Here is a 144,179-nt window from a genome sequence, read left to right on the forward strand (position 1 = left end):
TCTAGTGTAAACTAGGCACTCTGCATTTAACAGGTGCTAAACTGGTCGAGTAAAACCTAGGCTCCTCACTAAGCTTTAATTCAACCATTTTAGCTCATGTTAAAGGCAGCATGCCTTTTCTACAATTGACTTTTCAAAGACACTAATTAAAACATGTTCGCAAATATGCTCCAACACCACAACTTTTATCTTAGTCTAAACAAGCCTACGGCTCACCCAATAGGCACATCAGGCAAGGCCCAAGGAAAGCCTCTCTAAGGTCTTCTAGGACTTCCAGTTGGTTCAAGAGGAAAAATAGGAAGAAGAATAATTTAAACCTCCAAATGCCAGAAACTGGGACTAGACAAAGATGATAGGGGATGGATCACTTGAAAATGCCCTGTTCTGTTGATTCGCTCTGAAGCAGCAGCCAGTGCCAGATGTCGGAGACAGACTACTGGGCTAGATGGGCCATTGGTCTGCACCAGTATGGCTGGTCTTATGACACTCTTTTGTGCTCCCCACCACACATCCAGCCAACTCTGCTACCTGGTACATAGCAAAGGCAGGTCATGGCTCTGCCCACTCACAATCAGTGACCTGCGGGAGGAAGAAGCAGCTCAGGTAGGCCCTTCAGTTCCCCTAAATACGTAGAGCTGCAGTATGGGATGCCCTAATGCAATCTTACTCCTTCCTACATGTGTGGTAATGCAAAATCTGGCCTTTAGGTAACTTTGAAGAATGTTTCATAATCTTCACTTTCCTCAGTTTTGTTATGAATAGGGTAATAGGGCTCCAGACCAGGAATACATTGGAACACTTACAACATCCAATACTCTGAAACTGCCTTTGAGTAACTCTTTTGTTTCTTCCTGAGAGATCCCGCAGGATTAAGAATTTAAGAACATAAGAATGGCCATCCTGGGTCAGACTAATGGTACATCTAGCTCAGTTCTCTGTCTTCTGACAGTGGCCAATGCCAGATACTTCAGATGGAATTAACAGAACAGGGAAATTATTGAGTGATCCATCCTCTGTCATCCAGGCCAGCTTCTGGCAGTCAAAGGTTCAGGGACACCCAGAGCATAGGGTTGTGTCCTTGACCATCTCATCCAATAGCCATTGAGGGATATACCTTCCATGAACTTCTCTCACTCTTTTTTGAACCCAGTTATAGTTTTGGTCTTCACAGCATTCCCCGCAACAAGTTCCACAGGTTGACTGCACTGTGTGAAGAAGTACTTCCTTTTTGTCTGTTTTAAATGTGCTGCCTATTAATTTCATTGGGTGACCCTGGTTCTTGTATTATGTGAAGGGGTAAATAATATTTCCTTATTCACTTTCTCCACACCATTCATGATTTGATAGACCTCTATCATATGCCCTCTTAGTCATCACTTTTGTAGGACTTTAACCCTCCGCCCAAGTCTTTCTATTGCAAGGTTCTATCTCATCAACACTCTTGTCCAACATGCAGTTGGAGTTAGGGACAAGCTTTGTGTCTCCATCTCATCTGTCTCAGATGATGTGGTCAAGCCAGTGAACTCACTCCAAATATACACTGGTGTAACAAAGATCAGAATTTGTCCCAAAGGGTCAGCCGTTTCCTTATTGAGCTGATATTTATTCCACCTTGATGTTTTCAAAGTGATTTCTTCACAAAACGAAGGTGGACATATAGGGCTGATAAAATATACTTAAGAAAAATAATAATTAAAAAAAAGACAACAAACTTCTCAGAACTTTATAAAAGTGCAATGTAATAGAAAATTGACCAAATAAAGAGGATATAGAATAGTCTGTTGGAATTTCTTGTAAAATTAAGTGACTATACTTCTATGTTTTAATGATTATGTTCTCAATAGACAGCAAATTTCAAAGTCAAGCTTTGGTCAAGTTAACATTGCTTATTCAGCTGTGGAAACTATTCTGTCTGGGTATCAAAATATGCAGAGTCAAGTTAAGGCTTATTTAGAAAGGGGTACTTCAAAGAGGTAGGTCATCACCTCAAGCAAATCCAGCTTTATGCACGAGTTGCCAGTTTACTTCAGTAAGACTGCGATGGGCCATAATTTTTTTAAACAATAAACCTGCTGAAAATGAAGAGCTCTCAATAGGATATATTTTAATTAAACAGAAAATTGCTATTTAGAATGAGCTCGGTGGTTACAATTATGTTACTGTATCAATCTGTAAAAATGCTTTCTTGGGTTGCCAGATTTTAATTAGGTAAAGCTAGAAGTTGTATCTTGGAAGAAAACCAAAGGTTTACATTGTAGCATTTTCCTCTAGGAACCTTTTTTTTTTTAATATGAGTTTTAAAGACATGTACTGTTAAAGCCATATGGAGAATAACACCTCTTTCTTTACTTTCTGAAAGAGCTAGGTTAATAGTGGGGGCAAACAAATCATCAGAAAATGTGACTGTGGCACAATTTATCCAGTTGGTTAGTATTGACTAAGGGCCAGATTTACGAAGTTATTTAGGCAGCTAACGAAAATCTGGTCCTAAGAAATTCAGTATCAGGGCCTTGTCAACTACAACTCCTCTCACTGGGCATTTGAATTGCCAAGGAATTTTGGATCAGGCCTCAAAGTTTATTCTGGGCTTTAAAATTTGATTTGCAAACCATATACAATAAAAGGGAAGAAGTTAGAATTGTAAGTGATTCGGTGAAATGTCTCAAAGGTGTAAATTAAAAGGTTAGAACACATCTCACTTGTAAAAATTATTCACATTCAATAGAAAAAAACAGCCTCTTGATGTTGTACTGACTTTCCAATTTCTAGCTCAGTAATTGAAAGGAGCTATTTTTAAAATTGATGATTGTTAAACCCAGCATTTCAATCTAGGCTGAACTCTTGTAGGTTTGCTGATAAAAAACCCAAAGAAAGCTGCAATTTTAGACAGAAAATCTTGTGAATATTTATCTAATAAATTTCAGCTGTAATGAATTTAAGAAGCTTGGAAAAATGCCTCTGAAAGTCCACCTAGTTTCTAGCAGTGTAACTAATGTGATACGAAAAAAGGAAATGAATTTATTTAGGAAGGAAGGGCTTATGGTTGAGATTATGCATTCTCTTACAGATGTCCCAGAATGAGGGAGAACCCAGACACTTAAGAGAAACTTAAAAGAGAGAGAGAGATGGGGGGGGAGGGGGGAAGGAGGCAGGCGGGGGATTCTATTCATCATATTAGGCCTCAATCCTAATTGGAGCCTTCCAGGGATGTCTATGAGACTCTGCTCTGCATTGGCCAGAGCAGAAGAGTTTAGAGAATTTGGGGGCCTTACATTGTTATATTTACCAGTGCAAGACCCAATCTTGTACTCCTTGCATACACAAATCTTGGATTCAGCGTGAGACCTGGGTGCACAAGGAATGCAGGGTAGGCCTTAATGACTTTATTCTGCCTGGTGATGTTTGCCTGCATTAAATATTAAATTAGAGGGTGGTATCCTGGCCATGTTTAAGTCAGTGGGGGCAGGATTTCATCCAGATTAATTAAGCATATTTTCAGTGTCTCCATTTCCTTGATTTCTGCCATATTTTTTCCAAGATGAAATATACTGAAGAATTTTTGAAAATTTTGTTATATTTTTACCACTAAGAATGAGAAAATTGTCATCTTAAAAGTATTAGCCAACACATTCTGCTTAGGCATCAAATACAATCACATTAACTGTGATTTATTTTAAATGTATTTAGTAAAGAATAAAATGACAGCTGTTTTGTAATATCACATCTTTCTACGCTTTGACAGCCTGCTATATTTTCACTGCACTGTAACGTTTGCTTGCAAAAGCTGAGCTAATTAGAGGTGGCTATCCAGCGTGCAGTCAATAAATAGCTTGACTTCCCAGCTTGTGATACTGCAATGCAAGATCAATAAGAACTATGAAGATTATTTCTTCATTTCCTTCTGCTGCAAGTAAGCTACCCATGAAGGGCAGACTGTCTAATTCCTTTCAAAACAAAAGCATGTGTAACTCCATTAAACTGCACCTGTGTAATTAAAGGAAAAAAGTAAAATATTCAGTGTTTGATGCATGTTGACTTTTATTTTTAAAAGCAATCCACTCTTAAATTTTATGCAAAAATTGTAAATGTGTATTTTTGCAGTCAAATGAAAGCATTTTAGAGAAGACACAGGACTTCATGTTGTAACATCAGTTCTTAGTATATATTCAGTGGATCTTCCTTTCTTTAGTGTTCTTGTGGGATAGATTTAGATAGTCTTAAGTATTAACACCTGGTCTCATTTAAATCAATGGCAAAACTCTCATTCGCTACACTGTGACCAGGATTTGGTTCCTATGCATAAATATAGTATGACACAGAAGTACTATAAAACAATTAATTCATATTCCTTAACTAGAGAGTTCTACATCTATTTTGCTTTACATTCTATCAAATCTTCTGTTGCGTTTGAATTACAGATAAGAAGGGGGTAAAATCCAAGTGTAGACTGGTCAGACTGCTAATCCCTAGAAGCTCCACAGTCACAGAGACTTGCAATTCTCCAGTCATAGAAGCCAACTGTGATTCTTCACAAGAGCAGAATCCAGGACTCTACCCATCTCATTCATCCAATATGATATAAAAATCAAACTTTTGAGAGGAACCCCACTGAACATACTCAGGGAGCTCCACAGATTTTCTGTGCCATTTTCTGTCATCAGAGGAAGAACTTCACAGGGACCACTGTGTTTTTCTTCCCATTAACACAAAGAAAATGTGTTAAACGAATGCATTATTTATCTTTACATCTACCTCAGACCCTACAACTAACCTACTCCTAGCTATAGCAGGCAGCTCTCTGTTCTGAGCAGCATTCGTCAAGCCATTCACTGCAATGTGAAGTGTAACCATTTGAATTTTCCAACCAAACCCTTACATAACACTAAAATCAGTCAAAAGCTCCCATTGACTGACAAGTCAGTTCCTGAAGTCAGTCAGAGAAAGCCGTTCATGCCAGCCATTTACCTCTTTGTCAGATTTTTAGAGGTGCTCAACAATTACCAAAATATTTCAGATAATGAAAGCCTAAGTGGGATGCAATTAACTTGAAAGGTTTGATCCTTTCCATTCTTCTTAATTTCTGCATAAAAAGATGGAGAAATTATGCCTACTCACCACAGTAGGTGCATGAGCTATAATTTTCAAAGGCATATCATGAACTGTCATACTACAGAAGCATTTAGAGTAATTAACACATTGTAACTTACCCATGATTTGGCATTCAGTAAATTTCAAACAGCTGAGCTCTGGAAAAAAAATGCAGTTCTTTGCTTATCACTAAATATCTGTGGGGTTCTGCAGCTGTGGAATCTCTCCTAGCTCTGGCTTGCACAATAGCCAAGTGATTCTCTGGGAACTTAAGAGAACCACAGAAATAATCAGTGAGTGGCGATAATTTCAGCTAAAAAAATGGATCAACTGTTAGGCCTTCTGGTTAAGTCATGACTTTCTGAACCTTTTTAAACTTAAAAGCAGCGACTAGCCCTGAAGATTTGACCCACCCCTTTGCTGCTATCTTGCCAGCTGAGAACATCTTCACATAATGAAAATACATGATGAAGTGTTCATCCTTAATACCACTCATTAGTCAGCCAAAGGAGAGAAGTGCATTGCTTAAGAATATGCTATCACCTGAACAATCAGAAAGGTAAAATAGAGAGAGAAAATGGAACAGATATTGCTAGCTGGAAGAGAGAAATAGGCAGGTAGTTGCAAACTGGCTGCTTTTTGCTGCTAAATGTGGACAGTTAGCTCCAGAAAGGTGTGCTGCGGGCAGGGGTTCCCAAAACATGAGTGTGGGGAGAGAGAGTAGGGACCAGAAAGTCAACAAGGGGGGTGCTTCTGGAGAAAGGGACTGCTTTAGTGTTCTGTCTCTCATCACTGTGATATTTCACAGACTCTTGCCACTTCTGGAAGCAAGATAATACTATATTAAAGCTTGGTTCTCCACTGACTTGTACTTTGCTTAGCTGCTTAAATCAATGCTATCAAGGATAAAGGCGGTTGAGGTGCAAGTGGTGTTCTCATCTATCCTCCCTGTGGAAGAAAAAGGCCTAGGTAGAGACCATCGAATTGTGGAAGTCAACGTATGGCTATGCAGGTGGTGTCAGAGAGAAGGCTTTGGATTCTTTGACCATGGGATGGTGTTCCAAGAAGGAGGAGTGCTAGGCAGAGACGGGCTCCACCTAATGAAGAGAGGGAAGAGCATCTTCGCAAGCAGGCTGGCTAACCTAATGAGGAGGGCTTTAAACTAGGTTCACCAGGGGAAGGAGACCAAAGCCCTGAGGTAAGTGAGGAAGTGGGATACTGGGAGGAAGCACAAGCAGGAGAGCTCAAGAGGGGAGGGCTCCTGTCTCATACAGAGAAAGCGGGACGATCAGCGAGTTATCTTAAGTGCCTGTACACAAATGCAAGAAGCCTGGGAAACAAGCAGGGAGAACTGGAAGTCCTGGCACGGTCAAGGAATTATGACGTGATTGGAATAACAGAGACTTGATGGGATAACTCACATGACTGGAATAGTGTCATGGATGGATATAAACTGTTCAGGAAGGATAGGCCGGGCAGAAAAGGTGGGGGAGTTGCATTGTATGTAAGAGAGCAGTATGACTGCTTAGAGCTCCGGTATGAAACTGCAGAAAAAACTGAAAGTCTCTGGATTAAGTTTAGAAGTGTGAGCAACAAGGGTGATATTATGGTGGGAGTCTGCTATAGACCACCGGACCAGGGGGATGAGGTGGACAAGGCTTTCTTCCGGCAACTAATGGAAATTACTAGATTGCAGGCCTTGGTTCTTATGGGAGACTTCAATCACCCTGATATCGGCTGGGAGAGCAATACAGCAGTGCACAGACAATCCAAGAAGTTTTTGGAAAGTGCAGGGGACAATTTCCTGGTGCAAGTGCTGGAGGAACCAACTAGGGGCAGAGCTCTTCTTGACCTGCTGCTCACAAACTGGGAAGAATTAGTAGGGGAAGCAAAAGTGGATGGGAACCTGGGAGGCAGTGACCATGAGGATCCTGACACAAGGAAGAAAGGAGAGCAGCAGAATAAGGAACCGGGACTTCAGAAAAGCAGACTTTGACTCCCTCAGGGAATTAATGGTCAGGATCCCCTGGGAGAATAACATGAGGGGAAAAGGAGTCCAGGAGAGCTGGCTGTATTTTAAAGAATCCTTATTGAGGTTACAGAGACAAACCATCCCAATGTGTAGAAAGAATAGTAAAAATGGCAGGTGACTAGCTTGGCTTAACAGTGAAATTCTTGCTGATCTTAAACACAAAAAAGAAGCTTACAAGAAGTGGAAGACTGGACAAATGACCAGGGAGGAGTATAAATTTTTTGCTCAGGCATGCAGGAATGAAATCAGGAAGGCCAAATCACACTTGGAGTTGCAGCTAGCAAGAGATATTAAGAGTAACAAGAAGGGTTTCTTCAGGTATGTTAGCAACAAGAAGAAAGTCAAGGAAAGTGTGGGCCCCCTATTGAATGAGGGAGACAACCTAATGACACAAAAAGAAAAGGAGTACTTGTGGTACCTTAGAGACTAACAAATTTATTAGAGCATAAGCTTTCGTGAGCTACAGCTCACTTCATCCGATGAAGTGAGCTGTAGCTCACGAAAGCTTATGCTCTAATAAATTTGTTAGTCTCTAAGGTGCCACAAGTACTCCTTTTCTTTTTGCGAATACAGACTAACAGGGCTGCTACTCTGAAACCTAATGACAGAAGATGTAGAAAAAGCTAATGTACTCAATGCTTTTTTTGCCTCTGTCTTCACAAACAAGGTCAGTTCCCAGACTACTGCACTGGGCAGCACAGCACAGGGAGGAGGTGACCAGCCCTCTGTGGAGAAAGAAGTTGTTCGGGACTATTTAGAAAAGCTGGATGAGCACAAGTCCATGGGGCCGGATGCACTGCATCCGAGAGTGCTATAGGAGTTGGTGGATGTGATTGCAGAGTCATTGGCCATTATCTTTGAAAACTCGTGGCGATCAGGGGAGGTCCCAGATGCCTGGAAAAAGGCTAATGTAGTGCCCATCTTTAAAAAAGGGAAGAAGGAGGATCTGGGAAACTACAGGCCAGTCAGCCTCACCTCAGTCCCTGGAAAAATCATGGAGCAGGTCCTCAAGGAATCAATTCTGAAGCACTTAGTGGAGAAAAAAGTGATCAGGAACAGTCAGTATGGATTCACCCAGGGCAAGTCATGCATGACTAACCTAATTGCCTTCTATGATGAGATAACTGGCTCTGTGGATGAGGGGAAAGCAGTGGATGTGTAATTCCTTGACTTTAGCAAATCCTTTGCTACGGTCTCCTACAGTATTCTTGCCAGCAAGTTAAAGAAGTATGGGCTGGATGAATGGACTATAAGGTGGATAGAAAGCTGGCTAGATCATTGGGCTCAACGGATAGTGATGAATGGCTCCATGTCTAATTGGCAGCCCGTATCAAGCAGAGTGCCCCAGGGGTCAGTCCTGGGGCCAGTTTTGTTCAATATCTTCATTAATGATCTGGAGGATGGTGTGGACTTCACCCTCAGCAAGTTTGCAGATGACACTAATCTGGGAAGAGTGGGAGATATGCTGGAGGGTAGGGATAGGATACAGAGGGATCTAGACAAATTAGAGGATTGGGTCAAAAGTATTCTGAGGTTCAACAAGGACAAGTGCAGAGTCCTGCACTTAGGATGGAAGAATCCCATGCACTGCTACAGACTAGGGACCGAATGGCTAGGCAGCAGTTCTGCAGAAAAGGACCTAGGGGTTACAGTGGATGAGAAGCTGGATATGAATCAATAGTGTGCCCTTGTTGCCAAGAAGGCTAACGGCATTTTGGGTTGTATAAGTAGGGGCATTGCCAGCAGATCGAGGGACTTGATCATTCCCCGCTATTCAAGATTGGTGAGGCCTCATCTGGAGTACTGTGTCCAGTTTTGGGCTCCACACTACAAGAAGGATGTGGAAAAATTGGAAAGAGTCCATCAGAGGGCAACAAAAATGATTAGGGGACTGGAACACAAGATTTATGAGGAGAGGCTGAGAGAACTGGGATTATTTAGTCTGCAGAAGAGAAGAATGGGGCAGGATTTGATAGCTGCTTTCAACTATGTGAAAGGGGGTTCCAAAGAGGATGGATCTAGACTGTTCTCAGTGGTAGCAGATGACAGAACAAGGAGTAATGGTCTCAAGTTGCAGTGGGGGAGGTTTAGGTTGGATATTAGGAAAAACTTTTTTTCACTAAGAGGGTGGTGAAGCACTGGAATGCTTTACCTAGGGAGGTGGTGGAATCTCCTTCCTTTGAGGTTTTTAAGGTCAGACTTGACAAAGGCCTGGCTGGGATGATTTAGTTGGGGATTGGTCCTGCTTTGAGCAGGGGGTTGGACTAGATGACCTCCTGAGGTCCAATCCTGATATTCTATGATTTTACCCAGGGCTTCATTTGTGCCAGGCCTTGTCAGGACTGAGCCCCAGCACCTCTCGGCTTGGCAGTTCATAGTCCCACACCTCTGGGCTTGGCAAGTCAGTTATGAAAGTAAATATATTGCTTGAGCCCCGGCACCTCTTTCATTACAAATTAAGCACTGATGCTACCCCTGGTGTGTGATTATTGCTTTGATAGCATGTGACACCTACTTTGCAGCGATGCTAATGACTACACAACAGGCAAGGCAGTAGAAGATTTGGCTCTTAGAATTACTTGTGCATTTTGCATAGAAGTACCCATCACTATTACTAAACTTTGGGTGGTACGTAAGCACCCCTGTGATCCACAAAGCTTCCTCTTTGCTGCCTAACGCTGTATGTGCCAAAACTCACTCTATGCCCAAGTCTTTGCAGTAAAAGTTTCCTAATCCCCATGTTTCTGTCTCTGACATGTGCACTGCTGCCTTATTCTAGGCACCCAGGTGCCTATTTCCTGCCTATGCCCTAGAGCAATTTGTGAACCAGGGGAAAAACAAACTGTTCAGCCACCCAAGTTCCACATGTGGCTTGATCTAGTAGGTATGCACAGAGGCTGCCTAACTCCACACACAGCTAACTGGGAAGGAGGAGAAGGATCACCTCCCTGGTAACCATTAACCCAACGGCTAGGGTATTCATCTAAGATGAGGCTACCCCCTTGGTCAAGCTCCCCCATCTCCACCTATTGAGGAGGAGAGATTTCAACAGGGACCTGCTGCTTCTCAAGTTAATACCCTAACCCTTAGCCTATGGCATATTTTGATGTGGGGCTCCCTCAACCTCTTCCACATTAATTGAATAATAATTAATTGGGCCAGTGCGAGTTAGAATGACTCTGTAGGCTAGATCACTCACCTAAGAGTTGGCAGATCCCTGTTCCAATCCCTTCTTGTCAGGCAGAACTGGGGGTCTCTCATACATTGGGTGAGTACCGTAACCACTGGGCTAAAGATTATAAAAGAGGATGGGCTCATCCTTCACCCCCAGCTGATTTGTGTGGAGTTAGGTGGCCTATGATCAGGCCCCACACATGACTTACGCAGATAAATGTCTGTCTTCCCAGTTTGTGAATTACAAGCAGGATAGGCTCATCCCTGCAGACCAGACTTAGTGGTGAGAGAAGAGAGAGAGCGTCAGGGCTTAGCATGCACCCCTTTCACTGGCATCTCCCATTAGCTCCTTTAAGCAGCCCCTCACCTAGTGTGCTGGCTTTATGGATCATATTTTAAGGTGCCTCTTGTTCCCCATTAATTGCATAAGAGTCTAGGCACCTAACTCAGGCTTTGTGGATTGTAGTGTTCTCCCTGTGATTTTTCTAGGTGCCTAAAAGTAAGGCATTGTGACTGTCAATGATGCAATCCTTAAGCCCCTTTGGGGTGGTTGGGCCATTATATTTTAACTCCCATCTAAAGAACAGCACAGACATTTTTATAAGAATATTGTTTACCTCTTAAACTTTTAATAAAATTGTATGTATTTAAAAGGTTAATATGCCTGAGACTGAATGTCTGTTGTAGTGTTTCTAAATGGACGTATCACATTTATAAGAAGAACATAAAACCACAGAAATGCTCCAAAAACATCTTACTGAGGTGAGGATCATTCACATAACACTTTGAACATGGACCATGCTGGTCAAATGCTAATTTTAGGCTTCAAGAGAAAATTCTGCACAACCAATTAAAATTTAAGACCGAGGGAGAAGTAGCAGCATTTATTAGTGTTTGAATACACTTTTTTTTTAAACCTACATAATTGCAAATGTCATGGAGTCAGCTGTTTAAATGACAGCATTAAAGATGGAGGAACAGATGAGGGTTTAGTGGGTGATTAAATTCTGGAGCAATGCATTTGGATAGCCACAAAAGTAATTTATTGAGGCTGTCCCAAAGCAGGAATGTTGTTTCTATTACAGGACAAGACAAAAGAAGACACAATCAACCTCAACACTTCTAAGGAATGTTGTTTTTCATTCTTTGTGAAAGTTCTGGGCTATTGCTTTCTGAGTCTTTCTACTGATATCAATTTGGGTGCAAAGAATGGTGTTTGAAAGGTGGGGCCTAGGAAGAAACCATAATGTCACAGGATGTGCTCTAGTCTCTCCCTGATTTCCTTGAGTTTGGGCCCAATTCTCCAGGCTGTTGCAACAGTTCTATATTAGTGTAACTCTGTATAAGTCAGTGGATTCACACTAGTGTAAAAATGGTGTAATAGAAGGGAGATTCAGGCCTTTGGACTTCACTGAAATTGCTTTTGATTTATACTGGTGTAACGGAGATCAGTACCATGCACCTAGCATCAGTAAGTATTTTCATACATTGCGTGAGAGGATTTCAAGACCTTCCCTGTATTATAGGGTAATCCTTTCATGAAGATTGCCTGTAATGATGATTTTGATGTGATGTTTCTGATGCAATGACTCCTGGTGGTATTGCATAGAAACACTATTGCATTAAAATGTGTTAGTTCACTATCATGGCAAAAAATATCATAATACTCTTGATACACTGGGAAAAAGTAGCAATTGTAGATTGAGGTAATGTTTGATGTTTCTGGGACTGGTAATTTTGTATTTCTTCTTGTGTGATATAGTTATAGAGAGAACACAATCTAGATTCATAGATCCTAAGGTCAGAAGGGACCATTCTGATCATCTAGTCCGACCTCCTGCACAGCGCAGGCCACAGAATCTCACCCACCCACTCCTATGAAAAACCTCACCCATGTCTGAGCTATTGAAGTCCTTAAATCATGGTTCAAAACTTCAAGGAGCAGAGAAGCCTCCCTCCAGTCAACCATGCCCCATGCTACAGAGGAAGGCAAAAAAACCTCCAGGGCCTCTCCAATCTGCCCTGGAGGAAAATTCCTTCCCGACCCCAAATATGGCAATCGGCTAAACCCTGAGCACATGGGCAAGATTCACCAGCCAGATACCCAGGAAAGAATTTTCTATAGTAAATCAGATCCCATCCATCTAATATCCCATCTCAGGGGATTTGGCCTATTTACCATGAATATTTAAAGATCAATTACTTACCAAAATCCCATTATCCCATCATACCATCTCCTCCATAAACTTATCAAGTAGAATCTTAAAACCAGATAGATCTTTTGTCCCCACTGCTTCCCTTGGAAGGTTATTCCAAAACTTCACTCCTCTGATGGTTAAAAACCTTCATCTGACTAGTCATCTACTAGTACCAGCAGACTGTGAAATGTCATAATACATTGCATCATCTTTACTATGCTGCTTTCCTACCCAAAAGGTCAAACGACTTATGTAGTAATTGTTGCCAGACCCTCTTTGCTTTGGCCAGTCATTTTGCTGGCTGAGGGAAACACATTTTACTGTCAATCTGCTAGTGTCTCAAAATGCTGGAGAAACCTCATAAACTACTCTGATCAGCTGTGTTAATTTTCTCCCTTGGAAAAAAAACAAATACCCCTCCTCCCCCCAGAAAACCCCCCTAACCTTTTCCCTATATTTTCAACAGCATCTGTTTTCTCCTGACATCTCTTTGCTCAATTCCATTTCACATCCAAATGCAATATGAGCCTTTCATTGAATATCAAACAGACGAGTGTTGAGTAAAAAAATCTCAGGCTGTGGAAGAGGTTTTTATGGAAGTGGATCACAACCAGCCTAAAGCACCAGCACGTTAACATTTATCTGACAACACTCGAAAGGGGCTTCAGCCAAAGCACCAATGCAGTGACTGTTATCTGACTATATGCAATAGGGTCTGCAAGATCTACCCAAGAAAACAGATCTGAATAGAAACTGCCTTGTAATGAGTGTTTGTATATAAACTGATGCAGCCTGCACTGGGAGTTCTGAATGCTGTATCCTTTGATGTGATCCAGCTGCGTGCTATCCTTCAGAACCCAAATAGACAGTAGTCTGCTCAGTTCTAGGTTATTTCCCTGATTGACTGGTTCATCCCTCACAGGTGCAGGTAGGTCATGATTATGAGAAGGATTAGAGCATGTATTGTGTGTGTGTGTGTGTGTGTAGGAGGGGTTGGTATAAAAATCCACCTCAGAGAAACAACCCTTCCTATTAGCTACTATAAGATTTAATTAACAATTCATGACAATGTTTGTGTCCAGTTGGGGATATGGACAGAAATGTTCATATCAGTGCAAAGACTTCAAACAGTGAAAACGCAGTGCCATTACCAGCAGGTAGGTAGTTAAGCAGGCACTTAGCTAGCTTTATAACTTCCTCTTTGTGCTGCCCTTATCCCTCAAGGAACTTTATGTGGTCATAGAAACATACTCCATACAAAAAAAACTGCAACTCACAACAAGAGTTACTTTTTTCATTCTTTGGGAAATGGTTAAAACTAGTAGCATTTCACTGAAAAATGTTGTGGCCTGATAATTGATTTGATACTATCTGGAACTGAATGGACCTTTTAAGCCTGGAAAAATCTATCATTTGGTCAGTGGTTGGTTTCTGAACTCAGCAACGTGCGATATGATACTAAGTGCTGTGGTATGCCACTTTCCTTTGGAAGGGGAGATCCCTTGGGAATGTCCTCTTCCTTGAGATATGAAGTATATTGTAATGCTGGACATTAGTACTGCAATAGATTGGAATAAGCGGTGTTTGTATTATAAATGTAGATTTTATGGGGCTTAATTCTGCTGAGGCTAAGCACTATATTTAATTTAAATGAAATACACAGTACTAAAAGGGTCTCTCTCTCTGTGTCTCTTTTTAAAGAGGGCTACAATGTACAAATAGATGCTTTTCTTAAGTAGTAACTGTCCCTTAGCAAATAGGAAAGCTGACACTCTCTATATGAGTTGAGAACGTAGCATGGTTTGGCTGCAACATGAGCTATCTCCTGGGTTTAGACTAGCAAATAGCGATTGGTCAATGTTCTTGAATTTTGAAATTCTCACTAAAAAACAACAAAAGTCAATGGTGTTATCACCATTTTCCCCTTCATTTTTCGACCAGCTCTAATAAAAAATCTTGTACTCTAATGTGTCAGAACACACTGCAGGTGAGTCATTTTGGAGGATACTTTGTGCAGAGCTCCAGATAATATACATGAAGGTGCAGTTTGTTCTGGGACATGCCATATGATTAAACCTTTTCTTCAAATCATGGCCTGCTGTGCCACTTGTGGGCACTGCACTAAGTCTGAATGCCTTTCCTGCTAAGGACAGTCCAGGAGAAAGCAAGTGTGGTTAGACAATTAGAAGCACTTGACAATAAATTATTCAAGACTAAATAAACTGTAGTCCCTGCTATGTTAGAAAGTCAATGAAGTCAGCACTGAGCAGACCAAGATTCAAAATCTATCACTATATAGGAATGAGTGGGAAACCCCAGAAAAGAATCTACCTTCACTAGGCAACCATCTATCTGAAGCTTCTGCTATAATGGTTTCTAGCACAATTTTTATTGTAACTTTTATTTTAAGAAACCTTCAATGATACAGCAAACTGGGAAAAGAGGGTGTTTCATACAGTACAAAACTAACAGAATGGCAGTATAGCAAATTACAGCACAGATCTGTAATTGGAAATGTGCAAGGATAGTTTTAAGCCACCTTTGCCTTGTGCTGCCCTACCCCTGGGGCAAGCTAGATACCAGGAGATGTTCTGTGTTGAGTGTTCAAAGACTGTTAATGGTGATATGCTATTGTTAAGAGTAACTTTGTGGTTGGTATAAAGGTGTGTCAAGGACATATGTCAAAGTCATTCAATTAGATATTTTAAGGTGGTTCTGGCCAATTCCCACCTTTCCCCCACCTCCCAGATTAATTCCTAACTCTGTCTCTCAAACTGTGCTGGCATTTTCTGGGAGAAACAGGGTTGAAGCAATTATGGATTCCCTTAGACTACTTTCTAGCTAATATTTGCTTCTAATCAATATCATATTCTAGACAAGGAGTTCTCAAACTGGGGGTTGGGACCCCTCGGGGGGTCACGAGGTTATTACATGGGGGGTTGCAAGTTATCGGTCTCCACCCCAAACCCCACTTTGCCTCCAGCATTTATAATAGTGTTATATAAAAAAGTGTTTTTCATTTATAAAGGGGCAGGGGTGTCACACTGAGAGGCTTGCTATGTGAAAGGGGTCACCAGTCCAAAACTTTGAGAACCACTGTTCTAGACCAATGATGACAAAGAACAAATTTGTTCTGTTCTCATTTCCCCCCACCATCTAAGACAACTGCTCTTGTCACTGAGAGACCACAGCCATACAGCATACACCTAGAAGTTGATTATTGTGAGCTTAAATACCTGATAGAAACTAAAACTGGAACAAATAAGAACAGAAAGCTGACCCATTTAAAAAGTAAATCTTTAGTATACTAGGCTACTATGCATTTAGTTTTAGTAGTTTAAAAAAAAACAGCTCATTTTTAAGTCACAAGTCAGAGACCAATAAATGAGTCCTTTGAAACTACATTTGAAAAACGTGATTTCCTTAGATTAAATTTACTGCTCATTTGAATGCATTATTTGCAAATAGGGTCCAATTCTGCCATTGGATAGATGGTGTCCCCTTGTATCCCAGCACAATACTGGATGCACAGAATGTAAGAGCTTGTGGGTAGTAGATACTGACTTGATGTGGTATTCAAAATGGGTCCGAAGCAGCCAAATCTTTAAATTTCCTCTTTCCTGTCATCAATCTCCACTGTACCACACCCTCAACTTTTCACTGTCAAGAAACTCTGATAGATTGCTTTATTCTAGACATTCTCTGTGTTTTGTGATTGAGCCTTGGCTATTGTTGGGCTTTCTGAAATAAAGGTGCTAACCCTGAGGAAAAGAAAGTTATGTTATCCAAATGTGTCCTAGTTTTTATAACTTTTGTTGAACTACTCATGAAAAATGCTGGGTTGGTAGCCCTGAAGTTTAAAGTCCTTACTTTATTCACAAAACAAGTGCAGAATGAGCAGCAGCAGTACAGACTTCCCCAAGTTGCCCTGCCAACATACCACAATCCAGATCTGGAGAGACAATTTCTAGATTGAGCCTAAAATGTATCTACGCTGGTCGTGCTATAGTGGTGAGGTTAAGAGGCAGTGTGTGGGTTGGGAATAGTCTCTGGTACCTGTAGCCAAGCAGCCACTGTCTTTGTATGTAAATAATATCTTTTGCTAGACTGAATTATGGCATTTCAGGGGAAATAATAAATCCATAACAGAAAGAGAAGACAGGAAATACAGAGTTCCTTAAATCCAATTGCAAAAAATTGAGCAGAGGCCGCCACTTATGCTGAGTTGTCCAAAACTCTCCAATAGTTTTGTGATGTGTATGTATAATTGTGTTGTAATCTTATCTAGTATCTTGGTTTCATCTAGGCTTTACACTCAATGTTCATCCAAATTTAAATAAGGGTGTGAATTTAAAGTGGATTAGTTAAACCGCATTAAATCCCTGTGTAGATGTTCTCCTTCAGAATTCAAGTGGCTAATTAATTCTAAAATGAAATTGACGCAAGTCCACTTGAATTCTGAATGTGACTGTCCACACAAGGGTTTATTGTGGCTTAACTAATCCACTTTGAATTCATATCTTGTTTTAACTCGTTAATTTTTCTGAGTATCCCAATATAATCAATATATCCCTAGTTTTACAGGGTTGAAAGACTAATGCACTGAATCACTTTGTTCCCTTGGCTGTTCTTCAAATGTTTAGGAATATAGTGATTGTGAGATTTATGCCAGTGCTTTGTTGCTGATAGTTTTGACTGTTAAGAAGTTGCTACCCTAATGCTAGTAGAAAGCTTTAAATAGGTCTGCCTCATTCCCATGCCCTTTGTTGGCTTTAATGTAAGTGTTCTGCTCTCTCAAAGTTATTGCAAATAAAACCTCCCCTCCAGCCTTAGTTTTCCACCACCTCCATGATTATTCTTCATCTGATCTTTTTTGGGGATCATATTCAGTCAGTTCTAGAACAAAATACTAGTCAATTGCCAATGACTTTCCTACAGCAGTAGCAGAAGCAATTATAATTTCTTTATTTGTAATAGGGTGCTTCTTCTTTTTTCTTAAAACTGCCAGCTGCTCTTCCCTTGTACTATACCATTGTGATTGTAGGGTTTTCAGCACATTTCATGAATGGAAAAGTTTATTAGTCTTTTTATATGATTTTGAAACTTTTTCCCTGTTGGTAGCCTGTTTATGCAGTTTCTATTAAAAGGCATGTAGGAAATGATGTGCGAGGAATTCTCTGATCATTATCAGAACCAGTGGATTCTATGGAAATGTTTGATCCACATCAGTGGATTCGTGTAAATAATATTTACTATGCCTCTCTTTTGGGGGCTGCACTTATAATTTTTGAACCATAGTCTTATTACTAAGTACATTGTCTTTATTTTAGCATCTCTGTTATTCAAGTGTTAGTTGAAATGTCGTTTTCATTATTCTTCCACAAATTAGTTAAGGTTTCCTTATTAAATGTTAGATTCATGAAATCATTATGATGTCTTTGCATTGGACTGATCCATTGTACACAGTGGTATCAAAACATTGCCTTGAAATGTTGAATACAGAACAAAGGCCACAGAAGACTCACCCAGCTTTTTTATGTAACAAATTTGTATTCTTGTATGTGTAGTTTTCCATGTCTCCCTGTCAAAAATTCAACTTTAGGTGATGAATGCCTCTGTCATAGATCTCTTTGGGATGCTACTGAAATTGCTGATCATATGTATTTATATGTCCTTCATCTGGGATTACGTGATTATTTCATGCCCATAAATCTATTCAATTCTTGCTACGGTTGCATCAAAAATCAATGGAGGTTTATTTAGAGCTCAGATCTAATCCAGGCTAAGATGTTGATGGAAAGGTTTAATTTTCCTACCTCTTAATCAACTTGGTTGTCAGGACCAGTAGAACAAAAGGAGACAAGACAGAGTCATTCCTTTTAATCCTATACTCTGCAATTAATAGTGCAAATAGCTTTGTGACCACGCTTTCATGCCCCAGATAATTTCTTGTAGAAAGCTGAATTACATCCATCATATGTTAGTGTGTGTACTGTCTTTTAAAAAATCTGAGTTTTGGCCAGCTTTGCTCAGCACCTAGAAGCTCCTATAGTGACATGGCTAGATTTTTCAAAATAGCTCGGTGCCCAATGCGTGTTGACTCTTCTGAAAATCTAACACCTTAGGTGTCTAAATAAGAGCTGAGCTCTTTCTGAAAATCTGGCCAGGAGTGTTTGGAGTGTATGTACATATATTCTCTCTCACACACACACACACACACACACACACACACACACACACACACACACACACACACATTCTCTCTCTCTCTATGTCCATATTTTGGTTGTGCTGTAAAACTATTTGTATCTGAATTAAAAATATGCAAATTTTAAGTGAGATATGGACAATTTTCCATCATATAAACAAATGCAACTCTGCATTGCTACACAACCAGTGCAGATCATCCTAAACATCACCTGTGCAGATTATGGGGGATTACTACTTTTCAATAGGTGAGCCCACACACTCTCTTCCCTGTGTTGCTCACAGAAGCAATGAGAAAAATCAATAGAAAGTTTTCTTATTCAGATTTATTATCAAAGTATAACTGCTTCTATACTGATAACACAGGAATAGATATGCCTTTTGTCATCATTAAAGTAATATAGTTCTATTTTTTCCAAATAAGAGGACATAAAAACCACATAACGGAGTGTGATAGAAACATGATCTGCACACAATCAGTGGGGAAATAAGAACAATGAATCTTAACCTTTTCAGCCAGAGTTATTGGCAAACTTCATGTGTAAATACTCTTTAAATCTATGGTAGGAAATCACACAGGAAGGTCTGACAAACATGCTAAGCAGCACCTTTCCACAGTTAAACAAAGAGAGAAAGTAGCTTTAGGGATACTGCTGGTTTCCTTATTTCTACTAACATTGCTTGTTCATTGTCAGAAGAACCTCACTTTGTTTTTTTTTAACCATTGTCACAAAACACTTTCCTTCATTCAGTTCCCCATTTAGATATTCACAGGGCACAAAGACTACATTTAAATTGAACATCAAAGCTTCTAATTTACACTTACCGTGTTATACAATTGTATTACATAATCAGGTACTTTCATTGCAGTCTATAGTCTTTTGTCACTTGTTTTGGCTTTGCACCAAAAATGGAAAAGCTTATGTAGTTTACTAAACAAAACCGTTTAATGTGCTGCACAGTCTTTAAAAGATACTTCTGTAATAGCAGGTTTCAGAGTAGCAGCTGTGTTGGTCTGTATTCGCAAAAAGAAAAGGAGTACTTGTGGCACCTTAGAGTTGTTAGTCTCTAAGGTGCCACAAGTACTACTTTTCTTTCGGTAATAGCATCACTTTGTAGTGGAGAATAAAATAGCAGCTTTTGGTGTTTAATCTTAGATGTAGTCTTTGTACCCCGATATATTGAACATATGAATGTGAAATTGAACAAAGTAAGGTTTGCCAGTTGCTTTTGTTGACATTTAGAGGCCCATGGTTTTTATTTCCTCACCTGCATTTGTCCTTTACATCACATTTCCATCACTCTCTGCTCATAGGGCAGATATTTTTATTTGGAAAAAGGAGCTGTGTTCCTTTAATAATGACAAAAACCATGCACACCGAGCAATATCTACTGTACTCCTGTTTCTTTAACTAGAAGCAATTACTTGCATCATAAATTGGAATAAGAAACCTTTAATGGATTTTTCTAGTCTCTCTTCTATGAGCAGCACAGGGCATGGGTGACAGCAGTGTGGGAAGGGGAGTGGCGCTCAGTTTCTGTAGAAAAGCAGTAACTTACATAATTGCCACTGGGGAGACATTGGCCTGTTCAGGATGAATTGCAGCAGGAGTATTGTACTGCGGAAGCTTTTGTTTATATGGTGGGAAAAAATGTCCAAGTAGCGGTTTAAATTTGTGTATGCGTGCTACACTGCTACAAACCAACATATCTCCATAATTTCTCCATAACCTCTAAAACATTCACTAGTAAATGTGTGTGAACATACACAATGTTGATGGAATACATCTTTTTGAATGTTTGTTTTTTAGTTGATGCATATTCTGCTCTGGTTTAAATTACTGATGTGGAACACAAAGGGGTTACATCCACTGTATATTTCATCTTCCTTTGTGCTCTCTTTGCAGAAAAATCATTGAGGCACTGACAATTTTTGATATAAAGATGTTAGACCTTGGCTACCTTTTATATCTAATTTCTAATCTAACTCCTTAAATTCAGCATGATTAAATTTTATTTGGGATTATTTTTATTGAGGGTTAGATGAATAGTTAACATAACTTTGCGTTATACCAGGGGTTGGCAAACTATGGTCCACAGGCCGGATCCGGGCTGGGAGCCATTTTAAGACAGCTCATGTGCTCCCGCTGGGGAGCAGGGTCGGCCCTGCTCTGACACTCTGGCTGGGGCGCAGGGTCATGGCTGCACCACACAGCTCAGCCCCATTGTAGCCAGGGCTCTGAGTTGGGGAGCCACACCACGCAGCTCCCAGAAGCCACGGTATGGCCCCGATCTGGCTTCTAGGTGCTCCAATGGCCCCCTCCAATGCTCCAATGGGAGCTGCATGGCAGTGCTTGCAGATGGGGCAGCGTGCAGAGCTGCCTGGATGTGCCTCCACATAGGAGCCAGAGAAGAGGCATGCCACTGCTTCCGGGAGCCGCTTGAAGTAAGAACCGCTTGGAGACTGCACCCTGAGCCTCTCCCCATACCACAATCCCCTGCCCCAGCCCGATCCCTCCTCCTGCTCTCCAGACCCCTCAATCCCAGCCTGGAGCACCCTCCTGCATCCCAAACTCCTCATCCCCAGTCCCACCCCAGAGCCTGCACCCCCATCCAGAGCCCTCACCCTCTCCTATACCCCCAACACCAATTTTGTGAGCATTCATGACCCGCCATACAATTTCTATTCCCCAACGTGGCTTTCGGGCCAAAAAGTTTGCCCACCCTTGATTTATACAATGAAAAATGCATAATATCTAAAACAAGCAACTCTTACTATGCAGGATTTATTTAAGGGACTTACAGGTTTCAAAATTGGACTTGAGTTGGCCAAAAGGATAAATAATTATTTTTAAGTATTTGTAAGGTAGTGGGGTAATTCTGCAGAAATAAAACTGCTGTTTATCAGCATAAATAAAGACAAACAAGCTGATCAAAGAATTGCCTCATCCTAAGGTTCATTCTGCACCTGGTTATGGAGCACAGCTTTCTACTGCACCAGGAGTTTTCCCTTTTCTGTCTCTCCAGCTGCCTTCCTCACACCTCTTCCCCTGAGTACATGTACAAAGGGAGATGAAAGTGAAGATGCAGTGAACCCCTTGTGCACTGAGGATCAGCTAGACTCCATGAAGTTTCACTGTTCTCTTTAAAGCTCTGGGGACTGGCTGAACAGATATGCTTTAAACAAATAAATACTGGAGCAAATCCCTTCTTATTCACATGTTAAGCATGTGTGTAAATCTTTGCAAGATTAGGACCTAAACCTCTAAACTTTTTAGGGTAGGGATTGACTTCTATTGTGTTTGTACAACACCCCGCACGCTGGGGTCCCAAAGCTAAATAGTTTCTGTGTGCTAGTTTAATACAAATAAAAAGTAACAATCTTACCTCTGGCAAAATTACTTTTCCAACTTTCCAATGTGTTGGGGGCTGCTCACTGCTCGACCCCTGGCTCTGCCACAAGCCCTGTCCCCACTCCACCCCTTTGCGCCCCTTTCCCTGAGCCTGCCATGCCCTTGCTCCTCCCCCGCCCCTCCCAAAGCCTCCTGTACGCCATGAAACAACTGATCAGGAGGTGCGGGGAGGGAGGGGGAGGGCTGATCAGGTGAGAGGGAGATGCTGGGAGTGGGGAGCTAATGGAGGGCTGATGATGTATTACTGTGGCTCTTTGGCAATGTACATTGGTAAATTCTGGCTCCCTCTCAGGTTGGCCACCCCTGAGCTAGTCATTGAGCTTTGGGCAAGAGTCCCCCTTCTATTCCGTTCATCTCTCACTCCTTTTAATTATGCCCACGGATCTCAATTTACAAGGTATATTCTTTGCTCACAGGCTCCTTCACTTCCTCTCATTTGTCAGAGAATAAGATTTGAAATGCTCACTTGCATATTTTTTTTTAAAAAGGGGCAGATATTAGTCTAGAGAAATGTTGCAAATTTTAGCCCTCTCCCCACAACAAGGTTGAACATTGGATCCAAATTGGGAAATTCAAGGTGAAGGCTGATCATTTATCTTTTGCCTCGTACTCCATTCTTAGTTTACCATGTTAGGTAGATGAATTAACAAAATATGATTGGGGATATCAGATTATGATGATTCTGGGTTTATCTTAACACCAAGCATATCAAAGGCCAGGGACGGGCAACTGGCATGCCAGATCATTTTATCTGGTGCACCAACCAGAGGAGACTGAGGTGAGGAGGCAGCTCTGCAAGTCCTTGGAATGAAGGCAGGAGAGAGAAGTTCTGCCAGTGCAGAGGATGGCAAATGAGGGCAAGAGGCTGCTCTTCCCACTGCCTGCAGGAGAAGAGGAGGCTACTACTTGGGTGCAGGCTCATTTGCTGACCTGGAGACCATGGGGGTGAACATGGGTGGGCAGGTATATGTGACACAGTGAGCATTGGTATTGGTGTGGGACTCACTGCTCTGGTGCATGTTCTCACAGCAGCAGCCAGGCAAGCCGCCCCGGGATAGCCAGGGCCACTTATTCCTCAATCATGACAGCTCGCCAAAGGGTTTTAGTGGATCTTATGGCCCTCTGCTACCTTAAAGTTGCCCATCTCTGCAGTTGGTTCATGGACTAGATGAATCAGCTAGGCACAAATGCTAGAATTTAGAATTCTACCCATTCATTCTTGTGAATCAAGAATTAAACTACTACATTTTAATGTTCATGCTAACCAGAATTGGAAGCTAGGTTGAGGTCCACTTAGGAAATTTTGCTTAATATGTCTTCCATCTGTAATTTCTGCTGCTTTTGTAGCCTTTTTGTTGACCCTTTGGAATGTAAATATTTAGGAAGACTATCCCAGGAAAACTTGATTAGCTTTTTTCTTTCAGCAGCTGATAATTATATTGTTTAACTAGTTAAGTACACATTTAGAGTAAAATTTTCAAAAGTGCTCATGTCCTATTTCACAAGTGACTTGAGCACTTTGGCTCCTGAATTCCTTTATGCTTAATTCCAGATCCTTCAATGAGATTTGTGTGGGTGGACCCCCAAATGAAATCAATGATGATCCATGCAGGCACAGTCTGTGGAGTGGCTTGCAATATATGGACCTTAGTATTTATGTTAGCTTTGGAAATACACGTTTATTGACAAGTCGTAGTGACTTCTTAGCTGTTACATCTTCTTTAAATATATTATGTATTCTAACATATGGCTATATGCACCCAGAGCAAATGATGAGTGCTTAGACATTTCTGTGCATTTGAAGAATTAAATATATAAAATCAACATATAATCCACATTTTAGATGCTCTTTGCAGAGGGGATATTTGGTACTTATGAGGAACCATTAGAGTAAAACCTTTAGATTGCGGATTACTGTTGCAGCCAGTTACAATGAAGACCATAAAACTGTGTCACTTCAGCTACTGCTCATGCCTTATTTCTGCTTGAAGGTCATGTCTTTAAAAGACAGCTTGAAATGAAGCACCTATAACAGTAATAATATTGGTTTGTGGAAAAACTATGAACAAAATAGAATCCTTAAAATTGTAAGAATATCTGTCTTGAATAGAGCATCTATCAGATGTTATCTGGATTATACCTCTGCCTGCTTTCTATGGTGTGCAACTAAGAGTGCCAGGCTTTGTTTTATCTTAAAGTATAAAACAAAGACAGAAATCCTCTGAAAAATGTATTGCATGTAGAGCTGACCAGAGGATGACAATTCCATTTTGTGGCAACTTCTGAGGTTTTAAATGTGTTTTCATTCTGCATTAGAACAAAATCCAATCCTTTCAAATGCTATGAAAACAGGGAATTGTCAAGTGAGAGAGGGAGGGGTGTATGTCTGTCGGTCTGTCTATATAGCCTGGGATTAGAGCACTGTCCTGGGATGTGGCAGACTCGGGTTCAAGTCTATACTATCTTATTTAAAGCAGTTTTTCATCTTTGATGACTCCAAATCAGATAGACTCAGATCCAAGGTCCTGCTCTCCCACATCTCAGGCAAGTACCCTAACCATCCAGCTATCTTATTTGTGTGTGTGTGTCTGTCTCTCTCTCTCTCTCCCCTTCACTCCACTTCCCACCCTCCGGGGCCCAAAAACCTTCTTGATGAAAGTTTTCTGGAAACCAGTACAACTCTGCAAAACATTTTGGCTCTGAGGAAACAGCAGGCTGTTCTGTTGAGCTCTAATCATATGAGCTCAGTACCTGATTTTTAAATCTCCAGAGGGCAGTTATTGTTTTAATTCCTTAAAATACCAGAAGTGTTTTAATCTCTCTCTTAAGGAATGATGTTGAGTTATACAAGTGTCTTAAATATAGAATATTAACATAATCACAAGTGTGTGCAAACTGACTTTCTTATGCAAATAGTCTTAAATTTTTCTTGGGTTAAGACTCTCATCTTAGAGCAAGTCTAATGATATTGCTAAACCTCAGATGAGCAACATTGTATTAGTTACAGCTGTGACCAAGAGGTGTCACTTTATTTTAAAAATGCAATAACAAAGGAATAGATGGTTCATAGGATCAGCGATGAAATATAGAGCCTTTGCCTCTGTCATGACTTAAAGCCCAGCCTAGTTCCAAAGAAGATTGCTATGTAATAGCTATTCAGGGGCCTGTGTGACGGGAGGTAGTGCCTCTAGTACCCTTTTCAATGAAAAGGGAGTATTGCTTTTACTAAAATAGAAATACCAGAGGCATCATGGTTACATGTTTTAATTTGTGGAAAGAAACTCTGACAAAAAAAATCTATAACACTACATATTCTTACTGTAACTCAAAAAGGAGTATGTGTGATGGGTTGTCTTGCGTATCTGACATGTCTTAATACTTGTATTGAAACAATTGTTGATAAAGCAAGTTACTTGCTGTGTCTGAGAAGCTAATAACAGAATTTCCCATCCAATATTAAGAGGATATGGGTATTCTTCACATCATGTCCTAAACTGTTCTGCTTTGCTAAAAACTATCATCATTATATGTTTACTGTATCAGAATAAAACTGCTAAAATTCCACCCAGATATCAGTGTTACAATTCAAGCTTTGTATATCTTTAAAAGGTACTCTGTGATTAGCTCATTCAGTGTGGTCTAATAATGCATTGCATTATAATATGTCACTGAGGAAAAACTGGCTTTGTAAAGTACTTGTTGCCTTTGCAGTGGGCCAGTTGTATCTGATTTCAATACTTTTTGACCAACCATAATTAATTACTGGGCAGAATCTTCATTCTTTATAGCTTCTATTTCTTTATATTCAAAAAACCCATTTTCTACAGGGCTCCTCTTCTTTTAAACAGCAGGTAACAAACTTTATAAATTGGCTGTCACTGTAATGAATTGGTGGCCTTAGAGCACATTTATGCATTTGTTACTTGAACTAGCAATCTGGCAAATATACATGTACTCCAGTACAATATAGATTTGAAAATAAGATATACGCTGGTATATGTTACTATTTCTATAAGAGTGGAATGGATCTAAACTTAAAATGAAAATGTCAAGAACCTCTTTTCAGTATCTCTCGATTATCAAATAACTCTGTACAGAGAGAAGACATTTGATGGAATGTCTTTGTCCTGAAATGACTTGGCTTAGACCTTGAATAAATCTCTTTATTACATACAAATGTGGGAACTTGAGTTTTACACAGACTGAACTGGATTCTCTCATTGTGGTTACTTGTCAGGGACACCAGATTCTTCTTACCACTCTTTTTTTACTTGGCTATTGGACCCCCTGACAACTCAGGAGGAAATGACAAAGGTCTAGAAGGCTTTATGAGTGGTAGAACAAATTCTAAATTTCTATTGTGTATAGCTGACTTGTTGGCTTGTTTTGTTGAGCTTAATTCCCCAGTTCCTCTCTTCTATACCATTTCTTGTCTATCAGTGACAAATTCTCAGGATGCAATAAACTAGTAAATATTAACAGCTCTGTCACAAAAATTCTGCATTCGGATCTGCTGACATGCCTTCTATTTAATTTTAAATGGAAACCAAATGGAAGATGTTTTGTGACTTACTGTGGTGAGTTAGAGAGGACTACAGAACTCAATACTGAAAACATGCAATTTAAAAGACAATTAAGAATTGGTTCCCTGACCTTCTCTATGAAAAAGGTGAGGTGGGGGATATGACTATCAACATTGTAATATCTTGACAAATCGATTACATATTATGTGTGTGCCTACTAGACTTCCAATCTAATGTAATACTGTAAAAATTCTTTTGAAAAACTAGGACCCTATCTATAGAAATACAGGCACTGTACAAACAGACTAGCCAAGTCCCTGCCTCTATTTACATTCTAAATAGACAATAGAGATGCAGAATGGAGAAAGGGGCATAATACACAAGCAGAGGGATCAATGCAATGATGGCAAAGATCATGTTGGTGCCACAACATTTTTTTATGGGGAAGGGGTTTAGTTATGTGATATGTAAATTGAAAGAAAAGTGAGGGGAGAGGGCACATTGATAGGAAATGGGGTGTGGGGAGACAAGGTAGGGAGAAGAGGGTATGAGGATCCAGTATGGAATAAAGCTGAGGTGAGGAGACCTTGAGGGAAGAGGAGTGGGAGGGTTGGAGCAAACAGCTAATCAGCACAGGGCAGAGAAAGTCCAGTCAAAACTGTAGAGATTTCTCCATATGTCCAAAGGTCTCTGCTTTGTTTCTACTGCTAGAGTCTCTGCAGGACACATGGCTGGGGGGAGAGGTGCAGGGTACTGAGGGGAGTCACCGCCTGGGTTTTAGCTTCCCCCAAGCATATATATATATATGTGTGTGTGTGTGTGTGTGTGTGTGTGTGTGTGAGGGGGGTTTTCTCCTGCACAGCTTGAAGTCTGAGGTGGTGGCCCTATTTTACCCCTCCCCCAAGAGCAGCAATCTCTGCTTTGCAGCTGCTCCTATGGGCTTGGGTCTCCAGCTGGTTCCTCTCTACAATCTTTCCTCAAGGCCACATGGCAGGGAGGTGAGACATGACCTGGTTCCTAGTTTCCCGAGAACGAGGGGGATATTAGTATTGACAGGGCTCCAGGCAGCCATGAGGGAAGTGATTCAAACACATAAAGATCAGTTAAGTGCCTAACTCCTATTTGTATCTTGAAAAATCTCCCTATGTCATTGAGACTTGCCCTGAGCAGGGTTAGTTGACATGGCGCTTAAAATACCAGCGGCCACCTGGAACCCTTCCTACGCTAGCTGCCCCACTGTTGCTACCATTGGTGGAGCTGAGACTGTGATAGTAACAATGGAAACGCTTGGCAAAAAAGCATAGTGTAGGCACCTTTCTAGGCCTGCTAAAGAGATCTCTTTAAATTCCCAGGCACTAGGCCAGGCAAACAGGTGTCACACCAGTAACGCAAACAGCTTTGAGCATTCTGTCTGACCTGATGTGTAGAGTAACCATATAAAAGCTGGTTTCAGAGTAGCAGCCGTGTTAGTCTGTATTCGCAAAAAGAAAAGGAGTACTTGTGGCACCTTAGAGACTAACAAATTTATTTGAGCATAAGCTTTCATGGGCGACAGCTCACGAATGCATCCGATGAAGTGAGCTGTAGCTCACGAAAGCTTATGCTCAAATTTGTTAGTCTCTAAGGTGCCACAAGTACTCCTTTTCTTTTCACATAAAAGCTGCTATTATGTCTTAGTCTGCCCAGGAAGGCAGTTTATACTAGCTGGGATTGGCTGGGGCTCAGGGGTGACCAAGGCCTTATAGGGACAGGCTAGTTCAGTACCTTCCCTAGACAGCTTCCACTTACTGGGTGCTGGAGTCCTGACAACAGTCTAAATCGATTGACCACTGGCTGAACCTCTAGAGAGGGTGTCAGTGTAAACATTGCCTACTCACTCCTGGGGATGGATTTCTCTCCAACACACTATGGTTTCATACTGGCACAGCGGGTGCAATTTGTCAACCAAAAGTGAAGGGATGAATTTCACACTAAGCAAACCTAATCTTAGAGTAGTAAAGTTTAATAAGGGGTGTGTGTGTGTGTGTATGTAACCTACATGACTTATTCTGTAGCACTGGATTATTTTCTAAGTGCAAAGAAAAGGAGAGTAGCAATGGGGAGGAGACAGATATGTTTTGGTTTACTAGTCTGTGTGTCTGTGCAACGAGCAGAGTGAAGAGCATGACAACTTGGCTAGAAGGGCCCAGAAATATCCAGAAGTAGGACAAACTCAGTAAATGTTTCTGAAGCTATGCAAGGGATTACATTGAGGCAAGCAGTCCCACACATTCACTATCTGAGAGGGGAGCCAATCAAAGTTCAGGTAAGGGTGCAGGAGGTTATAAATACAGGAGTTAAAGACAGCCTCGTGGACTGAGCAGTTGGATGGTTGTGAAGGCTGGGTTCCAATACCTGTAGCTTTTTGGATACAGGTGAGTGCTATTCCAACTTTACTTACTGGGGAAGCCCTCAATTAGGATAATGTTTGTTCTGCTGTGGTGAATTTGATGGACCTAGAGGAATATCTGAGACAGGTGCATTTGTTATCCCTAAAGGCTACAGAGCCTATGGAACTTGGTTAGCTGAGCGGGTTCTGAAGTGTTCAGAAAAGAATTGAGATGCTGTCTTTCTTCTCAAGCTCGAAAGAGTCCAGATGATGCACACGATATGTTCTGGTCACTCTATAAAGACTGAGAAATGATCTCTGAAAGAAGATCACAGGGAAATGTGTTGAGATGGATGTGCTAAAGTACAGAACTGTAAATGTTCTATTGGAACTAATATATGTATGTAAAATGGCAACAAAGTGGGAAAGTCTGTGTAAGAAGTAGGGCTGTCAATCACAGTTAACTCACGCGATTAACTCAAAAAATGAATCGTGATTAAAAAATCATTGTGATTAATCGCAGTTTTAATCACTCTGTTTTCATATTTCTATTTTCATATATATTGTATTCTGTGTTTGAAATCAAAGTGTATATTATTTTTCATTATAAATATTTGCACTCTAAAATGATAAACAAAAGAAATAATATTTTTCAATTCACCTCAGACAGGTACTATAGTGCAATCTTTGTCATGAAAGTGCAACTTACAAATGTAGATTTATTTTTGTTGCATAACTGCACTCAGAAACAAAACAATGGAAAACTTCAGAGCCTACAAGTCCACTCAGTCCTACTTCTTGTTCAGCCGATCGTTAAGACAAACAAGTTTGTTTACATTTACAGGAGATGCATTTACATTTGCACTCTTCTTACTTACAACATCACCAGAAAGTGAGGACAGGCATTTGCCTGGCACTTTTGTAGCTGGCATATCAAGGTATTTACATGCCAGATATGCAAAACATTTGCATGCCCCTTCATGCTTCAGCCACCATTCCAGAGGACATGCTTCCATGCTGATGATGCTTGTTAAAAAAAAATGAATTAATTAAATTTGTGACTGAACTCCTTGGGGGGGGGGGAGAATTGTATGTCCCCTGCTCTGTTTTACCTCCGTTTTGCCATTTATTTCATGTTCTAGCAGTCTTGGAGGATGACTCAGCACATGTTCATTTTAAAAACGGTTTCACTGCAGAGTTGACAAAATGCAAAGAAGGTACCAATGTGAGATTTCTAAAGATAGCTACGGCACTCGACCAAAGATTTAAGAATCTGAAGTGCTTGCCAAAATCTAAGAGGGATGAGGTGTGGAGCATGCTTTCCGAAGTCTTAAAAGAGCAACATTCCTATGCAGAAACTACAAAACCCGAACCACCAAAAAAGAAAATCAACCTTCTGCTGGTGGCATCTGACTCAGATGATAAAAATGAACATACATCGGTCTGCACTGCTTTGGATTGTTATCGAGCAGAACCCATGATCAACATGGACGCATGTCCTCTGGAATGGTGGTTGAAGCATGAAGGGACATATGAATCTTTAGCCCATCTGGCACGTAAATATCTTGTGACGCCGGCTACAACAGTGCCATGAGAACTTTCAGGTGACATTGTAAACAAGAAGCAGGCAGCATTATCTCCTGAAAATGTAAACAAACTTGTTCGTCTGAGTGATTGGCTGAACAAGAAGTAGGACTGAGTGGACTTGCAGGCTCTAAAATTTTACATTTTTATTTTTGAATATATATATATATATATATCTTTTGTACACAATTCTATATTTATAAAAGTTTCACTTTCATGACAAAGAGATTGCACTACAGTACTTGTATTAGGTGAATTGAAAAATAATATTTTTTTTACAGTACAAATACTTGTAATCAAAAATAAATAAAAAGTGAGCACTGTACACTTTGTATTCTGTGTTGTAATGGAAAAGAATATATTTGAAAATGTAGAAAACATCCAAAATATTTAAATAAATGGTATTTTATTATTGTTCAACAGTGTGATTGCAATTTTATTAAATTTTTTAATTGCTTGACAGCCCTAATAATAAGGTGTTTCTACTGGTGTAGTAAATCTACTACTTAGTAGCTTTTATTTAAGAAGTTATTCATAACAGAATTTGGAATAATTACAAAATGTTTGTATGTATTAAATGTTTGTTTACTCTCCCTGAAGCTGACTTATAGAAAAACCTCAGGGCTAAACTCTGTTTTCTTAAAAGACAGAACTGTGCCCTGTGTTTCAACAAAAGGTTGAGCTGTGGTAAAGGAAGAAAGGGAGTGTGATAGTTATACATAATGTCACCATCTGCTTACCCCGTCACATGTAGGCATAACTGTATTATACAACAGTTGCATGCATGTAACTGACAGATTTCTTGATTTGTAGGCTGTAATATTGTTTTGTGTCTCTTCCAGTTAATCACTTAAGAAGTGAGGAATGTGTTCTAATGGCAGAGCTTCCCTTTCTCAAAGCTGACATCAGAGAAATATTTGAAAGTAAGTACTGGGCTACTTTAGCTTTGAGATACCATGCTAGTTCTCTGCCTCTCATTATAGGCAATCTACTAGCCAACTTATCACAGCTTTGATTTAATGCTCTTCTAGAAAGCATTATCTTTTGATAAAGACCTGGGGTAATATCTGACTTGTAATGAATTTATGATCACAATATGTCCTCTATCTGGAGGCACCATTATTCTTTTATTCCTGTAAGAATGTGTTTTCTAGCATTTTTAAATGGGTTCTAGAAGTGTTAAGAAAATACATTTTTCTCAGGCCATCAGTTTTGAAATATATAAACACATTTCTGGAAAAGTATAGTTACCTGTATGAGTTTTTATCTTTTATCCATCTTCATTCAAGATGAAAAGGAACTATGTGCCTATTGCAAATAAATAAGAGTAGTTGAGATCTGTGACCTTTCAATTCTCTCCCGTTAAGGAATGAATCCATTCTATGGAACAGCTCCTCCACCTTTTGAACTCTTGGAAATTAGGACAATATTTTCATATCCAACCAGGGCAAATTTAATGTTTCACTTGCTGAGCAGTGTAACGCATAGATGACCACAGAATAATACTAGTAAATGCTGCTGTTGTCTTATTTATAGCAGGAGCTAGCCAGAACTGCATATAATTCAGGTTGCCTAACATGTCACATTAAGATGCTGTTTTCAGCTGGTTAAAACTTTGCCAAACTTTAACCATTCAGGTTGAAATATTCTATTCTGGGTGTCTATCTCAGGCTGATTTTTTTTATATATATTTTTTTAAAATATCAACAAAATCACCTTTTTTGGAGAAAGAGTTAAAAAGGACATTGTTCTGCCAAGGTTAATTTTTTGACCATTCCATTGAGAAGCTCCAGCATCTTGATGCTCTGAAGCGGAGACTTGAAGTTTGGCAAGATCAAAGGGAAAAGGTCAGAGTGGCAGAGGCTGCAGGAAGAGAGAGGTGTTTTTTGCTGTCCCCATGAAAATATACCCAAATGTATCCAAGATATAAGCCTCTGAAAATTACTGTTTGGTCAGAAGCAGATTGTTAGAGACTGGTAGCTAACTCTTCAGAACATTTCTTCTGCACTGAACATGCTCCGTCCTGCAGCTGAAGTTACTGAGCTGGACTTTTCCTGGAATTGCTCCTAGTGGCTGCTGTGGTTGTCATTGAAACTAAGAGCAGGGAGACTCTCTCTCTTATGCTGTCAGTGCTGCACTTTCTGGTGCCCAGGCAGAGTGGGGGGGAAGGAATGCAGAGCGAGGGTGAAAGAGCGGTAGGTAAGATGAGGCTGGGACAAAAGAAGAAGGGGGATGATGCTGGCAGAGGGGAATGGAGACAGGATAAAGGAGGACAATACAGGGAACAGGGATGGAGAGGACACCGAATGAAGACTGTAGGAAAAATATTATGTGATCATGTAATTAAAGACTGTATCATCATGCACGCAAGGGGGAAGAATTAAGGCTGCATTAACAACCATAATTCTAGTATTTCCTTGCTTCTGAGTGCTTGAATTTACAACCTTAATCTTCTTTTAAGTTTATTTCTACATAGTTGTTTTATATTACTGTGGTGTCTAGAGGCCCCAAATGAGATTGGGCTTCCACAGCACTGTACAAATGCGTTGCAAGAGACAGCTCCTGTCTTGCAGAGATTGCAATCTAAATAGACAAGACAGGCAAAAGATGGGAGGAGTAATAGGCAGAAAGAGTAAATGACTTGCCCAAGGCCATACCGCAGGTCAGTGGCAGAGCTGGACATAGAACTTGCATCTCCTGCCTTCCAGTACAATACTCTACTCACTAGACCAAGCTGCTCCTTGTATATGTGATATCAAACATTACATCTCCAGGTAAATAAGATAAAGGATAAAATTAATCCCTGGTGTCACTCCATTGGCAGAAGTGGAATTCCATCATTGGTGAACTTGGCCATTTGTTTTTGTCCACTCTTATGGGATGCTGGACAACTTCATCTGTAGCTTTTTCTAGAGAGCCTGTTTATGTTGGGTGACATGGGAGTCGTCCCATTGACACCCCTGGGACTATCGGTGAGTTCTGCTCAGCATGAGTTAGGGTTATAAAACTGGGTCCATAATGCATTACTGGCATGTAACTATCTCTGTATCTTGCAAATAATGGACGTGTTCTGCCATCTGTTTCAGTTCCTTTAAAAAATGATTTCAAGCCCCGAAAAGGGAGGCGGCAATTTTGGAGGAGGAGCCAACTTTGGAGGAGAAAACTCTGGTGCCGTAGGCCGAAGGTGATGGAGCAGCAGCGACAGGGGACAGAGGAGAATCAAGAAGTAACACAGGAGCAGAACCCTGCTGCTAAAGGTTCAAAGGTGACCGTGCAGGTGCAGCAGCAGGGCCCAGGATGGGAGGCACCTCAGATAACCGTGCAGGTGCAGCCACAGCAGGTGGGCCCAGGATGGGAAGCCCCTCAGGTGACTGTACAGGTGCAGCCACAGCAGCAGAGCCAAGGAGGAGCATCCCTGCAGGTGACTGTGCAGGTGCAGCTGCAGGGCCAAGGTGGAGCAGCCCCTCAGGTGACTGTACAGGTGCAGCCACAGCAGCAGAGCCAAGGAGGAGCATCCTTGCAGGTGACTGTGGAGGTGCAGCCGCAGAAGGGCTATGACAGGAAAGGGTCCCAGGTAACTCAGACCCAGCACCATAGCCAAGATGAGGAAGGGTCAAAGGCCATGGAACAGCAGCTGAACCAAGATGAGAGAGAATCACAGGTGATGGCCAAAGATGAGAGAGAACCAAAGGAGGTGGAGCTGGAAGGGAACCAGGGCCAAGACAAGGAAGGGACAGAAGCAACAGGGCAGCAGCGGGACCAGAGCCAAGATAAGGAAAGGTCAAAGGCCATGGAACAGCAGCAGAACCTAGATGAGAGTGAGTCAAAAGTGAGGGCTGAAGATGAGAGAGAGCCAAGGGAGCTGGAAGGGAAGCAAGGCCAAGACAAGAAAGGGACAGAAGTGCTGGAGCAGCAGCAGGACCACAGCCAAGATGAGGAAGGGTTGCAGGCAGTGGATCTGCAAAAGCCAAGCCAAGAAGAGGAAGGGCTGAAGACTATGGAGATGGAGCAGCAGCAGGGCCAGGGGCAAGATAAACAAACAATGTATAAGAAACACCTGAGAGAGATGCCAAATTATTTTGTCTCTATCCCAATAACAAATGACCAGGTATTTTCAAGTAGCTGATTTAATTAAGTAAAAGTGTTATATATGCATACCTGACTATTCTAAAATATTGGTAAAGTTATGCCTGTTGTTTGCATCACATTCAGGTTTTTTTTCAGGCCCCATAGTGCCCTAATTTTGTTTTTCTGCATTGGTAAATATGGAGATTTTATTTCATGGGTTTTCTTTTTAACTTCTGTTGTTCCCTTTCATCAGGGGTGATGTCAGTGAGCATTTGCAACTCTGGTAATAGTATTTTTTAGTTAACTAGTTGTAGCATGTAGAGAGGAAGGGGTGGCTTGCTCACCTCTATGTGTGTTTGTACTAAAAAGTGGTTTGGAAAACACATTTATGCACCAGAGCTGAGATTTTATTTTTTTTAAGGAGGATATCATAGATTACTGTGTAATAATTTCAAGATTGGTCAAGAGTTGGATTTGAGCCTGGCTATAAGGTTAAGAAAACTCTATTACCTGAACTTCCTTCCTGTTTTAAGGAAAGTAGTAGGAATGTTTACTATGAATCCTCTTTAGATGTGTCAAGGACAAGATTTATTTCAACTGCCCGTGGTAGAGGAATTATTTGCACATCATTATCAACTGAACAGGATTAGCAAAAGCCTGTGCTGTTCCCAATTACTATATTTTTTTCTCAGAGATAGTTGGCCCAGTTCTGCTTGTTTAAAAACAAGATTTAACAACAGTTTGTATGTTTTATGAAAACCTGTGGGCATGGATACAGACATCATAGGATTCAATGTGGAGGCCACAACTTTATTAAACCTATTACCTAACTGGGTGTGATGGGGTAGAGAGGCCCCACACCAGGAGAGAAGGCTTTAAAGAGAGCCTCTGGGCTCAGCTAGTCTCACCCTACTGTACGTGCAGCCAAGCCTGAAAAGGGAATAAAAGGAGAGAACCTGACTGGCCAGGATGGAGTTCTGCCTCTCTGGCTAAAGGGAGCTTAGCCTTCAGGGTTAAGGGAAGATGGGCCTGATAGTCTGAGAAACCACTTGGAAGAAACAGTTAGATCCCAAGGAGTGAGTGATACATGAGTAAAGACTGTTTGGGAACCAAGCCTGCAGCAAAAGGCAGGGATACCCTATGCAAAGACAGGTGGATACCCCAGTATTACACTGGCTTTTTGTTTCATTCAGCCCCTCCAACTACCCAGAAAGAGATAGAACTGAATGGACAATTAGCCAGTGGGCTACATTCCACCTCAGTGGACACTGGAGACTGTAACTTCTTCCTGTTGGGAGACCCGTGGTTGTGCTGGGGCACCTGGAAGATCCACCAGGGGGAGCTGCTCCAGCCATGCCACTACACTAGTGTAAACCACCCCAAACTACCTGGCAGAGTTATTCCAATATGAAGCACCACTGGTCCCCATGTACTCTGAACCTGAGGGTGAGTGTGAAGGCCATGTCCTCTCTCCAATCTCGCACCTGTCACTGGATCCTGATCTTTTCGCCTCCTCAACACCAGAGGTAGTAGAAATGAGTGGGGGAACCACAAGCTGGACAGACCCCCTTACCATACAGTGTTGTGCTCAGAACCAATTTCTAAGCAGCCCACTAGGTTATAGGTACTGCAGTCAGACTCCTTCTAACTCACCAACCACAGTGGAAACCACCACAACAGATGACAGTATTCACTTTAGAGGTCCTTCTCTACTCTGCTGGCCAGCTAGAAAGGAATCCATGTAGCATGGAGGTCCTGCCACAAATTGTCTGACCCCACATAAATGTACTCCATCGTCTCAAAACTGTGCTGGGGAGGCATACTTAATTCCCACATAGGAAATCACTCTTCCCACCAGGGAATTGAGATCTCGATAGGGCTAATATTCCTCTTTATTCCAATTATCAAATTAACCCCTTTTGCTAGGCCTAAATCATTCTACCTCAGATGAATAATGATGCAGGGAATGAAATCAGTCTGCTAGTGGCAGAGGGGGCACTATCTGGTCCCCCTCCCCCAAATGCCGCTTCTTCCCGGCCACCTCAGATAGACAGTCAAATGGGGGAAACCTAGCTGGCAGCCTTCATGCTAGACAGATGCCCCTCTGCTGGCCCAATGGACTCTACTATGTCCACCGTTTAAATCTTGTAATCAAAATAGTAACTGGTTTTCTGCAATCTACCCAATGGCCACTTTAAATGACTGCAGAAGTGTACCTGCTTGTTTTGGAACTTGAAGTCCCAAGGAGTGATGGCCAGTAGGGTTAGAGGGAAAAAAATTGCAGAAATATGACGTCCTTCATGATTTGATTCTTTGACCATACCAGTCCCTGGGAAATACACTTTGCCACCCATACCTCCTGTAGCATTCGAGTCGACCTGAAGGCAGCAGCCACTCATTACACCAGTTTTCAGAGTAGCAGCCGTGTTAGTCTGTATTCGCAAAAAGAAAAGGAGTACTTGTGGCACCTTAGAGACTAACAAATTTATTAGAGCATAAGCTTTTGTGAGCTACAGCTCACTTCATCGGATGCATTTGGTGGAAAAAACAGAGGAGAGATTTATATACACACACACAGAGAACATGAAACAATGGGTTTATCATACACACTGTAAGGAGAGTGATCACTTAAGATAAGCCATCACCAACAGCAGGGGGGGAAAGGAGGAAAACCTTTCATGGTGACAAGCAGGTAGGCTAATTCCAGCAGTTAACAAGAATATCAGAGGAACAGTGGGGGGTGGGGTGGGAGGGAGAAATACCATGGGGAAATAGTTTTACTTTGTGTAATGACTCATCCATTCCCAGTCTCTATTCAAGCCTAAGTTAATTGTATCCAGTTTGCAAATTAATTCCAATTCAGCAGTCTCTCGTTGGAGTCTGTTTTTGAAGCTTTTTTGTTGAAGTATAGCCACTCTAAGGTCTGTGATCGAGTGACCAGAGAGATTGAAGTGTTCTCCAACTGGTTTTTGAATGTTATAATTCTTGACGTCTGATTTGTGTCCATTCATTCTTTTACGTAGAACAACGCTTCCTCAGCTCTCGTCCCCTAATGCCCCTACTCTACTTGCGCTACATTGATGACATCTTCATCATCTGGACCCATGGAAAAGAAGCTCTTGAGGAATTCCACCATGATTTCAACAATTTCCATCCCACCATCAACCTCAGCCTAGACCAGTCCACACAAGAGATCCACTTCCTGGACACTACGGTGCTAATAAGCGATGGTCACATAAACACCACCCTATATCGGAAACCTACTGACCGCTATTCCTACCTACATGCCTCTAGCTTTCATCCAGATCATACCACTCGATCCATTGTCTACAGCCAAGCGCTACGATATAACCGCATTTGCTCCAACCCCTCAGACAAACACCTACAAGATCTCTATCATGCATTCCTACAACTACAATACCCACCTGCTGAAGTGAAGAAACAGATTGACAGAGCCAGAAGAGTACCCAGAAGTCACCTACTACAGGACAGGCCCAACAAAGAAAACAACAGAACGCCACTAGCCATCACCTTCAGCCCCCAACTAAAACCTCTCCAACGCATCATCAAGGATCTACAACCTATCCTGAAGGACGACACATCACTCTCTCAGATCTTGGGAGACAGACCAGTCCTTGCTTACAGACAGCCCCCCAATCTGAAGCAAATACTCACCAGCAACCACACACCACACAACAGAACCACCAACCCAGGAACCTATCCTTGCAACAAAGCCCGTTGCCAACTCTGTCCACATATCGATTCAGGGGATACCATCATAGGGCCTAATCACATCAGCCACACTATCAGAGGCTCGTTCACCTGCGCATCTACCAATGTGATATATGCCATCATGTGCCAGTAATGCCCCTCTGCCATGTACATTGGCCAAACTGGACAGTCTCTACGTAAAAGAATGAATGGACACAAATCAGACGTCAAGAATTATAACATTCAAAAACCAGTTGGAGAACACTTCAATCTCTCTGGTCACTCGATCACAGACCTTAGAGTGGCTATACTTCAACAAAAAAGCTTCAAAAACAGACTCCAACGAGAGACTGCTGAATTGGAATTAATTTGCAAACTGGATACAATTAACTTAGGCTTGAATAGAGACTGGGAATGGATGAGTCATTACACAAAGTAAAACTATTTCCCCATGGTATTTCTCCCTCCCCCCCCCCCCCCCCACTGTTTCCTCTGCTATTCTTGTTAACTGCTGGAATAGCCTACCTGCTTGTCACCATGAAAGGTTTTCCTCCTTTCCCCCCCTGCTGTTGGTGATGGCTTATCTTAAGTGATCACTCTCCTTAGTGTGTATGATAAACCCATTGTTTCATGTTCTCTGTGTGTGTGTGTATATAAATCTCTCCTCTGTTTTTTCCACCAAATGCATCCGATGAAGTGAGCTGTAGCTCACGAAAGCTTATGCTCTAATAAATTTGTTAGTCTCTAAGGTGCCACAAGTACTCCTTTTCTCATTACACCAGGATACCCTTTTGTGTATTCTAAAAAAACCCATCTCAAACCTTTAAGTCTTATTACTTCTCCTGGGTTACTTTAATATAATGATGAGGCCTGGTAATTCCCATTGTAGCCACCACTAGGCATGTATTAAAGGAGCAGTTTTTAAAAAGCGGAGGCAAGAAACACTCACTGCTGTGTGTAATTTAATCCCCAAAGTATACCAGTTTGGAAACAGGGTCAGAGCCTTCTCTTTTTCTCCTGCTATTGGCACTCCCCATATCCTGTCCAGTGGGTGAAATGTTCTCAACAGATACAGTCCCTACTTCCCCTACAAAAAGAAAATCATCAACATAATGCTCAACCTGCCTCTATCCTGATTCCCTGACCACTAAACATGGAACTAAACTTTTCAAAGGCCACAGAGAAGATGAAGCCTCCCATTGGCATAGCTCTGTGAATTAAAATTGGCCCTCAAATTAGTTAGTGCGGGGTCTGGGTAGGAATCTTCAGGCTGACTTAGAGTCCCATTTTGCCAGCAGAATTCCTCTCCCACGCACCCTTATCACATTGATGTTGTAATTGAAGGAAGAGTAACCTATTGAGCAGAGGGCGGGGTCACTAGCTTCATTGCCAAGCTTCCTTATAGGTGAAATAAAATGGTTTAAAATTCCATACGAGGGGGAATGGTGTAATGTCATATAATTTGAAGTCAGTCAAGGACTTCCCATGTGGTAAGGAGGAGATGAGGTGGTGCAAAATTGAGGGAACTTTCAGTTACCAATGGTTGGTTTGCTGGTCTCTCCTTCAGAAGAGGTTTGATTCATCACTTTTCACTGGGACTCAGGAGTCTGGGTTTCTTTTCCCAGCTATGCCACTATCCTGCTGAATGACCAAATCCAAATCAATTCCTTCTCAGCACTTCAGTTTCCCCATCTGCAAAATGGGGATAAATCTCCTTTATAAAGTACTTTGAGATCCATGATTAAAAAGAGCTATTATTCTAGTGATGGGCAGGGCTGTCTCCAGTTCAGCTGGGGAATCCTCCTGGGTATGCAGCTGAATTGTCCCTCTGCGGCTTTAGCTTTAACTTGGGTGGAGCTAGTGTACACTGCAGTGACAGGGATGGCCCCTTTCCACTGTACCACAGGCAGTGGGTATGGGATCATGGGATCCCCTGAAGAGTGCTCATCCCATCAATGTTTCATGGGGATTTTGTTGAATGTCACCTTTTAAACAAGCTGAGAGAGGGATACTATTTTGAAAGTGGCTTCAATTAAGTTGTCAAACAAGATTTACGAAAAAGGACTGTGTAGTCGTTTTAGGCTCACTTGCATTGCCATAAGGATTTTTGTCCCAACACTGATTTCAGTTTCTGAAGTAGAACACTCCTTTAGCAGGTTGGCCCTGATTTTAAAAAAAGCTGCCTAAAGCTGCCTTTGATCTACCATGGGCAAAGATTGCATATTGACCTTAGTGATGCTATCAACACTGTGCAGTCTTGCAAGGAGCCTAAATTATGGTAGTGTCATAAATAGGTTTGCTTAAAAAAAGATAATCATGATATTGATATGAATGGGGTCAATTCTGAGCCTGGGTTATCTATTTATTAATCAAAGATAAATCAGCATAATACAGAGAGGGTATACATTATCAATCTCTGGGAAACAGTCCTGCAGCATCTAGTCTGTCCCAAAATGATTACAGAAACTGCCTGTTTTATACTCTGCTTGTTTATAACAGATGGAAAATCCTCAAATTCCACTGTATTAGCACAACTCTTCATCCTTTTTCTTGTCTGGTTCATACATGTTTTACAAGACATAGAGGTGTCTGTACCAACCTAAACCAATACAGATAATTATCCATTCCTGGCAGATGGTGCATATCTCACAAGCCTCACCAGAACATACATCTTAGTTTCTGACAGATTGCACACATACAAAGAAAAGAGCTACATATACAAAAAACAGAGATTGCAACAGTTCAGTTACTAGTACTTTTCCATAATAAATTTAAGCATGAGAACAATTCTTAGTTCTATAATTCAGCATAAATACAAAGCATTTTAGTAATATATGATATACTTTGTCTACTATTAATTTCTTATTTTAGTCGCACAACACACCTTATCCAATTACATCTTGTAGTTATAGCAAAAAAGCAAATTACATATTTTAGTTAGAACTGGTTTCACAGTCCAGAGTACAGTTCCATTCCTTATGGTAAAACTACTACTGACGCATCAGCTCTATAGTTTCATAGGCCGTAGCTTTCCGCTTCACTTTTGGTCTAGCCCATAGAGCGGTATGGTTCAGTTCAGCCAACAATGATGTGATGTGTCTTTTATGATAATAATCAGCTTTAAGTTTCAGTAGTATTCTTCTTTAACTCTTTCTTCTCCATGGTAATTTTTTGGAAAGGTGGAAAGACCTGTTTCTGATTTTGCCCTGGGAACCCTGAAAACCTCGGTGTGGTCCAGAGGGAAAGAGATAAAAATTAATCTCCACATACTAAAGTCTGTTTGTGGAGGGTGCAGGGGTATGGGCAATATTATGAAAATGCCTCAACTGTTCCCAGCTGAGATCCCCAGCTAGAGGGGTGATCATTGGTAAAGACTGTGACAAAATGTCTGATGTTGGTATGGTGGGTCCCACACTTTTCTTGGCGGGAGGGGTTAGGGCACCACCCCTTGCCCCTGCTCTTGGGTCCTGAGGGTCCTGCTAGTGGCCAGGGTGGGTAGTAGAGGAGGGAAGTGGGGGAAGGGAGGGGTTGGGTTTGCTTCTCACTGAGCCCCAGCCCCTCTCAACCCCGGCGGCTTTCTTACCCTCTACCCTCTGGGTAGGGTTACCCTCGGTCCTTGATGCTGGGGGAGGATCTCCCTTCCTCCCATTCTCGGGTCTTTCAATTCTCAGCAACATACCTCCAAACTCCAGTTCTCTCTCCTTCATCACTCCACACTGTCTCTCTGAAGCAGAGTTTTTAAAATTAGGTTCCTGACATGGCCTTAATTAGCTTCAGGTGCTCCAATTAACCTGTAGTACTGTTCCCTAGTCTACAGGGAACCACGCCTTAATTAGCCGAAGGCTTATATATCTCCCCTCTACCACTGCTCCCTGGATCTGGTGTATCACAACCTCTCTGCCTGCCCCCATTCTCCCCCGGCTCAATACCATGGGGTTGGGCTACTTGGGACGAGAGACAGTATTGTCATGACAGGCCATCCGTATTGCCGTGTTGGCTTCCAGCTCTATACTGTATCCAGAAGTGGAAAGGTTGTAGAGATGGGAACCATCTAGTCACTTGTGCATTCCTCTCCTTGTTTGTGTGCATCCGTTGAAGTGGGGTATGATGTGTCACAAGGGTGATCGCCACCCCAGTAGGTAGTACCCTAGAGTCTCCAAGGCCCATTTAACTGTTAGGCATTCCATTTCTACTACGGCATACTGTTGCTCCCTGGGCAGGAGCTTCCGGCTGAGGTAAAGGATCGAGTGCTCTTCATCCCCCACCATCTGTGAAAGTCCTACCTCTGAGGCATCAGTTTGTAGAATGAATTCCTTCTTGAAATCTGGGGCTATGAGCACTGGATGACTGCAAAGGGCTGTCCCTCAGGTCTCTGAAAGCTTCTTCCACTGCCTCGGTCCACTTAAATATCTCCAGGCCCCAAGCTCTTATCAGGTAGGTCAGAGGCCCTGGCCTCATGGCGAAGTGAGGGATGAAATGATGATAGTACTCCACTATCTGCAAAAACACTCTGACTTACTTCTTGTGGATTGGTCGGGGCCGTTTCTCTATTGCCTCCACTTTGTTCCATTGGAGTTTCACCAGGCCCCTTCTGACTACATACCTGAGGTACCTGGCCTCGGCTAGCCCTATGGCACATCTGGATGGGTTAGCGGTGAGGCCAGCCTGTCTAAAAGCATTTAGTACCACTTCCACTTTCCCAAGGTGTGTCTCCCAGTCAGGGATATGGATTACTACATCATCTAAATAGGCAGCAGCATACTTGACATGGGGTCGAAGTAATCTGTCCATCTACGGTTGGAAAGTCACAGGGGTCCCATGGAGCCCAAAAGGGAGGACAGTATATTGAAAAAGACCATCCGGTGTAGAGAAGGTGATTTTTTTTTCCTTGGCATCCTCAGCCAGGGGGATCTGCCAGTAGCCTTTTGTCAAGTCCAAGGTTGTCAAGTATTGGACCTTGCCTAACTTATTCACCAGATCATCAATACATGGTGTCAGATAGGCATCAAATTGGGATACCTCGTTTAACTTCTGGAAGTCATTACAAAACCTCAGGGTGCTGTCAGGATTGGGGATCAAGACAATAGGGCTCGACCACTGGCTGTGTGATTCCTCAGTCACCCTGAGTTCCATCATCTTCCTTACTTCTGCCCTAATTTCTTTTTTTTTTTTTGCCTCTGCTACATGATCTGGTTTTATTGCCACCCTTGCTTTGGACAGGTGATGATGTGGTGTTGGATCAGCATCATATGGCCTGATTGTGTTGAGAACACATCTTGGTTCCACTGGATCCTCTTGATGACCTCTGCTGTTATTCTGGGGCTAATTTGGGGGATATCCTTACCTGTCCTTGTGGGCCATCTGCCTGGGGTGAAGCTGGCAGGACGGCCAGGCAAGTCTCCCGATCGAGCCAGGGTTTCAGTAAGTTGACATGGTAGATCTGCTCTGGCCTTCGGCGGTCTGTCTGCTTCACCTTATAATTCACCTCTCCAATGGCTTCCGCAATCTCATAGGGTCCATGCCAGCTGACCAGAAGCTTGCTTTCTGGTGTTGGTACCGGCACCAGCACCCATTCTCCTGGTTGAAATTTCCGTGTTTTCACCTGACAGTTGTAGTACTTTTGCTGGGCCTCTTGTGCTTTCTTCAAATGCTCTCATACTATGGGGAACATTTGGGCTATTTGTTCTCTCATCTGAGCCACATGTGTGATGACGTTCTTCCCTGGGTTGGGTTGTTCCTCCCATTCCTCCTTCGCGATGTCTAATATGCCATATGGACGGTGTCCATACAGTAGCTCAAAGAGGGAGAATCCACTATATGTCTGGGGAACTTCTTGTATTGCAAACATCAGGTACGGTAGGAGGGTATTCCAGTCTTTTCCGTCTTGGACCACCTTTTGGATCATGAGCATTCAGTTAAATCATTCAACCAGACCATCTGTTTAGGGAAGATAGACCGAGGTCTGCAAGGCTTGGATGCGGAGCAGGGTACATAAGTCCTTCGTTACTCTCAACATGAAGGGAGTCCGTTGGTCTGTCAGTATCTCCTTAGGGATGTCTACCCTAGCAAAAACCTGGACCAGTTCTTTTTCCATCACCTTGGATGCGAGGTTTCTTAGAGGAATGACTTTGGAGTACCGTATAGCGTAGTTCAGGATGACAAGTATGCTTTGGTGGCCCCAGCCCAATCTTTCTAGTGGGCCCACTAGATCCATGGCTATCCTTTCAAAAGGGACTTCAATTACAGGCAAGGGTACCAACAGGGTTCTTAACTGAGGTCGGAGGCTATGCAGCTGGCACTCTGGGCAGGAAGCGCAATAGCGCTGGACTTCTGCCCATACCCCACTAGTAGAACCTCCTTAGGACTCTATCCAGGGTCCTGTTTGCTCCTAAGTGTCCCCCAAACAGATGACTGTGAGCTAACTCTAAAACTGCCGCTGTGTGCTTTCGTGGCACCAAGAGCTGTTCTACTACTTCCCCCTGTACTGGCACTACTCGGTACAACAGATCCTGCTTGATTATATAGTATGGCCCTGGGCCTTTGTTTTTTCCCTTCTACTGGCACGCCATTTACCTCTACCACCACCTCCCTCACATTCAAATACAGTGGGTTATAGGCTTCATCCTGCCCAAAACACTCGCGTGCAGGACCGATCTGGCCTGAATCTATTGGATTGGTCTCTCCTCCATCCCTTGGGGTGCTTCCACTCATACTGGGGGCCATCTCTGGGTCTCCACTCATTCGTATTATCTTGTGGTTTCCCTGACAGGGTCACCTACCAATGAGGGCAGCTCTCTGATTTTCCACCAAAATCCTGGTTCCTAATCTTTTATCTGCCCTCCTTTCCCATCTAGATTTCTGGGACTTCCCGGGGATGAAAATAACTCTGGGGAAAACCCAGCAAAAATTGGGGCAGGGCCATCCATAGGTGGAATCCTTACAAATTCTCTCTCTCTCTCATACACATGCACACACGAATTACAAATTGGATCCATATGGAAATTTAAATATCTACAAAGAGTTTCGTTATAAGAAGATTCCATTATGTGCTAAATTTCCTGTGTACTAGAGTTCCCTTTTCTTTTTTCTCATTCATTTTTCTTATTCCTAACCCTTATCAAAAGAATTCCCTCACTTTTCATTGAGTCAATTACATTAAGATACAAATAGACCCAGAAGAGCTAAAAATTGCCTGCAGCTCTACAAAATGCTATCTCAAGGAACAATACATTTAGTCAGATGAACTATTTTGTTTGCCGTTAGTTTCCTTTTGGGAAGAGACATCAATTTCATCTGTGTTCAAACTTGTAATCAGAAAATGGCATAAAATTAATTATGGAAATGCTATTCAATTTTCACAGTCTATTAACAACTGACAACTGCATGATGATCACATTAATATTTTCACAGAACTTATGACTTTAAACCAGCACACTTAAGGTCAAATTCAGAGCTGTTGTAAAGTCCATGGAATTAGCACCTGCTTACACCAGTTCTGAATTTAGCCCACAGGATTTTAAAGGAAAGTAGTTTGACCTTTGAATTTATTTTGATATACAAATTCTACTGTTACACCTGTGCAACTTCATTGAAGTTAATGGGCTGGACAAATATATTTGAAGATAGAATTTTGCCCTTTGAGTGACATGATCCATTTACTTGAGATTTTGAGCTGTACATTCATGTTTTCTAAAACTGGAGAAACCTGGCTGCCTTAATCTGCATTAAACTGCAGGCTACAGTTTTATGGAAATTCTTACAGCAAGCCATAAGCCTTTTTTAAACGTAAAATGATGTTTTCTCCTTTTTATTTATTGCATTGCAGATTTTGGACAAAATTGAAGATGTCCAAGAGCTAATATTCACTAAAGAACCTGACTTGTTGAGAGCTCTAATTCCTGTTCAAACGATGCATCTCACCATCATTGTAGCCCATCTGAGAACAGAAGAAGAAGTGAAAAAGTAAGAATTCTTTAAAATAAATAAATGCAAGGCTAACTTTTAAGATGACATGTACAGCACTGTAGCTGTGAATAACTACTTTAACCAGGGCCTAAACAAGCTTTTCCTTTTCTGCTTTTTTGAAACTGTATCTGACTTGCTAGCTTATTGAATGAATAGCCAAGAGCTTCCTACATGAACTTTAGGTGCAGTGACTTTAGAGTTTGACATTTTGAAATTAATGATAGTTAAGTGGTGGAAAGTGAGCAGCATGGGTATTAACTGTATTGCTTTTTTATAGAGTTAAAAGAAGGAAGAATGTAAACTTATCTGTACAGAAAAGCTCATGGAAGTTATGTAGCAACCACAGTCTTTTGAAAAGGGGTGCCTACTTGTGGTAACTGGAAAGCCTTAGCAACTGGGATATCTTAGTATTCTATAAAACATTGAAAAGAGAGGAGAAAGAAATTGAAATATGGTTGGTGCAGCTTGGTAGGGAGCTATATATTGACTAGCTGTAAGACTGCTTTGAATATGCATTGTTGGGAAAACTAACTAATTGTAGGTTAAAAACTGTGGGGGAATGCTTCCAGGTATCTAAGGCCAGCATAGTGGAAGTAGGAACTGGACTAAAAGGGTGTCCTTACCTGTGTGCCTACTGAAGGAAGCCAGGATTAATGACTCCAACCTGAGGATTAGGGCTTTGACATGACTAGCTCATATGAACTTGAAGATGTTAAACAAGGTCTACATCTAAAAGGTTGATTTTCAGTCTAGTTGAGCTAACTTTATTGGAAGAAAACCAATCTTTTGTGCCTGAGAACCTGTTGCCATGTTCTGGGGTGCAATCCAGACCAGTGACAGATTGTATCGCTGCCTGCTCTGTAATCCTGAGTACCTCAAAATGCTGTGCTGCTGTGAGTCTCTTCTCTTGACACAGGCGGTATCCTGAGTGGCTGTGTGCTATGCAGCCCTGGTTCACTTCCCTGACCACAGCAGCCTGTCTACAACACAACCGCCCCTCTCTAATCTCTATTATCCAGTGAACTTATGCAGGGGTGAATTTACGCATACTTCCAGTCCTGAATTTCCCCCCAAATCATCTGTCCTGGAGTGAATAGCCTTCTCTTGGAGCACTCAGAGGAATAATGAGGATTTGTTTGCTCCTTTTAAAGAGACAAAAGCACATCACAGCTTAATAAATTAACTGGGGTAAATACACCCTTCCTTCAAGTACAGCACTGAATTGGTGTATTGTAAAAATATAATAAGTTTATTAACAAAAAGGCATAGGTTAAAAAAGGCACAAGCACAAGGCATAAAGCTAGAAAGGGTTACAAACAAACAAAAGTTAAAAATATGCTTCCTAGAGTCTGACGTAACTTTACCTTGAGCAAAGGCTGTAGCTTGTTGTTTCCTTATCAATCTTTGATTCTGAGATAATTCAAACCCCTTGTTTGAAGGACCCATCTTTCTCAGCTTGGAACAACTCTGGCTTCTGTCTGTCCTGTAATGGATGCCAAGTTGGCTTCTCCTCTCTCTCTCATTATATCTTCCTAAACTTCATGAGTCTGAGGATAAAACAGTATGACTTCATGCTGTTCTCCCCTTCCTGTGGTCTTCCCATCCCCCTGTTGATTTGTATGTAAATGGATCTTCCACTGTTTTTGGTCACACCTTGCTTAATTTCATGGAAGACCGGTAGATAGCTGCCTTCCCTCCTGTCTTGCAGAAAACCACTTTTTTCCCTGTGTTTGATCACATACTTTAAAGCATAATATCATTAAGTATTCATACTTCTTCATACAGTGTTCACACATATATTTCACAATGATGTTAATCACCAGTGTGTCATTAGCTTTCAGAAAAGACCTTACTTGATACATTTTTATAATACAGAAATATTTTATACAATTAGTTGATTCAGTTGCTTATCATTTAAGGTTCAGTCTCCCTGTCTTTATAGCTCAGATAAAGTTTCTCTGTCTTGCTGGGAAGCAGATGCCATGCTTCCTTTGCCCAACTTAATAGCTTTCTTTACAATCCATCATTGTCACTGCCTGATGACAATCAAACCAATACACATTCCTTTGTCTAGGGCAGATGGTGCTTACTGCATTGCTTGCCAAGGACATTTTGAGAGCATAATTCTAGCACTTATTCATAACTCTTTGTACCCACCCTTTGAACCCACCCATACATCATGCAAGAATATTAATTATCAATGATGTATTAATTTTCTAATGACATATTACATGTCATCTTTTAGATACAGATAATAACAACAATGTGTTAAATGTAGTCTGTCAGGCCTGATGCATTAAGGCCTGATGACACACAGCAGTGAATCACAAATGGGTTTCTGTGTCACACCCATCCTTTTTGCCTGTTTAGATAGAGCCTTGTAGTCTTTTTATCTATTCCCAAGATGAATCAGACCCGAAAGGACACCATACATCTATTTGTCTGAAATGGGCATTTCTATTGGTATTGCTTTTTTGTGGGGCTGGGAGAAGAGATGTGAATGCTCTTCTGTGAGTTCATTCGGCAAGGGAATAGATTATGTAGTGTATTTCAGTTATAAATTCTCCAAGAGAATAAAAGGGTGGTAGAAAATAAAATCAAAATATGAATCAGACAATTACAGAAGCGATTGGAGCTAAGCAGTACTAATGAACTTTAGAAAAGAATGGACCTGCGCCTGTAATATAAAAATAACAGGAATAGCTATTGAAAAGCATATCTTTCTTGCCAAGTTCTCGCCATCCTTTATCTTGTGTTTGTCTATAAAGATGTACTAAATAGGTCCAATTCCTACAGCAGGTATTCTGCGCTAGTCACATGAAAGACCATTTCATTTGGTCTTAATAGAGGTCTATAAAATCAGGACTGGTGTGTAGAAAGTAAATTAGGAAATTTTATTTACTCCTCCTCATAACACAAGAACTAGGGGTCACCAAATTAAAGTAATAGACAGCAGGTTAAAACAAACAAAAGGAAGTATTTCTTTACACAACTCACAAGTCAACCGGTGGAACTCTTTGCCAAGACTATAATAGGGTTCAAAAAAGAACTAGATAAATTCATGGAGGATACGTCCATCACTGGCTATTACCAGGATGGGCAGGGATGGTGTCCTTAGCCTCTGTTTACCAGAAGCTGGGAATGGGAGACAGGGAATGGATCACTTGATGATTACCTGTTCTGTTCATTCACTCTAAGCATCTGGCATTGGCCATTGTCTGGGCTAGATGGGCCTTTGGTCTCGTGCAGTATGGCCATTCTTACGTTCTTATTTGCTAGGTTTACTATCTCACTCCTCATGCCAACAATATATTTGAAGAAGCAAACCCAGCCCTTTGGAGAGGAAATGTTTTGTTTTGTTCTGTTGCAAAAATCCCTCTAGCAAATCCTATTGTATTGCTAGTTTGGAGGACAGTAGCATCTGATTTGAAGGATGGGTCACTGCAGTGCTCATGGTTGCCGATGAGGGTGCAGAATCTTCTTCAAAGGGCTCTTGCTGCTCCCCTGTAAAAGATCTGCAGAGTCCTAATGAGCCATAAAGAAGCAGCTTTTTTGCCACTATAAATGGAAAAATATGCTTCATATAACATTGAAGACTGTTTGTTTGTCCATAATATGGATTAGTAGCTGTTGGGATTCATAAAATAATACTTAATGGTGCTTTATATAGGCACAGAAAATGCTTTCCTAATGGGATTAGTGTGCACAACTCCTACGCACAACATACAGTGGATTGCACAGCCTGTCCTAGCTTTGTATAACATTACTTTACTAATTTTTTATGCAACAAAATCAGATTTGTTGGCATGTAATTTGCATAGGGTGTAGTGATCCATAACATTAAATGGGGCTATAATAAGTCACAGTAAACAATAGTTAAATGTCCCTAAACCGCTGTGATGTAAGTACATAATGCTTTATCTTGGCTGATACACCAGGGATTGAACCAGGGACCGCCAGAGCTAAAAGCATGGTTTTCTATAGTTTGAGTTCGAGCCAGGCTTTATAGCTGGTAGCTCTAATAGAATCACATCTGAATCATAGAATCATAGAATATCAGGGTTGGAAGGGACCCCAGAAGGTCATCTAGTCCAACCCCCTGCTCAAAGCAGGACCAAGTCCCAGTTAAATCATCCCAGCCAGGGCTTTGTCAAGCCTGACCTTAAAACCTCTAAGGAAGGAGATTCTACCACCTCCCTAGGTAACGCATTCCAGTGTTTCACCACCCTCTTAGTGAAAAAGTTTTTCCTAATATCCAATCTAAACCTCCCCCATTGCAACTTGAGACCATTACTCCTCGTTCTGTCATCTGCTACCATTGAGAACAGTCTAGAGCCATCCTCTTTGAAACCCCCTTTCAGGTAGTTGAAAGCAGCTATCAAATCCCCCCTCATTCTTCTCTTCTGCAGACTAAACAATCCCAGCTCCCTCAGCCTCTCCTCATAAGTCATGTGCTCTAGACCCCTAATCATTTTCGTTGCCCTTCGTTGTACTCTTTCCAATTTATCCACATCCTTCCTGTAGTGTGGGGCCCAAAACTGGACACAGTACTCCAGATGAGGCCTCACCAGTGTCGAATAGAGGGGACGATCACGTCCCTCGATCTGCTCGCTATGCCCCTACTTATACATCCCAAAATGCCATTGGCCTTCTTGGCAACAAGGGCACACTGCTGACTCATATCCAGCTTCTCGTCCACTGTCACCCCTAGGTCCTTTTCCCGCGACTGCTGCCCGACCATTCGGGTGGGGTCGGAGGGGGGGGCCATTCGGTCCCTAGTCTGTAGCGGTGCATTGGATTCTTCCATCCATAAGTGCAGGACCCTGCACTTATCCTTATTGAACCTCATTAGATTTCTTTTGGCCCAATCCTCCAATTTGTCTAGGTCCTTCTGTATCCTATCCCTCCCCTCCAGCGTATCTACCACTCCTCCCAGTTTAGTATCATCCGCAAATTTGCTGAGAGTGCAATCCACACCATCTTCCAGATCATTTATGAAGATATTGAACAAACGGGCCCCAGGACCGACCCCTGGGGCACTCCACTTGACACCGGCTGCCAACTAGACATGGAGCCATTGATCACTACCCGTTGAGCCCGACAATCTAGCCAGCTTTCTACCCACCTTATAGTGCATTCATCCAGCCCATACTTCCTTAACTTGCTGACAAGAATGCAGTGGGAGACCGTGTCAAAAGCTTTGCTAAAGTCAAGAAACAATACATCCACTGCTTTCCCTTCATCCACAGAACCAGTAATCTCATCATAAAAGGCGATTAGATTAGTCAGGCATGACCTTCCCTTGGTGAATCCATGCTGACTGTTCCTGATCACTTTCCTCTCCTCTAAGTGCTTCAGGATTGATTCTTTGAGGACCTGCTTCATGATTTTTCCAGGGACTGAGGTGAGGCTGACCGGCCTGTAGTTCCCAGGATCCTCCTTCTTCCCTTTTTTAAAGATGGGCACACATTAGCCTTTTTCCAGTCATCCGGGACTTCCCCCGTTCGCCACGAGTTTTCAAAGATAATGGCCAAGGGCTCTGCAATCACAGCCGCCAATTCCTTCAGCACTCTCGGATGCAATTCGTCCGGCCCCATGGACTTGTGCACGTCCAGCTTTTCTAAATAGTCCCTAACCACCTCTATCTCTACAGAGGGCTGGCCATCTCTTCCCCATTTTGTGTTGCCCAGCACAGCAGTCTGGGAGCTGACCTTGTTAGTGAAAACAGAGGCAAAAAAAGCATTGAGTACATTAGCTTTTTCCACATCCTCTGTCACTAGCTTGCCTCCCTCATTCAGTAAGGGGCCCACACTTTCCTTGGCTTTCTTCTTGTTGCCAACATACCTGAAGAAACCCTTCTTGTTACTCTTGACATCTCTTGCTAGCTGCAGCTCCAGGTGCGATTTGGCCCTCCTGATATCTTTCCTACATGCCCAGCAATATTTTTATACTCTTCCCTGGTCATATGTCCAACCTTCCACTTCTTGTAAGCTTCTTTTTTATGTTTAAGATCCGCTAGGATTTCACCATTAAGCCAAGCTGGTCGCCTGCCATATTTACTATTCTTTCGACTCTCTGCACAGAGAAAGGAATTTTTAACACACACTGATCCAGTGGTTTACATCTAACTTATGGAAATTTCCTCAAAATAAAATAAAAAGCCTATTATTTTAAAAGATGCATCATCTAGACTGTGTATTAGTTTCTCAGTGCATTAAGGCCCTGATTTAGCAAGGTACTTTTAGGCATATGCCAAACTTTAAGCATGTGAGTAATCTAATTTTGATTAGGGTGACCATACGTCCCGTTTTTAAAGGGACAGTCCCGTATTTAAGCCCTCTTGCAGGTTTCCCGAATTTTTCTTAAAAATGGGCAAATTGTCCCATATTTTCTGTCTCCCGCTCCCAGCAGGGACCCCCACCATCGTCCTTCTGGACAGCACTGGCTGCGAGGTATGGTGGCTGGTGAGTACAGGCAGGTGCCAGGTGGCAGCTGGTAATATGTCGCCTCTGCTGTCCACCCATTAGCCCTTTGTGTGCCGCCCTCTAGCTGTCCTCCCCGCCCCCCAGCCCTGCTGCTCCTCCATATCCCCCCGGCGGGGTGTGTCCCACTCCCAGCACTGTGCAGAGAACCAGCCCCTGGTCAGAGCACTCAGCTCACCAACAGCATGGCCGGCAGGCTCCTTCCTTCCCCCACTGCCTCTGGCTGGGCCAGGAACCTGGAAAAGCTCAAGACCCTCCATCTCAGGACACTGGCCATAAGGAGCCAAGCCCTGCATGTGCCAAAGCCCCGTACAGCGCTGGCACAGGGAAGCCTCTTCACCCCTCAGCTAAGCTCTGGAGTGGCAAGGGCGGGAGGAGTTGGGGAGGAAGCAATTTCCAGCGTGTTCGCGCCCCAACCCTGCAGGTTCCACAGCAGTCCCCCAGGGCAGGGTCTTAGCACCCTCTTCACCCCCAACCTCCTGCCCTAGGTCCTGCCCCCCAGGGAGTGCAGGGCTGCTCCATACCCTAGGCACCCTCACCCGCTGAGCCACCTCTCTGGTGGGGTTCGCTGAAGCCCCTGCAGTCAGGCTTCCTGGGCCATGGTGCACAATGCATCCTTAAGGCTTAACCCCTTCCTGCCCGCGCTGTAGCTGGGGAACAGGAGGTGGCTGGGTTATGTCGGTGGCCAGCAGCAGCCTGGAGGTGTTAGCTGCCTTTCGACACCGTGCAGGCAGGAAAGGACAAGCTGCTTCCAGCCACGGGGTGGGGGGGCTGGGGGAAGAGAGGCTCTGCAAAGACACAGGCCAAATCATCGCTTCCCCACTCATCCCCTGCGGTTTGGAAGGAGCTCCCGTCCGTTTCCTCCCGCAAAGTGCCAAAGGGCTGCTGCTGGCCACATTCTGGTGTGAACCCTGGCAGAAATGGGGGGGAGGGGTATGTGGATCCTGTGCTCCTCCCCCCCCAAACTTGTTGCCTCCGGAAGACACGGTGCCAGGTACCAGGAGAGGAGGGTCCATCCAGGGGGCCCAGCCAGGCGTGGAGGGCGGAGAGCGCCGGGCAGGGAGGCTCAGGTCGGTTGGTCACCCCCCCACCATGTAAGAGAGGTGTATGGGTGTGTGTGTGTGTGTGTGTGTAACCTCTCCCTGTGTGAACCCTGCAGCCTTAAAGATAAAAGGGTAAATAAAAAGAATCCAACTACGCAGTGTTTCCTTTTAACAGGGGCTCAGTCAACTTGATGTTAAATTGAATGTTTGTACTGCATAGTTCTGATTGAATGCCATTGAACTCGCTTGAACACGAGTAATTTTACCACATGTCCTGTATTCAGCATAGGGAAATATGGTCACCCTAATTTTGATGAAGCTACTAGTGCTTAGTTAGGTATGTGCTTTAATACCTTGCTGAATCAGTAAAGGCATAAAGGTGGGGCATAAAGCTCCCACATTTACACTGACTTGACATTGCAGCAACTTTAAGAATGCTTTCCTGGATTTGTAATGTATTGGGTCAATGATCCAATAAATGCACTTCATTTGAGATAATGGATTTGTTTTGATTTAACAAATGAAATGAAAGAAAACAGACTAATTCAAAACTGTGTAACAGTATGGATCTACCTTCACATCACAAAAGGTCCAAGTTCATTATTTTGTGGGTTTTTCAGCTCTTGAGCAGCAGTTTAGCGGAGGTTTTGCATATTAATGACTTGATCACTATGAAGCCTTAGCAACAATGTCAGGCAATTTTTTTTAATGGATCAGTCAGTACATACTTGAAGAAGTCATTTATTCTCTAATGTATCATGGGGTACATAAAACCACTTGCACATCTTCTAGTTGTAATCAAAGGGATTATATCCAAATTTACAGTGAAAATACACTGTGCTTTCATGCCTTGGCAACACTGCAGAATGACCTTCCTGCCCCAAAACAATGTATCATAACAATCCATAATATCGCCAATTTCAGACCCTCCAGATGATTATTTAGCTGCCATGTGATCTACCTTTTTGAGTGTGGATTTAATTTATTTATTTATTTTTTAAGGGCTGTTGTGGCACTGGAGCAGAGCAAAGTGAAAGTGGAAGCCATTTTGCAGGGTAAACTCTTTACCATGACATTTCATGGGATTGGGCAATTTAACAACCAAGTGATATATGTGAAAATGTCAGAGGATGAACAGCAAATGTTAAGCAGAATTGCAGGTGAGTATCTAAACAGATTTACCATTTGTGTAAAATAAGTGGTGTTTGAGATGGTTTTTTAGGCTGTTTTAAATGATCAAGGTGGTTGGGACTTCGGTGCTTCATGTTTCTTCAGAAGGTGGGTGGAGAAATGTACCCTGCATTTTTAGTAGTCGAAGCATAAATTTGGAATATCTAGACTGCATAGAAACTGATGGATGTATAGACTGAGTTCTATGCAGTTCAGTAATATGGGAAAACTGAGTCACAGAAATGTTCACTTTTCAAGGTCGCAGAGCAGGGAACGGAAGATAGTTATCCTGGCTATTGTGACTTTTGGATCATTCTTCTCTTTTATGTGTGGGTCTTTAAGATATGACCTTATGAACGGCGGTCCTATCCACTTGAATAGACATTAATCATCGCATGACATTTTCTTTTTAAGAGTGGATGTGTGTCAGTGGTGTGTACCAACATTTCCTTTCCAAGTTGTGCAGCATGCTTGTAACAGTTGTTCACCTGTCTGCTACCGTCCATTGGGTGGCTGTATTTCAGTGGCTGTGTATGAGTGGAGTGTGTAAAGCACTTTAGGATCCTTTAGGATGTAGATGCTTTAGAAGTATAATATAATATTCATAATAGTAATTTGTTTAACAGCACATTGTATATGATGTACACAGTTGTAAAGTCCAACCACGAGGAAGTTTGTGTGGAAGTTTGTTTTTTTATGAGAGTATCCAGTTTTGAGAGCTCATTCTTAATCTTTCCCTGTAGAGGTGTAGAGCTGTAGAGGATGTTGACCAGGTGGTTCGGCAGTTTCTTTGAGAGTGTGTATGACACAAACTGTCAGCATAGTATGTGTATATAAATCTCCCCACTGTATTTTCCATTGAATGCATCCAATGAAATGAGCTGTAGCTCACGAAAGCTTATTCTCAAATAAATTTGTTAGTCTCTAAGGTGCCACAAGTCCTCCTCCTTTTCTTTTGATGGAGATGCCTGTATCTCTTAAGCAGACCTGTCTGCTTCTCTATCTCTATGCAGCTCTGCTGAATGAAATTAGCCACTTTACTTTCCATTACCTTTTGCCTGAGTCTGTAGTCTTCATTTTCCTTGATTATCTACATCCATAGCAGAGGATAATTTTGGACCAAACCAGCTGTGCTTTTGTTAAAAATATTCTGACACTGTCCTCACTCATTTGGATTAGAACTTCAGCAAATTTCACCATATCCAAACTGTTTCTTTTTTGATGCGCTTCTGGCTCATTTGTCTGTGACAAAATTATTCTGATTGGGGTTAAATGAATCCTCATCATGTGCCCCTTTTATTTAATCATCCACCAATCTGGGCACCATCTAAATTAATGCTCCTTTACTTCCTTGGAGCACATAGCATATGCTTGAAAACCTATTGAAAAAGGGACTGCATATATTGTTCTGTGCAGCGTCCTCCTAACTTGCGTGCCCTTCTGGTCTGTTTTAGATGAATACTTGGGTATTAGGGAGAGGACTACCCTGTGGTGAAATCCTGTGTACTAGTCTGTTCTTTCCCATCTTTTTTCAAAGGAATGACTAGCTCTCTGATCCTGAGTACTTCAAAATACAAAAGCCAAAAATAAGTATTCCAGAAATGGTCTTCTCACTCTTCCATTAGTTGTCCAGAAGGGCAGTCAGTCCTTTGACTGCCTTTTCCTTGTCCAGATGCTGTTCCTGATTTCCCCCCTAAAGTTTTTTTTTTTTTGCAGTCAGCATTATTTTTAGTGCCAATCAGTCCTGCTGTATAAAACCAACCTCCAGCATATAACTCTAGCACAGGAAAAATATGCTAAATGGGGTCTGCTCCACATGTAAATGTTTTGTGCACCTTCTCCCTTTTTAATGATAGTAAGATTGTAATGGCTTTTAGAATTACTAAAATATTGGGCTTACAGGCTCCCATACGTACTCCCTGCCCTGGGTAACTGAGTATCTTCAGGTTTCAGAGTAGCAGCCGTGTTAGTCTGTATTCGCAAAAAGAAAAGGAGTACTTGTGGCACCTTAGAGACTAACAAATTTATTAGAGCATAAGCTTTCGTGAGCTACAGCTCACTTCATCGGATGCATTTGGTGGGAAAAAAAACCACCAAATGTCTCTAAGGTGCCACAAGTACTCCTTTTCTTTTTGAGTATCTTCAGAGATTCTGGAAACTTGGCACCTAGTCCCAGCAATATAACCCCTCCCTCCGCCCCCTAGAGAAGAGAATAATTTTGATTGCAAACCCCAGGCATGTGCTTTCAGTGCTTGATTTTTTTAAATATCTGATTGCACATTGCTTTCCTGAACTGCTTCAAAATTGTCCGACGATGAGACAACCTGCCAGTTTTTGTACTGTTCCCTCGGTTACCAGTGCTCTTGCTACTGAGAAAATAAGAGATTTAATATTCCATATTTTTTATTCTCCTTTATCCACAATTTTGATCACTTCTTGCATATAACGAGCCTTAAAAATATGCATCGAAATATCCTCTTTCAAAAGTATCTGAATAAATGCCTTCCCAGTTGGTTAGATTACTCTGACATAGAACAATTGGTCTGTAGAGATGAAAAACAACATCTTTGCTTCATTGCATGGTCACACTTGTTTAAAAAAATACATTGCCCTTGGGTGTGGTCAGGCTGCATGAGGGAAAACCAGCTCTGTGGGAATGATTATACAAACAAAGTTCAAACGACTTATTACCAGCTATATCTGCTTCAATGTGCCCTTATTGATTCTGCATGTCTTTGTCAAGAATGTTTTCATTGGAGTTGGTCAACGTTTTTGAAATTTGAACTTTCAATGCAATTTTCATTGGAATTCCAACATATCGAAACTGCTCTCATTCTAATATGCTGGAGTTGGCCTCTAGGGAGGTATTACTCTGTCTCCTAATATGAAATTTGCAAAAAGAAAAGGAGTACTTGTGGCAATTTGTTAGTCTCTAAGGTGCCACAAGTACTCCTTTTCTTTTTGCGAATACAGACTAACACGGCTGCTACTCTGAAACCTGTAATATGAAATTTGATGCCCTAAAATCTGTAATCTTAGACCTCTGGCTCTGTTAAGGAAATTTTAATCATTGGTACTTGTTCTGTCCACGCTATACAAGTAATTTGTAATATTTAAGAGTTAAACTATCAAAATTAATTGGCAATAAATTAGAAAGTGCTCATTTTTGTCAAGAGTAAGCCACTACTTAAACAAGTTATAATTTTCTTCCATGCATCAAGGAAATATAAAATTGAGTGAAGCTAAAGTTCTGTAATTACTGACTCCTTCAAAGTAGGTTAAGTGGAGTTGTCTAAATTTGCCAGAAACCTTCTTTGGAGTATTCCCCAGAAGTGGACTCCACAGGTGCTTTAAGTCACACTTTTAAATTGTATGTTGAGCTGGTGAAATTCAGCTTTAGAGTGACTTACAGGTGATAGATCAGGCCAGACCATTTGGTGTTAGCCCTGGGCGGCGGGGCTCTGGGCTGTCAGCTGCTAGGCACTGACAGTTGGAACAGTCAATAGAGAGGTTGATCAGTGTCAGTGTAAACAAAGTACATCGACCTATGCACTACGCCTCTTGCGGAGGAGGAGGAAGTCAGTGTAGTGGGCAACTTACATCAGTGGGAGTAATATTGTAGTATAAACGTTTACAGAGTTAGATTGACGTAAGGCAGCTGTAGCATAGCCCAGGCCTCAGTCTCAATACCTAGTCATTCAGTCATTGACCTTTATGATGAAACTAGCAACAGGGTGATCAGTAGATGTAGAGACACAAAACCCAACTCATAAGCCACCAAATTGCCATAGTATTGACTTTCAGGTCAGTAGAAATGCCGCAGTGAAAGGACTGGTATTGGTTTTTGGTTGAATAGTGGAGGAAACTATTTACAAACGTTCACAAATTGCATTTCAGTTTGGGCATGTTTCTTGTTCTCATGTTCACTTCCATCTTCAGAATAGGTTTTGTTCCTATGAATGTTTGGAGAGGGACTTCAGTGAGCATGATCCTGCATATTCTCCTGCACTAGTGTGTGTTCACACTGGAAGTGCTTGCCCACTCCACTCCTTTTATGGTTTGTGAATAAAAGTGTGAAGAGGCAAAGGGAGACTAAGTAGTGAGATAAACTTGTGTTTTTATAAGAATAAAATTAAATACTGATCGGCACTAGTGAGGAGGAGGGGAGGAAAAAGTATTAATGGGGAATGCTTGAGATGTAGCATAAAGAGCAGCCCTTTGACTGGTGACACTTGAGGTATGTTCTTACTCCAGAACATGGAGCTATTATGTTTGCAGAGTGGCCAGATGTTGACCTAGGGGAGCAGTAATCAGAGAACAAATGCCTTATGTAGGATGGGACACTTTTAACATATCACTTTTCTAAGCCCGAAGCCAGAGACTTGATACTAACATTTAATCAAATGAGACGCATAAGGGCATGGGGAAGCTCCTGTTTTGCAAGCAGTATCTGGGACACAGATGACTGCTAAACCGTTTGGGGACAGTGGTGAACAAAGATGGAGACAGCAAATGGGAGATGGGTGAATGCAATGAATGCACTTGTCAGACATGTGAAGTCCTGTTATATAGCACAGAATACTTAAAGGTCCACATTCTGCACTTAGCCAGAGCCCTGGCACTGAAGCAATTAATGAGAGAAAAAGATAAGGATAAGGGAGGGACTCCTGCTACACCACTGTTATTAGGTGTTGAGGCCCTGCAGGGAACTTGCTTCTGCTGATTTATTGGGCAGGTGTGGTTCTTCAGAGTACACCCTGAATATAAAGGAAGTGGAGATAATCCTCTGGCAGGAGATGTGATCTGGGACAGAGTGGTCCCGAGGGAAAGAAACCTTAAAATCAACTCAGCTTGAGGAAAAGGCTGAGGTTGGAGTTCATTTTGTGTTATTTTGGAATTTTGTTAATAAAACCCCACTAGATTCCACATAATTCCCTAGCAGTTTTGCTTATTTTTTTTGCCCAGGAAGCATATGTGCTCTCTGCCAAATCTATTTAATTGACATTGTTTAATTGACAAGTCTGACATTAATTATGGAGCCCCATTCAATCTATTTAATGTGAGACCTTTTTAAGAGGTTATTTACAAAGGAATCAAAGCAATTGTGACTCTCCCTTCTCCAAAAGGTTTTCTTTGAGTTCTGAGAAGACATGTAGCCAAAAGCAAAATCACCTTTCAGTGGAAACATTAGCAATGCTTTTCTCATTAGCAAAGCAGTTCAGAACCAAATAACTTCACCAAACAGTAGGAAACATGAGCATTTCATATCACTGAGCATTCATCAGCCAGAAAAGGGTATATATGGAGTATAAGGGTATAAAGGAATTGACTTTCCTTTAATGCACTGTTCTAACTCTAATACGTACATCTGATTCACAACTCTTTTTTGCCACTATGGGTAATCTGCCAATTTTTGCTCCCGCCTCCCCTATTTCAAGTTTATATCTCACCCTCTTGCTCTGCATGGGAGTGTGGGTAACCTTCCACCTCATTGTTTTCTCCACTTGAAGCTGCTGGTATTGCATACTGTTTCTTGTGGGGTTGACATACTCTGACTATGGGAAGGCTGTGCAAAGAGAAGAATCTCATTTCCAATCTCTTGAATTTGGGGGAAGTTTGGCTCCAGAGCTAAGCTTTGTATCTCAGGCCCATTTCTAGTTTTACATTTCACTTTTATTTTGAATGTTGAGACAAATGAAGAAATGTAAACCATGGCAGTTTGGCTAGTCATGGCCGTATGTAGTGTTTCATTTTAGAAAATTATAGTCTTTGACAATCTCTCCTGTAGATAACTGTCTCTTCACTCATTTGTTTACCAGAAGCTGTGGAGGGATCTTTCAGTGAAATGGGTCTCGATATTACAGGGAGTAAGGACTTCAAACCACACCTTACATTTCTGAAGCTATCCAAAGCACCTGCATTGAGAAGGAAGGTAATTAAGTTGATTTAAATTCTTCCCATTAGGCTTCGTTTTAAGTCTTCTCCTGAAGAGGTTTTTAATGACTCCTCTGCAAAAAATAGTCTTCATTGTAACTCATGAAATGCATAATTTCTTAGCTCTGACTATGCTGTTTTGTAGACTGGCCAAAATGGAGTAATATTGGATACATTTATGTTCATATCCAACTGAGAGGGACAAAGTGTGTTCTTCCTTCACTGTGTAAGCTTGTAGTTTGTAGAAGGTATAGTTGGCTTTTGTTGCCATGGACAATATCACTGTTTAACTGCATCCATACCATCAGGATGGCTTTTTAACAACATTTGTCTGGAACAAAAGTAATGCCCTATTGAAGCCAGACTGCTGGTTTCTTTTACAATATAAATATATGATATGCCGATCTAACCTTTACTGCAACATAGCATGGGATTTGGCTGTTTTTATTACTTAGAATTAAAGTGAAAAATAACTCTGTGATTAGTTTATTCTTTCCCCAGTGGAATATTGTCCTGCTAGTTCCCAGGAATAGTTCTCATATTTATGAGGTCACTATAATCCCAAACTAACACACTAAAAGTACATGCACGAAGAAAACAGAAAAAACTATAATAGCAGAAGGAAGTGACTTTGTATTTGTGTACATCAGGTATGTCAGATTGACTTGATGTTTGCCTTTTGGGTATGAAATACAATCCAGGCTAGATAGAAAATATCAGAAGTTAGAGCTGACGGTTCGGTGCTGGAAATCTTGTTATGTTAATTGTCTATGGGGAGTTATACAAACACAGTCACTATCTATATCTAATACAAAAGAAAAATAGAATGTATGTGTAGTCATTAGAATTAACTTCTATCTCAAAACTATGACATTTGCTTAGCAGTACCTTTAGCTTTAAAATAAAGAAATGGCTTCTAACAAATATATGCATCATTGTAAAGGATTAGTGTGCAGTAACTTAGCACAGCATACAATATTCTTTTCTACATAGTTGTCATCTTTTGAGCAGGAATTTCTCAAGATTTTTTTGAAAAGTCGACTGGAAATAGGGCTTTTAATTTGGCAGTTGTGAACAGTAGAGTGTCCATCTGTGTTTTAAAGATCAACTCTGGCATTCCTGTAGTAATGATTTTTTTCTGTCTGCAAGATTATTGTAGGAAGAATGTTTTGAAAGCCAATTAAGGGTCTAATCCCCTGAGGTGCCGAGAATTTTTGAGAAGAGTTGAAGGTGTTCAGCATGTTGTAGGACATGTCTAAGGCTCTGATCCTATAATCCTATAATATGGATGGTCCCTTGTTCAGGGTCTGATTAAGACATAGTCACAATATGTCTGTGCTTTAAGGTCGTAGCTTCTCACAGGCTGAGATCAGAATTTCAGATTTCATTTATAAAAATGTTCCTGGCCTGATGGATTCAAAGAAAAGCTTGATAACTGCTGCCCATCTGAATCTTCAAGTAGCCTTAAACGCAATAGCTCCAAGAGGTGTGAACTGCCTCATTCACCATAACTCTGAAACCATGACACCATGGCCTGGCCATGGGGATGCCATGTGGGGTGTACCTACGCCCTATGATTACCTCAGTTCAGTCCTACTGTTATAAAATCCTAGCAACGTAGGACTGGAAGGGATCTTGAGAAATCATCAGGTCCAGTCCCCTGTGCTGAGGCTGGACCAAGTAAACCTAGACCATCCCTGACAGATGTTTGTCCAACCTGTCCTTAATAATATCCAACCTCCATTAGAAGCTTATTCCAGTGCTTAACTACCCTTATAGTTAGAGAGGTTTTCCTAATATCTATCCTAAATTTTCCTTGCTGCATAGTTAAGCCCATTACTTTTTGTCCTACTTCAGTGGACATGGAGATCAACTGATCACAATCCTCTGTATGCCTAAACATAGTCCCAGTGAAGTCAATAAGGCATGGCAAGGGCATAGGATCTGCTCAGGTGAATCAAACTGGAGGATCAGGGCCTATATATGTGAAAGATCTCTAACATGAGAACTGAGAAAGAGAATGTTAAGAATTAACTTGATTTTAGAACCTTTTTGAATGAAAATGTAATGGTAAAGAAGGGACAGAGAATGGAATATCTTGAATTGATCCATTACTAATGACTGAAGGAAAGAAATCAACCTTTATATATATCAAAATCAAGAAATAAAGGACAAAATTTTGTTTTAGCTATTATGATGCCATCTACTGGTTATGATTACATTTTTCATATAATAAACTACTACTTCACCATTATACCAAATGCATCTTGAGTGCTTCTATGTAAAGTTGGTAAAATAGTTATAACCTGGTCATATATTGAGAATATTTTATATTACTAGTGGCTAGTAAGATGTGTGGCATGGATAGTTGTCAAAGGCCTTGCCACTTAGAAAAGATTAACTTTTGATCCTCTTTCAATTAAACACTTTTGAAAGCACTTGCCTCTGTCTTCATGGAAATAGGATGTTATCATGTAATGAAAGACTGTAGGAGCAGGCTGGGTGTGTTGGCTGCATGTTATTCAACTCTGCTACTACCAAATGAGCAACTGTCAACTGGGCAAGTTTGGTTGGCAGCATCTTTGCGCTTACATAAGTTACAGGGATAGAGCTCATTTTCTCACCACAGTTCCTTTAACCATAGATGGGAAATGAGTCAAATGGGACACCTCATATGTTAAAGGCTGATGTTATTTCTATTGAAAGTCAATGAGTCTTGCTATTGATTTAGAACAACATCCAGCACATCTTGAGCAACCCCGAGAGAGCCTCCATCACTCTCCCAAGGAGACCAGCGAAGAATATGTCCCAGTATATCTCAGGGCTTATCTATGCTGACAGTGCTGCAGTGGTATTACTGTAGCACTTAGTGAAGATGCTATCTAGACTGACAGGAGAGCTTCTCCCATTGGCATAGCCACTCCACTTTCCTGAGAAGCTCTCCTGCCAACATAGCACTATCTCCACCAGCGGCTAGGTTGGTATAGCTACATCACTCCTGGGTGTGGGTTTTCCACCCCCCTGAGCAACGTAGTTATCCCGGCATAAGTTCCTCATGTAGACTGAGCCTCAATTTGATAAAAAGTGATAAGAGAACATTAATGGCTCTTAGCCAAGGCTGTAGTAGACTCGTCAATCTCTAGCTGGGCTAGGTGGCACTAGAGAGAGACAGAGAGATTTGCGGGCAGGGGGTTACACAATATCACAACATTATTTTTAATGCAGATACTAGAAGTCTGTCCGTGCTATTGTGCACACAAAAATACAAATTCTGCTTGCAAATATAGACCAATGCCCAGCTATCCAGATTGCATGTGTATTTTTGGTAACTGAATGCACAGAGGAAAGTCTCACAACTTTACTCATCATGGTAACTATGCACGCAGGTTTACATATATCTGTCCTTATTTTTGAATGGCTGGCCTGTAATGTGTACTATATTAACAGAAAGTTGAATTTGGAAGCTTTCTTTCTGAACCTTACTCCAGTATCAAAGTGACTTTGCGACTGTTTTTACAATTCGCATGACATTCCCAGGCTGCAGATTATGCAAATTTTCTGCACTATAGCTACGATTAGCTGTAGACTTAGAAAGTAAACTGTGAAGAATTCTTTATTTTCACATATGTTGCACTCTCTTAATCTTAAGCATTTTTGGACTGTTGGGCTGAACAAAATTGGTACAGGGGAATTCACTGGTGTTCTGCAAAGGGCTCCCAGGAGCCCTGTTAAGTTTTCCCACTAGGCTGAAGGGAAATTTGGGATGATCTCTCTGCTTTTTACTAGTTCATCTAACCTTCCCTTCCTCTTCTGTGTAAGCACATGGACCCCTGACACATATAGTTTGTTATAGACTAAGGGCAAAAACTTTTGTGCGAGATCCTTGTTAAAATATTGACAGCCCATACTGAGTGAATTAGAACCTTTAGGGATAGTTTAACTGTAAAATTATTCAAACACTCTTAATTGTAAAGGGCAACTAGCTTCATAATACTTGAATCCACTAATGAGGAGAATTGCAATAAAATTACTCAGACCATATTTTTACCAGTGGGGTTATGGGAGCTGTTGGTGAAAAGGTTTTTTTTTTAATTTTGACAGCATTTAATTTACAAAGATCATTGAACATACTCCTAAATCATGATGGAATGGCAGTTATTAGTATGTGTCTGAAGAGAACATATTTGTTCTTTGAAGTGTTTTCATATATTGACATTTCCATTTATACATTGTGACTACTACAGTATTCAGCTGCCAAGATATCAACAGCGATAAGTAGTTCTCTAAGAGCTGGGGCTTCTGGTGTGTGTGTTTGTTTTTCCTTTCTTTCAGTTTGCTGAAATAAGTTTGCTTTCACAATAGGCCATAGGGTTGAATCTTTTTTGCACTTTTTGTTTCTGGATAAAGGGGAAAGAAACTGTATGAGCTCTATTTGTAATCTGTCTCTAGCGTACAATTTACTTTTCATTGTAAGGTGTAAACACCAAGGAGGGAGATGAATTATTCAGTATGTGCAAGGTGGTAATGGGATGAAATTGACCAAAGGAAACTTTATGTGGAATAATAGAGAAACCTTCCTGAATGTGATGAAGGAGATGCATCATTTGATAAATATTTAAAACTAAAGTGAGCAGGGCATTTAAAACTTATTGGAAGGTTGGAGTTGATCTTGTTTCTCTGCTTTTTTTGATTGCCTTAATGAAAATGACCCCATAATATCCTGTTTGAAAAAAAGTTAAACATTTTTTGCTCGGCCAAAAATATCAAAAATAGTACTTTATTTTAGTCATGGCATCCATCTCTTTACACCTTGACACCAAAAAACAGAGTAGATCTACTCCCCCGCCCTTAATTTAGTATTGTATAAACATGGAATGGGGGGAGGGTGAGGAATTATCTTGATTTTGATAGTGTATTAAAGTTTTTAAATGTTTTTATGAAACTTAAAAAGTTTATTTAAAGACTAAAATCTTTCCTAAGTATGTAATGCTAAAACACTTCCTTAATGTTTAGGGCTTCAGAAAGATTAGTTCGGATCTATATAAGGAATATGAAGACAGCCCTTTTGGCACAGAGGTCTTCAGTCAAATTGATCTTTGTGCCATGCATAAGAAGAAGCAGGAATCTGGTTACTATCACTGTGAGTGTTCAATTAATGTAGGTTCCGGCAGTGCAGAAGAGAATAAGGAGCAAACGGTGAAGACAGAATACTTGGGCAAGATGGCCACTGAGGTTCCTCCAAATGGTGCTGCAGAGATTGAAACTGGTGACATTACTGCAGGCTGTAATTGTGCATCATGTGTAGCAAAAGAAGATGACAAACCATCTGAAAATATTGCTGAAGCGTCAGTCACAAATCAAGAGACAGAAATCGATGAGAAAGATGTACAGCCCGAAGCTAAGAATGAGACTTTCACTGCAGATGGAGAGGTCTGCTCAGAGTCAGCACCTGATCTCTTTCCAGTAAACCCAGATACGTTAAAGGGTGTGGATGAAAGACAAGAAAAAGCAAAACTTGCAGATGGTAATTTGCAAAGAGTTGAGGCAACAGAAGTGGCAACTGATCAGCTAAACATTACAGCAAAAAGGACAAACTGTTCCAGTCCTCAGCAAGACATAAATGTAACCATTATTGGTGATGCCAGTCGATGAAGGAAAACACTAGGGTACAGTCCAGTTAGATTTGGATACTGTACAAAGATAGAGAAATGTTACTTATTCTGAATGCCATTTGGATGATTAATTACTTTTCAGGAGAAATTGAAACTCTTTTCTAAAGTATTCAACAAAAATCAGAAGTGGGACAAAGATTTCTACATGGGAAAATTGAGTGAATAAACCAGATTTTGGTGTAAACCTAGAGCTCAATCCTGCAAATATTTAAGCTCCCTAAACATATGCACTTTCAGAGACTAATAATATTATGAATACTCATGAGCTTGAATCTGTGGGAATGGGTCCTTAAAAGTTATGAATTCATGACTCCAAAAGAACCATTACACAAACAACCTTTGCTTTCATGCTCATACTTGGTGAATGATGTGAGTTTATAAAGTTTGAGATTTCTTTTGAGTGATAGCTATTTAATGAGAAAATATTTTGCTTGAATAATAGAAATAGCTCATTTAAAATCTACACAGAAATTGAATCCTTGATTTTTGGCTTTAATATATTGTTACACAAAGGAGTAATGCATAAACAAAAAAAATCCATAACACATAGTATGTTTTTGTGAGATGCCTAATTTAGGGAGGAGTTGGTGCACAGCAGCCTTTAAATCAAGAATATGGAGTTATTTGAGACTGAACTAAAATATATATATTAATGCAGTAAAAGAATTAATAGAGAATTACTTTCTTCCTTGTAGAGATGAAGTATTTTTTGTTTTTCAATGTTACAAAAAGTTATTGGGCCAAATCCTGCTTGTCTTCCTCATGCAAGCTGTCCTATTAAAATCAATGAGATAACTTACATGAATAAAGTAATCACCATTTTGCTCAGAAGAAAGCGCGTTTGTTAGCTTACATTGGCATAGAGGGTTTAGAACCTAGTGGCAATGTTACACCAGTAGATGGCACTAATGGAAAAACAGATGTAACTGGTGAAACACCATGAAAATGAAAGGTTGCAGAATTTGCAAGTGGAGAAGTGCTACCTTGAAGATCTTTCTTTTGTACTTACCAGAGGACTAAAAACCCACAAAGGGCAGAAGTAAATGTTGAGAGGAAGGACAGTTGAAACATTTATAAAATACCATACTTCCCTAACCTGCTTTGAATTGTCATTTTATAGTCATGTTTGGTATCTTAAAAGCTCTATTTTTTACCAGTAAATTTATGCTATTTCAAGTAAATGAAGAGCACACATAGTTTCTGAAAAAATAGTTTGAAGCATATGGTGCTGGGAATCCCACACAGGGTATAGAAATACTAATCTTGAGGCAATTCAGTGCCTCTGAATTGATACATCTTAATGCAATGCTGTTTGAAAGTCTGTTAAACTTGTTACAGGACTTTCAGACTGGTCACTCTCTAACATTTCCTGTAAGAGGAGGTTTGTAGGAAAAGATGATCGGTTTGGTGTTTAAAAGTAGCCATTTTGCACTGTTTCAAGTCAGATGCACTGTGCTCAGTAAAGTACAGGTGAGGTATCTTGAGGCAGAAGGGACCAATCTCATCCCTGGTGTAACTCCACTGCAACTAGTGGAGTAATATCCAGGATGAATTTGGTCCAATCTTTAGGAATTTCTAGCTACTTCATTCACAGCTTCTGCCAGTAGGTGTCTCCAAAGTGTGATTATGATATACACTTCTAGTAGGAATGCAGTTGAAAAGGGTTTTTTTAAGTAAAAGTAGGTGTAAGAAAAGGATGATTATTTTCATGGGTTTTAAGTTCTGGGTATCTTAAACCCTTAATTATATTTTAAAGCCACATATATAGTTTGTGTCTAGGAAAATCCTTTTCAGAAGTATTTGCACTAAATGTGAAGTAGGCATTGAGAAACAATGAGATTCTTAATGATTCATAACTGAAAAGAGAGATAGTTTAATCACATAACTTACTATGAAATTAAGTGGATTACACAAATTCCCCAGTCGAAACTATATATTTTTTTTACTACAGAAAATTCTAATTATCTTCTTCTAGCCAGATAGCATAGCAAATGTGTGCTGAACCTGTGATCCTTTTGAAATATTTGCTTTTCTAATTGTATTGTACAGGTTTAGATTTAAGTTTTAATGCTGCTTTTGGTTTATTGAGACATTTGTGTAAGTAGATTACCTTATCTCTTAGCAATACTGTGCACTTATTTTGAGTAAACTGTTAAATACTATTTATTATGGTGTACAGTTACTGCTATTCTTGACAATTCAGAGCAGCTTTAAAGTGTAAAATGTTTGTATTTACAATTTTCAACTCTTTTTGTCTTGGCAATCATGTCAAAACAAGTTTATGTAATGCTGTTCAAGTTTCTTCCCATTCTACAACCTCTGGTGAAAATATGCTATTACAAATGCTGATGTTGCTTGAAGTTTTTTGTTTTCACTGTGGGGATCCATGATCTTGTTCCCACCCCTGTGTTTTCTATCCAAATTAATTGGAAACATGTTTAATTATTATACACTTATGTTTTGGGCAAGGCAGGTGGGAGACAGCTTCTAAAATGAAAGCAATTATGTACTGCAGAAATTGATGAATTATCCTGCTTTGTGGGAATTGTATGAAAATTACATTGTGAAATCAAGTATTTGACTCATTCTTTATGATCCATGTGTTTACTCCTCTATCTGTATCCAAAATACTTACGATGTTCCCTTTAAGGTCTCTGATCACCTATGTTTTCCCTTTGTGAACAATTTCCTTTATAAGTACTGGTGGTTATATGGAGAATAAATACAATCGTCTAATTTGTTTTAATTGAATTTAGCATGACTTAAGGGGAAGAAGAAGGCTTGTGTGAAATATTGCCTGTTGGTGTTGTTTTCTGTTGAAGGAAAATTTTATTTGCTGAATTATGCTAAAACTATAAGCAATCCCCCTGATGAGGTGGGAGGCAGCTTCTAACACTGTGGTTGTTATATCTTTCCTTTTGTGGTGTTTGAGCTAGCCTTGCCCAGCTTTCTCATGTTCGTAAGTTCAACTAACTGTTCTTTTAACAAAGATAAAATGATGGAGGGGAACAGTCAAGAAAAGAAAATAATTTGAAACCCTTGTAACTCTGGGTTTAAATGAAGAATCATAATTGAGAATATCTTTGGTGGTGTGAGGAATCCAAGATGGTCTTTAAAGGGGGAGATTCTCATCACACTCTTTGTTCCAGTCAGGCACTGCAAAGGGAGCAGAGACTAGCCACAACACCCTTGCTGGGGAGTAGATCAAAATTCTAGCTAAATAGCATAAATCCATAATTATTCATCCAGAAAGCATTGTGAGGATTCTAAGTTATTTCAGTCAGGCTATTATATTGTTTTCACAAAATTATTAGTGAAATTGTCCTAAAAAGGTAAACCCTGGGCTCCCTGAACAGGCATAGGGTACATCTTCACTGAAATAAAAGACCCATGGCACGGCCGCAGTGGCCCAGTCAGTTGACTTGGGCTCATGAGTCTTGGGCTGTGTAGACATTTGGGCTCGGGCTGAAGACCGAGCTCTGGGACCCTCCCCACTCATGGGGTCCGGAGCCTGAACATCTACACAGCAATTTTACAGCCCTGCAAGCCTGAATCAGCTGACCCTTGCCTGCCGCTGGTGTTTAATTGCTGTGTGGGCATCCCCTACATCTCCCATGATGCACCACTTTCCCTCTTCCAAGAGAGGAGACCATGGTGCATCATGAGAGTAGTAATCTGACTAGGGAGCTTGGCCTGTAGATAGAAAGCTTGAGGGACCCAAACTACAATTCCCATGAGACACCATAGCAGCATTTCAAATCAAAGTATTTTGGTATTCCAATTTCTGCCAGAAATCTAAACTTTTTTCATGGAGGAAAAAAAAATATTTATTTTACCAGCTGTACTGTAAAATATTTATTACTGATGGTGATATAGGAGCCTGAAACAATTCAGCCTGAAGGAGTAGGGCTGCTAGTTAAAAAGTAGATCTATCAAAAAAATTAAATTTAGAATCTTCCACTCATAAACTGACCAAAGGTCAATTTAAGGTCATTTGGAGACCATAAATATGCATTTAGATTCTGGCAAGAATAGATGTAGGCCTATTTCTGGCAGCCCTAGTTAAGCAGTTCTCTCTTGAAGTGTGCTACAGAACGGCTGATCCGGAGAGTTGAAAAATTAGGCAAATCTCCAAAAATTATGAGATTACTTTCAAAATCATGACATTTAAAATGAATACCTTTTGGATGGGCTTTTTATTTTCCTTCTGAGTTTTGGGCCTTTATGTTCACGTTTTAAGGTTTTTCTTTGCAACCATGAGAGCTAGAAACTTTCTTTAAAAACAAACAAACCAAAAAATCTGCAATTCTCACCTAATATCCGGACTCCAGGAGCTGGGGCTTTTAAGAAAAACGCCACGTAGCATGAGGCTTGGCAACACTATTACTAGTGGTTGGGGAATCCACTGAGAGCAAGATCCAGAAGATTCTAGCGCCTGGAGCACCTGTGAGCATGCGGCAGACCCTGTGCTGCTAGCCTGTGAGCTGGTGATACACACAGTAAGCTACTAAGCATCTAAGACACCAGTGTACCACAACATTCTTACTGACACCCTGTAGAGGGGTTGGTTACACTATTATAAGAACCAGCACTGAGAACTATCAGTTAGGTGATCATTTGATTTATGCACTGCTGAGAATAGGCAGCAGGGGCTGGATATTCAAGGCTGTGCCTAGAGAGTTGACATGAGCGTATCACTGTTACGTTGTTTGAGGGAATAAAAGACCCTGCACAAAATGGGGTTGTGACAAGATATATTGCTAAGCACGTCTCCAGTGTCACAGACCACAGCTAAAATTATGAAGACTGGTGCAGTAAGGAAACTCTCACTATGCAGCCCAGTCGCTCCTAAGCATTTAACGCATGGCATGAATAAGGGCAATGTAACATCAGACTAAAAGGGCACAGGTATCCACAACGGCAGCAACTCTGCAGATTACACAGAAGTAGCAGCAAGAGCAGGACATAGTGTTATGTTCTACCCTTCTACCCCAGGCTGGCCCTGATATCACAGACATGACAGAAGGCATGGCTGGTAAGAATCTGGTAAGCGTGACAGACACAGAACACGAGCAGTTGATAATTCTGCAACATACTTGTTACTCAAAGGTGACAGGCACATGCTCCGCAGAAGCAAAGGGCAATCTGTGCAGTGCAGTACAGCCAACGCAACTGGAGAAAGGAGCACACAAGCCACACCTTGCATGCTGCTTAAAAGTTGAGACTTAGTGCCAGCATCCTATTGCCCATATTGTGTGCTGCCCTGTACGTTGATTGGCAATCACTCTTGCATTACCTCAGTGCAGCAGCCTTTGTTCTTTCTGTGACAGACTTTTACTCCAGGTATTTTGGGTCTCCCTTCCTCTGAGGCACTCCCACTGCTTTCATAAGTTCTGGATGTGTGGGCACTCTTTATTTTGACTTTGTTGGTGTTACTGCTTTTTTCTGCAATTCTTGGCAGGTTCGTAGTACACCACCATTTCTGTCCTACTTCCTAATTGCCATGCTTATGCCTTTAAAACATTGCTATGATGGGAGCAGCCATTGCCTCATTACATATTCTAGGACACCTGTTTTTAAACTCTTATGCATATGTTGCACCATATGTTATGCCACAGTTTCAAACAGTTCTCAGGATTTGGCTCAGTTACTGGCTGTGTGCAACAACTATGTATATCACTTGTGTGTAAACATGATGATTTACACACACACGATCTCCCTTTAGCATGCAAATTTCAGCACAAATTATTTTTCCGTTTGTAAACTAAATAGTGTGGAAAAATGTGTACACTGTTATTAAAATCACACCTCTGCGCCTGCACAGGTTGTGATCTCTCTGAAAAGTTGGCCACTGATGTTTTCTGATCAGGCCTTGAATTCTCTGTGTGTTTGTACATCTCCTGGCACAATGGGGTCCCACACTTCATTGAGGTCTTTGGACACTAGTGTAATGCTACTACTAATAATGTAGGATCAGGTGCTAAGGCCACTTAACCATTAGCATTACTGGGGGCGTGATCAGGCACTTTGAATCCAAAGGGTATTTCAGTCAAACAGTTCTATGTAGCTTCTTTCACTGACAACATTTACAAATATAATTATACAAGCATTGCCAGAAGTGTGCAGGGGTTTTTAAGAGGATGAAAATAGTCTACCTGCTGAGAGGTTTAGTTCAAAATTGTAAAAATGAATCTCATTTATATATTTTGCAAAACATACAAATTTGAAGCCTTTGCTGTAGAACAGGCACTCTGCCCTGCTTATTTTTAAATCAGACAGGATTTGATTACCTGACTAGCAAAATATACATTCTATAAATGTGCATGTGCGTAAACATGGAATAAATGATGAAGTGGTGTAGCATAGAGATTTTGCCAGCATGAGTGTGGCATAGGTGCATTATCACTAATGTTAAAGTCCTGAGTGAGTTGCCCTGGGCATTCCAAACTCATGCTGATGAAAGCTTTTGACTGCTCTATCATCTACACTGTTTGCTACCTATGTTATAGAAAACCTATTTTAAGAATGTTTAAAAACACCCTTTTTGTGTGCTGCCACGGAGCATAATCTGCCTCTGATCTTTATACAGGCTTTCATCGAACGTATCCCACTTAGGCCTGGGCCTCCACTTTTCTCAAAGGGGAGCCACATGGCTCTGCTACTGCATGACTGGGTCCCTGCCTTCAGTACCTCTTTCCCACTATGGCTCATCAGGTCCAAATGAGTTTGGCTCCTGTGGGAGACTTACCCTTTCAGAGCTATGCAACTAACAGCTGTTTGCAGTGACCCAGGACAAGACATTATTTATTAGACAACAGGAGTACAGTATTTAGGAACACTGGGTTAAAATATAATTATATATCCATTGCCAGAGGAAGATAAAGCAAACCTAAATGCATAACGTTCAACCCAATCTTAGAAGGAAGACTGCCTGGCAGCAGACCTTCCTCTGTGTCGCCCAGTCAGTCCCAGCCTGTCAGCTTTTCACTGTCTCACCTGGGCAGCTTCTCCCAATTTACTCAATCCCCACTTATTTTTCTGAGCCCAGTCCTGTAATGGTTTATTGCTCTGTTTGATCTCCCTCTCTCCCATCACAGCTATACACCTGGCTCTTGTACCTGAGTGTTTGTGGAGATGCTTGCTCCTTACCTCGGCTCTTGTTTTACTGTCCCTGCTTGATTTCTTTAACAATCCCTTTTGATAAAATTCAGAGCAAGTAACCCACCATAAGCCAACACAAAAGCATATATCATGTTCATAAAAATAATTTACCTATTTCCCATCATCACATGCACTACCTTTGTTTCCCTCCTCCTGCAAAGCCCGATGTCCTAATTACCAAGATTCCAACTCTTAAAATAGCTTTTCTATATCTTAAATTCAACATGCTTTTAAGTCTAAAATCTCAAATCTTTCCAAAGCAATCTGGTAATTTCAAATCCCAGTAGGGTAAATGTTCTAGTCCCTACAAGAATGAGGGATATTGGACTTTAAAACAATTACATTTTAAGAGAAATATTATTTAGCAAAACTGGGTCAGGGCTGAATCTTACCCATCCTATGCTTTAGGCAGGGGTACTTGTGAAGGAGAAAGAGGAAATGTTTTTCTAGCAGGTTGATTTTTTTTAATTCACTTTTTTTTGAATGGCAGCTGTTTAAAACTGTTCAGAGGGTTGTAGCATAAAAATAAGTCTTGAGGAGATGCACAAGTGGGCAGTCAAATGTGTGAGATGAATGTATTTATCAGATGGCCTGGATGTCATCTCTATGCATCTGTGTGAGAGAATCTTTATGACCTCTCCCTTCCCCCCCCCTTTTCCCTCCCAAATGATCACATGCAACAAACCCAACTCCATGATACAGCTTTGGTGGGCAAATGATATCTCAATTTAAATACAACTTTAAATATTATTACTTAAACTTTGCTGCCACAGTAAAAAAAAAAAAAAAAAAGAAAACTCTGAAGATCAGAACTGCAAAAGTACTAATGTACTGGTTTCCTTCATTACTTTACTGACACAACAACAATAAAAAAAACCCTTATACTAGTGTCAGTTTTGTATCATTTCGGTTTTGGAGGTGTATAAACCTCTGTTCAGAAAGGTTTATAGCTTTAATTGACCCCTGGGCATGAAGGGTCAATTAACATGACATCTTCTCATCATGATTCCCCCACTTTCAGTGGAGAAGTGTGTTCAGCCATCTCCATCATCCCATCTTCCAGAGCCTGCAGAAGCCTTTCCAAGTTTGCCTGGGTGTGTCCTGTGCCCTGGGAGAAACTGCACTCTGCCTCCTCACTGGCCCCACAGAAAATTGGCAGAAAAGATAGTACAGCCCTTATTCATGGTCGCTAAATTATTTAAAACACACATTTGGCTAACATGCCAGTGTGATTTTTATCTACAACTGTAAAGTTAAACAAGACACTCCACTGAAGAGTTGAATACATAGCTAGAGTTGTTTCCCAGAAAACCTTGCCATTGAGAACTTTGTCTTTAAGTGTTGCTTATATGATAATTAACAGAACTGGCTGGTGAATCGTTACGCTGTATACAATGCTTATTTGAACAGAGACTAAATTAATTCAGTAGCGGAATGAAAAAATACAGCAAGCATTTTATCTTAACATTGCTCTTTAACTGTAATGAATTAAAATGCGTTGAATACTTTTGACTTTGGGCCACATCGTCCCTTTGGATCCACAATTAAGAATATGCAAAACAGAAGAAAGTTAGCCCTGAAACCCTAGTAATAATCCAGAAGGAAATGTCTGTTCCAGCATACGAGGCATGATGACTTGGTCATAATTCTCTCAGGGAAGGGGTATGCACATGTAAAATCAGGGTGGAGTCGTGCATCTCATCCTCTGCACTAGATTCACCAATCAAAATGAGCAGAAAATCTACCTGAAGTAGTAGTATAACAATGGCTGTGCAGAAAACACGCTGCAAAGACAATGCACCGTGACAATGAAGACAGTGTTGGCAACAGGACAGGAAATACATCAACCCTCAATGATTAAGGAAGCACATTGGGGCTCTACTACCCCCAGCACAGAACTGCTTGCTAAGTATCCACAGCAAGTACATAGCATCACTCTCCGCCATTCCAAATACCTGTCCTCCTTTAGTCTCAGGCTCCTGTTTCCACTGCCGGTTTGTCTGTGACGACCGGTGGATACAATGAGATCTGTGACTGGGTTGCTGAGGTTACTGTCTAACGTCTTTAACTTATTTGTGCCTCCTCTTACCTTCCATTGTTCTGAACACTCTCTCTCTCTCTCTCTTTTAAATGCAATGTCAGGACAGTCATGTTACTCCTCTCCCACTCTGCTGGCTTTTATCACCTTCTGAGTATCTTCTGGCACCTGCTAGTCCCAAATGACAGCTGATTAGAGTAGAGTAGGTTGATTGTAGATATGAAGGTATAATCAGAGGGATTTACCTGTGATGGAGAGTTTACAGTCTAAACAAAGACAAGGGGTGGGGGAAAGAGGTACTACATACAAGCAAAGAGATTAGGGTTAGGGATGGTGTTGTGTTGTCAGTCACGTCATATTTAATATCACATCACAGTGATTTATGTAATTTGTATATTGCAAACATTTCATTTTGAAAGGAGAGTGAGTGAGATTCTTGGCGGTTGAAGTGGCAAAGAGGAAGGGATGGTTGGGGTAAGTGAAGGCAGCCGGGAAAAGGAGCCAGAAGGGGAGGTGGAGGAGAGATAGAAAGGGGAAAAAAGGAGGGAGAGATGCATAATGGGGAGAGAGATGGAGGCTGGGCTGCTGAATAATTGCAAAGGAAAGGCAGGGGTGGGATAAAGGGAGACTGACAACCGATAGCTATAGAGCAAAACAGAAAAATAAAGCAGAGTCCAAATTTCAGAGCTGAATGTAAATCAGGAGGCTGTGGAGGCCTCTCCTGGCTGCTGCTGCTTTTCCCCATGAGGAGGGACAAGTATTTTGAGCAGATTGCTTTGGGCCCAGTTGGATAATAGGAAGGGTGGCTGAAAGGCCTTGACTTACCCTCTCTCCCTCCCCTTCCCCACACACAGAGAAGCTGAAGTTGAAGCTGAGGCCAGCTAGTTTGAGGAAGGAGCCCCGAGTGTCTGGGATTTTGATAGTCTGTTCCCTGTTAGCTCCTCTCAACTGCTACTGGTGTTCCCAATGTTGGGGCAGAGAGGAGATGCTGTTGGATTCAATGCCAATGCAAGATCCCTCTGGCTCTGGGAGGGCAGAGCTATCGGTGGGATGCTGTTAAAGTTAATTTACGGTTTGCTTTGGCTTTTAGGAGAGCAGCAGTTGGGAGGCTTTAGTATTGAGTCAGAAGAAAAATGTTCATGCTGGAGTTGGAGGAAATTGCTTTTAGGTTGCAGCTTAAGAACTAGACAAGAGGTTGGTAGAATTTATGTAGGTGAAGTGTGTTGAAATTGGTTATTTAAAGTATAACTTGTTTAGCATGTCTGTGCTTTAGAATAATTGTTTTAGAGTATCATAGTTGAGGGTTCTGCTTAGGGAGTAAGAAGTGAAATAGGTTAACCATAAGTTGAAGTTTATTTGGAACTTTCTGGGACCTGCTTTAGTCCATACATGGACAGCAGTAAACTGGGAACTTATGGGAGTTTCCTAGAGCACCATGGGAGCTGTGGCTCCTATACGGCCTTTTGAAGAGTTCCACAAGCCACTGCTTCAGGGGGCCATGCTGGGAACTGTGGCCATATGGCAACATGTATGCAATGATACCATATGAGCTTGGGTTGGCTAATTTGCCCCACCTCTCCAAAATGATGTCATAAAGTGAATTGGTATCTTGTAGCATGAGTTGTTTCCATCCGTCTTTCTCTAGCATGCCCATAATAGAGCACCATAATTTTCATTCAAGCTTTTACTCTTTCAAGCTTTTCATTCATTAGTTCTTGTGATCCTTTAAAAATTATCTTTACTGCTGCTAATGTAATAGTTAACTTATGTAGTGGCATTTGGGGATTTCAAATGCACCCATCACTAGGGTATCTAGGTATCAAATACAAAACTAGTCAACCCCCCGCCCCAAAATGACTGCAGTCTAAATAGGCTCATTTTCAGTCTCTCCTCCCATCCCACACTACCCATTTCCCTTAGAATATGCTGCCTTCCCCATAACTGATTTTGGATTATGATTTGCTTGGCTGTTTAGAAACCTACATTACTAAGAGAAGGCCTACTTGAAAGGAGAGTCCAGCATAAATTCAATTAAACTAGCCATAGAAATGTAAAGAATTGTGCAACCAAAAGTGCAAGGCTCCTAAGCATAGAAGTTAAATTTAGTTCTCCAAACCATTCTAGTCTGAGACTTGTGTGGTTACATAAACAAAGGAGGGATTATCATTTAGGTCACTGAATGAGCCATTAGAATTCTGTTGCTTTCTTGAAGCATTCTATTTTTCTTCACTACAAGCCACAGCTACTAGTACTTTGTCCTAGTAAAGTGTCCAATGTTTAGTCATTTGACAAATAATTTTTTTGCTTCCAGTATTATTACCACAGAAAATTAATAACCTGTGTCAGGTTTAGACTACAAAGGAAAGTACATCCCTCCCTCCTCTAATTAAAACTTTGGAGTTAAACTAAAACTAATATACAAATTCTCTGGTACACTAAGTGTACCAAACAATTCTGTACTGGTGATTTCAATGGGAGTTAGGCACCTAAATACCTTTGAGGATCTGGGTTTTAGCATCTTTCTGGGCATGGTTCTCTCTGTTTCTTAGTCTCTTTGTGCCGCACTTTCCTACCTCACAGGGATGTTTTGGGGATAAGTACATTAAAGACTGTGAGGTGCTCAAGTACTGCAATAATCGGAACCATAGAAGTATCTTGGATATTAACAGCTGAGATCAAAGTGTCTTATTTTAAAATGCCTTGGTGGTGTAAATCTGCTGAAGTGGAAGACATGCTATACTTTATACAACCCTAATAGTATTAAAATACATTTCAAGAATAAGGCCCCCACCTCTCCTACAGCCCCTGAAGGGCATCACACTGTGGTGTGTGGGCCTCACAAACCTTGTAGTTGGCCAGAGGGGATTTCTCTTGGTGCAGGCACTGTGGAGTCTGTCTCTGGGATCCTTACACAGGTCTGTTCACAAGCCCTGATGAACTTGGCATGCCAGTATCACTGGGAGCATCTTAGGGGCAGGAGGGAAGTCCCTGTAGGGTGCTCTGCTACCATGCTTCTGAGCTGCGGAGCCCAGCCCAGAGTAGATGCTGCCAAAGTTGCTGTAAATTATGATTTTTTAAAAGAAGGTTTAGCCAAGCTATTAAACTGTGTTCCTTTAAAAAGAGCTAATTTATCTAATATCAGCTTTGAAAGACTGTGCCTTTTCCATGGTTTTGAAAGGGGGTTGCATTTCCTGTGTCTCCATCTTCTTCCCAGCAGGAGGTCTAGTTTAATGAAGTAGCAGCAAAATGTCAGCTGCCATCAGTGGCTTTGTACAGGTATTGAACCCACTGAACATTTGAAAACACTGGTTTCAATCGGCATAGAGGATGCAAGTCGCTCCGCTTTGTTTTCTCTACTGTCAGTCAAACTCCCTGTTCATACCCCTACAATAAACATGGCTACCTTCTATTTTTTCCTGCTGACATTAAAAAAACAAACAAAAAACTAACCCACCCCCAACCTAATTGTCTTTTATGTACTTAGACATTTCAGTAAAATAACTTGATAGTTCCTCCTTTTACTAACCACATCCTGGACTAATAGTTTCCGTTCCTTTCAGCATCAGAGTTTATTTAGCCCAGAGGATAAGTATTACCTTCATAAAAAGGCTGAATGCACCAAAATCATCTAAATAATCCTAGTATATTCTTTCTTTCTTACTGTATTGAGCTTTAACTGCAAAATTTAGTTTGGAATTGGACTCAAATTTTCTCAAAGTTCAGGAAGGGCTGGTTGGATTTGAGGTTCATTCTCACCAGAATGAAGAGGGGGAGAGTGTTAAGAGGAGAAAAGAAGAAAACCCCACAAGTAAATATATCTAAGACAGCCTTCTCAGTACCAAGGAAGGAAAAAGAGCAGAAAGTTCATGGGCCTAGATTCTCAACAGTGATTAGTGATTTTGCCAGGTTTCAGAGTAGCAGCCGTGTTAGTCTGTATTCGCAAAAAGAAAAGGAGTACTTGTGGCACCTTAGAGACTAACAAATTTATTAGAGCATAAGCTTTCGTGAGCTACAGCTCACTTCATCGGATGCTGAGCTGTAGCTCACGAAAGCTGATGCTCTAATAAATTTGTTAGTCTCTAAGGTGCCACAAGTACTCCTTTTCTTTTAGTGATTTTGCGTGTCTCTATTTAGGGGTGCCCATTCTCTGAATATCTGGCCACTTTTAAATATCTCTAATTGGGCACCCAAAATGTGAGGCACATTTTGAAAATCTTGGCCTTGAAACCTATAAAGCACCTGGCCATGCAGACCTATTTACTTGAGAAGCACTGAAAAACTAGTGATGGGCACAATTTAACTAATAAAAAGGAACCCCTAAGATATATACATGTATAATTTTATATAAATATAAAATCCTCAAATACTTTCTATTAAGATCTACTTGAATAAAATATTGAATTCACTTCAGCTATATTTGTACCCCTTTTGTGTTTGTTTTCTGGGAATACTCTATTGAATGAGTTTACTGGCCAGAATCTTTGCAGAAATAGTGAATTTTAAGAGACTATTAACAGAAATTGAATTTGAAACATGTACATATGAGTAGAGTAGTGCCCTTGCATCTGTCAAAGCAAGACTGATAGATAAAACAAGAAACTGAATGATGCATAAAAAGGATAAGTCACACACTCTCCATCAACATAATTTTCAGTGACATTATTCCCCATGCCACCTCCCTGTTTCCTCTCCTGGGCTTGGTCCCTACCCTTCCCCTAGGCTTCACATCTGTTTCCTCTCTTTTGTCACTGAGCCGTGAATGTGAGAGTTTTTCCAATGTACTTAAACATTACTAAGCTGAAGGTTTCAGCATTGGTAAAATACATAGGAAGTTAACTTTTCCATTGCCATTTTTTCTGTGGCTGAGGATTAATATAGGTCTCCTCTCAGAGATTTTGTCTGCAAATGCTCAGTGCCTTGCTCACAGTTTGAGGGCCCAAACTGAATCTCTGATTCATTGTTTCTGGTTTTTTTAAAGTAACAAAGTTTAGATGCAGTCTTTTGATTTTCTTTTGACAACCTTGAAGAAGCCGGAAACAAACTCAGCTGTTTCTGGAGAGAAAGTTTGTGAGCGGTTTCTCTTTCTCTCTTTCTTTGTATTTCTCTTTCTTTGAATTTGTTAGCTGTTAGACACTTCTGAGAACTTTTTATGTGTTTCAGTGCGTATGGGTGCATAACAGGGTCCGATTTTTGTTTTTGTTCTGTATTTTGTTACACCTAAAGCCTGAGATACGTTCTCTTCTGCTTTGCATTTTGAAATTAAAATAAATAACTGCTTGAGTCAAATTAATAATGAAAGGTGTTAATTGGAGATCTATTTAAGATATGAGTAATCTTATCAAGAATATTCATTTGTATTTATTTCCCCAATATGAACAAAATCCTCTGTTATATGTAAAGAAAAATGTTAAAATTAATAATAGAAATTCCTATCAAAAGTTCTCCTTCATACCTTATGATCCATGATCCTAACAAACCATGTAGATCATCATTATTGAACATACAAACTATGCCCTGTTAATACATTTTTTATAATGTAAAGATTCTTGTGACTGAGGCTAAAGTGCATTGTTTTGAGTTTAATCCACATTGCTGCTGCTTCTATGCTGGCCTTGAAAACGTACCTGTTTTTAAAACATTTGCTATGACAAGCAGTGCATGACACTAAATAGCAATAGTTTATATTAACATCCAGCTGCACAGATGTTTGTACACAAGCTATGACTTGCTGTTTGGGGTTACAGTTTGTGGACAGGATCGTTTAAAAAAAACCACACAAACAACTACCTAACCAAAACGTTTCAGCAGAATAGCTTAACAAAGCCTGCATTATGTCTCTCACAACAGAACAGATGATGTATTAATAATTTTACCCAAATATAAGGCAACATATGCGTCGGATGGAAAACTAGAAGAAAATTGATTAAAATGTATTGTCATGATATATATAATCACTCAACTAGATTTATTTTAAGCTAGTTTATATTAGAGGTATTCTGAAATGCTGAACTATATGGTGGACTTCAAAATTGTTAAAGTATTTAAGATGTAGATTTGTATTAACATGCAAATTCTCCTCTAAAGTCATCTACCCTCCTGCACACAACTTCTTCCCCAAATGACTCATTAAGGCTATCTGAACTTCACATGAAAAGACGTAGGTCTGCAACCACTAAGTAGCCTTGCTTACATTTCAAAATCCAAACATTCCCCCCCACCCCCCATGTCTTATAGACCAGTTTAAAACAAGTACAGGTATCTGTGTTACAAAAGGATAGTGGCAACTTTATGGCCAGTCATACAACTGCCCAGAGGAATTCAGGCAGAAACCAACTTTTTCTCAAGGAATTTTTCTTAGAACCTTGGTGGAATAGTTGGTCTCTGCAAGTCTTTTGCTTTTAATATGTTAGCTTAGTGCACACACCTGATAATGTACGTTTGTTATATTCAAAGTGTATTTGCAAGAGATACAGACAGTGTTATGGGTTCAGATCCTAAGCCTCCATTAAGGCCTGTGGAGGAATCAGTTGGGCGCAGGTTGTGGGGAGGAGGTTGGAAGGCGGAACACAATTCCCAGAATGGGAGGGGAGGGGATGGGAGAGGACAGGGTTGTGTGGTGTTTAAATGTTGCTTGTAATTATTAGAATTGGGAGCACTGGCTGTTGGGAGTCTGAAAGGACAGGAAACAGGAAGGAGGGGGGAGGAGTTGAGAGGCTGGGAGAAAGCTACAAAGGGTGTAGCAGCAGCTTGGTAAAGCGGTTTCCACTTTGAAAAAAAAAAGTCCTGTTGAAGCTTGTTAGTACCTTGCCTGGTTGTACAACAGGTTGGGAAAGGGAAGAGATAGGAGAGAAACTGAGGGGGAAAAGAGTGGGCAAGTGAAGATTGATTGATAGACAGAAGTGGTAGGGTTAGGGGTGGGTACAGTAGGCAAGGGGAAAAGCCGAGTGCCAGATGGGGCAGAAACAGGTAGAGATGAACGTCCAAAAGAGGTGGTGCTCAAAGAGTGATGTCACCGGGTGTGATGCCATTGAAATGGATTAGATTACCCTTCTCTATCAGTCAATCTCAACTGACAGCATTAGGGATACTTTAATATTACCAGTATGAATGTTCACAGAAGGAACCTGCTGCTAGGAGTTAAGCTTATCCAATCAGAAAACAGAAACACTAAACCTTTGACCTACATTTCCATACATAACTAACTCGCTCAGCTTGAGTTTTGAACAAACTCTACAGAATGCAAAGTCTTTACATAAATTATCCCGTGAAAACCTGTAATTAGCAAATACATTTGCAAAAATCATAGGGATTCATGGACAATTTGCAAACTGGAAAAAAGGCTTCATCTGTTTATTAAATTAATTGCTACAAATTATTCACTCAGCTCTACTAGCCACTGAAGTGGAATTTCATTGATCAAGCTCAGTTCTGCATACAAACATTCTGTTGTTCAATATGTTCGGCAACCTAGGAGAAGTCTAAAACAGTACTTATTGAAAAGGGTGATCATTGAAATTGAGCAGCGCTATTTCAAAAGGCTTCCTGATTGTATTTTGACACATTTAACAGATTCTCAAATACAGGTAACAAATTTAATAATAATTTCAATGAAATAAAATACTCTCTCACGGTCTGACAAAAAGAAAAAAGCCCCCACACACTAGCCCAGCAATTTAAAAGTACTTTCCTTCTAATCAAATAAAAGGTTTGGGTCGCATCTTGTGTTATCTTTAAATAAAAGTGATTGTTATAGCTTAGATGGCTGGATAAACTTTTACTGAATGAAAATAGAAACAGTATATATAATATGATTTTTTTCAGGTTTATTTTTTAAAAAATCTGTTATTTTTCCACTATGGTCCCAACCCTGCAATGAGATTTGGTGGGTAGACTCTTGCTCTGCACCCATGTGGATTTGAACTGGCACCTTCCCAGACAGGATCAAAGCAAATCTCCATAACTGTGTATAACTAGCATCCCTCTCTCAGTGCCTGATTACCTTTTCCTGATATTTCATTAGATGTCTGCTGAAAATCATGGGAAAAAGCACAGAACAGAAATTTCCTTCTAACTGTCAGGCCAAATGTTGAGCCAGAAATAATCATGATGAAATCAATTCTGATTAAACTGCCTTCTAACACTGTTAAGCTGCCCACTCTATGCAGGGCCTAGACATGTTTGTTTGTTTATCTTTTTGTAAATAAAATTCATGTTCCAGCCTATGCACATAGTTTTAAAACATATTTTGGTCACTTCCACACTGGCTGGCTAAACAACATTAGATAGCAGTTTAACAAAAACAATGCTTAAACAAAGTTCATATGGATACTTTTCTTGGTTGCCATTGACAGTACATGAGGCTGTGATGCTTGTGCCTTTCTGTTGCAAAAGGGAACTTCATTTCCTCATTGGAAAATTGTAGAGCCTCAAGATGGCAGTCTCTTATCTATCTGATATTTTAAAAATTATTCATTTTTATATTTAGTAATTATTGTTGCTGTTCACTCTTCACAATCAAATGTAATGATCAGTATATTTATTATATTGTACCTATATTTAATTATTAGATATGTACTAAATACTAATCTATTATGGAAACCTTAATTGAGAGAGAAAACCAATGCACTACTTACATATCATAATGTTTAACTTCAATAACTCTGTGGTTAACATAATGAAACATCATATGCATATTAAATGTATATTTGAAATAGAAAATGTTGTTGGTATCTGAAATTGGGAGTTGAAAGAGATTTTTCTAGTTAATTAAGCAAATGCCAGTCTTATTGTAATTATTAAAGTTAAATAATTCCCAGTTACCAAATAGCTGTTTGATTCATGTATCATATATATAGTCCAACCATCAGGAAACATGGTATTTTACTCACTCAAGGTGAAATCCTGTCTCCATTGAAGTCAATGGCAAAACTCTGATATAATTCAATGGGGGCAGAATTTCACCCACAGAGTATAATAGGACTATTTGCATCCTGAAAGGTACGCATGTGCGTAAGTGTTTGCAAGACTGGAGCCTTAATTGTAGAAAAACTTATTCTTACATTGACTGTTCTTGGGGAAGTTGAAGATCTACAAAGTATGGGCCACTGTTTCTGAGATTAATGTATTACTTGTGAAAAATCAAATTTTAATGGAAGGTAAAACCTTACTCAATTTTTCTCTTTAGAATCTCGAAATCTCTGATTCCTTACCATCTTAAATTCCAATTAAACACGGGTTAGAAATAGAGGCAGAATCTGCTGCTTGTACTAAAGTGCAGTGTGCTCAGCTATTGAACCCAATATCTTTGTTTTGAAAATATTACTAAATTACTATTACCATGTCAAAAGCAACATAAACAAACCTTTGTCCTTTATACCTAATCTGTAATACTTAGTATTTTGATACAAAAGTCTTATTTGATCTGTAAGCACTATAGGGGGAGAACTGTTTTAAAATGATTAAACATTTTTATTTAAAAATGTGATTAATGCTATTAGTACATGTGTGATAACACTTAATAAAGTATCCTGTCTTATTAGGTCTCTAATTTAAGACTGTAACAGTTCCAATTAGATTATCAGAGCTTTGTCCAGCTCCACTCTCTCCTCCCTTGTCACCTTTCCAGATTTTAAAGAAATGCCTGTAAGAGTGTTCTTTGTGAAGATACTTCATCCATAAGGCCCTGCAAACTTTGAGTGATTTAACCAAAACAAAGGGGGAGAGCTCAGTTTGCTGAAGGAAAACCACCTTGCGCTGGAGCTAGGACAGGAGCTGGTGGTTTTGAAGCAGTTAGCGACAAACCAGCATCAGAGTACCCAAGGAAGGGGGGGGGGGGAAGAGGACTTAGAAATAAAAACTATGAAGTGTACAGTTACGTTGTCCAAAATTGTATTCTTTTGCTTCGAAGAACTTGCTGGACTATTGATGTTTAATACAATTTGGTTTGCATGGAACATACAATCACAATCGGACAGAAAGATTTTTTGTTTCGTGGTGTCATCCACAGGCATTTATTGAATGCAATTCAAGGATAACACAGTGCAGCTCTTTGGCTATTGACCGGGTCCCGTCCACAAGGAGGCAGAGGGCTTGCACGCTGCCCTGGTGCTTTCTCTGTTTGTTCAAACGCCCGTGCTTTCCCGTTCCCCATCCTCCAGCCCCGCCGGGGCGTGCGACCTGGAAATCATGAAGAGCTTCTCTTTATTTGTGTATTGTCTCTGGATTTGCCGAGGACGCTGCGCTGTTTCTTCGTTGCTGGCTCCCTCTAGGGGGCCGATCTCCCCTTTGGGGTCCTCCTCGCTGTCCTGGCTTTTACGGGCCGGAGTGTGGGCAACAGACTCCAAGGAGGTGGCTGCCTGCTCCGGGTGGGTGTAGCCCTTATTGCTGCCGGAGGGGTCAGGCTGGGAGCCTCTCCCCAGGCTGACCCCAGGCGGCGTGACGGGAGGCGAGCCGCCCAGATCCGGAGATCTGGAGTAGGTGGGAGAAGCCGCCTTGGCCGAAAGGCTGGTGGAGTCCAGCTCCCCGCTGCTAGCCCGAGTCTGAGCGGGGCCAGGGCAGAGGGGCCGCCGGGCGTCAGGCAGGCAGCTTGTGCTCTGGCGCCTCGGCACCCGCGTGTGCCGGCGCCCCCGCCCGGGCCCTAGGGGGCTGCCGCCGCCGAGCTCGCTCAGGCTCCGCTCCCACTCGCCCCGCGGCCGCCGCCAGCCGCAGCTCTCCCCGCCCGCCCCCTCGGCCTGGCCCAGCGGCAGCAGCGGGAAGGCGCTGAGCGAGGAGCCCACCAGCGAGCTGGCGGCGCTGCGCCGGCCCCAGCCGGGCGCGGGGCCGCAGGGCGGGGTGGCGGCGCCCAGCGCGGCCCGCTCCCGGGGGATGCTGTAGACGGCCTCGGCCAGGCTGCAGAAGGAGGAGCGGCGGGGCGCCGGGGGCCAGGAGCTCTGGGCCAGCCTGGCCGCGGCGCCCAAGGCTTCCCCCCCGCCGCCCAGCCCCCGGGCCTGCTGCACGTAGCTGACGAAGCCATTGAGCGGGGCGGCGGCCGGGCCCCCGCCCTCCTTGGCCCGCAGGCCGTGCGCGTCGATGACGGTGGAGTAGAGGTCCCGCAGGTTGATGATCTTGGTCTTGCGGTCGCGGTTCTCGTGCAGCACCGCGTTGGCGCAGATGAAGAGGAAGATGCCGATGCCCATGATCAGGGGGCCCAGCACCTTGAGCTTGTCCGAGTGCAGGTAGCCCGAGAAGAGCTGGAAGAGGAAACCCACCGAGGAAGGGGCCGGCGCGGCGCGGGGGGGCCCCCGGCTGCTGCTGGAGGAGGAGGCGTTGGCTCCGGGGGTGTCCGGGGGGGATCCCCCTTGCGCCCCCGCCGGGCCCCCGCTGGAGCGGTTTTTGGTGGCGCCGCCCTGCGCGGGCAGGTGCTTGCTCCCCCCGAAGCTGCCCTCCCGGTAGACGGGGCTGGCTTTGGGCCAGTAGCCCACCACGGCCAAGGCGATGCCCACCAGCAGCACCAGGATGCCGCAGAGGGCGAGGAGCCCCGAGGGGGAGCACAGCTTCAGCTTGCCCTTCACCACCACCACGTCGTTCTTGCGCTTCTTTTTGGCTTTGCGTTTGCGTCTGGGGGCCTGGCTTTGGGGTCGCAGGGGGTCCTGTTTCCTGGCCGAGATCCTCAGGAGGCCTCCAGTGGCGATCATGGCTGGCTACCCGGGGCACTGCTCCCTAGAGCGGCTCCAGCTCCTGCAGCAAAAGGGAGAGAAGAGGGTGAGGGCCGGGGACAGAGCTGCAGGAGCAGCTCAATAGATGCCTCACCAAATGCCCGTGCTTTAACACAGCCAGGGAAATCCGTATTTAGCTAAAGTCCTGACAAGCAGGGTCTCAGCCACTAACAAGCTGGGACCTCTTAGGCATCCAGACAGCCAAGATAGCAACGTTAAGTAACCTGGGAAAGGAAGCAGCCATGTGTCCCTCCCATGACGTTGCTCAGTTCACTCTTTGCAAACAGCGAGCTGATTTCTAGACTCCAAAGGAGTTAAGGAAAGAGTCGTGTCACCAGTGCAAACAAACAGAAGATCATCCGTGCTGGGTAGAGAATGAGTCTGCAGGGCAGCCTGCTCCTGTCGTTGAAGAAGCTGCTGAGATTTTTCCTGGGCCCTGTTCTTCTAATGGGGTCAAAGGGTGACATTGCACAGTGCAGGGGGTTGGTGTTCGCGGAAGTATCACGCAGACGCCAGTGTCTTTTAGTGGTCTGGATATTTTGGAAATAAAACCAGACGGGCAACCCGAATTGTTTGATGGATGTCACTGATTGTATTACACTGCTTAAACATTGCTGGGGGATTTTAACCGATTACGTACTTTTTGTGCCAGTGAATGGGAAATTAATTACTGGAAATACAGAAGGGAAGCGTTTGAATACCCAGATAATAGTACCTTTTGGAAGCTTCTTCCAGATCATTTCCTTCGTATTTTAGCAGCAGTGATCTAGAAACCCATCCTCTTCTGCTTACGGTATGGGTACATCATCTGGACAGCTGCCTGATTTGGAAACATGGATGATGTTCAAAGTAACTGGTTATGTAACAGCAATGATTGCCCCTCCCCCTCCATGTTAAAATATAGCGGGTATATAAAGATAGTATGTCAAATTTTATTAAAGAGAGAATCACCATGAAAAAAAGATAATGCGTCGGGAAACTGGCATATGACATATCATTCGTTACTTTATTTACTGTATAATCAGGATTCATCATCTGAGTATTCAAATGGCTGGGAGACAACTAAGTATGAACAATTCACACGATATTGCAAACCGTTCAGGGAAGCTTTGATATGCTGAAGAAGGGCTTTTCTCTCATTTTGGTGAAGCGTCGAAAATAATTTCCAGGAAGGAAATATGACAGCAATCAATACAACATGCTTCATAAAGTTACATTCCTTGCCTTGAAAGCTGGTTAATAGCATCTAAAGTGATTCCTCCCCCTCCCCTCCACCCAGCTTCTTCTAAATTTCGTTTCTATCCTATTCCCAAATAGCCCCGGAGTCGACAGTTTTGCGTTCCATTTGTTCTGAATGTATTTTCCCATAAAATAATACTGAGGGCACTGTTTTGAGAGAACCTACAATATGGCTGGGAGTAATTTAACAATGAATGGAGTCTTGTCTCCTCTTTCCTATTGTCAGACCATGTATTTGCTTTTTTTTTTTTTAATAGAATGGTTTGGTGCACAAGTGTAATTATCCAAGCATGATTTCTTTTTAAGTGGTGGCTTAGTTTGTGATCTGATACTCTCCACTACACCACTAGACAAGATGCTGTCTCAGTTAAGATGGAAAACCAGATGGCAATCAGACCTGCACAACGTTTGCAATCAATATTGCCTTGACACTTCCTTTCTGAATACGCAGAAACAAGGGTGGATGCGTGGGAGGGTGTGTTTCTTTTAAACCACCAACTATTATTAATTATTGTATTATTAGAAAACAGCGAAAGTCAAACAGACGAAAGACACGGTATACAATCACATTCCATATAAACTGGATATGGGATGTAATCATTAACAAACTGATACTTATGTCATAGTGAGCACTATTTAAATAATCCCCAGAGGATATGTCATGTTTTAACCCGGATCTCAATGACTATTTTAAGGATGCTTTGCTAAAACCGAATAGAATTGTTAATCTCACTCAGTCACAGGTATTAAAACGTACGTGGTGGTGGCTGGATTAACACTTTGTTTCCTGGACACTAATAACTGAGGTTAAGATAAGGAGTACCCGTGGCACCTTAGAGACTAACAACGGGTACTCCTTTTCTTTTTGCGAATACAGACTAACACGGCTGCTACTCTGAAACCTGAGGTTAAGATGCTCGCTTATCTGTTATTGACCAATACAAGATTTTGTGTTGCTTCAGCTATTTGTAGAAAATGGAAGAATACTCTCAGTTTAGAGGGAAATGAATTATTTGAAAGGATGTCAATTTGCAGCCATTGACCATTTGCTCGACATCACTTAGGACACTTTCTAGCATGCTGCAATAGATTTTGCAACGTTTACTAGGGACTAAAAATGTTGTGGCTGACATGCTTGGCAGTATTTCTTTATCCATAACGGAGTTAGCAAAGTTGCCAGTTTACACTGGGTTTAGTTTCGATGCAGTTTCCAGTATATATACCTGGCTGGCTGGCAGTATGTCTAACAATGAAGCTGCCTGTTAATGAGATAGGTCTGTAGCTATTGATTGAGTACCGCTCGCCAGGTGGTCTGCCAGGTCTTTGAACTTTTGGTTGCTTCTACTAATGAAGGCTCAGGGCGTGTGCAAAATCCTCCAAGGGTCTCTAGGCCGGCTGGGCACCTAAGCCACGACCAAAGACGTGAATTCATTTGACAACCAGCCAACAGCCCTTTGTACATTTCCCACCCCGGCCCCCGTTTTATAACCACATCAGCACGATGGACTATTTTTGTCGCCTCCAGGAAAGTAATGGGGCCATTCCGTGCTGAACTGCTGCCCCTGGATTTCACCCAAGGCAGAGAAAACACACGTGAAAATCGACTCCCCCCCCACCATCCCACTCCCCGACCAGACTAGGTTGCAAAAAACCCTTCGGGATCGTGGGCGAAATTATTGCTCAAAATGGCAGCAAGTCTAACCTCACTTACCCAGGAAGACTGGGCGGGGAGGGAATCAAAGCTGGCAGCGAGGAGCTCAGGCACCATAAAGAAACCATGGAGAAACTTTCCAGCCCGAGTGGACATCTCAGCGCAAACACAGCCCCTGCAGATCCGTAATCTCGCCCTGGCTCATAATCCCAGCCGGGAAGGCGGGAGGGATGGACCCGATCTCGTCAGCCCCCTCGGAGCCCCCGGCCAGAGCCATTCCAAGGAGTTGCCTAGAAGTGCTGAGCCTTCTCCATCCGTCATCCTTCCCTGCTTTTGTTCGTGGCCCCTGCCCGATGCAGCCTCCTCCTCCGGTCTGAGGCGGTGGCGGCGGCTAGTTGCTTTGCCAGCCTGGGGGACTTGCTGCTTTCTGCAGCCGCGGCTCTCGAGCGGTGCTCCGGCAGCCGCCGCGGTGGCGGCCGGACTCGGGGCTGTTGCTAGGAAACAGGAGCCATGACACAGGGAAATCGCTGCAGGATGGCAATCCTTACCCTCCTAACTCGCCTCTTTAGGAACAGCCCCCTGCCTCCCAGGGCTGCCGCCGTGCGCCCCTGCGAGTACCAAGGTGAGCCCGCCGGGCCCCAGCCCTTCCCCTGGCCGCCAGGAGCAACCCTGGCGCGCTCTGCAGCCAGCCCCGCGGAGGGTCCCCGCGGGCTCGCTCTCTGCGTCCTGCGCTCTCTTTGCAGAGCTACCTGTCTGATCGACGTGGTCGTAGGGGAGATTAAAGGCAGGCAGACCCTGGTTCCTTCGCTTCCTTCCCGTCACATATTCCCGCTGGCTCTTTGAGAGAAAGCAGGGAAGCACCCAATGCATCATTTGTTTAACAAGTGCTTCCATCGTTCTGCGAACTTTTTTTTTTTTTGGTCTGAAGCGTGGCTGAGCACAGTTGGTTTGAGGTGTATTCTCTTCTCCTCACTGACCTGCCAATCTCTTGTCAACAGCGATCTCTTGGTCAGTCTCCGGCTGAGGGAGACCCTGTCTGATTTTTTTCGCCTTACTCCTGATGCATCTCAATTCTTTGGGCTTCCTCGCTGAGCAGCAAGCAGGGGGAAAAGTGGGAGGATTTTTGTCTTTGTTCTCTAGAAATAATATCCAAGTCACTTTGCGGTCATTTCTCCCTTCCTGTGCTCTCACCTAGTGTATGCAAAACAGAAGAGAGATGGTGTTTTCAAGATGAAACGATTCTGTTTGAAAAGGGGAAACACCAGATGCGGGGAGATCAAGAGGATTTCTTTTTTTTTTTTAATCTGAGGAGTGATCCAAGAAATAGATGAAAAGAGGGAGAATGCAAAAAAGAAAGAAAGCAACAAACTGATGGCCAAGATATGAGATCTGGCCTTTATAGATACTGGGATAAAAAATTCAGCTTTGAGTGACTTTGGGAAGATGCTTGTTAAACTAAAGATATACAAAGCTGTGTGACTGAAGGCCACAGTGTCTTACTGAAGTGTTTCTCTTACACCTACCATGAGGTAATAGACTCATGGGTGATTGCATTGGGTGTAAATCAGGGGAGAACTTGGTCTTTATTTGATGGCCACCACAAGCTATAAAGGCAGGTTAAACAAAACAGCCACCTGAATGTGGAAGTCTTGATGTTTAATTGGGATTTCACTGCTTTTTTATCGGGCAGAGTTTCTGGAATAGAGAGACTGCACTTGCCTGTTTGTAAAAGTAGCCCTGGACTCCTATTCAAGCTAAAGAGGATTCTGGCCTCTGATCACACAGTCCTTTCTCCTCCACCTATGCTTGATCTATTGGGAGGCATGAATGTGCTGCGTTCAACTAACCGCAAGTCTCCGAGGGACAATAAAGGGAAAGTTTTGAATCTGAAACTGGGATTTTAAAAATATAGGGCTCTACACGGAATGGAAGAATTGTAGGGAGAGGTTTTCTGCAGGTTTTTGCTATTAAATACTTTTGACCCATCTATCATTGCCTGATTTGAGAACAAACAAATCCCAAAGGGGCATACTTCCAATATGCATTTTAATCTCTGCTGAAAGCTGTATTGTCAAAATGGCTTGGGCACAGTTTCTCTAGTACACATCAAACTTTTCCTTCTGAAACAGGGTCTAAATTTAAGATTTAGTATTCGAGGACAACTTTTCAACCTGCGCTTTGAACTGTTTAATTGAATCTGAGTCTTCTGACATTCAGTAATTTGCTTTGTGTTCGACCCAGGATATCAGCGGAAACCAACCATATCACATCCGTTTCCACTGGAGACCTGTATCACATCAATAATGCAGCATCACCAGACTCTCCCTGAAGAGCCCCTGAGATAAAGAGAGAAAGACAGAGGTTTTACAGGAAACAGAGACCCTTTTCCTACCTGAGTCACTTGTTCTATTTCAGTCAAACAAACCATTTTATTTATACCTTCCTCAAATAGCTTCAAAAGTTTTGAGTCAGTAGGCCATCTCCTTGATACTCAGGGGTTTCAAAACATACAAAACAAAGGGCATCATAGTCCAGTCCAGGTATTGCGAAAAGAAAGGCAGCTAAGCTCTTGACGACAACGACAACAACAACAATATAATAAAGATGATAAAGTGTTACCATAATATAAAGACAGAGACGAGCTGTATAATCACAAGACTTGGACTTTGATCTCACATTATATAAAGATCATCCCTATAATCACAGACCTGACTCCTTATAGCAAGTCACAATGCTGAGTTGTATATCATTAAACTTCTGTGCCTTATTGTTTCCTAAGAAACTTATTGAAAACTGATCAAACATTTACTATTCCATTTTCTTATTTGATAGGGAGCTTTGGGGATGGTTGCTTTTATACTCCCACAGGTGATGGGTGGAGGTGGAAGGGAGCTTTTCTATTGATTTGGTTTACTATTTGGCTGAATGATTTTGTAATTGTCTGTGTAATGTTTATACTGATTGCTTACTGCTGCTAGCAGGCCTCATTTATGTGTTATCCATATATGATTATTTAATGCTTCTGGGTGTTTATTAATGCTTATTATGTTATGAGACTAATTCATTGTCAAGAAACCTAGAGCCTTTAGTATGGGTATAGTTTATTGTACAAGTCTAAATAAATAACCCCCCCAAGGTATAGCTAAAATAAGAAGCAGAAAAAAAATAGCAAAAAAATTCTGTAACTTTACTTACCTAGGAAAAATACAACTCTTGGGACTACATGGTTGGTTATCAAATATGTTTGGATTAATTCAGATATCTAAAGCCCACTATTTCAGATAATCTAACACTATGAAGCATTGACAGTGACTCCACGGTTAAGATTGCATTGGGATTTGCACATAAAGCAGAACTTCTGATTTATACGTTAATACATGTATTTTTTCTTGATATTTGGCACAATAATTCTTCAAAGGGCAATTGCATTTTTAATGTAGTTTTTGCACAGGAAATGTGTAAAAATATTCACTCTTTGAAATTTTTCATATATCCCTCCCATTTCTTTGCATTCCTTTAACTTAACGCAGATGCGTATGTATATATATTTGCATTGAGGTAACACATATGGTCTCCAGTCATGGATCAAGATCTCATTGTGCCAGGCACTGTACAAAGACATACTAAAGAGTTGGTACCTGCCTTAAAGTGCTTTACAATCTAAGTATGAGATGAATGTTAAAATAAAAAGATAGAATGAAGAGAGAACTTTAAACAGGCTTCAGCTTTCCCCAAAGTAACTCATCCTTACAATCTCTCAGAGACAGATTAAATAGTGGACCCCCTCCTTGACAGTTGGAGGATCATTCCCAGCTCAAACCGTGGCCTGCCACCCTAGCAGAGTGCTAGCTGTACAGGAAGGATGGCCACTTATCTGGGATGAAACTCTGGGTTGCTTCTAGCCACATCACTTGTTCTCACTTAAAAGCTCACTTTAGTTTTAAATTTAATCTATAGTATATTTGTTACATGCACTGTAAAATAAGACTATCCATTGTGTCCACACTTTTTAAAAATATATTAAAAAACCAGTTGAGAGTATTTATTGTTGGAATCTAAGGCCTTGTCTACACTGGAAAGTTTTCCCAGTTATAGTTACATAGCTATACCAGTATAGTTATAATCATATAACCCCCCATGTGCACACTCTAATTCTAGTATAAAAGTGGCTTTTTCGGTTTAGCTTAAATCACTTCCCAAGTTATATAAGATGAACAACAAGACCAACAACAACAAAGGAAAAAGAGGAACCCCTACCGGAATAAGAGTGTCGACATGGGAGTTGTACTGAAATACTGGTTTAAATTCACACCTTAAGTTATATAGAAAAAACCTTCCTAGGTAGACAAGGCCTAAGATAAATGGTGAGACAGAAAGTGCATACTAGGGGGGAGTGTGGTATGATGAATATTATCACAAACTAATGATGATCTGGTGGCTCAAATACAAAGGAGCAAAGCAGAACTATCAGTGAGTTATATAAATTCATCCTCACAGAAAATATATGTGAAAGCCCTCATTGTACATTATGCCCTCATAGGACTTATCTGAAGCATTTAGAATCAGATTTCAGAGTAGCAGCCATGTTAGTCTGTATTCGCAAAAAAGAAAAGGAGTACTTGTGGCACCTTAGAGACTAACAAATTTATTAAACTAATAAATTTGTTAGTCTCTAGGGTGCCACAAGTATTCCTTTTCTATTTAGAATCAGAGGTAACTTTACTTTTCATTGTCTAGGAAGCCTTAGGATAATTCACTGAGAGCTAATGGCAATTTACATATCTGTTCTTTCAAAATAAATTATGGCTCAGATGCATACTGCTGGTAATGCTCTGCAGGATGAAAGAAATGCACAGCCATGAAATCTGGCTATTGAAAAGTAAAGTCACTTAACATTTTAAGATGGACAGGCTTTTGCAGTAAGAGTGAAGGAGCTACTGATCTATCTCCCTTTCGTTTTCATTGAAATTCACTGTAAATAGATGCTGATTTTTTGAGGCATGTAGTGACACCTAGCACAATCTGTATATTTCTGAAATTGACATTCTGCTGAAAGCTTTAAGTGAAAGGACTGACTGTTAAAAGCTCCTGGGTCAGTTGTCAGATAGAGCAGGAAGGTCACATCCCGGGATTAGAAACAGCATTCAGGGCATGTGTCATTCAGTTTCTTTTAAGTGTCGTACACTTGACTTTTCAGCTTGTATAGAAAGCTGGAAGGACTTTTCCAGCCATGTTAATCATTTTGATCTGTTGGCCCTAAACAACAGAACTGCAAATTCCCTTTTCAGTGCCTTGTAACTCATTAACTCATTGTACACACACACACACAGTATAATCCTGACTATTAGAATACCCACAACCCTCCCCCCCGCCCACACACAAATCTAGAACTAAAATGACATTAGCCAAACACTGTGATCCCTTCTTTTTGTATGCCCTCCCCCAGCCCAATTCTAATTGGGCCCCAATACCATTATCTAAGTAATAATAATAATGAATAACTATTGAAAGCTCCCTTTTAACGAATGCTTGTGTATGGTCTTGTTTTATTAACGTTAGATTTAGTGACTCATTAGTACCCAAACATAATTTTTGTTGCCCACATTTGGATGGTTGGGACTGTTGCTCCAACCCCTCAGACAGAGACAAACACCTACAAGATCTCTATCATGCATTCCTACAACTACAATACCCACCTGCTGAAGTGAAGAAACAGATTGACAGAGCCAGAAGAGTACCCAGAAGTCACCTACTACAGGACAGGCCCAACAAAGAAAACAACAGAACGCCACTAGCCATCACCTTCAGCCCCCAACTAAAACCTCTCCAACGCATCATCAAGGATCTACAACCTATCCTGAAGGACGACCCATCACTCTCACAGATCTTGGGAGACAGACCAGTCCTTGCTTACAGACAGCCCCCCAATCTGAAGCAAATACTCACCAGCAACCACACACCACACAACAGAACCACTAACCCAGGAACCTATCCTTGCAACAAAGCCCGTTGCCAACTCTGTCCACATATCTATTCAGGGGATACCATCATAGGGCCTAATCACATCAGCCACACTATCAGAGGCTCGTTCACCTGCGCATCTACCAATGTGATATATGCCATCATGTGCCAGCAATGCCCCTCTGCCATGTACATTGGCCAAACTGGACAGTCTCTACGTAAAAGAATGAATGGACATAAATCAGACGTCAAGAATTATAACATTCAAAAACCAGTTGGAGAACACTTCAATCTCTCTGGTCACTCGATCACAGATCTTAGAGTGGCTATACTTCAACAAAAAAGCTTCAAAAACAGACTCCAACGAGAGACTGCTGAATTGGAATTAATTTGCAAACTGGATACAATTAACTTAGGCTTGAATAGAGACTGGGAATGGATGAGTCATTACACAAAGTAAAACTATTTCCCCATGGTATTTCTCCCTCCCACCCCACCCCCCACTGTTCCTCTGATATTCTTGTTAACTGCTGGAATTAGCCGACCTTGCTTGTCACCATGAAAGGTTTTCCTCCTTTCCCCCCCCTGCTGCTGGTGATGTGATCACTCTCCTTACAGTGTGTATGATAAACCCATTGTTTCATGTTCTCTGTGTGTGTGTATATAAATCTCTCCTCTGTTTTTTCCACCAAATGCATCCGATGAAGTGAGCTGTAGCTCACGAAAGCTTATGCTCTAATAAATTTGTTAGTCTCTAAGGTGCCACCGGTACTCCTTTTCTTTTTATAATGAACATGTGTTTCATAAAATCAATAAATCATGGATAGCTGGTTTTATCTTTTAAACTCACAAGTAATCTTTTGAAGTCTGTGGGGTTATGCTTGCTTATGAAAGTGGTGATGCCAAAGTATGTTCAATTGAGTTTTGGAAAATGAAAGTGATGTTAAAATAACATGCATGTCCAAGCTCTTGCCATAGAAGGAGAATATTAGAGTGCTGCAGTAACATATATGTCACATGCTCTTTTTTTCCCTAGCAGAACTGATGCTAGGAATTTTTTTGCTCTTGATAATTTAATGTAGCTCTGCAGAATTCTATTTATCTAGATTAAAAAAAAATCTGTCGCTAACAGCACCGTACATGAATTTTTCAACAAGGAGAGGTGTATGACTCTTATCCACATCACTCAGCGTAACTACTGACATCAAAAGGGTTTTGGTGAGCAAATGAGAACACTGCTTAATCATGAAGTGCTAAATGTTGTATCTTGAGGCGATCTTCCTTAACAAACTGTATGTAAAGTTGTGAAAGAATTTGGTCAAGTTAGTCAAACTACAGTAACACAGGAGTGTAGCTGGGAAAGGCTGGCTAGGCAGCTGATGTAGGGTGTCCACATTCACAATTTTAAAGGGACAGTCCCGATTTTTGAGTTTTTTTCTTATATAGGCTCCTATTACCTCCCATCACCTGTCCCGATGTTTCACACTTGCTGTCTGGTCACCCTAGATTGATGTGCTATGACCGTTGTTTATTACATTAATCTGTATTATTTTACTGGTTTCAGAGTAGCAGCCGTGTTAGTCTGTATTCGCAAAAAGAAAAGGAGTACCGGTGGCACCTTAGAGACTAACAAATTTATTAGAGCATAAGCTTTCGTGAGCTACAGCTCACTTCGGGAATGCATCCGATGAAGTGAGCTGTAGCTCATGAAAGCTTATGCTCTAATAAATTTGTTAGTCTCTAAGGTGCCACCGGTACTCCTTTTCTTTTTATTATTTTACTGTTACTGTATGAGTTCCCTTTTGTGTTTTGAGTTTGTTTATTGCAAACATCTATTGTCTCTCATCGTATGCTTAGATTGTAAACGATTTGGGACAAGTTCCCGTATGAGTTCCCTGTTTGTTTATTGCAAACATCTATTGTCTCTCATCGTATGCTTAGATTGTAAACGATTTGGGACAAGGGCTATGTACAGTGCCTGTGTAACAGGGTAGCCTGGCCCCTTAACTGATATTGGGCTCAGGTCTCCTGTTCCAGTCTTGGTGTGCCCTCATTTGGTGTAATGAGGAAGGGCAGGGCTGCTCCTGGGAGCTATAAATGAGAGCGGGCCCAAAGGTAAGAGAGAACGTAGAATCGAGAGGTGGGGGAGAAGATCTGAGGGTGTCTAGAGAAGTAGAGAGAGCTCAGAAGAAAAGCAGAGCTTGGCTGAAAACTTTAGGGAGTGGATGCCCCTGAAGGAAGGAGCAGTAAGAGTTCCCTAGTTGAGCAGTGGAACTCTAGCAGGTGGGCAAAAGCTGAAGGCGGTCAGGGGTCACCTACAAACTTCCCCAGGCCAGACAGCCATGACTGGAGAGTACTGAAGGCTAAGATCCACAGAGGGAGATGCCTGCTGGCTCTCTGAACTGGAAGGCCAGAGAGGGCTAAAGGCTGGGGAATGATGGAGGAGTGAGCCCACTGATGTCTCTGGGATAGAGATGGAATTATATCTGAGAAGGAAGCAGGGAAGAGAAGCATCCCGGCTAGATGGGCTAGGGGGAGGTATGGTGAGAGATCCTGGAAACAGACTGGAGAGTCAAAGTGGGGGTGAGAGTCTGGAGTTGTATTTGGTGTGTTGATGGACTATTGGGACTTGAAGGATTGAATGTACTCTTTGCACTGTGCTGAGAATTCTGGATTATGGTTGTGGGACTCCTGTAATAAATTAACCCTGTAAAAGGCTATTTATATTTGGAAAGTTTGTGTGGAGTTACTGGGGACCCCGGAAGAGGAAAATTGAGGCAGGCCAGCTTGTTGGGCCACCATGAGACAATGAGGGGTTCCTCAGGTGGTGACCTGAACTTTTACAACCTACCACAGTGGGGCCTCAGTTCTTGAGTGGGGTGTCTAGGTACTACCAGAATACAATAAATAATAGTAATAATTATAATGACAAATGAAAGGTGATCTGTGCAACCAATAAAAGCATGTTGTGCAGAGAGTATAGACTGTGTAGACTGTAACCTCTTTTATCAGCCCAAGGAATAAGACAATAGATGCATCATCATCTTTAAAATAAGTGTGTTGTCAGATCAGCATTCGTTGTGTTCTTGTGCATTTTTATATAGGTGTTTATGCTCTTAAGTTCTTAAAAGAGTAATTTAGCATTATAAAAATGGCATTATTAAAATATGATAATGATGTGCTATTAAGATTGGTCAGCCCAATATTTTGATCTGTATTTGTGTCTTTTTCAGAATCTCAGCCATTCCACCAAGGCTGCCAGTTATTGTGCTGAATTTTTTGTTGTTGTTTTTTGTGATGTGGACACCCTCCTGCCCACTAGAAACTGGATCAAGACCACAAACTCACATAACAGTAATAACATGGCAACAATTTTTAGTGAATACTAATTCTGTTTACTGATAGATAATAAATGCCACCCTAGTGCTCAAAGGCTCCATATTGCATTACCAGTTGTCTGAGACATACAAAGGTCAGAAAGACAAGGCCAGATCCATGATCCAATTTCAGCACTGTAAAGGAGCTGGGAATATGCTTTCCTGGGGCAGCTCAGGAATCACTGGACTTGTAGAGCTCTATGCCACTCCTTCACAGCCTCCTCAGGATAGGGGGCATGTTGCAGGGTCATCAAGAGCATGGCTGAGGGGAAGTGTAAAAGTGTATCTTAAGTGACCAAAGTCTAACAAACATAAACAAAAGTTCTCCTCATAACCTAATAGCCAACAATCAAACTTGCTTTAACTCAAGATATATTTACCAAATAATGGGCCATAGCTGGTGAATGCTAAAATGAATAAACAATTAAATCATTTTCAGAATTAGTGAATATTGTAATTAAGCTGTATGCCACTTAATTAAAAACAATGAAGATGTTCTACAACACTTCAGATCAAGGGGGTGACCATTATTTCTTTGGAATTCATGATATACACACGTGATTGTAATTTGTTTTTTTAATATAACTGCAGTGAGTAATTCCTTTCTAGTGAAGCATTAGTCAAATGCCCAGTATTGTATAATTCTTCTAATTCGATTTCTAGCCTTTGTAGTATTAAGTTATACTGCTGACCCTGATTTAAATAAATACATAAATATAGCTCTGTGGATTTCTAATCTGTATAGATATATCTGAATGGGATTTATGGAAGTCTACAGACATACAGTAAACTCTATTTTTGTCCACATTAGGGCACATTCACAGCAGTAAATCACCAGAAGTAGTTATTTCACTAATGTAGAAACATTATCACAAAAGAGAAAAACAGAATAATTAAAAAGGGATTCATAGCAACATTGCATATCCCTTCTGTTCCTCCTTCTATTTTCCTTCCTTTAAATGTAAGGAGAGAAAAACAAGGAGACTAAATGCAGACTAAAATGATTTATAATTAAGGTCCAAACCCTGCTTGCTCTAATCATCTGACTAGTCCACTGGGGAAGATCATGATCTATTTGCATCTGTATATCTACACAGAAGTCAATTAATGTACTCTAGAGTTTGGTCAGTGATACTGAGAGCAACATCTGGTCCGCTGACTGCCCTGGCAATATTTGCTTGTATAAAGCAACAAGGATTTGGCCCCAAATGTAAAACACACCTCGTACTGTTCATAAAATAATCTTGGTGTTTTGAGAGGGTCCTTTAGATTTGCAGGTTCCTAAGGAGGATGAATATTTTCTGTGAGTGGAAGGAGAATGCATATTGCATAGCATTATGCAGAGGTTACTTGATTTTCAGGCAGTTTTATATCCATATTTTTTTAAAAGTCACTTCATTTAGTTTTATTTACAGATACTAGTGTGATGAAAGAGAGTAAGTATGCTGGAGGGCATGCTCAGAAAACAAACATAGCATCAGTTTCGTATTTCTGCCATTTATCTGTGAATAGATTGCCCTGCTCAACGGAGAGAGGTGAGGACCTTTCCTGCTGTTTGATACTCCTTTTGTTTGGACACATTGGGAGTGCAATGAAGCTGGTCATTTATGCTGGTTAAAAAGGGTCTCTCCCCCCCCCATTTATTACAAGTCCATTTCTCAGTGAATATTTATTACTCATGCATAACCAGGAATGTTAAGATGAAAGAGGCACTAAGGACTGTCTGTTTAACTTAAAGACAAGCAGCCAAGCAGAGCATAAGGAAATCCCCCCCAATAATTCAGTATCTTTATGCAGTCCTTACTCAGAGCCTCAAGTCCCCTACTTGGATCATCCTCACATAAGGGAATGAAACCCAAGAAGTTTTCCACTCATTCATCTGCCAAGTGGGTGGGGTTTGCCTCCCAGTGGAAGAGGCAGGGGTTCAGCTCTCCTTGTCACAGGATTTGAGCGCCTGATGGAAGTAAGAGTAATCTGTACAAAAGCCCAGTGCCTCCACACAGCCACCTGGCTCCCGCAGCCTCTTGCCAGCTAGGCTCCAGAGGCTCCCATGTCTTCCACTGCCCCAGAACCTTCCTCAGGGGTATTCCATAGCACAGAGGGGAACCTACAGACTGCAAATTCCTCTGGTTTACCCCAGAAACTTGGGAGAAGCATACAATGGAAAGCAGCCCCGAGACTCCCATATATTCCCCCCTCCACACATGGAGCCGAATCCCTGAAGAAGGACATCCCTGAACATTTGTATGGCCAAGGGAAGTGGGGAACACTTCTCTTCTGTACCTGTTGTGGCCAAGACATATAAGAGGGGAGGAGCTCTCAAAGTGGAGAGGCTCTCAGTTCTTAGTTGGGGGAAAACTCCCATTAGGAACATAGGAATTGCCATACTGGATCAGACCTGAGGTCCATCTAGTTATGTATCCTGTCTCCAACAGTGACCGGTACCAGGTGCTAGAGAAGAAGGTGTAAGAATTTCACAGTTGGCAGATGTAGAATAATCTACCCCCCTCTCCCCACACACATCAGGTCTCATTGTGATTTCTCATACTTAGAAATTGGTTTAAACCCTGAAGCGTGAGGTTTAATGTCCCTTCCAAAAAGTTTACCATTAATTATGATAGCTCTCCTATATATAGTCTTATGGTTATCCACATAAATGTCCAGTCCCTTTTTGAATCTTGACACCAATGGGAGTTTTGTCTGAACAAAGGTTGAATCAGGATTTCAAGATTGTAGGATCAGAAGCCAATCTTTGTAAGTATGTAACTTCCATTGAGGTTAGTGGGAATATTGCATGTGTAAGGACTGCAGAAAAAATAAATACAATTCACAGTGTGATGGGGCTCTAAGCATAGACCATCTGCCTCTCTAATAATGGGGTAAGCTCCTTTTCATCCCTGCAGGGGGAGGAAATATTGCTACCCTAATCTATGCTCATTGCATGTGGGCAGTGTTTTTGACAGCCAATGGCCTGGCATGATTTTTCTCTGGCCCGAGTTGTAGGTTTCAGTCTCACCACCTGCCCATTAGTTATAAGGGATTAAAAAAACAAAACAAAAAAAACCTACCCCAGTGTGGGCTGTGAGTGCATTCTGCTTTCCCCAAGATTTCATTAGCTTTAATGACATTACAACCTTTCTGCTGAGTCATTTTTGGGGCTGGGAGGAATTTTGTCAATCATTGAAGAGCAGCAATGAAATAGGTGTAGATTTCTTTCTGCTTTCTCCTGAATGTGTTGTACTTTGATAGAAGTCAGCGCTAGGGCTAGGCAGGAAATGGCTTTTGCATCCTCAGACAATTTTTGAGATTTGGAACATTCTCCCATCCCAAATTAGGATGAAAAGTTGTAATTGCAAAATTTTTTTGCAAATCAACCATCTGAAAAAAAATTAAAAGTTGTGTCAAGTGAAAACATTTGGTTTTGATCACTTTGAAATGTTTCTTCCTTTTTATTAGTGATTTCAAGCTTACATTTCAAAACAAAAAGTTGTGGTGAAAAGCAAAAGATTGTTTTGTTTGGGGGGAGGGATAGCTCAGTGGTTTGAGCATTAGCCTGTTAAACCCAGGGTTGTGAGCTCAATCCTTGAAGAGGCCATCTGAGGTAAAAATTGGGGATTGGTTCTGCTGTGAGCAGGGGATTGGACTAGATGACCTCCTGAGGTCCCTCCCAACCCTGATATTCTATGACAATTTTGAAGTTTTCCCCCCAGAACTTTTCAAAACGAGAAATTTATGTAAAATAACCCTTTCTTGTCAACACGTCCAGTTTCAACAAACTGACGTTTTCTGACCAAAAAATTCCTGACCAACTGCAGTGAATGAACCACTACTTCAATAATCAAAGCCATTGCTTATCCCACCCCTATACACAGGTCTGGGAAAGACTGAGGTAAGGATATGTTAAAAAAAAAAAAAAAAAAAAAAAAAGAGTACTTGTGGCACCTTAGAGACTAACAAATGCCACAAGTACTCCTTTTCTTTTTGCGAATACAGACTAACACGGCTGCTACTCTGAAACCTGTAAGGATATGTAATGGGTATTTTGATAGGGCTCTAACATGGAGTACAAGTTGAGATACCCTCTTGTCTTCACATATGGGAGGGGCAGGGTCTGTTCCAGATCCCACTGATCTGTGGGCCAGCTGGAGTTCCCATTTAATTGGTCAAAGTAATGGAACAGGGCTACATAGGACAAGTTCTCTGGCAAGGTTCCAGAAGTGGGAATGTAATACATGTAACAGTTCATTAAACATTACACAGATTCATTAAAAGCAAAGAGCAGCTGTGTGGGTGATTTATTTACCAACCTTGAGTGGCCATGACAAATATCTTTCTTGTGAATGTCTGTTTTGAGAAAAACAGGAAGCAAAGATGTTGTCTGAACAAACGAAACATACAGCATAGCATTATGGTGACAGGACACTGTGATGGATGTCAGTCCTTTTGTGCTTTGTGTAAATATTTTATTGTTTCTGATAAAAATGAAATGTCTAGCATTCACAGAACGGTGATTTAGGAGTTGATGGAATATATAATGAAACACACAGAATTTCTTATTTTAACTCTTGGCTAGTTTGTGTGGGGAAAAAAAATTGGGCAAATTTTGCTGTTGGTTACACCTGTGTAAATCTGGAGGGATTTCATAGTTTTCAATGGATGTATACAACTGGTGTAGTTGAGAGCAGAATCTGGCAGTTTGTGTTTAAGATGAGTGAGTCTCAGACTGCTATGCCATTAGTTTTACTCCTTGCAACAGCTGCTTGATTCTTATATTTTACCTAGAGGACACAGTATAGCTCAAAAGGCTGCATGTCAATCATTGTGTAATTTGCACACCACTTTATCAGAGTTCTAAACTCACATGTGGCATGTACAGCAGCTTAGGTGTAAGGATAATAATCAACTGAGGTCAATTTAACCTGGATAATTCTGCAGTACAAATGAATAATGGGTCAAATCATTCCCCTATATGGGTTATTCCCACGAAAGGGACTGGAAACTCTCTTGAATCTTGATTTCTAGACAACCTGGCTGAGATTTGTTGCTTCATTCCCATTGTCCATGTTGAATGAGTAGGGGATTTGGTTCTAGAGGTCCACAGATCCATTTGCACAAAGTCCCTGATACTCCATGGCAGCCCAGTCATTCTCCAGTTATGCCTCTGTTGGCCCTAAACCCTCCACCACACGGAGGAATCTGTGAAAATTAATGCTAACTAGGTCAGCATTAATTTATTTGGGTGTTATCAGTGGGGTTGTGGGGGGTTCAATGGGGAGTGACTGTCTCCACAGCCTGCCCTTTCCAAACCTACCTGATCTCTTCAGAGCATCGGTGAAGAATCTCATGCAGGGGACTGGAGAAGCATATCATGGAGCTGGCACTTCCCAACTTCCACCCTCAAGCCAGTCTAACTCTGCTGTTTTTATCTCCTTCGACTCCAAGAAGGAGGAGGAGATCACAGGGCCCAGCATCTTATATACATTGATTATAAGAAATTGTTAAGTGCTGAGCAGAAACCTGCTTAGCTTTTCAGAATAATCTCTAGCAATTTTTGTATTCTGCAAATTACAAAGAATCTTTTTTCTTTTTTTAAATAAAAAGCAATAGAAAGATACATTACAGATGTGCTGCAGCTCCTAATAACTTCAATTCACATTTGGTGCTACTTATTCCACATAACATATTCAGTATCACCAAAGTGACTTTCAAGGAGAAGGAATATAGCTGAAAATTGTTAACCAAGTTACCCACAACTGGAATTCAGCTGCTAGAACTGGGATTTGTGCCGTTGCATTTAGTCTGGCCATTCACCATGAGAGGTATCAGAGCTCCTTCTTAAAACATCAGGGAGTGCACCTAGAATTCTCCTAATACTGCTCCTTGGGTGTTTAATTTCCCACTAAAATAAAATAAAATAATTGTCATTATATGGCATCCTTAATACACAGTGTCACAGAGTGCTTGGGTGAGAGATTGACAATCACTAGGCAAAGAGAAAAGGAAGGTTTTAAGGTGAGATTTAAAGAGACTACAAGTTATTGGCTTGGAGGGAGATCCAGGGCTGCTGAGGAAGAATATATTATCTATTACATCTAGAAACCTCTGTTAAAAGATTATTAAGGTTGCAAAATCAAGCACTCAAAAATTAGGAAATGCCAGATTAAGGCTGCCCAAGCAACCTTAATTTGGTCCCCTTGTGTATATGCATTATAACAGAATCCAGTTGGGTGACATTCACTTGCCTTTACCACAAGATAATCCGTTCTCTTCCTGTAGCCCCTTACCTTCTTCATTATAAGCCTTCCATTTTCTGCATATGTATCTACAACCACATTTGCTACTTACTTTGAAAAACATAGGGCCAGAAGATAGCAGGAAACTCACAAAAATGGTCCAATGTATTGCAGAAGAAAAGGGATTGAGTCTAAGCATTGCATCTTCCCTCCCTGCAAGCTTGCTGAAGTCTTGACTATAGTTTTGGGGCTCTACAATTTTAGGGCCCATGGCAGGAAGGATGAGGTGTGGCCTGGATATGGAAATTTCTCCAGATCTGTGGGGATTTCTTTGTGTAAGTGCTGACCCATGTCAGTGATATGTAAATGGAGTTCTACTGCATGCTTTCAAATGCAAGGGGTGGAAAAAAAACCTGTCTGTGTATCCAGTTAGGGAACTGCATTGCTATGAGAGAGGAAGGAATGGCCTGAGGAGTAGCATTGAGCTACTGGGCCTTTGAACAAATGTACCATCCCCCACAGATGCCCTAAATGCATGAGATTTCCTTGCTAACTGTGGGCCATTTGCAAGTTAGAAGGATGATTTCCCTTACACAATTCACATGATTTGTTTGTGTGTGACAGGAGTCTAAAACTCACCCATCCCAAAAGGATGATTGGAAAGTAATTGCTGTCTTGGCTGTGGAATTATCTGCCAAACTTTTGCCCTCCTTGTGGGTATTTACTCAATATGATGCACAATAAACACACCCATTTATTTAAAAATTGTGAGTCTAACATTATATTGCCCACCAGGAAGCTAAATATACTTTCAGAGGCTAGATGATCTATCTGAAAAAATACATGGAACAAATCCTGAAGGTCAGATTTTGACTAAGGGATACACTGCCAAAGTAGGCCATTTAAAAAAAAACAACAACAAGAAGTTTGGCACTGTTATTTTTGTAGAGTATGATCTTACTTGTGGAAATTAATTGACAGCTGGCCCACAGTTAACCTCCTGTCAATCTACAAATGGGCTAGTGGTTGATATATGTGCACCAGAATGGATAAAAGGACAATGTGATAGTTTGCAAATCTGCCTTTCAGTTTCTTTACTATTGGCTGGTAAGTCTAACACCGACAATCCTATTTTTTAGCTGCTGAATGCTCTGTATGTTTTATTAAACTGTTCCTATATAACAAAACAGGGCTCAGATTTTATGCTTGACTCAAAATGAGCAGTCAGTCAGTCAGTCTGGTCATTTGTCATAGGCTGTGTAGCTATAGAGGAAATAATCCATTTTTGAATTCAGAGAAGTGTGGAGCCTCTTTATAGAAACTGGTTTTGCCATCTGTTTTTTACAGTGATTCCAGCCTACATTGTTAGTTTACAGGGCAACTGACATTGAGAATCTTGTGGATAGGAGATTCAGGAGATCTGGGTTCAAGTCCTGGCTTTGCCACAGATTTCCTCTGTGACCTAGGGCAAGTCACTTAATGTCTTTGTGCCTCCATTAAGTATTTGTATAATGTGGAAAATAATAACACTCCTTCTACCTCGCAGAGTGTTGTGAACATAAATCTATTTATGTCTGTGAAGCACTCAGATGCTATGGAGATGAAGGCTGTATAAGTACATCACTGGATAGCAGAGATAAGAGATGGTGGTTTTTAAATATGTAAGATATTGTACTTTACATTATTCTATTGATTTCCCTCTCATATAAATGTTCTTGTTCAACGCCTGATTCAAATCCTATTCATATTTCATGGATGTTTTCAGAAGCTTGTAATTTCCCAGCAATGTATTGAAAATGATGGGAAAGGGAGGGATCTAATAAGAAGCCTCATAATTGTAACTTCTTTTATCACTCAGTGCAAATGCTTTTCAAAATAACAGGGGAACGCTTCCTATAACAGGAGCTTAACTGGAGACTCAGCTGAGCAAAAAAGAAACATTGGGTCTGATTCCATGCTCACACCAGCTTTTTACCCACAGCTTTAATGCGGTTACTCCTGATTTACATTGGTTTAAATGACAAAGGCCAGGCCCATGGCTTCAAACCAGCAGCAGCCTGTGGAAACTCTGATAAGTGGCTTCTGGAAGCTGGGTGTCTATTTTGTTCAGTTGGACCCTCCAGTTGACAGAAGCAAGGATGCTCAAAGGCTGTTACTCAATTATTTTCTTGCTTTGGAGTTCAATTCTATCAAATTAAGTAGTACCTTATTTTACAAGTCACCCTGTTTTGTTTTGTTTTTTTGTTTTTTTTTTAAATGGGGCCACTTTTGAAGTGAACTTCTATTTAGCATGAGTAAGGATGGCGGAATCTAATCCTTAGTACATTTTGGCTTGATCCTCAAGGTTATTTTTAATTTCATTTTGTTTTGTTTTTTCTTTATTAGCTTGTGATTTGCAAGGTCTACAATGTGTCTCTTCGACACTCTCCAGCTCCTAGAGCTTTAAAACCTTCAAAAGACTAGCTGTGGCATTGCTATTGTGAGCCAATATGAAACCTGTACCAAAATTATTCTTTTTATTGCTTCAGTACTAAGATTTGGCCTAACCCATTTAAGTCATTTTTAGAGACAGATTTGCATTGGGCCTGAAGGTATGAACGCCAAGTTTCAGCCTACAGTGAGCAAAACCAGCTGAATAGCAATATTATGAATGTCGCTGTTTTTAAAGGAAATGGCTCCTGACCCTCAATTATAGAACTGTGAGCACGATGCCAGTCATCTGACAATATTCATTCTCACTCACAAATATTGGTACATGAGTTCCAAACGTGTTTCCTTCCTCAGATCTCAGAACATTTTCCAAACCTCAGTGTCATATTTTGCAAAGGACCTCAGTGTTCCTTGTAATTATTTCCACAGGGCTAGATTGTGCCTTTAGACACAGCCCTGAGCAAAACACCACTCCAAGAACAGCTCCATGAGGTTTTGTGCCACACAGCCCCTTGAAGCACAATTTCTACCATGTTTCCCCCTTACTCCAGTATAGGCATGGAAGGTGCTGCAGCACCCCTAGGTTTTACACAGGGCTCCACTCCCGGCCCCATGCCCGGGGTCCCGGATGACGGTCCCTGTCCCAGGGTCCTGGCTGATGGCCCCAGTTCTGGCCCCGTGCGTGGGGCTCTGCTCCCGGCCCCGCAAACAGGGTCTGGGCTGCAAGCCCTGTGCCCAGGACTCTGCTCCTGGTCCCACACCTGGGGGTCTATTCCCAGCCCCACATGTGGGATCCCGGCTGCCAGTCCTGTGCCCGGGGCTCACTCCAGGCCCCGCACGCAGGATCCCAGCTGCCAGCTCCACACCTGGGTCTCTGCTCCTGACCCCGCACCCAGGGCTCTGCACCTGCTCCCAACTGTGGCCCAGCATCAGCCCCCTTACCCTTGTCTGTGTCCCCTCCTCCCGGAGCCATGGCCCTGCTCCCGGCCCCAGCTCTAGGGGGTGTTCGGGGGCTCAGACAGAGGTTAGGTGGGGCAACAGCACCTGTTGGTCTCTAAAACAGCAAACTAGAACCCCTCCTACATCAGCTCAGCTGTGCTGGCTAATGTACTAGGGGGAGGAGCCAAAGTGTTGCCAGTTCCCTGCCCCACCTCTCCCATTTCCCATGCACCTGGTCTATTCTGAAGGGGTGGAGTGGCAATCATTGCCCCCTTATTCCTGCAAACCTGGACCCAAGGCCTGGCTAGCCTGTGACACGGAGTGGGTTTGGTTCTTAGTCCTATGTATTCCCCTATCTGGCTGTGTAGTACAGTCAGTCTTCAAGCCCAGGAAGCAATGGAAAGCGATCACAGGAAGTTTGATGAAATATGTAAAACCTGGTGTTGTGTGCCCACAATGCAAAGTATGAATGTCACCATTGTACCGCACAAACTTCACATGCAGCATTTTTTAAATGAAGCATAGTAACACAGCAATAATCTGAAGAGTAATTTGATTGGGGGGTTCCACCCCCAGGTTTTCTAAATCTTTCTTGGAAGTTTTTATTGCTTTACAGACCTGTGTAAACTCCGACTCCAAATTTTATCATTAGCTGCCCACTTTCCCATCAAAACTGTGCAATTTAATTTAATTTTCTGTGTGGCCTTTCATGGCACTGCAGTGTATCTATATACAGACAGTATGTTGAATTTGGACCTTCAATGTCTATCAATTACGATGTTTGAGCTGTAATGTCTGTGTCTAAGTGGCAATCTCCTTGGGGAAGGGAAGTTTGTCCTATTTTATTGTCTGTACAGTGCTGAACAGAGCATCAATGCTCAGTAAATAACAATTCTGAAAAAGAAATCAGGAAAAATAACTAGCCTGAATAACTAAGGCCAAATCTTTAACAACCAGATCTAACTGTTTTGAGATCACTGTCAGTTCCTGACAAGTTTCTTCCTCCTTACTTCAACTCCCAAGAGGCCTCCTACCTTTGTGACTTCCTTCTGGGATTCTCAGCAAGTCTGACAGTTTTTGCTGAACTAGCTCTCATCCTCAAATATCACATTATTCAGGGAATTTTCTTGGGGCTAGAAATGCACTCTGGTGTTTTTGACATAGAGAAGCACTGAAGGTCACAAAAGTTGACTTGTGTAGCTACTTAAGGCCCAGCAGATGGGATGTATCCCCAAGGTAGGGGGCTTGGTGGGGACTGTGAGATATTGCAACCCCCTGTGATATCTTTGGGGACCTCATTGTATTAAGTTTCTGAATGGTTTATGTATCACTGTGGGCCAGGTATTCTGTGCAACTCCAGGGGTACAGTTATCATAGCTCATTCAGGAACTAGAAACAGTGGGGAGTAATTAAGGTGAATTGTAAGGTGGTACCTCCAGAGAGGTACCACATCCTTGGCAGGCTTGCATATACTGGTTCAAAGGGGGTTTTCCAGAGACCAACAAAGAAAGAAAGAAAGGGCTTTTGATATAAAAAGCCTGGGTTTAACTGACACAGGGCCTTCATTTTGGTTCAACAAAGGGACAGGATCCTCCATCCCAGGGGAGGCCCCAACTCTTGTTGAAGGGTGGAAGGGATGTTGGCCTGTCGGACTCCCCACCCAGAGGATGGTGACTCCTGGAATGTTTAGCGTGTGTTTAGGTGTTTTTATTAGGTTTTCTCTGTAATACTTTTACCTTAAGAATTAATGTTCTTGCTAAGAAAGAGCTATGTGGTAACTTGTAACTGCTGGCAATATGCTGTTCATACCCTTGGATAGAAGCCAATGGATAGGTGATAGCCTTTGCACAGACTGGCTTGCTGAGAATATCACAGGGTAAGATGGAACTGTGCAGCCTTAAAACCCTCCCTCGCCCATCAGAAGAGAGTGGAACAAGGATCTTTGCCCAGAGACATGTTTTGGCTGGAGACCTGAGAACTGACTGAGCACTCCTGGAGTGAGCCACAGAGGTGGGGATACAGGTGTAGTTGCCCTGAAATAGGCACCGAAAAATATTAGTGGGTGCTTAGCTCCCACCAGCAGCCAAGCTCCCCTCATTCCCCCCCCCACCTGCCTGCGGCCCTGCCAATCAACTCCTCCCCCTCCCTCCCAGCACCTCCGGCGTGCCGCGAAACAGCAGGGGTGGGAAGGGGGCAGGTGGGGTGGTGTGGGGCCTGGGGCAGAGCGGGCGTGACTAGAAAATTAGAAGCCAGTGCCTGTGGTGATAGGGACCTGGAATCTATCGGGGAGCGAGAAGCCAAGTGGTGCTGGAGCTTGAGGCGGAGGGTCAGAGAAGAGAGGCGTTGGTCAGGAGGTGGGGTAAAGAAAGAAGAAAGAGGAATGGAAAGAGAAAGATGCGAGACCGCAGAAGGCTCACCTAAGTTCAAACTTTTCCAAATGGTTGAGAGCTTGGAGAAGTAAACTTCTAAACTGTGGAGCTATATCCATCATTGTGTGTCACTTGAGTAAATTCCAGTATAACACAGCTTTCTCTCTATTAAAAAAAAAAAAGTAGATATGCTATCCTAGAAAACTTTTTCTTTTCAGCTCTTGTGTGTGTGATCTTTGTTACGAGGCCCTTTGCAGGTCTAAAACCACGATGGCTCTTATTGTCCTTTGGATTGCCACAGTAATGTTTCTTTTTGAGGAGAAATCTCAGACTGTCGTTTGCCGACTCCTTCTGTAGAAGGATGAGGGGGCACAGCCTTCAGAATTCTTTCAGCATGGCCAATTTTTTTCCTGTTAGAACTTCTGCAGAGCCTTGAGCTACCACTTCAGACATCACTGTGCTTCAGTATTTATACAAAAAGAAAAGGAGTACTTGTGGCACCTTAGAGACTAACAAATTTATTAGAGCATAAGCTTTCGTGAGCTACAGCTCACTTCATCGGATAGCTCACGAAAGCTTATGCTCTAATAAATTTGTTAGTCTCTAAGGTGCCACAAGTACTCCTTTTCTTTTTGCGAATACAGACTAATACGGCTGCTACTCTGAAACCAGTATTTATACACTATTTGAAACACCTCTTCATATACAATTCATGTTCCCATCAGCACAATGCTGATTTTTGGCTTTCTTCCCAGGATTTGGTAACATTCAGTGTTCAAAGTGGGGGACAAAAAAAAAAAAAAGAAAGAAAAAGATGGCAGTCTCTACCTTTTACTTAACTTTGTCTTCCTTTGTTCGCCTGTTTTCTTTTTCAGTCAGCAGTGGTGAGAACTGTGGGTAGGACAAAACCACCTGCCCCAGTATTTGAATACCAGTGACATTAAAATATTCCGTATACTCTCTTAAAGGAGTTGGGACAAATTCAGAATGGGGACTATGCCAGCTTCTGTTAGTGCAGATGGAGTTTTCTGATAGCAGAATGTTTCCCTGAGGGAGGAAGTTTATGTTACCAAAAAGCAGCTGCAATCTTTCATACACTGGGTTGGAAGTTCTACAAGAACTAGTAAAGCCCCAAAAGTGGGCATTTCTGGGCAAGGATATAATTATGGCCAGGAGCTGGTAAATGCACTGTGTCAGTACATTCCTTCAGCAGCTTCTGCAGGCAGAGTACCCTAGGGAACCATGATACTAACAGAAAGCTGATCCTTCCCAGGGGAAAGCCTTGAAGGAACAAATCAGTACCAATGTCTGCTCTCTTTCAGGGTTGAATCCTCCTATAGCGCAGAATGGTACAGGGAGATGTAATTTACACCTCCTGTACTAGCTTGAAGAAAAGGAGTACTTGTGGCACCTTAGAGACTAAAATTTATTTGAGCATATCCAAATCCATTGTTTCATGTTCTCTGTGTGTGTATATAAATCTCCCCACTGTATTTTCCACCAAATGCATCCGATGAAGTGAGCTGTAGCTCACGAAAGCTTATGCTCAAATAAATTTGTTAGTCTCTAAGGTGCCACAAGTCCTCCTTTTCTTTTTGCGAATACAGACTAACACGGCTGCTACTCTGAAACCTGTACTAGCTTGGTGGTTCTGATTCTCTTCCATCTTACACTAGCTTTCAAAGTAGTGCAAAAGTGAGTTCATTAGGATTACTCTTGATTTACATTGATGTAACAGATTTGAATCAGCCTCCTCGTATTTATTATCAATTTCATCTTTTCAAACAGAAAGGTAGTTTACCTTTTTGAAACTGGTGCTTTTGCTGTCTCGTGATCTGTTTATATTACTTGGTTTTGAGAGAATTTCAGTGTCTTTTCATGACATTTTAATGTTGCTGGTAAACATTAAAGACCTGAAAAAGATATTCAGTTTCTCAGAGGAATAGAACAGTGGGAAGCCTGGTGTTTAAGAGAGGATGGTAGAAGGTGGTGTGTGGTTATGCTTTCAAGGCAAGAAAAATAGGGAGGAAAGCAAAACCCAGCACTCAAAGTGATGAATTATGTGTTTACCCTCTAACTTGTCATATCTGTTAGTGAGAAGCTTAGCTGATGATGGATGGGGCAGACAAGACCCAGGCACAGCCAGAGGACCCCGGCCTTTGTTTACATCCATTTAGAAGACAACAATTTTCAAAATGCATTGAAACCCATACTAGAAAGAAACAACACATGGGATAGTGTCACTTTCTTGGAGCAGGATTCACAAAAGGATTAGACATTTATATTGGTAATGAAGACATCCACAGTTACATGAGGATAAAAATATAGGGAATTAAATCCCTCCTGCTTCAGGATACAAACCAAGTTAACTGCCTGGGATTAGTGTAAGGGGACTGTTGCCCCCTTACTAACATTCAGTGAGGTGTTTTGTTGGCTAGCTCCCAGTACTAAAAGGGGAAGGGTCTGTGGGAAAACAGGACCCTGAGACTGACAGTCCCCAGGAGCAATGGGGAGAGGCCAATGTTCCAGGTCAGCCTGAATGATAGGGTGGGCAAGCTAATCAGGGAGTCAGGAGGCCAGGAAGGTCCTGTCCTCCAGGGGAGCTGGAATTGCCTGGGTCAGACAGAGCGGGGCCGAGCTAAGGAGGAAGCAGGAGCCCAAGCTGAGCTGGGGAGCAGAACTGTGCCAGATCAGAGGGACCAGAAAAGCAGCCCAGAGAGAGCAGACCCTGTGCTGGGAGCAGAGCTGCAGCCCCAAAGCCAGAGGCACAGCCGGAAAGAGCAGACTTGACCTGGGAGGAGAGCTGCAGCAACCAGAGCCAGAGGGGCCAGAAAAGCAGCCCCCGAAGCAGGTCAGTGCTTGGAGCAGAGTGAAGCAGCCTGCAGAGCAGACCTGTCCTGACAGCAGAGTTGTAGCAACCAGAGCAGGCCAGGCTTGGATCATAACCCCGACAGGGCGGGGGCGACGCTGAGAAGAAGGGTCCTACCACTTAGAGCCTGAGAGCAGATGGCCACCGCCAGAGCAAGTGTACAACCCACAGCATCCCTGCAGCACAGCCAGGGCCTGAGACTTACAAGGAACAGACTGTGAACTGCTCTGACATCCCAGAGACACTGTTTGTGATGTTTCCTGCTGCAGAGCGGGTTGATGTGTTTTCTTCAACTTTTCCCATTATTCCTTATTCTTTTTAAAATTAATTGTTGATTAAATAACTTGCATTTGCTTTAACTTGTATGTAATGGTCAGTGGGTCAGAGAAGTGCCCAGTGCAGAGAGAGTACCCCAGAGTGGGGACACCCTAGCCCCTGTCCTAGGTGACCACAGCAGGGTTGGGGGGGTCAAGCCCCCCAGGAATCCTGGGTCCAGCCTTGTTGGGGTTACGAGGACTCTGCCAGACAGGAGAGTGGAAGGGGAGTCCTCAAGGGCAGGGAGGCCTCTGGGTAAAGGAAGTGGGAGCGAGGACCCAGATCCTTTCGCTAGCCCACTTCACCGGGGTAGTGCAGAAGCCAGGAAAATTCCCCCTGCTTACATGAGGAATAAAACTCCCCGTTCTGTAATTGTCCATTACTTAGATTATAGCATCTGCCTCTGTCAGAGATGGGCTACGGAACTGATCCATTTTGTCAGTTCCTATCTTCCTAGGTTCTTCCCTGTGTTTCCTCAGGTGGCAAATATTTATAGAGGAGTATCATCAAACAATTGATTACTGTTATGCGAGTGCCAATCAACTAGACTAACTTTTATTTCTGTTACTTAATATTAATGCCAACATGAACTGAAATGGCCGTATTTAACAAGAACATTGATGGTCAGCAACTCTGAAATACAGTAATTGGGTTAATAGTTTCAAGCTAATATCTCTCGTCTCCCTCTAAGTAAGCAATTCTTGGCGCACACACTTTTTCCAAGGTTTCTTTATGAGACTGTCTTCAGCAAGAATATGCAGGATACGAGTCTATTTGGCCCATCCCTAGCCGAGACCTGTGCAGCGTCAGCACAGTTAAGCACATGCTTAAGGGTCGGCTTTGCTGAACTGGGGCCTATAAATGGCACTCTTCATGAGGGGACCCTGACTTTGGAATTCTCATCACCTTGTTGGGATGTGAGAGGCTGGATTTCTTTTTAACCTTTTGGTATGCTGCAGAGCCTACCTTTTCCCAGGCTTGTTGGGATGAGAGCTGAACAAGTGTCATCGGGTGGTCCACTGGGAGTCCTTTCTCACTTTATGCACAGACCCACCACCACAGTGCTTTCTTATGCTGTTCCCAGTAGGACACCACCTGTAGTGCTATTTACATAATTACTAGTCCTGGCCAACTCCCCAACTTGTTTCAGGGGGAAGGGAGTAGTATTAACAGATCCTTCATAGTCTCTGCTTCCTTGTTCTCTATTTCTCTGCTCTCAGCTGCTGGGGTTGCTTCCCCATCTAATTAAACCTTCTCCCTGTAGTTCCACTTATTGATTGATCCTCTAATTAGGTCCCAATTAACCAATATGGGTGGAGATTTGAGTGATAAGGTACTCAGTCAGCTCCTGATTCATCATCTGGTTACAACAAACTTCATCTTGTTTTTCTCAATAATAGCTGGTGGATCTGTATGTGCTGGATTGCATAATCAGTCCTTTATCTATTGTATTTTGGTGAGTATTTTAGTTCATGGGATGGGTATCAAAGTATCTGGTGGGTGCAGCTAAAGCATTTTATAAATCTAAATAAATAAGTACAATGCAGTAGACCGTTCCTGTCTGTCATGCTGTCTCTTTTAAATGAGTAAGTTTTCCCCTGCCCTTTCCCTTTCACCTTTATTTTGCTGATGTTTCTGCTGAGGTGTTAGATACCACAGGGATAGGTATGGTGTAAGATTCTAAAGAGATAAATAAATAGATCCTCCCACTCACAGAAGACTCTCCTTTAGGAGAGAATGAAAATTGCACTCATTTATTTTCTTTGTTAGTCCAGAAAATAGTAAAGAGAAAGTTAAACTACATAGAGGTTTACTGGAATATTTTAGCAGTAATTCTCAGCCCTCCTAAAGATACCTGGGTAGAATTCCTTCCTCTTCAGTGCCGGCACATGGCGCACACTTTCCATCATGGTGAGTCTGAGGCAGCCTTTGAAAATATGACACAGCAACAGGAATTTTGCTCTTTGATCTTCAGCTCCCCCCTTCCCAGGCTGCTGTGTGTGAGTTTTGTTTTCACTGACACAAAATAGTCGCTTTTGATTAAAAACAAGGACAATTGCACAGATGAACAGTGATTTATCATCCTTGTATGAGGTCTTCCTCAGTTTAGCCCGTTTTGCTTTATATCTGAGTGTCTCTTGGCTCTAAATGCAATATGTAATAACCACAAATCTTTACATTTCTTTTAACATCTAAGGGCCTGATCCTGCAAAGATTTATCGTTTGACGTAGAACTTGCTACTCTGAGTACTTAAAGACAGGTTTCAGAGTAGCAGCCGTGTTAGTCTGTATCCATAAAAAGAAAAGAAGGACTTGTGGCACCTTAGAGACTAACAAATTTATTAGAGCATAAGCTTTCGTGAGCTACAGCTCACTTCATTGGATGCATACAGTGGAAAATATAGTGGGGAGATTTTATATACACAGAGAACATGAAACAATGGGTGTTACCATACACACTGTAATGAGAGTGATTTAAGGTGAGCTATTACCAGCAGGAGAGCGGGGGGTGGGGGGGACGACCCTTTGTAGTAATAATCAAGGTGAGCCATTTCCAGCACTTTACAAGAACAGTAGGAGGGGAAATAAACAAAGGGAAATAGTTTTACTTTGTGTAATGACCCATCCACTCCCAGTCTTTATTCAAGCCTAAGTTAATTGTATCCAGTTTGCAAATTAATTCCAACTCAGCATCTCTCCTTGGAGTCTGGTTTTGAAGTTTTTTTTGTTGAAGTATTGCCACTTTTAGGTCTGTAATCGAGTGACCAAAGAGATTGAAGTATTCTCCGACTGGTTTTTGAATGTTACAATTCTTGATGTCTGATTTGTGTCTATTTATTCTTTTACGTAGAGATTGTCCAGTTTGGCCAACGTACATGGCAGAGGGGCATTGCTGGCACATGATGGCATATATCACATTGGTAGATGTGCAGGTGAACGAGCCTCTGATAGTGTGGCTGATGTGATTAGGCCCTATGATGGTGTCCCCTGAATAGATATGTGGACACAGTTGGCAACAGACTTTGTTGCAAGTAAAGGTTCCTGGGTTAGTGGTTCTGTCGTGTGGTATGTGGTTGCTGGTGAGTGTTTGCTTCAGTTTGGGGGACTGTCTGTAAGCAAGGACTGGCCTGTCTTCCAAGATCTGTGAGAGTGATGGGTTATCTTCAGGACAGGTTGTAGATCCTTGATGATGCGTTGGAGAGGTTTTAGTTGGGGGCTGAAGGTGATGGCTAATGGTGTTCTGTTATTTTCTTTATTGGGCCTGTCCTGTAGTAGGTGACTTCTGGGTAGTCTTCTGGCTCTGTCAGTCTGTTTCTTCACTTCAGCAGGTGGGTATTGTAGTTTTAAGAATGCTTGATAGAGATCTTGTAGGTGTTTGTCTCTGTCTGAGGGGTTGGAGCAAATGCGGTTGTATCGTAGAGCTTGGCTGTAGACAATGGATCGTGTGGTGTAGTCTGGATGAAAACTGGAGGCATGTAGGTAAGTATAGCGGTCAGTAGGTTTCCGATATAGGGTGGTGTTTATGTGACCATCATTTATTAGCACCGTAGTGTCCAGGAAGTGGATCTCTTGTGTGGACTGGTCCAGGCTGAGGCTGATGGTGAGATGGAAATTGTTGAAATCATGGTGGAATTTCTCAAGGGCTTCTTTTCCATGGGTCCAGATGATGAAGATGTCATCAATGTAGTGCAAGTAGAGTAGGGGCATTAGGGGACGAGAGCTGAGGAAGCATTGTTCTAATTCAGTCATAAAAATGGTGGCATATTGAGGGGCCATGCGGGTACCCATAGCAGTGCCACTGATTTGAAGGTATACATTGTTCCCAAATGTGAAATAGTTATGGGTGAGGACAAAGTCCCCTTCTACTGTTCTTATAAAGTGCTGGAAATGGCCCACCTTGATTATTACTACAAAAGGTTCCCCCTCCCCCAACCCCCTTGCTCTCCTGCTGGTAATCTCACCTTTCCTGGTCACTCTTGTTACAGTCCGTATGGTAACACCCATTGTTTCATGTTGTCTGTGTATGTTAAAATCTCCCCACTATATTTTCCACTGTATGCATCTGATGAAGTGAGTTGTAGCTCATGAAAGCTTATGCTCTAATAAATTTGTTAGTCTCTAAGGTGCCACAAGTACTCCTTTTCTTTTTACCTAAGGACAGACTACTCAGGACAATAAGCGCTATGCCAGGGTAGTCAGAGGAGCTGGTTGAAAACTGGTGAAGGCTGCTCACAAAAAACCTGAACATTATAAAAATTTGTTTTTGGGGAAAAAAAAAGAAAATATTTTCTTTAATTTGAAGTTTTTCACGAAAAATTTCAATAAAAATTCATTTTTCATTTTTCAGTTTGTTTTCCCCTATTCCCTTAACCCCCCCATCCTTATTTTTTTCAATTTTGCTAACGGAAAGGAGGGAAATGGGTGGGAGGAGGGGTAGAAATGAAAACTGAAACTTTTCCATTTTCAAGTTTCTTAAAAATAGAAAGTTTTAATTTTTGAAAAAAGGCTGTTTTATACTAAAATAAATCATCTGAAACATTTCAACCAGTAGTAAATATTTGCAGGTCCGAGCCCCTAAGACAGTCAAGGACACTGAGGGAGGATTTTCTTGGAGTTAAGGTCTGGGACTGGCAAATCTGGGTTCTCTTCCCAGCTATGCCTGGCACTTCCTGTGTGATATTGGGCAAGTCATTTTCTTCGTTTCTCCACCTGCAAAATGATAGTGATGAGGTAGTTATGCTCATTTACACCACAGGAGTTTTGTGAGGCTCAGCGTATTCATATTTGCAAAAGTCTCTGAGATTCTCAGTGGAATGTGCTCTAGAACTGGAAACTATTATTATTTATTAAGGTAGACTAATTTAAAATGTAGGTAATAGAAAAATCTTTCGGTAGACTAGCAATTGACCAAAAATTAAATTAAGATCCCTTATTTTTTCAAACATAGTTATATAACACATTATAAATGCATGAAACTGCAATTCAACTATAAGGTATTTATTTTAGTAAGTAGATTAATAGATTTCAAGGCCAGAAGGAACTACTGTGTTCCACTTTGACCCGTTGGATCACATAGGCCATAGAACCTCCCCAAAATAATTCTTAGAGCACCTCTTGTAGAAAAGCATCCAATCTTGATTTAAAAATTTCAGTGACGGAAAATTTCACCATGTCCCTTGGTTTATTGTTCCGATGGTTAATAACTGTCACCATTAAAAATGTACACCTTATCTTTTGATACTCAAGTGGAATTTTTATGACTATGCTCAAATCAAAGGCTAGATCAGAGGTGGGCAACCTGCGGCCCACGGGCCACATGTGGCCTGTCAGGGTAATCCACTGGCGGGCCACAAGACAGTTTGTTTACATTGACCGTCCACAAGCACGATCGCCCACAGCTCCCAGTGGCTGCAGTTCGCCGTTCCCAGGTTGCCCACCAGTAGGCTAGATTGTGGCTCTAAATCTAAGTTTGTAGTGTGGGTGTGGGTGAGTGAGAGGAAATGTTGTCAATGCACCTCACCCCTTGCAGGAGTTCACAGAAATGTTGTGCCTCATTCTGGCAATGGCCACACAGCATTAGCGACACCCTTTTACAGGATGCAGCATTAACCTTCCCTGTATTAGCCCAGTTTATGTGGGCAATATGAAGGAGAGTGGACCCTGGGCATCATCGTGCCCTAGCTGTCCCATAGAAATTATGGTGCCCCATTGGGCACTAGAGTTCATTGGTTCTTGTGTGCTGGGAGTGCGTCTGGTTGTCCACCTGGCTTGGTCTGAGTGCAAGGGAGGAAAGTTGTTGTTAGTGGTTTTTTTAACCATCTTAACCACTTGTGATGTTCAATTATCACATAGTGTTTTAAGTTGGTTGCAAGAACTTCTCAGACCCCTGTCAAGATTTAGTTTGGGAAGCTCAGCCCTTAGTGGCACAGACCCCCAGTACCAATACCTCTTTATAGGTGCTGGAACTAGGGGTGCTGGCTTGAAGTGGTTTCCCTCATATACAAGATTTACATTTTGGTTCAGTGGCTCTCAGCAACCCCATTATAAATATTGTTCCAGCACCCCTGTACCCCATGTGCATTTGTACAAATCTAGGCATTGTCTAATCTCAACATTGTTTTTCAATGAACTCAGTTTCCCACAACTATTTCTTTCTACACAGTTTGACATGGCAGATGCAAAGGATGCAATATGACAAATATATAGTTACTTTTTGGCAGAATCAGGTCACAGACTATGGTTTCTACACCTGACTGCTCAGGGGGCATTCAGGGAAATATGATAATGCTTTGTATCTCAGCAAGCAATACTGACAAAAGTAGTAAGTACTGGGTGGGGTGGAGGTATATGGAAATTAGTGGGAGTGATGGAACTTAACCCAGCATCATTTGACAGGGATAGGATGAAATCTTTAAAGGGCAGCTTGTTGAAAACAGGACGTGATAGGATCGCTGAAATTTGTCATTTTGGCAGGCTTTGAAGTAATGAGAAGGTGAGTGGATAACGGTGGCTTGAAATCAAAATAAAATAAGAAGATGTCTCCTAGCTCTTTAACTGTTTCTTTCCTTAATAATGTTCGTTTTTTATTCAATGCTCTGTGGACAGTATGCTTACTGAGTGCCAATACGTATGGCAAAACCTGTTTTAAATGACATCTCAGGGGGCTGATAATAAGTAGCCTCGTAAGGGAAACAGTCTCCTAATGAAAGTGGCTGAGAAGCTGAAGGAGAATTACATACAAGATTAAATCATGTGTGTTTGGCGAAAAATGTTATTTTATTGTGTTAAAACATTTAGAATATAACTATTTTTATTTGTCATAAGCTACTTAGAGACAGATATTTAATGTGTGAAATTGGAGCTGAAAAAACAATCTGTCTGCCAGTTACCTGGACACATCTATCATAGGTTGTATATATCTCCTGTCACTGAGATATCTAATCATTGCACAAAGAACACAAAAGCCCTCTGTTCCTCCTGGGTGGGCGGGATGTGTGACTTTATGTGGGTAAAAAAAAACCAAGGTGTCCTTGTGGCACCTTAGAGACCAACAAATTTATTTGGGCATAAGCTTTCGTGGGCTAGAACCCACTTCATCAGATGTATGAAGTAAAAGATACAGGAGCAGGTATAAATACATGAAAGGATGTTTGTTGCTTTACCAAGTATTAGGTCAGTCTAACGAGATAAATCAATTAACAGCAGGATACCAAGGGAGGAGAAATAACTTTTGAAGTGGTAAGAGAGTGGCCCATTACAGAAAGTTGACAAGAAGGTGTGAGTAACAGTAGGGAGAAATTAGTATTGGGGAAATTAAGTTTCGGTTTTGTATTGACTCCAACCACTCCCAGTCTTTATTCAGGCCTAATCTGATTGTATCTAGTTTTCAAATTAATTCCAGTTCTGTAGCTTCATGTTGGAGTCTGTTTTTGAAGTTTTTTTTGTTGAAAAATTGCCACTTTGAGGTCTGTTATTGAGTGACCATGGAGACTGAAGTGTCCTCCTACTGTAGTAATACTACCTACTACTATGTGGGTAGCTCTTCCTCCCTCCTCCTCTCTTTATCAGCATTAATTTTGGAGGAAGATTTTATCAAAAAGGTATGTTTTATCCTTGGTTTGAACACCATTAGGCTTTGGCTCAGTCTAGATAAAAACTGAAAGCAAGACAAAACCAAGCAAAGTGCAGCATCTTCTGAGAACAAATTGTGAGAGTGAATATGTGTGCCTGATAGAGATTGTGCTGATCTCCTAGGAGAGGCTGCTTCTGAACTTGGGGTGGGGGAAGGGGTCAACTCTGAGCAGTTTCTACCCTAGCTCACTTTGAACAGTAGCTTACTTCTCAAAGAGTCTCACTGAGTTCAGTGCAACTATCTGAAAACTAAGGTACAACTCAGTGAGTAAGGATATCAGAATCTGCCCTTAAATAAACAAAAAAGGGGGTTTGCACACAGATTTTAAACATGAAATATATATATATACACAGAAAGCTCTAGTTATACATAATAATTTAATAATTATTGGTGAACTGCTAAGATAAAATTAATGAATCTGTTAAGTATTATTGAAAAACAAACATTCCTGATTATTTAAATCAGTTACATAAGAAGAATTTCTGATTGTCCATTTCTTAATTGCTTCTTACAGCAAATAAAGTAAAGTTGCACAGAGTTTGCTAGACAACAGTTTACATAATAATAATAATTCAAATTAAATTGGTGTTACACTTCAGAAAATAAAAACTAAAGTTTGTGGCAGCATTACATTATTATGCAGTGATGTTAAACATATTCCAGTGCTTAAAGAGCAGTGTCATGTCCCAGTCCTTATGAACTGGTAACATTCTTAGCTATTGAAGGTAAGCATCTGAAGAGTTCTTTGTTATGTCACTTTAAGCTTGATACCTGTAGACAGAGTGACCTAAAGACCTTGCTCTGGTCTTTTGCACTGAGGCTGCATACTTCCTACACAGTGGGAAGGATTCATAGACTATGCCCTTTTGACATATTATATGTGCTAGATGAAACACATAGGTCTATTGATATCATACTGGCATGAGGTAAAACGTGCTTCTCTCCTAATTTGGTAGAGATGCAAACGCATGGAATTTGCATAAGTTCTCATGCATAAGCCTCAATGAGTCCATATCTGCTCTCAGTGAAGACAATGGCAAAAGGCCCATGGATTTTAATGGGAATACAATCGGGCTCTGTAAATATCTATCAGGTTCAACTATTAAAACATAAAACAAATATTTATTATTTTGTAGCACCCAAAAGTGTGCTAAACTCCTAAAGGATGACATAGAAAGACATGGTCCCTGCCCTAAAGTGCTTGTAATCTAAATTTTAGACCTGATAAATCGAGTCCCAGTAGCAAATAGAAGGGAAGCAACAATATAGGGTTGCAGCAACAAGGGTTGTAGCAGTACAATCGCACAGTTACTCATTTAGTCATGTGGAATTCTTGGAGCTGCTTTTATATATATCTTGTTAGGTTTATATCTATACATTTAGATAGATCAGGCTGCTGCAATCCTTCTGCTTCCCCATCTCATCCCTTCCCTGCTGTTTGTCACTGGTTTGATTTGTCATGACTAAAATTTAGACTGTTAGCACATTTGGGGCAGGGACCATGCCTTTCTTGAGTGTCCGTATCTCTCTCTCTCTCTCTCTCTCTCTCTCTCTCTCTCTCTAATAAAATAGTATAATGGAATTACTGATGGCATTGTTGTAAATAAGATGGGGGTGTGTGTCTCTTTTATATTTCTGTTTCAAATAGCAGCTACAGCAGCTTCAGAACTAGTGACTCCCACAAAATACCTTGCCCCAAGCCTTCCAATATCTAGCAAGTGAAATGTATGTGCATCCATGAAGAAACTCCCTGTAAAGAGGGGAACAGCTGGCAATGGGAAAGGGGAGCATCCATAACCCAACCTGCTCAAGAAAGATAACCAGGGAGAGGAGAGACTGGAAAAAAAAAAAGTGGTGGGAAGCCAGAGACACTGCTGTTGGGAGGGGAGAGGAGAGGGTAAGCTACAAATCTGATATTAATTCAGTGAGAAGACAATATATGTCAACTTCCATCCCTCTTGACTCTTGTCCTTAGGGCACAGACTAGGAATTTTACTGTTACTCACATTTTGCAATAGATACCAAATGCTCCTTGAATACTGCAACCTATGGGCCAGATTCCCAGCTGGTGGAACTCTATTGAAGTCAATGTTAGGCTGTTACTTTGTGTTCTTGAATGTGTGATCTCCGGTAACATAGCCCAGTGGATAAAGTACTAGAGTGAGAGGTAAGGAAGACTATTCCCAGCCCTCTCACTCATCAGCTGTGTGATTGCCAAGTCGCTTACCTCTGTGTGCCTGGGTTTCACCATCTGCAGAATGAGGGTTATTAGTTTGTACCTGCCTTTATAAAATGCTTTGAAATCTAGATTGGAAAAATGTAATATGAGCCAAACATTATTATTCTATTATGTTTAGATGAGTGTATGCGTTTACACACTTGTATATATACTATTATAGTATATACACAGACCGAAAGAAAGAGAATAGATACTGGTATACTATAAAGGTTTTATGGGTATGGGCTGGGAATGGATATATGAGTGGAGAGGATCAGAGTAGGTAGGAGTGGAAATTTCTCATGACTAAGATGTGCCACTGTAGTTTTAAATAGATTCTTCAAGTTGTCATCTTTCTTTGTTTTTAGGGAGGTATAACATGATGGATGATGTGATGTCAAAATTCGCTTCTGGGAAAGGAAACATTTTCTGTCAGCAGAAGAGCAGGTAGTGGAACCTGTGAGGCATGTTTCGTTACACTTCCGCTGCAGTGCCCAAGCTGACTGTCTCTACCCGCCTCCCTGTGACCCTTTGATCTGCTGCTGGGAGGTTTTGAATGTTTAGCCATAAAGCCTGAGCAGGGTATGTCCTTTTGAAATTGGCTAACAGTGAAATACTTTTGAAAACAGAGATTCCATACTACTGTTTAAAGTATAGAGATATGTCTTTTGAAATCATTGTCACCTAACAGGCAAAGACAACATGCAGGCTTATTGAAAAAGCAATTGTTGTCCAAACAGAAAAGGGCTTCCGTGTTCATACCCTCTCTCTAGCATTAATTGTACCAAACTGGCAGTGGAAATGAGGTGTGGAGTACTGGCATTTCTATTGGTTTCAGAGTCGCAGCCGTGTTAGTCTGTATTCGCAAAAAGAAAAGGAGGACTTGTGGCACCTTAGAGACTAACAAATTTATTTGAGCATAAGCTTTCGTGAGCTAAGCTCACTTCATCGAATTCATTCAGTGGAAAATACAGTGGGGAGATTTATATACACAGAACATGAAACAATAGGAGTTACCATGCCCACCTTGCTTGTCACCATGTAAGGTTTTCCTCCTTCCCCTCCCACCCCCGCTGGTAATAGCTCATCTTAAGTGATCACTCTCCTTACAGTGTGTCTGATAAAACCCATTGTTTCATGTTCTCTGTGTGTGTGTATATAAATCTCCCCACTGTATTTTCCACCAAATGCATCTGATGAAGTGAGCTGTAGCTCACGAAAGCTTATGATCAAATAAATTTGTTAGTCTCTAAGGTGCCACAAATACTCCTTTTCTTTTTGCGAATACAGACTAACACGGCTGCTACTCTGAAACCAGTCATTATGCAAGGCACTGAATTTAGCCGTATAGAGTGGAAATCTGTCAACTTCATGAAAAAACTTGTACAGATACAGACAGACATCATCTTCCTCTCCAAATGCAAACAGATGGACATCATACCAAAAGGACTGAAGATAAAAAATCCATTACAATCTACATAATACACAGACTATGCTGACAGCTTGTGCCACACACTCTCAAAGAAACTGTGGAACCACCTGATCAACATCCTCTACAGCAAACAGGGAAAGATTAAGAATGAGCTCTCAAAACTGGATACTCTTATAAAGAACCAACCTTCCACACAAACTTCCTCATGGCTGGACTTTACAAAAACTAGACAAGCCATTTACAACACACACTTTGCTTCTCTACAAAAAAAAAAAAAAAAGGATACTAAACTATCTAAACTACTACATGCCACAAGGGGCCACAACAGTGGTTCCCGTAACCCACCCAGCAATATTATTAATCTATCCAACTATACTCTTAACCCAGCAGAAGAATCTGTCCTATCTCGGGGCCTCTCCTTTTGCCCCTCCACCCCCACGAACATGATACAGTTCTGTGGTGACCTAGAATCCTATTTTCGACGTCTCCGACTCAAGGAATATTTCCAACACACCTCTGACCAGCATATTAACCCACAGAGACCTTCCTACCAACACTACAAAAAGAAGGATTCTGGGTGGACTCCTCCTGAAGGTCGAAACAGCAGACTGGACTTCTACATAGAGTGCTTCTGCCGACGTGCACGGGCTGAAATTGTGGAAAAGCAGCATCACTTGCCCCATAACCTCAGCCGTGCAGAACACAATGCCATCCACAGCCTCAGAAACAACTCTGACATCATAATCAAAAAGGCTGACAAAGGAGGTGCTGTCGTCATCATGAATAGGTTGGAATATGAACAAGAGGCTACTAGGCAGCTCTCCAACACCCCTTTCTACAAGCCATTACTCTCTGATTCCACTGAGGGTTACCAAAAGAAACTACAGCATTTGCTCAAGAAACTCCCTGTAAAAGCACAAGAACAAATCCGCACAGACACACCCCTGGAACCCCGACCTGGGGTATTCTATCTGCTACCCAAGATCCATAAACCTGGAAATCCTGGATGCCCCATCATCTCAGGCTTTGGCACTCTGACAGCAGGATTCTGACTCCCTCTTTCTAACTCCCTCCTCAGACCCTACATTACCAGCACTCCCAGCTATCTTCGAGACACCACTGACTTCCTGAGGAAACTAAAATCCATTGGTGATCTTCCTAAAAACCATCCTAGCCACTATGGATGTAGAAGCCCTCTACACCAACATTCCACACAAAGATGGACTACAAGCCATCAGGAACAGTATCCCCGATAATGTCACGGCTAACCTGGTGGCTGAACTTTGTGACTTTGTCCTCACCCATAACTATTTCACATTTGGGGACAATGTATACCTTCAAATCAGTGGCACTGCTATGGGTACCCGCATGGCCCCACAGTATGCCAACATTTTTATGGCTGACTTAGAACAACGCTTCCTCAGCTCTCGTCCCCTAATGCCCCTACTCTACTTGCGCTACATTGATAACATCTTCATCATCTGGACCCATGGAAAAGAAGCCCTTGAGGAATTCCACCATGATTTCAACAATTTCCATCCCATCATCAACCTCAGCCTGGACCAGACCACACAAGAGATCCACTTCTTGGACACTACGGTGCTAATAAGTGATGGTCACATAAACACCACCCTTTATCGGAAACCTACTGACCGCTATTCTTACCTACATGCCTCTAGCTTTCATCCAGATCACACCACACGATCCACTGTCTACAGTCAAGCTCTACGATATAACCGCATTTGCTCCAACCCCTCAGACAGAAACAAACACCTACAAGATCTCTATCATGCATTCTTACAACCACAATACCCACCTGCTGAAGTGAAGAAACAGATTGACAGAGCCAGAAGAGTGCCAGAAGTCACCTACTACAGGACAGGCCCAACAAAGAAAATAACAGAACGCCACTAGCCATTACCTTCAGCCCCCAACTAAAACCTCTCCAACGCATCATCAAGGATCTACAACCTATCCTGAAGGATGACCCATCACTCTCACAGATCTTGGGAGACAGGCCAGTCCTTGCTTACAGACAGCCCCCCAACCTGAAGCAAATACTCACCAGCAACCACACACTACACAACAGAACCACTAACCCAGGAACCTATCCTTGCAACAAAGCCCGTTGCCAACTCTGTCCACATATCTATTCAGGGGACACCATCATAGGGCCTAATCACATCAGCCACACTATCAAAGGCTCGTTCACCTGCGCATCTACCAATGTGATATATGCCATCATGTGCCAGCAATGCCCCTCTGCCACGTACATTGGTCAAACTGGACAGTCTCGACGTCTGATTTGTGTTCATTTTTTCTTTTACGTAAAGAATTATAACATTCAAAAACCAGTCGGAGAATACTTCAATCTCTTTGGTCACTCGATTACAGACCTGAGAGTGGCTATCCTTCAACAAAAAAACTTCAAAAACAGACTCCAGTGAGAGACTGCTGAATTAGAATTAATTTGCAAACTGGATACAATTAACTTAGGCTTGAATAGAGACTGGGAGTGGATGAGTCATTACACAAAGTAAAACTATTTCCCCATGTTATTTCTCCCCCCACCTTTCCCCCCACTGTTCCTCAGCAGTTCTTGTTAACTGCTGGAAATGGCCCACTTTGCTTGTCACCATGAAAGGTTTTCTTCCTTCCCCCACCTTCCTGCTGGTGATGGCTCATCTTAAGTGATCACTCTCCTTACAGGTTTCAGAGTAGCAGCCGTGTTAGTCTGTATTCGCAAAAAGAAAAGGAGTATGCATCCGATGCATCCGATGAAGTGAGCTGTAGCTCACGAAAGCTTATGCTCTAATAAATTTGTTAGTCTCTAAGGTGCCACAAGTACTCCTACTCTCCTTACAGTGTGTATGATAAAACCCATTGTTTCATGTTCTCTGTGTGTGTATATAAATCTCCCCACTGTATTTTCCACCGAATGCATCCGATGAAGTGAGCTGTAGCTCACGAAAGCTTATGCTCAAATAAATTTGTTAGTCTCTAAGATGCCACAGGTACTCCTTTTCTTTTTGCGAATACAGACCAACACGGCTGCTACTCCTGAAAACTGTAAGAAGAGTGATCACTTAAGATGAGCTATTACCAGCAGGAGAGCGGGGGGTGCAGGGGGGAGTAAACCTTTTGTAGTGATAATCAAGGTGGGCCATTTCCAGCAGTTGACAAGAACATCTAAGGAAGAGGGGAGAATAACATGGGGAAATAGTTTTACTTTGTGTAATGACCTATCCACTCCCAGGCTCTATTCAAGCCTAAGTTAATTGTATCCAGTTTGCAAATTAATTCCAATTCTATCTAAAATTTAAGGCATCATCCTAGAGTGTTGGTAACTAACAACTCCTCCTTTAGATACAATTCTCCATCTAACTGGAGCACTGGAGACAAAGCTTGATTTGCATTTTACTAAGATTGTTAAACTTGAGAATGGTGTGAAAAATCTGATACACGCTCTAAAGCCTATAAAGAAAAAAGTAAAACTCTCCAAACAAAGCTTGATTGTTCTAAAGTACAGGTTCTGCCATCTAGCACGTCTCAACTGGAGACTTGCATGCAGGGTCTCTGCCTCCCTGAGTATCACACACATATTAGATATAACTACACATTTCCACTGGACAAAATTCCCTGCAGTGGGGGAGAGCAGGACTATAGACATGTCCTGTGGCTACAAACATTGCTCCACAGTCTGTGGTGGGGAGGAGGATTGCATACACCGCATACAACCCCTGTTTATATGGGCTTTGCACAGTTGTTAGGATTTGTCCCTATAACATCACCTAGTGCATCAATAAAAGATCATTGCCCAGATCCTCAGCTGTTGTGAGCTGTAGGTTGAAGTCAATGGAGCTATGCCAGTTAACAGGTGAGGATCAGGTCCCATTTTCTTTAACTTTAATGATCGATTCTGGACATCTGTTCAATGCCCTAATTTACAGAAGGAAAAAGCAGAAGAGTTTCTATAGTCCGCTTACAATGCTCACAATTAGAATGAAATATAATAAGATTGACTTTTTCAGTGTGTTTCTTGATCCAACATTATGTGTTATGCACCCACTTACATCCTTTGGATGATATTATTGAGTAAGGATGTCATGTGACCACAGTGTCTTATTTGGAGGAATCCTAACCAGGAATTTCCAGGTATATCCATGTTCTTTACTGAAGTTAGTATTACTCGTTACCATATGGTCAAGGTGAGACAAATCTGCTTTTCCACGCCTCAAAAATCTTTTGTATCACATGGAGGTTGCAAGGTTGTAATATATGCTCTTCCTCGAGCAATAATAGATATAGGTGATGGTCAAAAGCCCTAAAACTTTTCTGGGCTAACAGCCAAGTTATAATGTATTACAAATGAAAGGAAACTTATCTTTCTCATATTAAGAAGCACTCTATAGGGATACATGGCAAGGAATCAAATTCTAGCAGTGACATGGCCATGGTTTGTGTTTTTCATAGTGCTACACTGTGCCCTCACCACCCTTCTTGTGAGATTAGTAACTGAGCAATCAGAAATGTAGTGCCAAATCTCTGCAACTATGAATCCCACCTTTTTCAGGGATGCCTGTAAGTCAATTAGCTGTACTGACCTACCTCTCAATCCTAAATCAACATCAATCTCTAGTAAGAGGTAGCACACAGAAAGCTTATTTCCATGAGATAAAGTGTTCAAAACAAGGGAACACAATGATCACAAAAAAATGTACCTGTTTCATTCACTGGTTCATAATCATCTTCCCCCTTACAACACATTCTAAATTAACATTTAAGGGGGAAAAACCTCCAAACATCCTTAAACATTAGTGACAGCATGAGAAAGTCAATTTACCAATAGTTACTACACCATTGTGTTTAAAACACTACAGTTTGTCACTTCACTTTGAATATTTTACAGACACCTGCATCAAAAGCTGTTCAATTTGCAATGGATGGACTTATTGTGCTTCCAGGACTCTGGTCTATACAGGAGGATGCTTAGGATGACTCTGTGCTAGAGGAATCACCATAAAAAAAGTCAACCTTTAGCACATAGAAGTATTTGACATAAGGAATTTAATTCTTATGCTAAGTAAAATTGACTTAGAGAAAAGTAATGAAGAGGTCCTACAATGGATGCAACTACCTACAATAATACAAGTAGTACAGCGGAAGAAATGGGCATGTTTGGAACATCTTTTCAGAATGCCTAATTATAGGCTTAAACTAGCATTTCTTTGGTGATGCTCTGGCAAGTGATGGAGCTGACCAGAACACTCTGTAGCAGAACGGCTGAGTCAGCATTGTTACATCTCAATATAGTAAGCCCAGGAAAAAGAGTCTATGATAGAGATGATTCATACCATTGATTTCTGCCTTATGCACTTGAAGGTGTGGGAAGGATGATGATGGTGGTGGTGATTCCTCTAGCTAAGGCACCACATACACAAGTATAAAGAAAAGATGTGCGTAACAGATAAACTGTTGTGGATATGTTCAACTGCTTTGTCAGTGAGACTGTTTGTACAAGTAGTTACATACATGTGTGTTTCCAGGATTGAGCCTCTATTGGTTAATCCCCAATGACACACAACAGTGTCATCAGTTTTTTGGTCAAAAACAATTTTAATTTTTTTAAATGACAAAGCAGAGGCTGCTTGCAGGGGTGAAATGACTGTGTGTTTGCAGGATTTGGCCCTAAGTTATAAATTGCTTTAATTAACATAAGAAGCTGTGGATGTCTGAAAATGAGGCCATTTATTTAGGTATCAAATATATCTAACTGAAAATCTTGGCCAAAATGAATGGTAGTATGATTAATTCTTCATGGACTGCCCCCAAATAAATGTGTGCTCTGCTTTGCTTCTAACAAATATTACGAAACCTGAAAGTAGAAGAGTAAGAAGTAAGTCGATGCAAACAGTAATTAACATTAAAATCTGTGTAAACGTGAGGCTATTACTGTATCCCTAGTATTTTCCTTTAAAAGAGTGCAAATAGCACTGAAGTTTCCATAATGTAATTATCTCCTCATGGAGGTACTAGTGTTTATTATCCGATTATAAAATGCAATGCAATGAATACATTGCTTACTGTATGCAGATGCTTGTTGACTGACCTTCAAGCTTAAGAGAAGAAAATCTGTGCTCTTTTATGTTGGAAAGAGTCAGATCTTCTTTTCCCCCTTTGGGTTGAATAGACATGTGTGACAGACAGAGAAATGACTACAGGAGCCAAGACTGAGAAGAATTAATGAATCATGAAAACAAGTGCTTTACTCAGGAAAGTGGGAATGCTTTTTTTTTTTAAATTTTTTATAAGTACACAAAAATCTGACATGCTTTCTTTTTAAAGCGCTGAGCCCTCCTATCTTTATCAGTACGTAACTGAAGATTTGTCACAGTCCAGATGGCAATTCTGAGCAAAGATGTCATCTTGATAAAAACATTAAGAATATATTTATGAATACTGCTCCTCTATTATTCAACCAGCTGAGGGTTTTCTCATGTAAAATCACTTCCTTTATGGTAGATCTTCTCTGGCTAGGGAACAAACACACACACACACACACACACATCGAATCCTTTGCTATGTCTTTTTACAGTGATGCATCAAAACTGAAAAGACTCCACCAAAGAACACAAACGTTTACATATTTATGGGCCTAAAGCATTCTCGGCACTTGATCAACAAAATCTCTTGAAGCATACAAAGGATACAGGTTTTGTTTAGGTAAGTATGGATGTCAAAAGCTTGAAGGAGAAATTCAAGCAAATGCATTCCATCTATTCATCGCTTCAGTAATGTAAGTGCTTGATGTCAGGATGGCTAGGAGTACAGTATATTTATTTCAGAGTAGCAGCCGTGTTAGTCTGTATTCTCAAAAAGAAAAGGAGTACTTGTGGCACCTTAGCGACTAACACATTTATTTGAGCATAAGCTTTCGTGAGCTATAGCTCACTTCATCAGATGCATCCGATGAAGTGAGCTGTAGCTCATGAAAGCTTATGCTCAAATAAATTTGTTAGTCTCTAAGGTGCCACAAGTATATTTATTCAATGCCTTCTGTGTCTGATGCAGAAACTCATGAAATATTGTCTTGTGCAGTCCTGAACAACAAACATGCATTAGCTTGGGTTTCCTGAATAACTAATAACGTAAGTTATGTCCAGCCTAGTCTATCTTTTTCTGTAAATGTTGCTGAAGGGGGTATTGGAAAAAAATATTATTTCTATTTTCATATTTCAATATTTCAAATCAATACATGTATCCACACAAATAATTGCAGACAACTGAGTATATTACAGTGTTTTTATGAAATAGTGTATGACATGAAAAGCGAGACTGTTACTGTATCCCCACTATTTTCCTTTAAAAGAGTGCAAAAAGTGCTGAAGTTTCATCCAATGAAGTGAGCTGTAGCTCACGAAAGCTTATGCTCAAATAAATTTGTTATTCTCTAAGGTGCCACAAGTCCTCCTTTTCTTTTTGCGAATACAGACTAACACGGCTGCTACTCTGAAACCTATCTCCTCATGGAGATACTAGTATTATTATTAGATTATAAAATGCAATTTAATGAATACCATTGCTTACTGTATGTAGATGCTTTCTGACTGACTTTCAATCTTAAGAGGAAAAAATCTGCACTCCTTTATGTTGGAAAGAGTCAGACCTTCCCCCCCCCCCCCCCCGTTTGGGTTGAATAATCCTTGTGTGTAACAGAGAAGTGACTACAGAAGCAAAGACTGAGAGGAATTCATGAATTATGAAAACGTGTGAGGGGTGCAGGGGGGATTTGAATGCAATGGGACTCTGCAGGGGGCGGGGTCTAGGTAAAAGTGGTTGGGAACCTGGGTGTGGGGGGATGGGGCTCGGCTGGGGGGATCTGGGTGTGGGGGGGCTCAGCACGGGGTCCAAGTACCAGGGGAGTGGGAGTTGGTGGGGTGGGGGTCTTGGGGCAGCTGGTTGGGGCTCAGTGGGGTGGGGGTCTGGGTGCGGGGCACTCATCTGTGTGTGTGTGTGGCTCAGTGGGGGATCTGGGTGCAGGAGGACTCCAGATGCAGGGGGTGAGGCTCAGCGAGGAGCAGGGGGCTTGGTGGGTGGGTTCTGGGTTTGAGGGGGTCTGGAGGTATGGGGATTAGTAGGATGGGAGTGTAGCTCCCTGTACAGTGATCCCTCCTCCAGCAGCTGAGGACCGATGATGGCAGGAAGTGTGTGTGTGTTGGGGGGGGAAGGGGGTTGTGGACCTTCCTGCAGCTGGGGGAGATTTCTGGGAGGGGGTCTTGCAGGAGAAGAGGAAGTCCCATCCTCTCCTGTTCCCAGCCAAGCTGAGATTAGCAGCTGAGCTCGGCACAGGGTAGAAGTTGCTGGTGATTTACTTCTCTGCTGGCTGCTCTGAGTGCCCAAAATGATGCACCTGCACTGCTGAGGAGGGGTGCATGTCCGCTCTTGTGGCTTCCCTTTGCCTCCCCATCAGAAAGTCATTTTTCTGTGGGGAAGCAAAGAAATCTGTGGGGGACATGAATTGTGTGTGCATGCAGTGGCACAGTATTCCCCCAGGAGTAATGGTTGTTAGCTTAGCAAAGTAGCAACTATTCCCTAAGATCTTTAGCTACTGTTTGTGACTTTATGGTATTTTACCTTCCTCTGGACTTCAGTTCTGATCCAGCAACTATTGAAGTTAATGGAAGGACTCTGGTTGACACTGATGGGAATTGGATCAGTCCTTTAGTTCAGGGTTTCATTCTCCTACTGCCATCTGTTTAATTAGATCAGGATTCTTCCTAGTTCCCTAGGAAAGCCTCAGGCTTTGTGAAGCCTATTATATGTGGGAAGGGAGGACAGTCCAGTTAGATGAAAGAGCCATCCAGTAGGTAACAGGACCAGGCAGAGGCCACTGGGGTCTCAATTATGCCATTGGCAAGGAAGGTATCATCGTACTGATGGGGATAGGGGTGGGAGGAAGAGAGCTTTTTGGAGGATATAAGTTCATGTGTGTCAGGGTTCCTTCCCCACTCTGAACTCTAGGGTACAGATGTGGGGACTCTCATGAAAGACCCCTAAGCTTATTTCTACCAGCTCAGGGTAAAACTTCCCCAAAGCACAAACTTTTTGCCCTTGGAGAGTACGCTGCCACCACCAAGTGATTTAACAAAGAATCAGGGAAAGGACAACTTGGAGTTCCTATTTCCCCAAAATATTCCCCCAAGCCCTTACACCCTCTTTCCTGGGGAGGCTTGAGAATAATGTCCTAACCAGTTGTTTACAAAGTGATCACAGACTCAAATCCCTGGGTCTTAGGATCATAGAGAAATCAGTCAGGCTCTTAAAAGAAACAGAACTTTATTGGAAAGAAAAAAGGTAAAAGAAGCACCTCTGTGAAATTAGAATGGAAGTAATCTTACAGGCAGTCAGATTCAAAACATAGAGAATCCCTCTAGGCATAACCTTAAATTACAAAAAGACACAAAACAGGAATACACATGTCTTCCAGCACAGCGAATTTCATAAACCAAAAACAAAAGAAAATCTAACACATTTTCTAGCTAGATTACTTACTCACTCTATAGGAGTTGGATTGCTTGCTTTCTTGATCTGTCCCCGAGCAGAGGTATCACACAGACAGACAAAGCCTTTCCCTCCACCCCCCAGATCTGAAAGTATCTTGTCCCCTTTTGGTCGTTTTGGTCAGGTGCCAGCTAGGTTACTTGAGCTTCTTAATCCTTTACAGGTAAGAGGATTTTATGGTACCGTATCAGAGCTTCTTAACCCCTTCCCTTTATATTTATGACAATGTGTCAACCTGGTTTGTAGACTTCCTTCTGTTAGAGTCACTAAGCTAATGGTATCCAACAGCTGATACAATATATGTAGGATTCCAAAAACTGAAGCTTACTTTGCATGGTGTAAGCCTTCAAGAAATAAAACTATACCAAAGCCCATTATAAATAATCTCCCAAGTGAGTATTTTGTTCAAAGAAAGAAATACTCTTTATCTCTATGTATAATAGATGAGACAGTCAGGGAACAACAACGTGTGGTCATTTTGATCACCTTGTTTTTTGAAACAGGAGGTCACAGATACATTTCAGAATGCAGAAGATACATACATGCAGAAGATAATAGTGTCCATGGTTTAATCTCTTAAATTCCTCCTAAAGATAAATCCACGCTGAGATGCAGATAGCATTCAATTTTAACAGAGGAGTTGTTGCTGTAGTGTTGTCCATGCTGTTCTCAGAATAGTATAGAGCTTTCTACCAATGAGAAAAATAACCAACATGTGGAGCAGAGCAGGCTTGCAAAAACATATCACTTGTAGCATACACTGTCACATGCACTGCATATCACATCACATACACATATCACATGTCATATAGACTGCAAAGCAATAGGACATGCCTGCAAGTACTGAATCAAGAGGTCAGTACTGTCAGGAAATTACAATATGTGAAGATGATCAACGTAAGTAAGGAGTGGGGTGTAGAAAAGGGATGTTGACTAGACACTAGCCATATTGGTTCACTCACTGTTATTTCCATACTGTGCAAGCGGGGTATCATATTGAAATAGCTACTTCAATAAAATACCTTAGATTGGGCCTGTAATATGAAAAATAATCCAACAGATGGAAAAAAATTACTATAAGTATTGGATGTAACTACTATGTCATATGCAAGCCATGATCAGGGATTTACTATGAAACAAAACACAACTAGTTTCAATCTCTTGAGGTATTGGGGCCTAATCTAAAACCCAATTAAAACAATGGAAAGAGTGCAGAAGATTTCAAGTTGACTTTGGAATGAGCTTTAATACTTTTAGCTCAAGTTGAATCCTATTCAGGTCTCTTTTTGCACTTAGAAGGTAAAAAATACTGTAAAGTAAGCAATTACAGTAGCTAGAAAGAAAAAAATGAACTGTTTTTATATAATGAAAATGCTGAATTATGAACCCTTAATATGGCATATACAAGTGTGTGTGTGTGTGTAGATATAGAACATATAGAACTGATGTTTCAACTGTCTCTCATGGTGTGAAACTGTTTTAATCACTTTTAAAATTACATTAATTTTAATATTTTTAAAATTTCAGTAAACTTATAAGTATGATGAAGAGAAAGCAATCAAGCTTCTTAATTTTTGAATATTAATATCTACAGAGTTATGAGGACTTTAAGAACTTAGGCAGTTAAAATGCCAGCTTCTGGAGATAACACAATGATTTAAAACTCTTTTTGTGTTATCAGTAATTCTAAATAGCGTCTGGATTTCTTAAGGAAATGACACTTTTGGTTGCTGAAGCTGAGATCACCCCCAAAATCTTCTGACATGAGGAATGGGAAGGATTGCTAGGAAGTAGAATTAAGAGGCAGGAGAATGTCATTGTCATAGTCTGAGATTATATTTGAGATCTTGGAATAAATTTAGAAAATGAGGGTTAGGGTAAACCTGAATGATGAAGAGATATAGGGAGAAGATAGTCACTACATTTATTCTCACATCTTACTAAGGGCTTAATCCAACTCCCATTATCTTGGGAGATGAATGATCCTAAACATTTCAGAGAGAGCTGCAGCTAGAGTTGCTCATGGGGAAAAAAACAAACAAACTGATATTGGGTGGAATAGGAATAGACAGCCACCCTTAAAGATATTTTAGTAAGGGACCAGCCTGCCACTCTTAAAGACTTTGGAGCGGTGGGTAAATGGGAGTTTCAGGATATTCCTTTCCCTCATGTAAAGAGAGTGCGGCACATGGAAGGTCACTGCAGCCTCTGCGGCTGTGGTATCAGCTGCAGAGTAGCTCTGCAATTAGTCTACATGTATAGGGAACAAGTTTCTTTTCCTTGACCCTCCTGGAGCATCCCATACTCTGCCTGTGTCTAGGAATAAGGATTTGCCTCTTGGGAAACTATGCTGGAATGATTTTCCTAATAAGTATTTTTACAAAAGTAAAGGTTATGGGGAAAGAACCTAGATAGGTCAAAGGACACCCAGAATACAAAATAAAAATGTCCAATATTTCCTAACCAGGCATTTAACACCTTCTTGGAGAAGTAGTTGAGACATGACTTTGTCAATGATTCTATATTACCTTAAGTATCAGAAGGGTAGCCATGTTAGTCTGGTTCTGTAAAAGCGGCAAAGAGTCCTCTGGCACCTTATAGACTAACAGACGTATTGGAGCATAAATTTTCATGGGTGAAGTGGGTATTCACCGCTCAAAGCTTATGCTCCAATATGTCTGTTACTCTATAAGGTGCCACAGGACTCTTTGCTGCCTATATTACCTTAGGCACTACAAGCATGATTTCATTTTGAGTCATATTTTATAGGGTACATTCCTCTTTAATTTCTTCAGAAAAAAAGAATGCTGTAAAAGAGCTGTAGTTCCAGCCTAAAAGCCTCATAATGAAAGGGTTAGTAGATATTAGCAGGTAAAGCATAATAGCTTATAACACAACACTTGCTGTATCCCCACCACCAATTTGCTACCAATTACAAAATACTTCTTGTAGAAAGCCAGATTTTATTCACTGATCTTTAGTTATGGGAGCTATGCCCTAGCATTGAGGAAGCTGAATTTATTCACCAAATGCCAGGTTATTGCACTTATCTTTTTTACACATGAATATCACAGGGTCAGCACAGGCTTCCACCTCCTCGTGCCCGTGCCCTGTGTTGGCCAGCCAAATAAAGAGTCCCAATGCCTTCTTTGGTGCTTCACCCTTGTGTCTTTATTTACAGTGCAACCGCGTAGTCCCTTTTATTCTCCCAACAGCTATCCCCATTCAGACCCTTCCCAGGGTCTCCTGGACTGTGAGACTCCTTGCTGTTGGTGAGGAGACAGGGCTGTAAGTCTCCTATCCCCTCCCAGGTAAGCCTCCTGACTGAGCTTTCTCCAGGGCTTTTATAGCCCTTTCCTTCCTCAGCCCAGCTGCCGCTACTTAGCTCAAAGAAAAGGAGGACTTGTGAAACCTTAGAGACTAACAAATTTATTTGAGCATAAGCTTTCATGAGCTACAGCTCACTTCATCACGAAAGCTTATGCTCGAATAAATTTGTTAGTCTCTAAGGTGCCACAAGTACTCCTTTTTTTTTTTTTGCGAATACAGACTAACATGGCTACTACTCTGAAACCTGTCATTTTACTTAGCTCAAGTCATTGTTGTGAGCCTGCAGCTGGGCTCTCTGCTGGCTGCCTGGGTCCCTGCACCTGGCTTCCCTACCAGAAAGGGCATTGAAGGGGTTTTAGCCATGCCAATATAGGCATCTTCTAGGACCTCTTGTTCTCTCTAATGGTCCATTGACTTGTTCCCAGCTAGTCTTCTAGACTGATTGCATTCTGTCTAGTGGGCGTTCCCTATGTGTAAACATAATTTGTAATACAGATACATAGTCAATATTTCTGACTTCAGATACAGAAATGATGCATGCATATAAATAGGATAATCATATTCAGTAAATCATAACCTTTCCAATGATATCTCACATCTTGCAGAAAACCATCTTAGATAAGCTATAATCATATTAGAACAATATTTATATAAAGAATATGGGCCATAGTGTCATACCAGGGTTCAACGATTCCTAACCTGGGGTTCAAATGTGTGTAGACCATAAAACCCAGGGTTAACAAATGCAGGGACTGCTAGCTCAAATTCTACTACCCCTGGGCTTACATTGCAGTGTAGACATACCCTAAGAGACTGTTTAACCATGGCCTGCTCCTAAACTTGCTGGCCCCAAGTGCACCTCACCACAGGAGAGTAAAAACTGATGCCATAATATGGCCCTTAATCTCTACTGCACTGCAAACAAGGAAGCAGGATAAAGAAGGAAGGTTTCAGAGTAAATGACTGAATGATTCACTTTCCTCATTTATTTGAAATGTCGCAACCCTTCTTCTCCAAACTTAAATCTTAACAACTTTGTGACTTCATCAAATGATGAGGAGAAGTGATGACTGGATTATAACTAATTATATATTGGAATCATTCCACTGACAACTAGCACAGGGCAATTTCACAGCAGAAAGGATGTTCTATTAAAAAGTATATAGACATTTTAATGTCATATTTTTGTAGCTTCAGGAAAAGCATCTTCAAACACCTATCACTGACTCTCTGCAAACAAGCCCACATAAACTGTAACCGTCTCAAAGCAGAGACTGTTTCTTCTTTTCTGTATGGAAAGTGCTAAGTACACTTTGGGCACTCCCAGTGCTTAATTTGTGCCCAGGCTTGCTAGGGTTGAGTTTGGACACCTTTAGGTTTGGCAGTTCATAGCCCCGGCACCTCTGGGCTTGCTTCACCAGTTATGAATGTAAAAAAGTTGCTTGAGCCCCAGAACCTAATTGCTTGAGCACCGGCACCTCTTTCATTACAAATTAAGCACTGGGCACTCCCAATGGTAAATAATATTATAGCTGTTTTACTGGTCTGAATGTTAGCCCAACCTGGAAGTACCTTGCAGTACTGTTCCAAGCAGAGCAGAAGATCTTGGAAAGGGAGGGATTTTCATGCCTTGCATGAAGACAGACTGGTGAAGTGATTGCTATATATTTTCAATGGGAAATACTAAAGAAGAAAACTGAGTCAGGTGAGGCACTCAATCTCAGTTGAAAACTCTCCCTACTGTAGATGCCTTTCATTCTGCCTGCTAGGTATGTTGGGCAAAATAAAAATATGTAATCTATATTTTATGAGAGGCTAGTTGTTGGTTTTTTAAAGACCTATACTATTGCATTCTGTTTATGCTGTATAGGAAGGAATCCTATTGCAACAATAATACACACTCCATGTAGTAGTAACTAAGGTCCATGGAGAAAGCAGTCTTAAAACAAAAAGAATGCGGAACAGAAACCAAGAAACACATAATGCAGTAAAAGGTTAATCTGGGATGATCAAATGAGAGGACTAAGCTGGCAATTTAAACAAGAAAATGTGTCAAGTCTAGTTTATTAATCAGCAGTTGTTGGTGACTTTGTTAATAAAAAACCCCCCAACCCTGCATACATACACATTTTTTTATTTATTTTTTTTTGTGGTCAGAGGATTTGAAAAAGAGAGTCTTGCTTATGGGCCTAGATATAACATATAGCACTATCCACTGAAAGACAAATCTTGGAATTATTATAGGTCCTCATACCATGAGCAAGTGGGAGCTAATGTACCTCCGGGTGAATTTGTGTGTGTATGTGGCAGGAAGGAAATTGGAGTTGTTAGCATTGCTAACACACTAAACATAGGAGCAAACATATTAAAATTCAGGCTGAAGGAGAATTTTAGTGAGGTGAGGCACAGGCAGGGCATGGGAAAGAGGATACATAAAGGGAAAAGAAGGTTTTCATGGAGGTGCAGCTCGAACTTAGATCCACTGCTGATTAGGCCCTAACATATATGAGTTATACCACAGGAATGGAGCCAGTCAGACTGCATCTGGGTGAAGATGTAATGGGAGGGGACAAATAGAGGAGGATCAGCAATATTGTGGCTTTCCTAATTTCAGCCAATGAGTTAAACAGGAAACAACACAGCATTTTTAAGCTTGTACCGGTAAGTTTGAACTCCTGGAGCCAAATCGAGTCAGTGGAGCTCTGCATATTTATACAAATATAAATATATTTGCAGAGGAGCTGGTCATTTATATTTTTAAGAGCATACTACTTAAATGGGAAGAAATGAATAAATATTTTTAGCAATATGTATTCTGGTTGCACTCTTGCATACAGAAAGTTAAATAAACCTAATCCAAAGACCATTATGATGGTTTGAATCCTTTTAACTGGGTCTGAAAATATGAAGTAGCTATTATGCAAATGTTATACCCTTGAATTAATTACATGTTTTAGCTGATGAGTCTGACCCATACTTTACATAATAAGTCTCTCCACTTCCATGTGACTAGTAGGAATCAAAAAGGTTTTGTATTATGAATGAGCTTGCCAATCATCTGACTTCTCCATAAAACACTGCTGTTATGTCTCTGCATCGATGTTTCGGGCAGATTTACTAATGCTTGCTATACATGAAGATAAAAAGACAGCAACATTGCTGGATTCACACAAATTTTTATGCTTGACTTGCATGCAGCAACAAATGCATTCTTAAATGCTGATTTGTCCACACTGACCTTTTTAATATGTAAATCAGTTATCACCCTGTATAGTGTAAAGTATATATACAGATATATAAGGCAGTTGGTTCAGAAGAGAAAAATTCTTAGAGAACTTCAGGTGAAAGTATTATTAAAGAAGTTGCCAAGTGCAGTATAAGAAACTATAATGTGCATACTATGTACAGTAAGTGTGCATTCTCAACACAGTGTTTTACAGGAAAGCATCTGTACTCGAGCTGTTCTCAGGTTCAGTGATGCTACAGTGGCTTTCATTCAGAAAGGCAAGCAGTAAAGGAACACACCATGTAGCACAAAATAGGTACTAAGCAAAGGCCTGTATTGTAAACCATTAGTAAATTAATAAACCATAGTATGACTTCTGAGTGGTCAGAAAGATCTAAATTCCAGCAGTGAATGAGCAAACAGACTCAGGATTTATTTTTTTTTGGTGGTCCTAGTTCACTTTTATTTACAATTTGTACAAGTTCTACAGTGTATTGAACAGAAAATGCTTCTGGGTCATGCACAGCCTCCTTTATTCTCATGAATACAGCCTTTAAATTATAAACCCATATAAAACCAATCACTGGATTGGACCATGCACCTGAGTGTCGCTTCTTCTGGAGGCAGCCTAAACATCTCACCCGCCCATTGTATATGCAGAACAAGTAGAGATGGTGGAAACATTTTGTTGAAATTTCAGTGGGGAAAAAATCCGGAAAATTAATTTTTATTTGTACTGAAATTTCATTTCTATTTTTTCCTTTTCTGTGGGCTAGCTCTCAAAATTGAGTCAGTTAAACTTATCTCCCAAAAAGTCTAACCCTCCAAAAGATCCTTAGGTCCATCCTGCTCCTGGTGCTGTGAGTCTGGTGACAGGACTCGGTTACATCTTGAGATATGAGGAAATATGTGCGGCCTTGTGCAACATCGCTAATATTGTCCCCAGAAAATGGATATTAGATAGCAAAAGTAGAGCACAACTTACAATGGTCAGGAGCACAGTTTACAATGATCAGAATGTGGTGATGAAAATCAGACTGTAGCTGCTCCAGGACACCAGGTGCTAATGATGTCATTTAAATCAATCCTCTAGGGAGGCCTATGTTTCACTTAAACCCACCAGCTGAAGTTGGCATCAAAGTCACTCTTTTGGTTTGGTTGCAGTAAAAGGTAGGAGTTTGCTAGACATTGCAATTCAAAATGTTACTCATTATTCAAAACACTCTTTTCAAGACAAGCTGAATTACTGAAGTCATAGAATCATAGAATCATAGAATATCAGGGTTGGAAGGGACCTCAGGAGATCATCTAGTCCAACCCCCTGCTCAAAGCAGGACCAATCCCCAATTTTTGCCCCAAATGGCCCCCTCAGGGATTGAACTCACAACCCTGGGTTTAGCAAGCTAATGCTCAAACCACTGAGCTATCCCAGTCCTCAGCTCATGGTTTAAAGACTTCAAGTTGCAGAGAATTCACTATTTACACTAGTTTAAACCTGCAAGTGACCTGTGCCCAATGCTGCCAAGGAAGGCCCAAACGCCCCAGGGTCTGTACCAATCTGCCCCAGGGAAAATTCCTACCTGATCCCAAATATGGTGATCAGTTAGAACCTGAGCATGTGGGCAAGACCTGCCAGGAAGATCCGTGGGAAAGAATTCTCTGTAGTAATTCAGAGTCCTGCCCATCTAATGTCCCATCTCAAGCAGTTGGGGATTTTTGCTACTGGCAAAAATTGTATGATATGTAAGAATCTCAGCTTACTTTTTTAATGAAATTTTCTAGCCTTTATGGTTGTGTGACACTTAGCAGTCCTGTATTTGAAAAGGCATTGAAATGATCAAACTATATAAGGATTAGGAGTAACTTCCCTCC

The 144,179-nt window shown here is 41.5% G+C and overlaps 2 protein-coding genes across 8 annotated transcripts; one reads left to right on the top strand and one right to left on the bottom strand.

The window, feature by feature from the left end:
* Positions 1-3,319: 3,319 nt before the first annotated feature.
* LOC119850414 (bromodomain-containing protein DDB_G0280777-like) lies at positions 3,320-69,372 on the top strand. Of its 5 annotated transcripts, XM_043508076.1 has the most exons (8): positions 13,511-13,649; positions 31,430-31,510; positions 33,674-33,954; positions 34,009-34,695; positions 46,192-46,328; positions 54,859-55,016; positions 60,846-60,958; positions 65,974-69,372. In XM_043508076.1, exons 1-8 carry the CDS (start codon positions 13,583-13,585, stop codon positions 66,610-66,612), a joined length of 2,163 nt encoding a protein of 720 aa, XP_043364011.1. In that variant the 5' UTR covers positions 13,511-13,582; the 3' UTR covers positions 66,613-69,372. The 5 variants fall into 5 exon arrangements, with proteins under 5 accessions (XP_038244268.1, XP_038244269.1, XP_038244266.1 ...); XM_038388340.2 differs by lacking the exon at positions 13,511-13,649 and adding an exon at positions 3,320-3,367 and having other exon boundaries at positions 33,674-34,695; XM_038388341.2 differs by lacking the exon at positions 13,511-13,649 and adding an exon at positions 5,369-5,647 and having other exon boundaries at positions 33,674-34,695.
* Positions 69,373-83,160: 13,788 nt separating this feature from the next.
* TMEM200C (transmembrane protein 200C) lies at positions 83,161-116,104 on the bottom strand. 3 transcript variants are annotated; one of them, XM_038393337.2, is made up of 3 exons: positions 115,874-116,104; positions 88,240-88,344; positions 83,161-87,546 (listed from the first exon to the last, which is right to left on the bottom strand). In XM_038393337.2, the coding sequence occupies exon 3, from the start codon at positions 87,501-87,503 to the stop codon at positions 85,953-85,955; it is 1,551 nt and encodes a 516-aa protein (XP_038249265.1). In that variant the 5' UTR covers positions 87,504-87,546; positions 88,240-88,344; positions 115,874-116,104; the 3' UTR covers positions 83,161-85,952. The 3 variants fall into 3 exon arrangements, with proteins under 3 accessions (XP_038249265.1, XP_038249264.1, XP_038249267.1); XM_038393336.2 differs by lacking the exon at positions 115,874-116,104 and adding an exon at positions 90,475-91,900; XM_038393339.2 differs by lacking the exons at positions 88,240-88,344; positions 115,874-116,104 and adding an exon at positions 90,475-91,900.
* Positions 116,105-144,179: the final 28,075 nt, after the last annotated feature.

The sequence above is a fragment of the Dermochelys coriacea genome, chromosome 2, assembly GCF_009764565.3.
Source record: "Dermochelys coriacea isolate rDerCor1 chromosome 2, rDerCor1.pri.v4, whole genome shotgun sequence".
Lineage (NCBI taxonomy): Eukaryota > Metazoa > Chordata > Testudines > Dermochelyidae > Dermochelys > Dermochelys coriacea.

What these genes read in the sequence shown, in the direction of transcription:
- TMEM200C (XM_038393337.2), bottom strand. Translation starts at nt 87,503, where the DNA reads ATGATCGCCACTGGAGGCCTCCTGAGGATCTCGGCCAGGAAACAGGAC.
- LOC119850414 (XM_038388338.2), top strand. Translation starts at nt 13,583, where the DNA reads ATGGACAGAAATGTTCATATCAGTGCAAAGACTTCAAACAGTGAAAAC. An exon ending in ACAGAAGAAGAAGTGAAAAA is followed by an intron (nt 46,329 to 54,858) that starts GTAAGAATTCTT and finishes TTATTTTTTAAG; the next exon opens with GGCTGTTGTGGCACTGGAGC. An exon ending in AATGTTAAGCAGAATTGCAG is followed by an intron (nt 55,017 to 60,845) that starts GTGAGTATCTAA and finishes TTTGTTTACCAG; the next exon opens with AAGCTGTGGAGGGATCTTTC.